The following is a 144,179-nucleotide window of genomic DNA, read 5'->3' as shown; positions in this document are numbered from 1 at the left end:
ATTTACTTACCAAGATACAGTTAGCGACACTTGTTAATCCTTATCAGTAACCATGACTAATTTATTAGAATGAACTCCGGTCTGGAACAAGTAGCAGGTCGTTCCTCCTGAAAAACAGGTAACGTGCTTTACTTCTGCGCTTCATACATGTAAAAGTTGGAAGGAGGTATATGACAGAAACGAGAATTATTTCTGAAACAATCTATTATCACTGGAATATAACTTACGGTTATATACTTGCTTCTGATCATAGCATACACCGTCCTTAAATTTATTCCCCCACATGCAATGATCGTTTGTATATTCGACAAACTGCATGGCTATAAAACCAATGTGAACTCACTCATGGTGCAAGCAAGTAATTATAGATTAATGGAAGTTCATTAACCAGAGTATCTTCTTGTATTACCCAAGACCACGTGATCAAAATATTCAGCAGCAATTTGACGCATTAAGCAATTATTGATGTCGGATGCCGATACGATGTTTGAAATTATTCTACCCAAGACACCATTCACTGCCAACCGTAATTAATATCTTATCCTAATGATGAAGTTAGCGAAATTTATAAAGAAACATCATGATAAGTACGTGAAAGAAGATATACTGTAACTTGATAAACCCTATTTATATGAATAATTATAAATAGTAATATATTAAACGTGCTGTACTCTCAGGAAACTAGTCATATCCCTGAATACCTTACTACAAATATATTCCAATCGTTATAAAATTACATTACAAATGAATATAAACCACACGAAAACCCATGACGCAAGAGCCACGAACAGCCTAGACCTACCAAGCGGCCGCTTCTCAGCACGAAGGACTGCAGATTATCATACAATTCGACATATATTTATGAAATATAAATCACATTATACATACATTATATACTAATATATAGGCATCAGTATAATTGTACTTTAAATATGTACAACATTCCATCATCGTTATTCAGGATTCAAGTTGTACACTAGTGCGAAGCAGTCTGTCCTGCTAGTGGGTGGTCGACAGAAACATTAATTTGGATCAAACATCACTTACTGATATGTTATTACGTACTATGTTATGGGCAGATTTCCAGTGTACCAGGAAGTGTTACTGTTATTAGATGTAACGCGTGGAGGACCAAGTTTGTATTGCTTAAAACGCAATTTACTCCTCAACAAAGCTCTGGTCCAAAACTCTAGATTTCTGTAAAATTGCGCCTGAGTTATATTCTTTGGACGGACTTCTATGCTTTTGTACAATGAGGAGCGTACGCTAAATTTCCTAAACCATCATTCCAGCATGGTTGTTACGATTACTTCCGGTACGAGATACCTCCAACGACCGAATTAATTCTTTTACACTTCAGTATATGAAACTGGTATCATTTGAACGCTGCTTGTGATAATGGTGCACTATCTGCTATTCTGGCTCATGGATAAGTCGTAATGTACCCTCTAAGGAGACTATATCATAGGTTTTGGAAGTTTTGTAGAGAAGTTGACTCAGGTACATTGCGATTAAATAAAGGGAGGATAAGCGTTTCCCTTACATCTCATGCATGTAACTAAATTATCCTGGGCCTTCCACATGCTCGGGAAATGTTAATATGTAGTTAGATACAAGGACCTGTTGTACGTATGTGTTGTATGTTGGGTATTCAGCCCAAAGGTTGCTTTGATCCTCTCCAGCTCCGCCAACAGCAGTCACAAATAGCCTAGGCGTCAATGAAGAGGCGTACTAGGGAAATGAGAAGTGGGCTAGTTTATCGTTGCTTTCCTCACCGAGCCAGCCATTGCTATAACATATCAGTCTGCCAAGCCCACTGAAATGCGTGCACCAATAGACCCTATGAGCGATATTTTCACACCATTCATAACAGGAACTGTCTGCATAAGCAATGGTATTAATAGCATCACTCATACCGCAGTCAATTTCATATTGTCAAAGCCAAGGGTGACACTGAGACCGGTTAATGAAAGTAACAAGTTTGATGTAGCCCATACCAGAAGACAAAGTGCACTGTAAACACTACATCTCGCCAGCAAATGCATAAAGGACCTGTTACCCCCATGAAATGTTTCAGGACTAATGGATTAATACACAGGACCTGCCATAGAAATATGATTTATTTTAGGTGCAAGAAAAATTTCATCTCCGACAAGTTAAAATACTACGACGTTTAGTGAAAGGTATATATATATGTTCAAGGGCACTATTGAGATTAAAACAAGGCAGATAAAATGCTGCATTGAAACTGCAACACAATTAATAATATCATTCGTCTATAGGTAGTATACAATACATAACAGGCGACTCGCGACCGCCGAACTTGCTACATTTAAAAGTCCCGCATGCGCAAATCATGAATGGGATGTCAATTAACTACGTTTCATCGGGAAACTACTACCTTTACGTAGGTTACGTCATTGTATGAAGAGATAACAACCGGACTGTCACTCCTAGCATGTTCCTCAGCGATACCCGTCTAATGCAGCCCCGTGCATTTGCAATCCTATATTTTGCCGCATATTACTGGGCTGGTGTATCGTAAAGCATCACTATATTTTCCGTCTGCATATCGGCAATGGCTGTGTATGTTCAGAAAAGACGAATGCACATACATCATTTTATCTCTGGAGAATCGCTTTGAAATTTATCCGAAGCTCGCAGACGGTATGCGCTAGAGTGTGCAAACACACGCCTTCCTTTTACACACGTATTTCGCAGAACAATATTAGTGTATGTTTCATACGAAAAATTATAGAGTGGCATGTCTGTAGGTGTATAATGTAATAATTTATTAAATTTCCACCCTGCATCTTTGGAGTATTTACAAATGCGCCTTGTGATGGAACGCGTGCTGTAGAAGGACTACTATTTGTTTCACAACACGCAAAGAAAAGCACGTCGTAGCGCTCCTTCGCAAACAAGTGACTATGCATTCCACGCATAAATATTGCATGTGGGACATATGTAAGTAGAAAGTACGGTGCTCTCGGGCGCCTGGCGATTTTAGACTTAATTAATGATTTTTATTATTGATACTTTTACTATCTTCATCATTATTTTAGTGAAGAAAGATACCGTCACGTTCATTCAAATGGTTCCCTGAAAAGATGAGTAACTGGGAGAAATGAAACACGGACCATTGAAAAGCTTCAAAATAAACACCAAAGCGAATTGATTCGCGAATACGGAATGAGTTCCTAAAGATCGTAACGAAATATATGAATGCGTATGTCTCTAGAATAATTGTCAACAAATATGTGAGACATGCTGTGTTAAATATTGCGAAGTCGCGCACGACTTGGAGAAAAGAAACAAAACCCACATCGGTAGCAAATAACCACAGCGTATATCAAAGATACACAATGTAACAATTGAAAGAAAGGATTCGATATTTGAAAAAATGAAGTCATCACTGAATAAACGAATGAAGGAATTAATGAAAGAATGATTTATTGAGCATAGTCATAATTGTAAAAATAATATGATCATAGTACTAATATCAGTTACGTTTATTCCCAGAAACGACGAGTTAAACCCAATAAAAAGATTCTCGATAAAGGTATTTATTTTTAATTTCAGAAGATACAGGATCAGATTCTATTGCCTTCCATATCCACAAATATAAAATAAAGCCTACATTTATCGAGGAAACGTTTCTCAGAATGTAAAATACGAGTTAGCGCCTACACATATTTCTGCGGATGTGATTCACCAAGCAAATACTTGATCTTCTAGAAATCAGAATAACTTGAAAAGAAATCGTTGAGCAAGAGAAAGAAAACAGACATTTTTTAAAAATCCACTAGAGGTCACATTCCATTTCATACTTCCGTCGACAAATGCTCCATTACTTGGTATTAGGATGAAACACGACTCTTCTCCCCAAAGTATGTCGTTTTAAAACAATTATCTGTTGAAAAACAATCCGTAGGGTGTCAAGGATACATTTTGAGTAATAGCTCTTAGCAATAAATAGCTAATATTCACATTCATGTTATAGGATTTGTAAGCGAAATATAAAAATATTCTCGTAATCTGGAGGCATTACTTTAAGGACAGTTCCTTGTCACATAATGGAGACTAATTTGAACACACACAGTTTTAGAAATCACCCCCCTAGGAAATGTCTTAGAACACCAACTGAGAAATTATCACATCTCCAAGAGATTATGATATTGCTTATAATAATGAATGTATCAGAAATGATATTCAACATAATTTAAGTGTTATTCTACTGTGAAATCATATACAACTGCAACCATTTTTTTAGAGCAAATTTAAGCTTTAACCTTAACATGGACATTCATGATAAGTTGGTTTATGTGAACAGTTTCGGCTCAATAATCTCTCTCACAAAGGAGCAGCTCTGGAAATATATTTTGTGAGCTTTAGTCAAAGAAATTTATTATACACCTACAACAAAAATTATAATACAAAAGAAACAGTAGGGAGGTAGATCAACAGATAACAACAATATAACTACAACCGAGACTTTTTTCGAAACGGACTAATTCACACATCTTGCACAATTTACTTGAAGACCAATACTAAATAAATCGAGAGAAGTGTATTATTATTGCAAGTAACAAACCATTATAAATTAGTAGAATTGTGTGAATTGGGCCGAGTTAATAACCTAATTTCGGTTACACAATCTAGCCCATCCTTCAGTTTACTGTTGCCAGTGTACTTAAACACCAATTAAGAACAAGAGAGGTGTTCGGCTGTAACTGGCCTAATCGAGGCGCAACTCCTTGAACACGTAATGATTCAAAATACAAACAATGCACATACAGCAATCGAAATATTTCGTATTTACTTACCTACTTCTGAAGGTGTATTTGTTAATCCTTTTCAGAAATCATTATAGACATAGCACAGTAAACAAGATTAAATTAGTGAACTAATCTCTTTTCTGGAACAAGCAGCAGGATGTTCCTCCTGCAAAAACACGTAACGTACATTACGTCATTTTTCATACGTGAATAAGTTTAAAGTTATGATATGACAGGAAAGTAAATATATCTGAATACCATCTATTACCACTGGAATATAATATACGGCCTTATACTAATTTCTGATCATAGTAAATATCGTCCTTAAATTTACTACTCCCATTTGAACCGATCTTTTGTATAAGCGACCAAAATGAATGGTCCTAAAAGCCAATGTAAACTCACTCATGGTGCAGGCAAGTAATTACAACATTGTTGAGCTTTGTTAATCATAATTTCTTGTATTCCCCAAGAGCTCGTGATCAAATTATTCATCAGCAATTTGGCTCAGAAGCAATTAATGATGTCAGCTGTCGATAAGTTATTTGAAATTATCTACCAAACACGCCATTTACAATCAAACGTCAGTAACGAAAAGTAATATCGTACACTAAACCTGGAATGAACGTCATCCTTTAAAAGAACATCATCACAAGTACGTGTATGTCGATATGCTGTATCTTGATATACGCTAATTATGTGAATGATAAACGTGTCAAGCACACCACTTATTTCAAAATCGTAAGTTTTCTCTCAATACTGGTGTGATATTTTTATCGAACTCTAACATCAGGCGATCTGAAGGAGAACATTACAGCAGAAATGGAAGGTATTGACAACGTAATGCTTCTGCGAACTATGAGAAACATGGAACAAAGTGTTCGGTTACGATTATCTGCGGACGGAGAACACTTTCTGCATAACATTTAATGGTGAAAGAATCTCCCAGCTATTATGATCTTGTACCACTAAATAACAAGTTTCTTTCATCGTCCCTTAAAAATTAATATAAAATGATTATAACGAGTTTTATATTAATCAAAGAGTACGTTAAGGAATCTAGTCATATATTTGAACCTTACTAAAAAAATATTCCAATCTTTATGCCATGGCATTACAATTCCTAAAAACAAGCCGAAACCACATGACGCAATAGCCCCGAAAGGCGTTGACTTACCAAGCGATAGCTCAACAGCCTGGTGGCCTGCAGATTAAAAAACAATTCCATACACATTCATAAAACATACTTTCCTTTATTCTAAATTCAACTTATCAATATAATTGTACACTAAATAAAGAAAAACAGTCCGCCATCCGTATTCAGGATTCATGTTACCACGAGTACAATGCCGTCATTCCTGGAGGTGGGTGTCCGACGCAAACTCTCATTTCGACCCATCATTACCTCCTTATAAGATAATTCGTACTTCGTTATGGGCAGGTTTCCAGTGTAAGGGTTAATGTTCTTAGTTGTAACACATGGAGCACCAAGTTCGATTGATTAAAACGAAATTCATTCCACAACAACGCACTCTTCCAAAACCATAAATCCTGCAAAATTGCGCCCGATTGATATTACTTGGACGGAAATAATAGCTTTTGTAGAACGAGAACCTTATGATAAATTTTCTTCAGAAGAAACCAGCCATGAATAAAATTAACCTCATTAACTTCATCGAGGAAACGTTTCCCAGAATGTAAAATAGGGGGTAAAAGTTCATCAGGTACGAGATACGTCCTACGACCGAGATAACTCATTTACACTTCGTTAAATGAATCTGGTTTGACTGAACGCGGCTTGCGAAAATACACACTATCTCCCATTCATGAACATAGATATATCGTAAAGTGCCCCTTGATGAGATGATATCATAGGTAAGGGATGATTTGAGGAGAAGTCGGCTCTAGCACACGCGATTAAATAAAGTCAGAACAAAGGTTTCCTTTGCATTTGAATCCATTTGAATAAATTAGTCTGTACTTTATAGACCTTAGGAAAAATTTATCAAATACTACAGCTACTTGTAAGGTTGGGCCACGTCAATGAAAGTCTTCAGGGGTAACGGATTAATTCACAAAGACATGCCGTAAAAAACGTCATCGGTTTTAGGTAGAAGATGAATTTTATCTCTGAGAAATGTCAAATAGGGTAATTGCCATCTTTAAGAAAACAACCGAAGTGACATGGTTCGCGAATGTGGAATGAATTCCTGAGGAACTGCCTATCGAGTGTATTGAAATATTTGAATGCGACTGCCTCGAGCAAAAATTCTCAACCAGGTTGTGAAGCGCGGAATGTCAACAGTTGCAAAGTCGTGCACGTTAGTGCGAAAAGAAGAAAACGCAGATTGGAAGTTAAAGACAAGGGCATATATCAAAGATGACATGATAGAACAATTGAATGAATGGATTCGATACTTTCCCATTTGACCGAAAACATGTGATCACTGAATGAACGAATGACAGAAGGATCGAACGAAGGAAATATTGAGTGTAGTCATAATTGTAATGATATTAATAAATATGATCAAATTAGGAATATCTTTATCTCGCTTATTCTCACATTCGACGGTTTAACACATGATTGCAAGTCACAGTTTCTAGTCACAGGATTTTCCTATTATTTTAAATGTGCCGCAGGATCGACTCTAATGATTTCCAATTCCACTCATTTAACGTCAAGCAAACTTAGAACATAAAAAGGGCAGCCCTTCTTCAGTCCGTATTTTTGTTAAAGCAATAAATAATTGATAAAATTTACCTCATAAATGTAATCGAGGAAACGTTTCTCAGAAAGTCAATTAGGAGGGATCTCTAACGTACAAATCTCTTTACGTGATTTCAGCGAGTAAATACGTACATGATCTAATCGAAATGAGAATATCTTGAAAGGAGAAGGGTAAGTAAACGTTACGAAACATAAATATGCGTACAGATTGCATTTCATAATTCTGTCCTTAAATACACCGTGACTTCGTGTTAGTAGCAAGGACGTTGAAAATCGCTGAAAAATGTCCCTCTAAAACAATTATCTGTTGAGAAATATTCAGTAGGGTGACAACGATACAGGTTGAGCAATCGCATATAGCAATATATAGCAAATATTTGTGATAGAGTATTCGTAAACGAAATGTTAAAAATATTCCCGTAATCTGAAATCATTATTCCTTTTCTCACAATGGAGTCTAATAGTACATGAACTGTTCGATAAAGCGCCACTATGCAAAACGTTTTCAAAGAGCAAGGGAGACATAATCACGTCTATAAGGGTTAGGATTAGGAGAAGGGTAAGTGTAAGGGTAAGGATTTACACCAACAAGGGATTCATGACAAGTTCCATGTATATCATAGACCCTGCAACACATATTGCACATGGAAAAGAATCTTGCAATTCAAAAAATCAAATCAAAATCTCTTTATTTGCAAATGAGGTGTCTACCTCGGTGGCAAATTGTACACTGAAATACATTATTGTCAAGCACTAAATTTTAAATTAACAGGAGACGAAGGAAATTTTCCTAGAATACAGTATTATACAATTTACGCTAATAATTTTTTCTATTAAACACACACATCATCCTTAATAAATTTATATTGTTTGCAAAATTCTACTTATAATATCTATAACATAGTCAACTCATATACAGTACGGTATGTGAAATTACTTCTAATAATACTATACAACTGGTATAAGATTAAAATTAACATTCAATTTATTTACATATTTATATTTTACCCATTTTGGAACCTAAGTAGCATAACGACCTGCTGCGTCTTAACCAGAGCCCCTTTTGCCACCACTTTTCAGAGTTACTGAAGGGCCTTCACAGCTACCGTAGCGGTCCCAGGGCCCTCGAATTCCCCACTGTACTTCACCCCTACAGGCAGTCCTCTACTTGGTCTGTCCAAAAGTATAAATCCCAGTCAAATAAATTTCATATAAACCGGTAAAGTCAAAATACCACACAAGTCACAGTGATGATTTAGATCAACAGATATCGACAATACAATTACAACCGAGACTTGCTTCGGAACTGACTAGTTCACACACTCCCAGCACAATTTAATTTTATACGGATTTAATCACAAAAGGAGCATGATATACTGCAAATAACATATCCTGTATAAATACATGGTTTTGTCTGAAGTGGACCGAATTCATAACCTAATATCGGTTACACAAGCTAGCCCATCGTTCAATTTACTTTTGCCAGTATACTTAAACACCAATTAAGAACAAAAGAGGTGTTCGCCTTTAACTGGCCTAATAGTGGTACAACTTCTTCAACACGTAATGATTCAAAAGATAAGCAATGCATGTTCAGTAATGGAAACATTGTTATTTACTTACCAAGATACTGTAAGTGACACTTGTTAATCCTTATCAGTAACCATGACTAATTTATTAGAATGAACTCCGGTCTGGAACAAGTAGCAGGTCGTTCCTCCTGAAAAACAGGTAACGTGCTTTACTTCTGCGCTTCATACATGTAAAAGTTGGAAGGAGGTATATGACAGAAACGAGAATTATTTCTGAAACAATCTATTATCACTGGAATATAACTTACGGTTTTATACTTGCTTCTGATCATAGCATACACCGTCCTTAAATTTATTCCCCCACATGCAATGATCGTTTGTATATGCGAACAAATTGCATGGCTATAAAACCAATGTGAACTCACTCATGGTGCAAGCAAGTAATTATAGATTAATGGAAGTTCATTAATCAGAGTATCTTCTTGTATTACCCAAGACCACGTGATCAAAATATTCAGCAGCAATTTGACGCATTAAGCAATTATTGATGTCGGATGCCGATACGATGTTTGAAATTATTCTACCCAAGACACCATTCACTACCAACCGTAATTAATATCTTATCTAATGATGAAGTTAGCGAAATTTATAAAGAAACATCATGATAAGTACGTGAAAGAAGATATACTGTAACTTGATAAACCCTATTTATATGAATAATTATAAATAGTAATATATTAAACAAGCTGTACTCTCAGGAAACTAGTCATATCCCTGAATACCTTACTACAAATATATTCCAATCGTTATAAAATTACATTACAAATGAATATAAACCACACGAAACCCCATGACGCAAGAGCCACGAACAGCCTAGACCTACCAAGCGGCCGCTTCTCAGCCCGAAGGACTGCAGATTATCAGACAATTCGACATATATTTATGAAATATAAATCACATTATACATACATTATATACTAATATATAGGCATCAGTATAATTGTACTTTAAATATGTACAACATTCCATCATCGTTATTCAGGATTCAAGTTGTACACTAGTGCGAAGCAGTCGGTCCTGCTAGTGGGTGGTCGACAGAAACATTAATTTGGATCAAACATCACTTACTGATATGTTATTACGTACTATGTTATGGGCAGATTTCCAATGTACCAGGAAGTGTTACTGTTATTAGATGTAACGCGTGGAGGACCAAGTTTGTATTGCTTAAAACGCAATTTACTCCTCAACAAAGCTCTGGTCCAAAACTCTAGATTTCTGTAAAATTGCGCCTGAGTTATATTCTTTGGACGGACTTCTATGCTTTTGTACAATGAGGAGCGTACGCTAAATTTCCTAAACCATCATTCCAGCATGGTTGTTACGATTACTTCCGGTACGAGATACCTCCAACGACCGAATTAAATCTTTTACACTTCAGTATATGAAACTGGTATCATTTGAACGCTGCTTGTGATAATGGTGCACTATCTGCTATTCTGGCTCATCGATAAGTCATAATGTACCCTCCAAGGAGACTATATCATAGGTTTTGGAAGTTTTGTAGAGAAGTTGACTCAGGTACATTGCGATTAAATAAAGGGAGGATAAGCGTTTCCCTTACATCTCATGCATGTAACTAAATTATTCTGGGCCTTCCACATGCTCGGGAAAGGTTAATATGTAGTTAGATACAAGGACCTGTTGTACGTATGTGTTGTATGTTGGGTATTCAGCCCAAAGGTTGCTTTGATCCTCTGCAGCTCCGCCAACAGCAGTCACAAATAGCCTAGGCGTCAATGAAGAGGCGTACTAGGGAAATGAGAAGTGGGCTAGTTTATCGTTGCTTTCCTCACCGAGCCAGCCATTGCTATAACATATCAGTCTGCCAAGCCCACTGAAATGCGTGCACCAATAGACCCTATGAGCGATATTTTCACACCATTCATAACAGGAACTGTCTGCATAAGCAATGGTATTAATAGCATCACTCATACCGCAGTCAATTTCATATTGTCAAAGCCAAGGGTGACACTGAGACCGGTTAATGAAAGTAACAAGTTTGATGTAGCCCATACCAGAAGACAAAGTGCACTGTAAACACTACATCTCGCCAGCAAATGCGTAAAGGACCTGTTACCCCCATGAAATGTTTCAGGACTAATGGATTAATACACAGGACCTGCCATAGAAATATGATTTATTTTAGGTGCAAGAAAAATTTCATCTCCGAGAAGTTAAAATACTACGACGTTTAGTGAAAGGTATATATATATATATATGTTCAAGGGCACTATTGAGATTAAAACAAGGCAGATAAAATGCTGCATTGAAACTGCAACACAATTAATAATATCATTCGTCTATAGGTAGTATACAATATATAACAGGCGGCTCGCGACCGCCGGACTTGCTACATTTAAAAGTCCCGCATGCACAAATCATGAATGGGAGGTCAATTAACTACGTTTCATCGGGAAACTACTACCTTTACGTAGGTTACGTCATTGTATGAAGAGATAACAACCGGACTGTCACTCCTAGCATGTTCCTCAGCGATACCCGTCTAATGCAGCCCCGTGCATTTGCAATCCTATTTTTTGCCGCATATTACTGGGCTGGTGTATCGTAAAGCATCACTATATTTTCCGTCTGCATATCGGCAATGGCTGTGTATGTTCAGAAAAGACGAATGCACATACATCATTTTATCTCTGGAGAATCGCTTTGAAATTTATCCGAAGCTCGCAGACGGTAAGCGCTAGAGTGTGCAAACACACGCCTTCCTTTTACACACGTATTTCGCAGAACAATATTAGTGTTTGTTTCATACGAAAAATTATAGAGTGGCATGTCTGTAGGTGTATAATGTAATAAATTATTAAATTTTCTACCCTGCATCTTTGGAGTATTTACAAATGCGCCTTGTGATGGAACGCGTGCTGTAGAAGGACTACTATTTGTTTCACAACACGCAAAGAAAAGCACGTCGTAGCGCTCCTTCGCAAACAAGTGACTATGCATTCCACGCATAAATATTGCATGTGGGACATATGTAAGTAGAAAGTACGGTGCTCTCGGGCCCCTGGCGATTTTAGACTTAATTAATGATTTTTATTATTGATACTTTTACTATCTTCATCATTATTTTAGTGAAGAAAGATACCGTCACGTTCATTCAAATGGTTCCCTGAAAAGATGAGTAACTGGGAGAAATGAAACACGGACCATTGAAAAGCTTCAAAGTAAACACCAAAGCGAATTGATTCGCGAATACGGAATGAGTTCCTAAAGATCGTAACGAAATATATGAATGCGTATGTCTCTAGAATAATTGTCAACAAATATGTGAGACATGCTGTGTTAAATATTGCGAAGTCGCGCACGACTTGGAGAAAAGAAACAAAACCCACATCGGTAGCAAATAACCACAGCGTATATCAAAGATACACAATGTAACAATTGAAAGAAAGGATTCGATATTTGAAAAAATGAAGTCATCACTGAATAAACGAATGAAGGAATTAATGAAAGAATGATTTATTGAGCATAGTCATAATTGTAAAAATAATATGATCATAGTACTAATATCAGTTACGTTTATTCCCAGAAACGACGAGTTAAACCCAATAAAAAGATTCTCGATAAAGGTATTTATTTTTAATTTCAAAAGATACAGGATCAGATTCTATTGCCTTCCATATCCACAAATATAAAATAAAGCCTACATTTATCGAGGAAACGTTTCTCAGAATGTAAAATACGAGTTAGCGCCAACACATATTTCTGCGGATGTGATTCACCAAGCAAATACTTGATCTCATAGAAATCAGAATAACTTGAAAAGAAATCGTTGAGCAAGAGAAAGAAAACAGACATTTTTTTAAAAATCCACTAGAGGTCACATTCCATTTCATACTTCCGTCGACAAATGCTCCATTACTTGGTATTAGGATGAAACACGACTCTTCTCCCCAAAGTATGTCGTTTTAAAACAATTATCTGTTGAAAAACTATCCGTAGGGTGTCAAGGATACATTTTGAGTAATAGCTCTTAGCAATAAATAGCTAATGTTCACATCCATGTTATGGATTTGTAAGCGAAATATAAAAATATTCTCGTAATCTGGAGGCATTACTTTAAGGACAGTTCCTTGTCACATAATGGAGACTAATTTGAACACACACAGTTTTAGAAATCACCCCCCTAGGAAATGTCTTAGAACACCAACTGAGAAATTATCACATCTCCAAGAGATTATGATATTGCTTATAAAATGAATGTATCAGAAATGATATTCAACATAATTTAAGAGTTATTCTACTGTGAAATCATATACAACTGCAACCATTTTTTAGAGCAAATTTAAGCTTTAACCTTAACATGGACATTCATGATAAGTTGGTTTATGTGAACAGTTTCGGCTCAATAATCTCTCTCACAAAGGAGCAGCTCTGGAAATATATTTTGTGAGCTTTAGTCAAAGAAATTTATTATACACCTACAACAACAATTATAACACAAAAGAAACAGTAGGGAGGTAGATCAACAGATAACAACAATATAACTACAACCGAGATTTTTTTCGAAACGGACTAATTCACACATCTTGCACAATTTACTTGAAGACCAATACTAAATAAATCAAGAGAAGTGTATTATTATTGCAAGTAACAAACCATTATAAATTAGTACAATTGTGTGAATTGGGCCGAGTTAATAACCTAATTTCGGTTACACAATCTAGCCCATCCTTCAGTTTACTGTTGCCAGTGTACATAAACACCATTTAAGAACAAGAGAGGTGTTCGGCTGTAACTGGCCTAATCGAGGCGCAACTCCTTGAACACGTAATGATTCAAAATACAAACAATGCACATACAGCAATCGAAATATTTCGTATTTACTTACCTACTTCTGAAGGTGTACTTGTTAATCCTTTTCAGAAATCATTATAGACATAGCACCGTAAACAAGATTAAATTAGTGAACTAATCTCTTTTCTGGAACAAGCAGCAGGATGTTCCTCCTGCAAAAACACGTAACGTACATTACGTCATTTTTCATACGTGAATAAGTTTAAAGTTATGATATGACAGGAAAGTAAATATATCTGAATACCACCTATTACCACTGGAATATAACATACGGCCTTATACTAATTTCTGATCATAGTAAATATCGTCCTTAAATTTACTACTCCCATTTGCACCGATCTTTTGTATAAGCGACCAAAATGAATGGTCCTAAAAGCCAATGTAAACTCACTCATGGTGCAGGCAAGTAATTACAACATTCTTGAGCTTTGTTAATCATAATTTCTTGTATTCCCCAAGAGCACGTGATCAAATTATTCATCAGCAATTTGGCTCAGGAAGCAATTAATGATGTCAGCTGTCGATAAGTTATTTGAAATTATCTACCAAACACGCCATTTACAATCAAACGTCAGTAACGAAAAGTAATATCGTACACTAAACCTGGAATGAACGTCATCCTTTAAAAGAACATCATCACAAGTACGTGTATGACGATATGCTGTATCTTGATATACGCTAATTATGTGAATGATAAACGTGTCAAGCACACCACTTATTTCAAAATCGTAAGTTTTCTCTCAATACTGGTGTGACATTTTCAACGAACTCTAACTTCAGGCGATCTGAAGGAGAACATTACAGCAGAAATGGAAGGTATTGACAACGTAATGCTTCTGCGAACTATGAGAAACATGGAACAAAGTGTGCGGTTACGATTATCTGTGGGCGGAGGACACTTTCTGCATAACATTTAATGGTGAAAGAATCTCCCAGCTATTATGATCTTGTACCACTAAATAACAAGTTTCTTTCATCGTCCCTTAAAAATTAATATAAAATGATTATAACGAGTTTTATATTAATCAAAGAGTACGTTAAGGAATCTAGTCATATATTTGAACCTTACTAAAAAAATATTCCAATCTTTATGCCATGGCATTACAATTCCTAAAAACAAGCCGAAACCACATGACGCAATAGCCCCGAAAGGCGTTGACTTACCAAGCGATAGCTCAACAGCCTGGTGGCCTGCAGATTAAAAAACAATTCCATACACATTCATAAAACGTACTTTCCTTTATTCTAAATTCAACTTATCAATATAATTGTACACTAAATAATGAAAAACATTCCGCCATCCGTATTCAGGATTCATGTTACAACGAGTACAATGCCGTCATTCCTGGAGGTGGGTGTCCGACGCAAACTCTCATTTCGACCCATCATTACCTCCTTATAAGTTAATTCGTACTTCGTTATGGGCAGGTTTCCAGTGTAAGGGTTAATGTTCTTAGTTGTAACACATGGAAGACCAAGTTCGATTGATTAAAACGAAATTCATTCCACAACAACGCACACTTCCAAAACCATAAATCCTGCAAAATTGCGCCTGAGTGACATTACTTGGACGGACATAATTGCTTTTGTAGAACGAGAACCGTACAATAAATTTTCCTCAGAAGAAACCAGCCATGGATAAAATTAACCTCATTAGCTTCATCGAGGAAACGTTTCCCAGAATGTAAAATAGGGGGTAAAAGTTCATCAGGTACGAGATACGTCCTACGACCGAGATAACTCATTTACACTTCGTTAAATGACTCTGGGTTGACTGAACGCGGCTTGCGAAAATACACACTATCTCCCATTCATGAACATAGATATATCGTAAAGTGCCCCTTGATGAGATGATATCATAGGTAAGGGATGATTTGAGGAGAAGTCGGCTCTAGCACACGCGATTAAATAAAGTCAGAACAAAGGTCTCCTTTGCATTTGAATCCATTTGAATAAATTAGTCTGTACTTTATAGACCTTAGGAAAAATTTATCAAATACTACAGCTACTTGTAAGGTTGGGCCACGTCAATGAAAGTCTTCAGGGGTAACGGATTAATTCACAAAGACATGCCGTAAAAATAATCATCGGTTTTAGGTAGAAGTTAAATTTTATCTCTGAGAAATGTCAAATAGGATAATTGCCATCTTTAAGAAAACAACCAAAGTGACATGGTTCGCGAATGTGGAATGAATTCCTGAGGAACTGCCTATCGAGTGTAATGAAATATTTGAATGCGACTGCCTCGAGCAAAAATTCTCAACCAGGTTGTGAAGCGTGGAATGGCAAAAGTTGCAAAGTCGCGCACGTTAGTGAGAAAAGAAGAAAACGCAGATTGGAAGCAAAAGACAAGGGTATATATCAAAGATGACATGATAGAACAATTGAATGAATGGATTCGATACTTTCCCATTTGACCGAAAACATGTGATCACTGAATGAACGAATGACAGAAGGATCGAACGAAGGAAATTTTGAGTGTATTCATAATTGTAATGATATTAATAAATATGAGCAAATTAGGAATATCTTTATCTCGCTTATTCTCACATTCGACGGTTTAACACATGATTGCAAGTCAAAGTTTCTAGTCACAGGATATTCCTATTATTTTGAAAGTGCCGCAGGATCAACTCTAATGATTTCCAATTCCACTCATTTAACGTCAAGCAAACTTAGAACATAAAAAGGGCAGCCCTCCTTCAATTCGTATTTTTGTTAAAGCAATAAATAATTGATAAAATTAACCTCATTAATTTAATCGAGGAAACGTTTCTCAGAAAGTCAATTAGGAGGGATCGCTAACGTAAAAATCTCTTTACGTGATTTCAGCGAGTAAATACGTACATGATCTAATCGAAATGAGAATATCTTGAAAGGAGAAAGGTAAGTAAACATTACGAAACATAAATATGCGTACAGATTGCATTTCATATTTCTGTCCTTAAATACACCGTGACTTCGTATTAGTAGCAAGGACGTTGAAAATCGCTGAAAAATGTCCTCTAAAACAATTATCTGTTGAGAAATATTCAGTAGGGTGACAACGATACAGGTTGAGCAATCGCTTATAGCAATATATAGCAAATATTTGTGATAGAGTATTCGTAAACGAAATGTTAAAAATATTCCCGTAATCTGAAATCATTATTCCTTGTCTCACAATGGAGTCTAATAGTACATGAACTGTTTGATAAAGCGCCACTATGCAAAACGTTTTCAAAGAGCAAGGGAGACATAATCACGTCTATAAGGGTTAGGATTAGGAGAAGGGTAAGTGTAAGGGTAAGGATTTACACCAACAAGGGATTCATGACAAGTTCCATGTATATCATAGACCCTGCAACACATATTGCACATGGAAAAGAATCTTGCAATTGCAAGTATAAATCCCAGTCAATAAATTACATATAAACCGGTAAAGTCAAAATACCACACAAGTCACAGTGATGGTTTAGATCAACAGATATCGACAATACAATTACAACCGAGACTGCTTCGGAACTGACTAGTTCACACACTCCCAGCACAATTTAATTTTATTCGGATTTAATCACAAAAGGAGCATGATATACTGCAAGTAACATATCCTGTATAAATAAATGGTTTTGTCTGATGTGGACCGAATTCATAACGTAATATAGGTTACACAAGCTAGCCCATCGTTCAATTTACTGTTGCCAGTATACGTAAACACCAATAAAAACAAAAGAGGTGTTCGCCTTTTACTGGCCTAATAGTGGTACAACTTCTTCAACACGTAATGATTCAAAAGATAAGCAATGCATGTTCAGTAATGGAAACATTCTTATTAACTTACCAAGATACTGTAAGTGACACTTGTTAATCCTTATCAGTAGCCATGACTAATTTATTAGAATGAACTCCGGTCTGGAACAAGTAGCAGGTCATTCCTCCTGAAAAACAGGTAACGTGCTTTACTTCTGCGCTTCATACATGTAAAAGTTGGAAGGAGGTATGTGACAGAAACGAGAATTATTTCTGAAACAATCTATTATCACTGGAATATAACTTACGGTTTTATACTTGCTTCTGATCATAGCATTCACCGTCCTTAAATTTATTCCCCCACATGCAATGATCGTTTGTATATGCGAACAAATTGCATGGCTATAAAACCAATGTGAACTCACTCATGGTGCAAGCAAGTAATTATAGATTAATGGAAGTTCATTAATCAGAGTATCTTCTTGTATTACCCAAGACCACGTGATCAAAATATTCAGCAGCAATTTGACGCATTAAGCAATTATTGATGTCGGATGGCGATACGATGTTTGAAATTATTCTACCCAAGGCACCATTCACTACCAACCGTAAATAATATCTTATCCTAATGAGGAAGTTAGCGAAATTTATAAAGAAACATCTTGATAAGTACGTGAAAGAAGATATACTGTAACTTGTTAAACCCTATTTATATGAATGATTATAAATAGTAATATATTAAACAAGCTGTACTCTCAGGAAACTAGTCATATCCCTGAATACCTTACTACAAATATATTCCAATCGTTATAAAATTACATTACAAATGAATATAAACCACACGAAACCCCATGACGCAACAGCCACGAACGGCCTAGACCTACCAAGCGGCCGCTTCTCAGCCCGAAGGACTGCAGATTATCAGACAATTCGACATATATTTATGAAATATAAATCACATTATACATACATTATATACTAATATATAGGCAGCAGTATAATTGTACTTTAAATATGTACAGCATTCCATCATCGTTATTCAGGATTCAAGTTGTACACTAGTGCGAAGCAGTCGGTCCTGCTAGTGGGTGGTCGACAGAAACACTAATTTGGATCAAACATCACTTACTGATATGTTATTACGTACTATGTTATGGGCAGATTTCCAGTGTACCAGGAAGTGTTACTGTTATTAGATGTAACGCGTGGAGGACCAAGTTTGTATTGCTTAAAACGCAATTTACTCCTCAACAAAGCTCTGGTCCAAAACTCTAGATTTCTGTAAAATTGCGCCTGAGTTATATTATTTGGACGGACTTCTATGCTTTTGTCCAATGAGGAGCGCACGCTAAATTTCCTAAAAGATCATTCCAGCATGGTTGTTACGATTACTTCCGGTACGAGATACCTCCAACGACCGAATTAAATCTTTTACACTTCAGTATATGAAACTGGTATCATTTGAACGCTGCTTGTGATAATGGTGCACTATCTGCTATTCTGCCTCATGGATAAGTCATAATGTACCCTCTAAGGAGACTATATCATAGGTTTTGGAAATTTTGTAGAGAAGTTGACTCAGGTACATTGCGATTAAATAAAGGGAGGATAAGCGTTTCCCTTACATCTCATGCATGTAACTAAATTATTCTGGGCCTTCCACATGCTCGGGAAAGGTTAATATGTAGTTAGATACAAGGACCTGTTGTACGTATGTGTTGTATGTTGGGTATTCAGCCCAAAGGTTGCTTTGATCCTCTGCAGCTCCGCCAACAGCAGTCACAAATAGCCTAGGCGTCAATGAAGAGGCGTACTAGGGAAATGAGAAGTGGGCTAGTTTATCGTTGCTTTCCTCACCGAGCCAGCCATTGCTATAACATATCAGTCTGCCAAGCCCACTGAAATGCGTGCACCAATAGACCTTATGAGCGATATTTTCACACCATTCATAACACTAACTGTCTGCATAAGCAATGGTATTAATAGCATCACTCATACCGCAGTCAATTTCATACTGTCAAAGCCAACGCACTCTCCCAAAACCAAAATTCCTGCAAAATTGCGCCTGAGTGATATTACTTGGACGGACATAATTGCTTTTGTAGAACGAGAACCGTATGATAAATTTTCCTCAGAGGAAACCAGCCATGGATAAAATTAACCTCATTAACTTCATCGAGGAAACGTTTGCCAGAATGTAAAATAGGGGTAAAAGTTCTTCAGGTACGAGATACGTCCTACGACCGAGATAACTCATTTACACTTCGTTAAATGAATCTGGTTTGACTGAACGCGGCTTGCGAAAATACACACTATCTCCCATTCATGAACATAGATATATCGTAAAGTGCCCCTTGATGAGATGATATCATAGGTAAGGGATGATTTGAGGAGAAGTCGGCTCTAGCACACGCGATTAAATAAAGTCAGAACAAACGTTTCCTTTGCATTTGAATCCATTTGAATAAATTAGTCTGTACTTTATAGACCTTAGGAAAAATTTATCAAATACTACAGCTACTTGTAAGGTTGGGCCACGTCAATGAAACTCTTCAGGGGTAACGGATTAATTCACAAAGACATGCCGTAAAAAACGTCATCGGTTTTAGGTAGAAGATGAATTTTATCTCTGAGAAATGTCAAATAGGGTAATTGCCATCTTTAAGAAAGCAACCAAAGTGACATGGTTCGCGAATGTGGAATGAATTCCTGAGGAACTGCCTATCGAGTGTAATGAAATATTTGAATGCGACTGCCTCGAGCAAAAATTCTCAACCAGGTTGTGAAGCGTGGAATGTCAAAAGTTGCAAAGTCGCGCACGTTAGTGAGAAAAGAAGAAAACGCAGATTGGAAGCAAAAGACAAGGGCATATATCAAAGATGACACGATAGAACAATTGAATGAATGGATTCGATACTTTCCCATTTGACCGAAAACATGTGATCACTGAATGAACGAATGACAGAAGGATCGAACGAAGGAAATTTTGAGTGTAGTCATAATTGTAATGATATTAATAAATATGAGCAAATTAGGAATATCTTTATCTCGCTTATTCTCACATTCGACGGTTTAACACATGATTGCAAGTCACAGTTTCTAGTCACAGGATTTTCCTATTATTTTAAATGTGCCGCAGGATCGACTCTAATGATTTCCAATTCCACCCATTTAACGTCAAGCAAACTTAGAACATAAAAAGGGCAGCCCTTCTTCAGTCCGTATTTTTGTCAAAGCAATAAATAATTGATAAAATTAATCTCATTAATTTAATCGAGGAAACGTTTCTCAGAAAGTCAATTAGGAGGGATCGCTAACGTAAAAAACTCTTTACGTGATTTCAGCGAGTAAATACGTACATGATCTAATCGAAATGAGAATATCTTGAAAGAAGAAAGGTAAGTAAACATTACGAAACATAAATATGCGTACAGATTGCATTTCATATTTCTGTCCTTAAATACACCGTGACTTCGTATTAGTAGCAAGGACATTGAAAATCGCTGAAAAATGTCCCTCTAAAACAATTATCTGTTGAGAAATATTCAGTAGGGTGACAACGATACAGGTTGTGCAATCGCTTATAGCAATATATAGCAAATATTTGTGATAGAGTATTCGTAAACGAAATGTTAAAAATATTCCCGTAATCTGAAATCATTATTCCTTGTCTCACAATGGAGTCTAATAGTACATGAACTGTTTGATAAAGCGCCACTATGCAAAACGTTTTCAAAGAGCAAGGGAGACATAATCACCTCTATAAGGGTTAGGATTAGGAGGAGGGTAAGTGTAAGGGTAAGGATTTACACCAACAAGGGATTCATGACAAGTTCCATGTATATCATAGACCCTGCAACACATATTGCACATGGAAAAGAATCTTGCAATTGCAAGTATAAATCCCAGTCATATAAATTACATATAAACCGGTAAAGTCAAAATACCACACAAGTCACAGTGATGATTTAGATCAACAGGTATCGACAATACAATTACAACCGAGACTTGCTTCGGAACTGACTAGTTCACACACTCCCAGCACAATTTAATTTTATACGGATTTAATCACAAAAGGAGCATGATATACTGCAAATAACATATCCTGTATAAATAAATGGTTTTGTCTGAAGTGGACCGAATTCATAACCTAATATCGGTTACACAAGCTAGCCCATCGTTCAATTTACTGTTGCCAGTATACTTAAACACCAATTAAGAACAAAAGAGGTGTTCGCCTTTAACTGGCCTAATAGTGGTACAACTTCTTCAACACGTAATGATTCAAAAGATAAGCAATGCATGTTCAGTAATGGAAACATTGTTATTAACTTACCAAGATACTGTAAGTGACACTGTCTTGTTAATCCTTATCAGTAACCATGACTAATTTATTAGAATGAACTCCGGTCTGGAACAAGTAGCAGGTCGTTCCTCCTGAAAAACAGGTAACGTGCTTTACTTCTGCGCTTCATACATGTAAAAGTTGGAAGGAGGTATATGACAGAAACGAGAATTATTTCTGAAACAATCTATTATCACTGGAATATAACTTACGGTTTTATACTTGCTTCTGATCATAGCATACACCGTCCTTAAATTTATTCCCCCACATGCAATGATCGTTTGTATATGCGAACAAATTGCATGGCTATAAAACCAATATGAACTCACTCATGGTGCATGCAAGTAATTATAGATTAATGGAAGTTCATTAATCAGAGTATCTTCTTGTATTACCCAAGACCACGTGATCAGAATATTCAGCAGCAATTTGACGCATTAAGCAATTATTGATGTCGGATGCCGATACGATGTTTGTAATTATTCTACCCAAGACACCATTCACTACCAACCGTAATTAATATCTTATCCTAATGATGAAGTTAGCGAAATTTATAAAGAAACATCATGATAAGTACGTGAAAGAAGATATACTGTAACTTGATAAACCCTATTTATATGAATGATTATAAATAGAAATATATTAAACAAGCTGTACTCTCAGGAAACTAGTCATATCCCTGAATACCTTACTACAAATATATTCCAATCGTTATAAAATTACATTACAAATGAATATAAACCACACGAAACCCCATGACGCAACAGCCACGAACGGCCTAGACCTACCAAGCGGCCGCTTCTCAGCCCGAAGGACTGCAGATTATCAGACAATTCGACATATATTTATGAAATATAAATCACATTATACATACATTATATACTAATATATAGGCATCAGTATAATTGTACTTTAAATATGTACAACATTCCATCATCGTTATTGAGGATTCAAGTTGTACACTAGTGCGAAGCAGTCGGTCCTGCTAGTGGGTGGTCGACAGAAACATTAATTTGGATCAAACATCACTTACTGATATGTTATTACGTACTATGTTATGGGCAGATTTCCAGTGTACCAGGAAGTGTTACTGTTATTAGATGTAACGCGTGGAGGACCAAGTTTGTATTGCTTAAAACGCAATTTACTCCTCAACAAAGCTCTGGTCCAAAACTCTAGATTTCTGTAAAATTGCGCCTGAGTTATATTATTTGGACGGACTTCTATGCTTTTGTACAATGAGGAGCGTACGCTAAATTTCCTAAACCATCATTCCAGCATGGTTGTTACGATTACTTCCGGTACGAGATACCTCCAACGACCGAATTAAATCTTTTACACTTCAGTATATGAAACTGGTATCATTTGAACGCTGCTTGTGATAATGGTGCACTATCTGCTATTCTGCCTCATGGATAAGTCATAATGTACCCTCTAAGGAGACTATATCATAGGTTTTGGAAGTTTTGTAGAGAAGTTGACTCAGGTACATTGCGATTAAATAAAGGGAGGATAAGCGTTTCCCTTACATCTCATGCATGTAACTAAATTATTCTGGGCCTTCCACATGCTCGGGAAAGGTTAATATGTAGTTAGATACAAGGACCTGTTGTACGTATGTGTTGTATGTTGGGTATTCAGCCCAAAGGTTGCTTTGATCCTCTGCAGCTCCGCCAACAGCAGTCACAAATAGCCTAGGCGTCAATGAAGAGGCGTACTAGGGAAATGAGAAGTGGGCTAGTTTATCGTTGCTTTCCTCACCGAGCCAGCCATTGCTATAACATATCAGTCTGCCAAGCCCACTGAAATGCGTGCACCAATAGACCCTATGAGCGATATTTTCACACCATTCATAACAGGAACTGTCTGCATAAGCAATGGTATTAATAGCATCACTCATACCGCAGTCAATTTCATATTGTCAAAGCCAACGCACTCTTCGAAAACCATAAATCCTGCAAAATTGCGCCTGAGTGATATTACTTGGACGGACATAATTGCTTTTGTAGAACGAGAACCTATGATAAATTTTCCTCGGAAGAAACCAGCCATGGATAAAATTAACCTCATTAACTTCATCGAGGAAACGTTTCCCAGAATGTAAAATAGGGGGTAAAAGTTCTTCAGGTACGAGATACGTCCTACGACCGAGATAACTCATTTACACTTCGTTAAATGAATCTGGTTTGACTGAACGCGGCTTGCGAAAATACACACTATCTCCCATTCATGAACATAGATATATCGTAAAGTGCCCCTTGATGAGATGATATCATAGGTAAGGGATGATTTGAGGAGAAGTCGGCTCTAGCACATGCGATTAAATAAAGTCAGAACAAACGTTTCCTTTGCATTTGAATCCATTTGAATAAATTAGTCTGTACTTTATAGACCTTAGGAAAAATTTATCAAATACTACAGTTACTTGTAAGGTTGGGCCACGTCAATGAAAGTCTTCAGGGGTAACGGATTAATTCACAAAGACATGCCGTAAAAAACGTCATCGGTTTTAGGTAGAAGATGAATTTTATCTCTGAGAAATGTCAAATAGGGTAATTGCCATCTTTAAGAAAACAACCAAAGTGACATGGTTCGCGAATGTGGAATGAATTCCTGAGGAACTGCCTATCGAGTGTAATGAAATATTTGAATGCGACTGCCTCGAGCAAAAATTCTCAACCAGGTTGTGAAGCGTGGAATGTCAAAAGCTGCAAAGTAGCGCACGTTAGTGAGAAAAGAAGAAAACGCAGATTGGAAGCAAAAGACAAGGGCATATATCAAAGATGACATGATAGAACAATTGAATGAATGGATTCGATACTTTCCCATTTGACCGAAAACATGTGATCACTGAATGAACGAATGACAGAAGGATCGAACGAAGGAAATATTGAGTGTAGTCATAATTGTAATGATATTAATAAATATGAGCAAATTAGGAATATCTTTATCTCGCTTATTCTCACATTCGACGGTTTAACACATGATTGCAAGTCACAGTTTCTAGTCACAGGATTTTCCTATTATTTTAAATGTGCCGCAGGATCGACTCTAATGATTTCCAATTCCACTCATTTAACGTCAAGCAAACTTAGAACATAAAAAGGGCAGCCCTTCTTCAGTCCGTATTGTTGTTAAAGCAATAAATAATTGATAAACTTAACCTCATAAATTTAATCGAGGAAAGTTTTCTCAGAAAGTCAATTAGGAGGGATCGCTAACGTAAAAATTTCTTCACGTGATTTCAGCGAGTAAATACGTACATGATCTAATCGATATGAGAATATCTTGAAAGGAGAAAGGTAAGTAAACATTACGAAACATAAATATGCGTACAGATTGCATTTCATATTTCTGTCCTTAAATACACCGTGACTTCGATTAGTAGCAAGGACGTTGAAAATCGCTGAAAAATGTCCCTCTAAAACAATTATCTGTTGAGAAATATTCAGTAGGGTGACAACGATACAGGTTGAGCAATCGCTTATAACAATATATAGCAAATATTTGTGATAGAGTATTCGTAAACGAAATGTTAAAAATATTCCCGTAATCTGAAATCATTATTCCTTGTCTCACAATGGAGTCTAATAGTACATGAACTGTTTGATAAAGCGCCACTATGCAAAACGTTTTCAAAGAGCAAGGGAGACATAATCACGTCTATAAGTGTTAGGATTAGGAGAAGGGTAAGTGTAAGGGTAAGGATTTACACCAACAAGGGATTCATGACAAGTTCCATGTATATCATAGACCCTGCAACACATATTGCACATGGAAAAGAATCTTGCAATTGCAAGAATAAATCCGAGTCAAATAAATTACATATAAACCGGTAAAGTCAAAATACCACACAAGTCACAGTGATGATTTAGATCAACAGATATCGACAATACAATTACAACCGAGACTTGCTTCCGAACTGACTAGTTCACACACTCCCAGCACAATTTAATTTTATACGGATTTAATCACAAAAGGAGCATGATATACTGCAAATAACATATCCTGTATAAATAAATGGTTTTGTCTGAAGTGGACCGAATTCATAACCTAATATAGGTTACACAAGCTAGCCCATCGTTCAATTTACTGTTGCCAGTATACTTAAACACCAATTAAGAACAAAAGAGGTGTTCGCCTTTAACTGGCCTAATAGTGGTACAACTTCTTAAACACGTAATGATTCAAAAGATAAGCAATGCATGTTCAGTAATGGAAACATTGTTATTAACTTACCAAGATACTGTAAGTGACACTTGTTAATCCTTATCAGTAACCATGACTAATTTATTAGAATGAACTCCGGTCTGGAACAAGTAGCAGGTCGTTCCTCCTGAAAAACAGGTAACGTGCTTTACTTCTGCGCTTCATACATGTAAAAGTTGGAAGGAGGTATATGACAGAAACGAGAATTATTTCTGAAACAATCTATTATCACTGGAATATAACTTACGGTTTTATACTTGCTTCTGATCATAGCATACACCGTCCTTAAATTTATTCCCCCACATGCAATGATCGTTTGTATATGCGAACAAATTGCATGGCTATAAATCCAATGTGAACTCACTCATGGTGCAAGCAAGTAATTATAGATTAATGGAAGTTCATTAATCAGAGTATCTTCTTGTATTACCCAAGACCACGTGATCAAAATATTCAGCAGCAATTTGACGCATTAAGCAATTATTGATGTCGGATGCCGATACGATGTTTGAAATTATTCTACCCAAGACACCATTCACTACCAACCGTAATTAATATCTTATCCTAATGATGAAGTTAGCGAAATTTATAAAGAAACATCATGATAAGTACGTGAAGGAAGATATACTGTAACTTGATAAACCCTATTTATATGAATGATTATAAATAGTAATATATTAAACAAGCTGTACTCTCAGGAAACTAGTCATATCCCTGAATACCTTACTACAAATATATTCCAATCGTTATAAAATTACATTACAAATGAATATAAACCACACGAAACCCCATGACACAACAGCCACGAACGGCCTAGACCTACCAAGCGGCCGCTTCTCAGCCCGAAGGACTGCAGATTATCAGACAATTCGACATATATTTATGAAATATAATTCACATTATACATACATTATATACTAATATATAGGCATCAGTATAATTGTACTTTAAATATGTACAACATTCCATCATCGTTATTCAGGATTCAAGTTGTACACTAGTGCGAAGCAGTCGGTCCTGCTAGTGGGTGGTCGACAGAAACATTAATTTGGATCAAACATCACTTACTGATATGTTATTACGTACTATGTTATGGGCAGATTTCCAGTGTACCAGGAAGTGTTACTGTTATTAAATGTAACGCGTGGAGGACCAAGTTTGTATTGCTTAAAACGCAATTTACTCCTCAACAAAGCTCTGGTCCAAAACTCTAGATTTCTGTAAAATTGCGCCTGAGTTATATTATTTGGACGGACTTCTATGCTTTTGTACAATGAGGAGCGTACGCTAAATTTCCTAAACCATCATTCCAGCATGGTTGTTACGATTACTTCCGGTACGAGATACCTCCAACGACCGAATTAAATCTTTTACACTTCAGTATATGAAACTGGTATCATTTGAACGCTGCTTGTGATAATGGTGCACTATCTGCTATTCTGCCTCATGGATAAGTCATAATGTACCCTCTAAGGAGATTATATCATATGTTTTGGAAGTTTTGTAGAGAAGTTGACTCAGGTACATTGCGATTAAATAAAGGGAGGATAAGCGTTTCCCTTACATCTCATGCATGTAACTAAATTATTCTGGGCCTTCCACATGCTCGGGAAAGGTTAATATGTAGTTAGATACAAGGACCTGTTGTACGTATGTGTTGTATGTTGGGTATACAGCCCAAAGGTTGCTTTGATCCTCTGCAGCTCCGCCAACAGCAGTCACAAATAGCCTAGGCGTCAATGAAGAGGCGTACTAGGGAAATGAGAAGTGGGCTAGTTTATCGTTGCTTTCCTCACCGAGCCAGCCATTGCTATAACATATCAGTCTGCCAAGCCCACTGAAATGCGTGCACCAATAGACCCTATGAGCGATATTTTCACACCATTCATAACAGGAACTGTCTGCATAAGCAATGGTATTAATAGCATCACTCATACCGCAGTCAATTTCATATTGTCAAAGCCAACGCACTCTTCCAAAACCATAAATCCTGCAAAATTGCGCCTGAGTGATATTACTTGGACGGACATAATTGCTTTTGTAGAACGAGAACCTATGATAAATTTTCCTCGGAAGAAACCAGCCATGGATAAAATTAACCTCATTAACTTCATCGAGGAAACGTTTCCCAGAATGTAAAATAGGGGGTAAAAGTTCTTCAGGTACGAGATACGTCCTACGACCGAGATAACTCATTTACACTTCGTTAAATGAATCTGGTTTGACTGAACGCGGCTTGCGAAAATACACACTATCTCCCATTCATGAACATAGATATATCGTAAAGTGCCCCTTGATGAGATGATATCATAGGTAAGGGATGATTTGAGGAGAAGTCGGCTCTAGCACACGCGATTAAATAAAGTCAGAACAAACGTTTCCTTTGCATTTGAATCCATTTGAATAAATTAGTCTGTACTTTATAGACCTTATGAAAAATTTATCAAATACTACAGTTACTTGTAAGGTTGGGCCACGTCAATGTAAGTCTTCAGGGGTAACGGATTAATTCACAAAGACATGCCGTAAAAAACGTCATCGGTTTTAGGTAGAAGATGAATTTTATCTCTGAGAAATGTCAAATAGGGTAATTGCCATCTTTAAGAAAACAACCAAAGTGACATGGTTCGCGAATGTGGAATGAATTCCTGAGGAACTACCTATCGAGTGTAATGAAATATTTGAATGCGACTGCCTCGAGCAAAAATTCTCAACCAGGTTGTGAAGCGTGGAATGTCAAAAGCTGCAAAGTAGCGCACGTTAGTGAGAAAAGAAGAAAACGCAGATTGGAAGCAAAAGACAAGGGCATATATCAAAGATGACATGATAGAACAATTGAATGAATGGATTCGATACTTTCACATTTGACCGAAAACATGTGATCACTGAATGAACGAATGACAGAAGGATCGAACGAAGGAAATATTGAGTGTTGTCATAATTGTAATGATATTAATAAATATGAGCAAATTAGGAATATCTTTATCTCGCTTATTCTCACATTCGACGGTTTAACACATGATTGCAAGTCACAGTTTCTAGTCACAGGATTTTCCTATTATTTTAAATGTGCCGCAGGATCGACTCTAATGATTTCCAATTCCACTCATTTAACGTCAAGCAAACTTAGAACATAAAAAGGGCAGCCCTTCTTCAGTCCGTATTGTTGTTAAAGCAATAAATAATTGATAAAATTAACCTCATTAATTTAATCGAGTAAACGTGTCTCAGAAAGTCAATTAGGAGGGATCGCTAACGTAAAAATCTCTTTACGTGATTTCAGCGAGTAAATACGTACATGATCTAATCGAAATGAGAATATCTTGAAAGGAGAAAGGTAAGTAAACCTTACGAAACATAAATATGCGTACAGATTGCATTTCATATTTCTGTCCTTAAATACACCGTGACTTCGTATTAGTAGCAAGGACGTTGAAAATCGCTGAAAAATGTCCCTCTAAAACAATTATCTGTTGAGAAATATTCAGTAGGGTGACAACGATACAGGTTGAGCAATCGCTTATAGCAATATATAGCAAATATTTGTGATAGAGTATTCGTAAACGAAATGTTAAAAATATTCCCGTAATCTGAAATCATTATTCCTTGTCTCACAATGGAGTCTAATAGTACATGAACTGTTTGATAAAGCGCCACTATGCAAAACGTTTTCAAAGAGCAAGGGAGACATAATCACGTCTATAAGTGTTAGGATTTGGAGAAGGGTAAGTGTAAGGGTAAGGATTTACACCAACAAGGGATTCATGACAAGTTCCATGTATATCATAGACCCTGCAACACATATTGCACATGGAAAAGAATCTTGCAATTGCAAGTATATATCCCAGTCAAATAAATTACATACAAACCGGTAAAATCAAAATACCACACAGGTCACAGTGATGAATTAGATCAACAGATATCGACAATACAATTACAACCGAGACTTGCTTCCGAACTGACTAGTTCACACACTCCCAGCACAATTCAATTTTATACGGATTTAATCACAAAAGGAGCATGATATACTGCAAATAACATATCCTGTATAAATAAATGGTTTTGTCTGAAGTGGACCGAATTCATAACCTAATATAGGTTACACAAGCTAGCCCATCGTTCAATTTACTGTTGCCAGTATACTTAAACACCAATTAAGAACAAAAGAGGTGTTCGCCTTTAACTGGCCTAATAGTGGTACAACTTCTTAAACACGTAATGATTCAAAAGATAAGCAATGCATGTTCAGTAATGGAAACATTGTTATTAACTTACCAAGATACTGTAAGTGACACTGTCTTGTTAATCCTTATCAGTAACCATGACTAATTTATTAGAATGAACTCCGGTCTGGAACAAGTAGCAGGTCGTTCCTCCTGAAAAACAGGTAACGTGCTTTTTTTCTGCGCTTCATACATGTAAAAGTTGGAAGGAAGTATATGACAGAAACGAGAATTATTTCTGAAACAATCTATTATCACTGGAATATAACTTACGGTTTTATACTTGCTTCTGATCATAGCATACACCGTCCTTAAATTTATTCCCCCACATGCAATGATCGTTTGTATATGCGAACAAATTGCATGGCTATAAAACCAATGTGAACTCACTCATGGTGCAAGCAAGTAATTATAGATTAATGGAAGTTCATTAAACAGAGTATCTTCTTGTATTACCCAAGACCACGTGATCAAAATATTCAGCAGCAATTTGACGCATTAAGCAATTATTGATGTCGGATGCCGATACGATGTTTGAAATTATTCTACCCATGACACCATTCACTACCAACCGTAAATAATATCTTATCCTAATGAGGAAGTTAGCGAAATTTATAAAGAAACATCATGATAAGTACGTGAAAGGAGATATACTGTAACTTGATAAACCCTATTTATATGAATGATTATAAATAGTAATATATTAAACAAGCTGTACTCTCAGGAAACTATACATATCCCTGAATACCTTACTACAAATATATTCCAATCGTTATAAAATTACATTACAAATGAATATAAACCACACGAAACCCCATGACGCAACAGCCACGAACGGCCTAGACCTACCAAGCGGCCGCTTCTCAGCCCGAAGGACTGCAGATTATCAGACAATTCGACATATATTTATGAAATATAAATCACATTATACATACATTATATACTAATATATAGGCATCAGTATAATTGTACTTTAAATATGTACAACATTCCATCATCGTTATTCAGGATTCAAGTTGTACACTAGTGCGAAGCAGTCGGTCCTGCTAGTGGGTGGTCGACAGAAACATTAATTTGGATCAAACATCACTTACTGATATGTTATTACGTACTATGTTATGGGCAGATTTCCAATGTACCAGGAAGTGTTACTGTTATTAGATGTAACGCGTGGAGGACCAAGTTTGTATTGCTTAAAACGCAATTTACTCCTCAACAAAGCTCTGGTCCAAAACTCTAGATTTCTGTAAAATTGCGCCTGAGTTATATTATTTGGACGGACTTCTATGCTTTTGTACAATGAGGAGCGTACGCTAAATTTCCTAAACCATCATTCCAGCATGGTTGTTACGATTACTTCCGGTACGAGATACCTCCAACGACCGAATTAAATCTTTTACACTTCAGTATATGAAACTGGTATCATTTGAACGCTGCTTGTGATAATGGTGCACTATCTGCTATTCTGCCTCATGGATAAGTCATAATGTACCCTCTAAGGAGACTATATCATAGGTTTTGGAAGTTTTGTAGAGAAGTTGACTCAGGTACATTGCGATTAAATAAAGGGAGGATAAGCGTTTCCCTTACATCTCATGCATGTAACTAAATTATTCTGGGCCTTCCACATGCTCGGGAAAGGTTAATATGTAGTTAGATACAAGGACCTGTTGTACGTATGTGTTGTATGTTGGGTATTCAGCCCAAAGGTTGCTTTGATCCTCTGCAGCTCCGCCAACAGCAGTCACAAATAGCCTAGGCGTCAATGAAGAGGCGTACTAGGGAAATGAGAAGTGGGCTAGTTTATCGTTGCTTTCCTCACCGAGCCAGCCATTGCTATAACATATCAGTCTGCCAAGCCCACTGAAATGCGTGCACCAGTAGACCCTATGAGCGATATTTTCACACCATTCATAACAGGAACTGTCTGCATAAGCAATGGTATTAATAGCATCACTCATACCGCAGTCAATTTCATATTGTCAAAGCCAACGCACACTTCCAAAACCATAAATCCTGCAAAATTGCGCCTGAGTGATATTACTTGGACGGACATAATTGCTTTTGTAGAACGAGAACCGTATGATAAATTTTCCTCAGAAGAAACCAGCCATGGATAAAATTAACCTCATTAACTTCATCGAGAAACGTTTCCCAGAATGTAAAATAGGGGGTAAAAGTTCTTCAGGTACGAGATACGTCCTACGACCGAGATAACTCATTTACACTTCGTTAAATGAATCTGGTTTGACTGAACGCGGCTTGCGAAAATACACACTATGTCCCATTCATGAACATAGATATATCGTAAAGTGCCCCTTGATGAGATGATATCATAGGTAAGGGATGATTTGAAGAGAAGTCGGCTCTAGCACACGCGATTAAATAAAGTCAGAACAAACGTTTGCTTTGCATTTGAATCCATTTGAATAAATTAGTCTGTACTTTATAGACCTTAGGAAAAATTTATCAAATACTACAGCTACTTGTAAGGTTGGGCCACGTCAATGAAAGTCTACAGGGGTAACGGATTAATTCACAAAGACATGCCGTAAAAAAAGTCATCGGTTTAAGGTAGAAGATGAATTTTATCTCTGAGAAATGTCAAATAGGGTAATTGCCATCTTTAAGAAAACAACCAAAGTGACATGGTTCGCGAATGTGGAATGAATTCCTGAGGAACTACCTATCGAGTGTAATTAAATATTTGAATGCGACTGCCTCGAGCAAAAATTCTCAACCAGGTTGTGAAGCGTGGAATGTCAAAAGCTGCAAAGTAGCGCACGTTAGTGAGAAAAGAAGAAAACGCAGATTGGAAGCAAAAGACAAGGGCATATATCAAAGATGACATGATAGAACAATTGAATGAATGGATTCGATACTTTCCCATTTGACCGAAAACATGTGATCATTGAATGAAGGAATGACAGAAGGATCGAACGACGGAAATATTGAGTGTAGTCATAATTGTAATGATATTAATTAATATGAGCAAATTAGGAATATCTTTATCTCGCGACGGTTTAACACATGATTGCAAGTCACAGTTTCTAGTCACAGGATTTTCCTATTATTTTAAATGTGCCGCAGGATCGACTCTAATGATTTCCAATTCCACTCATTTAACGTCAAGCAAACTTAGAACATAAAAAGGGCAGCCCTTCTTCAGTCCGTATTTTTGTCAAAGCAATAAATAATTGATAAAATTAATCTCATTAATTTAATCGAGGAAACGTTTCTCAGAAAGTCAATTAGGAGGGATCGCTAACGTAAAAAACTCTTTACGTGATTTCAGCGAGTAAATACGTACATGATCTAATCGAAATGAGAATATCTTGAAAGAAGAACGGTAAGTAAACATTACGAAACATAAATATGCGTACAGATTGCATTTCATATTTCTGTCCTTAAATACACCGTGACTTCGTATTAGTAGCAAGGACATTGAAAATCGCTGAAAAATGTCCCTCTAAAACAATTATCTGTTGAGAAATATTCAGTAGGGTGACAACGATACAGGTTGTGCAATCGCTTATAGCAATATATAGCAAATATTTGTGATAGAGTATTCGTAAACGAAATGTTAAAAATATTCCCGTAATCTGAAATCATTATTCCTTGTCTCACAATGGAGTCTAATAGGACATGAACTGTTTGATAAAGCGCCACTATGCAAAACGTTTTCAAAGAGCAAGGGAGACATAATCACGTTTATAAGGGTTAGGATTAGGAGAAGGGTAAGTGTAAGGGTAAGGATTTACACCAACAAGGGATTCATGACAAGTTCCATGTATATCATAGACCCTGCAACACATATTGCACATGGAAAAGAATCTTGCAATTGCAAGTATAAATCCCAGTCATATAAATTACATATAAACCGGTAAAGTCAAAATACCACACAAGTCACAGTGATGATTTAGATCAACAGGTATCGACAATACAATTACAACCGAGACTTGCTTCGGAACTGACTAGTTCACACACTCCCAGCACAATTTAATTTTATACGGATTTAATCACAAAAGGAGCATGATATACTGCAAATAACATATCCTGTATAAATAAATGGTTTTGTCTGAAGTGGACCGAATTCATAACCTAATATCGGTTACACAAGCTAGCCCATCGTTCAATTTACTGTTGCCAGTATACTTAAACACCAATTAAGAACAAAAGAGGTGTTCGCCTTTAACTGGCCTAATAGTGGTACAACTTCTTCAACACGTAATGATTCAAAAGATAAGCAATGCATGTTCAGTAATGGAAACATTGTTATTAACTTACCAAGATACTGTAAGTGACACTTGTTAATCCTTATCAGTAACCATGACTAATTTATTAGAATGAACTCCGGTCTGGAACAAGTAGCAGGTCGTTCCTCCTGAAAAACAGGTAACGTGCTTTACTTCTGCGCTTCATACATGTAAAAGTTGGAAGGAGGTATATGACAGAAACGAGAATTATTTCTGAAACAATCTATTATCACTGGAATATAACTTACGGTTTTATACTTGATTCTGATCATAGCATACACAGTCCTTAAATTTATTCCCCCACATGCAATGATCGTTTGTATATGCGAACAAATTGCATGGCTATAAAACCAATGTGAACTCACTCATGGTGCAAGCAAGTAATTATAGATTAATGGAAGTTCATTAATCAGAGTATCTTCTTGTATTACCCAAGACCACGTGATCAAAATATTCAGCAGCAATTTGACGCATTAACCCTCAACTGGTGACGTGGTGTCTGACAGACTCCTTGTAGGAGATACATGTACACCCCTAAGCACACAATCGGAAGTGAGACTTTTGGTTTGCAGTACCTTTTTATCTCTCTGACAACAAACGTTTCATCATTAGAGATTCGCCCTCAGTATTATCGTTCTCTCCTCAGAGTGTAGACAAGTTTCCAAGTGGCTTCGTAGACACCACGTCACCAGTTGTGTAACATTTTAATGTGTGGATTCTTAAGTTGTACGAAGTGAACTCATAGCTTTTTAATTTTTGTTCGTAATTCAACAATGGCAGACTGTGCTGGTCCATCTCGACCTATAAGGCCTGAACGTCTTGGGTTCGAAGATCAGGTAGCACAGTGGTTAGATACAGAATTTAGTGATGTTGAAAATGGTGTGGACAGTGACTTTGCTATTGAAAGTGATCATTGTACTGACTCGGAAGAAGAAGGCACAGGTAGTGAAGGTGAAGATCAAGAATGCACAGAAAAGCATTATTACTATGGTAAAAAAAGTTATAAATGGTCCGCTAAAGAACCTACTAGAAATGTATGCACCCCAAGTCACAACATAATTCGGTTACCTGCGTTACGTGCTCAAGCAAGAATTGGCAATCAAATAGAACCTAAAAGTGCCTGGAATTTTATATTTTCCAGGGAGATGGTGCAACTTATAGTTCAATAGACTAATGTCAAAATTGCGGTATATGAGACAGAAATACAAACGCATGGATCGCTCCGAAATTGACGACACTGATAACATGGAATTTGAGGCTCTTTTAGTATTACTTCTCTACACTGCTTCTTTCAAATCAAACAATGAAGATATTTCTGCAATGTAAACCAGTTATCAAAAGTAATATTTCTGTTCGTTTACGAAGTTTCACAAGATATGTATGGCATGTATATTGATCACTTCTTAATTTGAACACATAAGCCACTTTTGCTCCAAAGGGTTCAGAAAAAGATAGACCTTATATGCATTTTCTTCAGATTAGTGAAAACATGCAAACAAATATAATATGTGATTCGGGTGTGTATTGGACGAAAAAGAAATAAAATAAGACAAATTACAAATATTTGTAATATTTTTGAATATTTTGAAAGTGCAAAAATTAGTACATTGCAGGTTTTTGTAGTTTCAGTGAATGTGTGATAAACTTAAGTTTTCTGAAATGAGTATGTTTCAGTCTGTGTAGGAAAGTTGTTTTTGAGCCATTCGGATGCATATGCGGGACGATGATGCAGTCTAAGTTGAAACCTAGATTTCTTCTTCATAAAGTGACATACACTTGGATTCAGAATTTTTAAATTTTTTGGTGCAATGGAGTTGGTAATAAAATGTGTTAAACCATTCGTCAAGATATGCCTTTTCAATATAAAATGAATAAACCTCGCCTTAATGAAATGTGATTCCATTAAAAATGCTCAAATTATGGACGTCTCTCAGACACCATGTCACCAGTTATGTTCCTTCCGGAATAAGTCACCAGTTGAGGGTTAAGCAATTATTGATGTCGGATGCCGATACGATGTTTGTAATTATTCTACCCAAGACACCATTCACTACCAACCGTAATTAATATCTTATCCTAATGATGAAGTTAGCGAAATTTATAAAGAAACATCATGATAAGTACGTGAAAGAAGATATACTGTAACTTGATAAACCCTATTTATATGAATGATTATAAATAGTAATATATTAAACAAGCTGTACTCTCAGGAAACTAGTCATATCCCTGAATACCTTACTACAAATATATTCCAATCGTTATAAAATTACATTACAAATGAATATAAACCACACGAAACCCCATGACACAACAGCCACGAACGGCCTAGACCTACCAAGCGGCCGCTTCTCAGCCCGAAGGACTGCAGATTATCAGACAATTCGACATATATTTATGAAATATAAATCACATTATACATACATTATATACTAATATATAGGCATCAGTATAATTGTACTTTAAATATGTACAACATTCCATCATCGTTATTCAGGATTCAAGTTGTACACTAGTGCGAAGCAGTCGGTCCTGCTAGTGGGTGGTCGACAGAAACATTAATTTGGATCAAACATCACTTACTGATATGTTATTACGTACTATGTTATGGGCAGATTTCCAGTGTACCAGGAAGTGTTACTGTTATTAGATGTAACGCGTGGAGGACCAAGTTTGTATTGCTTAAAACGCAATTTACTCCTCAACAAAGCTCTGGTCCAAAACTCTAGATTTCTGTAAAATTGCGCCTGAGTTATATTATTTGGACGGACTTCTATGCTTTTGTACAATGAGGAGCGTACGCTAAATTTCCTAAACCATCATTCCAGCATGGTTGTTACGATTACTTCCGGTACGAGATACCTCCAACGACCGAATTAAATCTTTTACACTTCAGTATATGAAACTGGTATCATTTGAACGCTGCTTGTGATAATGGTGCACTATCTGCTATTCTGCCTCATGGATAAGTCATAATGTACCCTCTAAGGAGATTATATCATAGGTTTTGGAAGTTTTGTAGAGAAGTTGACTCAGGTACATTGCGATTAAATAAAGGGAGGATAAGCGTTTCCCTTACATCTCATGCATGTAACTAAATTATTCTGGGCCTTCCACATGCTCGGGAAAGGTTAATATGTAGTTAGATACAAGGACCTGTTGTACGTATGTGTTGTATGTTGGGTATACAGCCCAAAGGTTGCTTTGATCCTCTGCAGCTCCGCCAACAGCAGTCACAAATAGCCTAGGCGTCAATGAAGAGGCGTACTAGGGAAATGAGAAGTGGGCTAGTTTATCGTTGCTTTCCTCACCGAGCCAGCCATTGCTATAACATATCAGTCTGCCAAGCCCACTGAAATGCGTGCACCAATAGACCCTATGAGCGATATTTTCACACCATTCATAACAGGAACTGTCTGCATAAGCAATGGTATTAATAGCATCACTCATACCGCAGTCAATTTCATATTGTCAAAGCCAACGCACTCTTCCAAAACCATAAATCCTGCAAAATTGCGCCTGAGTGATATTACTTGGACGGACATAATTGCTTTTGTAGAACGAGAACCTATGATAAATTTTCCTCGGAAGAAACCAGCCATGGATAAAATTAACCTCATTAACTTCATCGAGGAAACGTTTCCCAGAATGTAAAATAGGGGGTAAAAGTTCTTCAGGTACGAGATACGTCCTACGACCGAGATAACTCATTTACACTTCGTTAAATGAATCTGGTTTGACTGAACGCGGCTTGCGAAAATACACACTATCTCCCATTCATGAACATAGATATATCGTAAAGTGCCCCTTGATGAGATGATATCATAGGTAAGGGATGATTTGAGGAGAAGTCGGCCCTAGCACACGCGATTAAATAAAGTCAGAACAAACGTTTCCTTTGCATTTGAATCCATTTGAATAAATTAGTCTGTACTTTATAGACCTTATGAAAAATTTATCAAATACTACAGTTACTTGTAAGGTTGGGCCACGTCAATGTAAGTCTTCAGGGGTAACGGATTAATTCACAAAGACATGCCGTAAAAAACGTCATCGGTTTTAGGTAGAAGATGAATTTTATCTCTGAGAAATGTCAAATAGGGTAATTGCCATCTTTAAGAAAACAACCAAAGTGACATGGTTCGCGAATGTGGAATGAATTCCTGAGGAACTACCTATCGAGTGTAATGAAATATTTGAATGCGACTGCCTCGAGCAAAAATTCTCAACCAGGTTGTGAAGCGTGGAATGTCAAAAGCTGCAAAGTAGCGCACGTTAGTGAGAAAAGAAGAAAACGCAGATTGGAAGCAAAAGACAAGGGCATATATCAAAGATGACATGATAGAACAATTGAATGAATGGATTCGATACTTTCACATTTGACCGAAAACATGTGATCACTGAATGAACGAATGACAGAAGGATCGAACGAAGGAAATATTGAGTGTTGTCATAATTGTAATGATATTAATAAATATGAGCAAATTAGGAATATCTTTATCTCGCTTATTCTCACATTCGACGGTTTAACACATGATTGCAAGTCACAGTTTCTAGTCACAGGATTTTCCTATTATTTTAAATGTGCCGCAGGATCGACTCTAATGATTTCCAATTCCACTCATTTAACGTCAAGCAAACTTAGAACATAAAAAGGGCAGCCCTTCTTCAGTCCGTATTGTTGTTAAAGCAATAAATAATTGATAAAATTAACCTCATTAATTTAATCGAGTAAACGTGTCTCAGAAAGTCAATTAGGAGGGATCGCTAACGTAAAAATCTCTTTACGTGATTTCAGCGAGTAAATACGTACATGATCTAATCGAAATGAGAATATCCTGAAAGGAGAAAGGTAAGTAAACCTTACGAAACATAAATATGCGTACAGATTGCATTTCATATTTCTGTCCTTAAATACACCGTGACTTCGTATTAGTAGCAAGGACGTTGAAAATCGCTGAAAAATGTCCCTCTAAAACAATTATCTGTTGAGAAATATTCAGTAGGGTGACAACGATACAGGTTGAGCAATCGCTTATAGCAATATATAGCAAATATTTGTGATAGAGTATTCGTAAACGAAATGTTAAAAATATTCCCGTAATCTGAAATCATTATTCCTTGTCTCACAATGGAGTCTAATAGTACATGAACTGTTTGATAAAGCGCCACTATGCAAAACGTTTTCAAAGAGCAAGGGAGACATAATCACGTCTATAAGTGTTAGGATTTGGAGAAGGGTAAGTGTAAGGGTAAGGATTTACACCAACAAGGGATTCATGACAAGTTCCATGTATATCATAGACCCTGCAACACATATTGCACATGGAAAAGAATCTTGCAATTGCAAGTATATATCCCAGTCAAATAAATTACATACAAACCGGTAAAATCAAAATACCACACAAGTCACAGTGATGAATTAGATCAACAGATATCGACAATACAATTACAACCGAGACTTGCTTCCGAACTGACTAGTTCACACACTCCCAGCACAATTCAATTTTATACGGATTTAATCACAAAAGGAGCATGATATACTGCAAATAACATATCCTGTATAAATAAATGGTTTTGTCTGAAGTGGACCGAATTCATAACCTAATATAGGTTACACAAGCTAGCCCATCGTTCAATTTACTGTTGCCAGTATACTTAAACACCAATTAAGAACAAAAGAGGTGTTCGCCTTTAACTGGCCTAATAGTGGTACAACTTCTTAAACACGTAATGATTCAAAAGATAAGCAATGCATGTTCAGTAATGGAAACATTGTTATTAACTTACCAAGATACTGTAAGTGACACTGTCTTGTTAATCCTTATCAGTAACCATGACTAATTTATTAGAATGAACTCCGGTCTGGAACAAGTAGCAGGTCGTTCCTCCTGAAAAACAGGTAACGTGCTTTTTTTCTGCGCTTCATACATGTAAAAGTTGGAAGGAAGTATATGACAGAAACGAGAATTATTTCTGAAACAATCTATTATCACTGGAATATAACTTACGGTTTTATACTTGCTTCTGATCATAGCATACACCGTCCTTAAATTTATTCCCCCACATGCAATGATCGTTTGTATATGCGAACAAATTGCATGGCTATAAAACCAATGTGAACTCACTCATGGTGCAAGCAAGTAATTATAGATTAATGGAAGTTCATTAAACAGAGTATCTTCTTGTATTACCCAAGACCACGTGATCAAAATATTCAGCAGCAATTTGACGCATTAAGCAATTATTGATGTCGGATGCCGATACGATGTTTGAAATTATTCTACCCATGACACCATTCACTACCAACCGTAAATAATATCTTATCCTAATGAGGAAGTTAGCGAAATTTATAAAGAAACATCATGATAAGTACGTGAAAGAAGATATACTGTAACTTGATAAACCCTATTTATATGAATGATTATAAATAGTAATATATTAAACAAGCTGTACTCTCAGGAAACTATACATATCCCTGAATACCTTACTACAAATATATTCCAATCGTTATAAAATTACATTACAAATGAATATAAACCACACGAAACCCCATGACGCAACAGCCACGAACGGCCTAGACCTACCAAGCGGCCGCTTCTCAGCCCGAAGGACTGCAGATTATCAGACAATTCGACATATATTTATGAAATATAAATCACATTATACATACATTATATACTAATATATAGGCATCAGTATAATTGTACTTTAAATATGTACAACATTCCATCATCGTTATTCAGGATTCAAGTTGTACACTAGTGCGAAGCAGTCGGTCCTGCTAGTGGGTGGTCGACAGAAACATTAATTTGGATCAAACATCACTTACTGATATGTTATTACGTACTATGTTATGGGCAGATTTCCAATGTACCAGGAAGTGTTACTGTTATTAGATGTAACGCGTGGAGGACCAAGTTTGTATTGCTTAAAACGCAATTTACTCCTCAACAAAGCTCTGGTCCAAAACTCTAGATTTCTGTAAAATTGCGCCTGAGTTATATTATTTGGACGGACTTCTATGCTTTTGTACAATGAGGAGCGTACGCTAAATTTCCTAAACCATCATTCCAGCATGGTTGTTACGATTACTTCCGGTACGAGATACCTCCAACGACCGAATTTAATCTTTTACACTTCAGTATATGAAACTGGTATCATTTGAACGCTGCTTGTGATAATGGTGCACTATCTGCTATTCTGCCTCATGGATAAGTCATAATGTACCCTCTAAGGAGACTATATCATAGGTTTTGGAAGTTTTGTAGAGAAGTTGACTCAGGTACATTGCGATTAAATAAAGGGAGGATAAGCGTTTCCCTTACATCTCATGCATGTAACTAAATTATTCTGGGCCTTCCACATGCTCGGGAAAGGTTAATATGTAGTTAGATACAAGGACCTGTTGTACGTATGTGTTGTATGTTGGGTATTCAGCCCAAAGGTTGCTTTGATCCTCTGCAGCTCCGCCAACAGCAGTCACAAATAGCCTAGGCGTCAATGAAGAGGCGTACTAGGGAAATGAGAAGTGGGCTAGTTTATCGTTGCTTTCCTCACCGAGCCAGCCATTGCTATAACATATCAGTCTGCCAAGCCCACTGAAATGCGTGCACCAGTAGACCCTATGAGCGATATTTTCACACCATTCATAACAGGAACTGTCTGCATAAGCAATGGTATTAATAGCATCACTCATACCGCAGTCAATTTCATATTGTCAAAGCCAACGCACACTTCCAAAACCATAAATCCTGCAAAATTGCGCCTGAGTGATATTACTTGGACGGACATAATTGCTTTTGTAGAACGAGAACCGTATGATAAATTTTCCTCAGAAGAAACCAGCCATGGATAAAATTAACCTCATTAACTTCATCGAGGAAACGTTTCCCAGAATGTAAAATAGGGGGTAAAAGTTCTTCAGGTACGAGATACGTCCTACGACCGAGATAACTCATTTACACTTCGTTAAATGAATCTGGTTTGACTGAACGCGGCTTGCGAAAATACACACTATGTCCCATTCATGAACATAGATATATCGTAAAGTGCCCCTTGATGAGATGATATCATAGGTAAGGGATGATTTGAAGAGAAGTCGGCTCTAGCACACGCGATTAAATAAAGTCAGAACAAACGTTTGCTTTGCATTTGAATCCATTTGAATAAATTAGTCTGTACTTTATAGACCTTAGGAAAAATTTATCAAATACTACAGCTACTTGTAAGGTTGGGCCACGTCAATGAAAGTCTACAGGGGTAACGGATTAATTCACAAAGACATGCCGTAAAAAAGTCATCGGTTTAAGGTAGAAGATGAATTTTATCTCTGAGAAATGTCAAATAGGGTAATTGCCATCTTTAAGAAAACAACCAAAGTGACATGGTTCGCGAATGTGGAATGAATTCCTGAGGAACTACCTATCGAGTGTAATTAAATATTTGAATGCGACTGCCTCGAGCAAAAATTCTCAACCAGGTTGTGAAGCGTGGAATGTCAAAAGCTGCAAAGTAGCGCACGTTAGTGAGAAAAGAAGAAAACGCAGATTGGAAGCAAAAGACAAGGGCATATATCAAAGATGACATGATAGAACAATTGAATGAATGGATTCGATACTTTCCCATTTGACCGAAAACATGTGATCATTGAATGAAGGAATGACAGAAGGATCGAACGACGGAAATATTGAGTGTAGTCATAATTGTAATGATATTAATAAATATGAGCAAATTAGGAATATCTTTATCTCGCGACGGTTTAACACATGATTGCAAGTCACAGTTTCTAGTCACAGGATTTTCCTATTATTTTAAATGTGCCGCAGGATCGACTCTAATGATTTCCAATTCCACTCATTTAACGTCAAGCAAACTTAGAACATAAAAAGGGCAGCCCTTCTTCAGTCCGTATTTTTGTCAAAGCAATAAATAATTGATAAAATTAATCTCATTAATTTAACCGAGGAAACGTTTCTCAGAAAGTCAATTAGGAGGGATCGCTAACGTAAAAAACTCTTTACGTGATTTCAGCGAGTAAATACGTACATGATCTAATCGAAATGAGAATATCTTGAAAGAAGAACGGTAAGTAAACATTACGAAACATAAATATGCGTACAGATTGCATTTCATATTTCTGTCCTTAAATACACCGTGACTTCGTATTAGTAGCAAGGACATTGAAAGTCGCTGAAAAATGTCCCTCTAAAACAATTATCTGTTGAGAAATATTCAGTAGGGTGACAACGATACAGGTTGTGCAATCGCTTATAGCAATATATAGCAAATATTTGTGATAGAGTATTCGTAAACGAAATGTTAAAAATATTCCCGTAATCTGAAATCATTATTCCTTGTCTCACAATGGAGTCTAATAGTACATGAACTGTTTGATAAAGCGCCACTATGCAAAACGTTTTCAAAGAGCAAGGGAGACATAATCACGTTTATAAGGGTTAGGATTAGGAGAAGGGTAAGTGTAAGGGTAAGGATTTACACCAACAAGGGATTCATGACAAGTTCCATGTATATCATAGACCCTGCAACACATATTGCACATGGAAAAGAATCTTGCAATTGCAAGTATAAATCCCAGTCATATAAATTACATATAAACCGGTAAAGTCAAAATACCACATAAGTCACAGTGATGATTTAGATCAACAGGTATCGACAATACAATTACAACCGAGACTTGCTTCGGAACTGACTAGTTCACACACTCCCAGCACAATTTAATTTTATACGGATTTAATCACAAAAGGAGCATGATATACTGCAAATAACATATCCTGTATAAATAAATGGTTTTGTCTGAAGTGGACCGAATTCATAACCTAATATCGGTTACACAAGCTAGCCCATCGTTCAATTTACTGTTGCCAGTATACTTAAACACCAATTAAGAACAAAAGAGGTGTTCGCCTTTAACTGGCCTAATAGTGGTACAACTTCTTCAACACGTAATGATTCAAAAGATAAGCAATGCATGTTCAGTAATGGAAACATTGTTATTAACTTACCAAGATACTGTAAGTGACACTTGTTAATCCTTATCAGTAACCATGACTAATTTATTAGAATGAACTCCGGTCTGGAACAAGTAGCAGGTCGTTCCTCCTGAAAAACAGGTAACGTGCTTTACTTCTGCGCTTCATACATGTAAAAGTTGGAAGGAGGTATATGACAGAAACGAGAATTATTTCTGAAACAATCTATTATCACTGGAATATAACTTACGGTTTTATACTTGATTCTGATCATAGCATACACAGTCCTTAAATTTATTCCCCCACATGCAATGATCGTTTGTATATGCGAACAAATTGCATGGCTATAAAACCAATGTGAACTCACTCATGGTGCAAGCAAGTAATTATAGATTAATGGAAGTTCATTAATCAGAGTATCTTCTTGTATTACCCAAGACCACGTGATCAAAATATTCAGCAGCAATTTGACGCATTAAGCAATTATTGATGTCGGATGCCGATACGATGTTTGAAATTATTCTACCCATGACACCATTCACTACCAACCGTAAATAATATCTTATCCTAATGAGGAAGTTAGCGAAATTTATAAAGAAACATCATGATAAGTACGTGAAAGGAGATATACTGTAACTTGATAAACCCTATTTATATGAATGATTATAAATAGTAATATATTAAACAAGCTGTACTCTCAGGAAACTATACATATCCCTGAATACCTTACTACAAATATATTCCAATCGTTATAAAATTACATTACAAATGAATATAAACCACACGAAAACCCATGACGCAACAGCCACGAACGGCCTAGACCTACCAAGCGGCCGCTTCTCAGCCCGAAGGACTGCAGATTATCAGACAATTCGACATATATTTATGAAATATAAATCACATTATACATACATTATATACTAATATATAGGCATCAGTATAATTGTACTTTAAATATGTACAACATTCCATCATCGTTATTCAGGATTCAAGTTGTACACTAGTGCGAAGCAGTCGGTCCTGCTAGTGGGTGGTCGACAGAAACATTAATTTGGATCAAACATCACTTACTGATATGTTATTACGTACTATGTTATGGGCAGATTTCCAATGTACCAGGAAGTGTTACTGTTATTAGATGTAACGCGTGGAGGACCAAGTTTGTATTGCTTAAAACGCAATTTACTCCTCAACAAAGCTCTGGTCCAAAACTCTAGATTTCTGTAAAATTGCGCCTGAGTTATATTATTTGGACGGACTTCTATGCTTTTGTACAATGAGGAGCGTACGCTAAATTTCCTAAACCATCATTCCAGCATGGTTGTTACGATTACTTCCGGTACGAGATACCTCCAACGACCGAATTAAATCTTTTACACTTCAGTATATGAAACTGGTATCATTTGAACGCTGCTTGTGATAATGGTGCACTATCTGCTATTCTGCCTCATGGATAAGTCATAATGTACCCTCTAAGGAGACTATATCATAGGTTTTGGAAGTTTTGTAGAGAAGTTGACTCAGGTACATTGCGATTAAATAAAGGGAGGATAAGCGTTTCCCTTACATCTCATGCATGTAACTAAATTATTCTGGGCCTTCCACATGCTCGGGAAAGGTTAATATGTAGTTAGATACAAGGACCTGTTGTACGTATGTGTTGTATGTTGGGTATTCAGCCCAAAGGTTGCTTTGATCCTCTGCAGCTCCGCCAACAGCAGTCACAAATAGCCTAGGCGTCAATGAAGAGGCGTACTAGGGAAATGAGAAGTGGGCTAGTTTATCGTTGCTTTCCTCACCGAGCCAGCCATTGCTATAACATATCAGTCTGCCAAGCCCACTGAAATGCGTGCACCAGTAGACCCTATGAGCGATATTTTCACACCATTCATAACAGGAACTGTCTGCATAAGCAATGGTATTAATAGCATCACTCATACCGCAGTCAATTTCATATTGTCAAAGCCAACGCACACTTCCAAAACCATAAATCCTGCAAAATTGCGCCTGAGTGATATTACTTGGACGGACATAATTGCTTTTGTAGAACGAGAACCGTATGATAAATTTTCCTCAGAAGAAACCAGCCATGGATAAAATTAACCTCATTAACTTCATCGAGGAAACGTTTCCCAGAATGTAAAATAGGGGGTAAAAGTTCTTCAGGTACGAGATACGTCCTACGACCGAGATAACTCATTTACACTTCGTTAAATGAATCTGGTTTGACTGAACGCGGCTTGCGAAAATACACACTATGTCCCATTCATGAACATAGATATATCGTAAAGTGCCCCTTGATGAGATGATATCATAGGTAAGGGATGATTTGAAGAGAAGTCGGCTCTAGCACACGCGATTAAATAAAGTCAGAACAAACGTTTGCTTTGCATTTGAATCCATTTGAATAAATTAGTCTGTACTTTATAGACCTTAGGAAAAATTTATCAAATACTACAGCTACTTGTAAGGTTGGGCCACGTCAATGAAAGTCTACAGGGGTAACGGATTAATTCACAAAGACATGCCGTAAAAAAAGTCATCGGTTTAAGGTAGAAGATGAATTTTATCTCTGAGAAATGTCAAATAGGGTAATTGCCATCTTTAAGAAAACAACCAAAGTGACATGGTTCGCGAATGTGGAATGAATTCCTGAGGAACTACCTATCGAGTGTAATTAAATATTTGAATGCGACTGCCTCGAGCAAAAATTCTCAACCAGGTTGTGAAGCGTGGAATGTCAAAAGCTGCAAAGTAGCGCACGTTAGTGAGAAAAGAAGAAAACGCAGATTGGAAGCAAAAGACAAGGGCATATATCAAAGATGACATGATAGAACAATTGAATGAATGGATTCGATACTTTCCCATTTGACCGAAAACATGTGATCATTGAATGAAGGAATGACAGAAGGATCGAACGACGGAAATATTGAGTGTAGTCATAATTGTAATGATATTAATAAATATGAGCAAATTAGGAATATCTTTATCTCGCGACGGTTTAACACATGATTGCAAGTCACAGTTTCTAGTCACAGGATTTTCCTATTATTTTAAATGTGCCGCAGGATCGACTCTAATGATTTCCAATTCCACTCATTTAACGTCAAGCAAACTTAGAACATAAAAAGGGCAGCCCTTCTTCAGTCCGTATTTTTGTCAAAGCAATAAAAAATTGATAAAATTAATCTCATTAATTTAATCGAGGAAACGTTTCTCAGAAAGTCAATTAGGAGGGATCGCTAACGTAAAAAACTCTTTACGTGATTTCAGCGAGTAAATACGTACATGATCTAATCGAAATGAGAATATCTTGAAAGAAGAACGGTAAGTAAACATTACGAAACATAAATATGCGTACAGATTGCATTTCATATTTCTGTCCTTAAATACACCGTGACTTCGTATTAGTAGCAAGGACATTGAAAATCGCTGAAAAATGTCCCTCTAAAACAATTATCTGTTGAGAAATATTCAGTAGGGTGACAACGATACAGGTTGTGCAATCGCTTATAGCAATATATAGCAAATATTTGTGATAGAGTATTCGTAAACGAAATGTTAAAAATATTCCCGTAATCTGAAATCATTATTCCTTGTCTCACAATGGACTCTAATAGGACATGAACTGTTTGATAAAGCACCACTATGCAAAACGTTTTCAAAGAGCAAGGGAGACATAATCACGTTTATAAGGGTTAGGATTAGGAGAAGGGTAAGTGTAAGGGTAAGGATTTACACCAACAAGGGATTCATGACAAGTTCCATGTATATCATAGACCCTGCAACACATATTGCACATGGAAAAGAATCTTGCAATTGCAAGTATAAATCCCAGTCATATAAATTACATATAAACCGGTAAAGTCAAAATACCACACAAGTCACAGTGATGATTTAGATCAACAGGTATCGACAATACAATTACAACCGAGACTTGCTTCGGAACTGACTAGTTCACACACTCCCAGCACAATTTAATTTTATACGGATTTAATCACAAAAGGAGCATGATATACTGCAAATAACATATCCTGTATAAATAAATGGTTTTGTCTGAAGTGGACCGAATTCATAACCTAATATAGGTTACACAAGCTAGCCCATCGTTCAATTTACTGTTGCCAGTATACTTAAACACCAATTAAGAACAAAAGAGGTGTTCGCCTTTAACTGGCCTAATAGTGGTACAACTTCTTCAACACGTAATGATTCAAAAGATAAGCAATGCATGTTCAGTAATGGAAACATTGTTATTAACTTACCAAGATACTGTAAGTGACACTTGTTAATCCTTATCAGTAACCATGACTAATTTATTAGAATGAACTCCGGTCTGGAACAAGTAGCAGGTCGTTCCTCCTGAAAAACAGGTAATGTGCTTTACTTCTGCGCTTCATACATGTAAAAGTTGGAAGGAGGTATATGACAGAAACGAGAATTATTTCTGAAACAATCTATTATCACTGGAATATAACTTACGGTTTTATACTTGATTCTGATCATAGCATACACAGTCCTTAAATTTATTCCCCCACATGCAATGATCGTTTGTATATGCGAACAAATTGCATGGCTATAAAACCAATGTGAACTCACTCATGGTGCAAGCAAGTAATTATAGATTAATGGAAGTTCATTAATCAGAGTATCTTCTTGTATTACCCAAGACCACGTGATCAAAATATTCAGCAGCAATTTGACGCATTAACCCTCAACTGGTGACGTGGTGTCTGACAGACTCCTTGTAGGAGATACATGTACACCCCTAAGCACACAATCGGAAGTGAGACTTTTGGTTTGCAGTACCTTTTTATCTCTCTGACAACAAACGTTTCATCATTAGAGATTCGCCCTCAGTATTATCGTTCTCTCCTCAGAGTGTAGACAAGTTTCCAAGTGGCTTCGTAGACACCACGTCACCAGTTGTGTAACATTTTAATGTGTGGATTCTTAAGTTGTACGAAGTGAACTCATAGCTTTTTAATTTTTGTTCGTAATTCAACAATGGCAGACTGTGCTGGTCCATCTCGACCTATAAGGCCTGAACGTCTTGGGTTCGAAGATCAGGTAGCACAGTGGTTAGATACAGAATTTAGTGATGTTGAAAATGGTGTGGACAGTGACTTTGCTATTGAAAGTGATCATTGTACTGACTCGGAAGAAGAAGGCACAGGTAGTGAAGGTGAAGATCAAGAATGCACAGAAAAGCATTATTACTATGGTAAAAAAAGTTATAAATGGTCCGCTAAAGAACCTACTAGAAATGTATGCACCCCAAGTCACAACATAATTCGGTTACCTGCGTTACGTGCTCAAGCAAGAATTGGCAATCAAATAGAACCTAAAAGTGCCTGGAATTTTATATTTTCCAGGGAGATGGTGCAACTTATAGTTCAATAGACTAATGTCAAAATTGCGGTATATGAGACAGAAATACAAACGCATGGATCGCTCCGAAATTGACGACACTGATAACATGGAATTTGAGGCTCTTTTAGTATTACTTCTCTACACTGCTTCTTTCAAATCAAACAATGAAGATATTTCTGCAATGTAAACCAGTTATCAAAAGTAATATTTCTGTTCGTTTACGAAGTTTCACAAGATATGTATGGCATGTATATTGATCACTTCTTAATTTGAACACATAAGCCACTTTTGCTCCAAAGGGTTCAGAAAAAGATAGACCTTATATGCATTTTCTTCAGATTAGTGAAAACATGCAAACAAATATAATATGTGATTCGGGTGTGTATTGGACGAAAAAGAAATAAAATAAGACAAATTACAAATATTTGTAATATTTTTGAATATTTTGAAAGTGCAAAAATTAGTACATTGCAGGTTTTTGTAGTTTCAGTGAATGTGTGATAAACTTAAGTTTTCTGAAATGAGTATGTTTCAGTCTGTGTAGGAAAGTTGTTTTTGAGCCATTCGGATGCATATGCGGGACGATGATGCAGTCTAAGTTGAAACCTAGATTTCTTCTTCATAAAGTGACATACACTTGGATTCAGAATTTTTAAATTTTTTGGTGCAATGGAGTTGGTAATAAAATGTGTTAAACCATTCGTCAAGATATGCCTTTTCAATATAAAATGAATAAACCTCGCCTTAATGAAATGTGATTCCATTAAAAATGCTCAAATTATGGACGTCTCTCAGACACCATGTCACCAGTTATGTTCCTTCCGGAATAAGTCACCAGTTGAGGGTTAAGCAATTATTGATGTCGGATGCCGATACGATGTTTGTAATTATTCTACCCAAGACACCATTCACTACCAACCGTAATTAATATCTTATCCTAATGATGAAGTTAGCGAAATTTATAAAGAAACATCATGATAAGTACGTGAAAGAAGATATACTGTAACTTGATAAACCCTATTTATATGAATGATTATAAATAGTAATATATTAAACAAGCTGTACTCTCAGGAAACTAGTCATATCCCTGAATACCTTACTACAAATATATTCCAATCGTTATAAAATTACATTACAAATGAATATAAACCACACGAAACCCCATGACACAACAGCCACGAACGGCCTAGACCTACCAAGCGGCCGCTTCTCAGCCCGAAGGACTGCAGATTATCAGACAATTCGACATATATTTATGAAATATAAATCACATTATACATACATTATATACTAATATATAGGCATCAGTATAATTGTACTTTAAATATGTACAACATTCCATCATCGTTATTCAGGATTCAAGTTGTACACTAGTGCGAAGCAGTCGGTCCTGCTAGTGGGTGGTCGACAGAAACATTAATTTGGATCAAACATCACTTACTGATATGTTATTACGTACTATGTTATGGGCAGATTTCCAGTGTACCAGGAAGTGTTACTGTTATTAGATGTAACGCGTGGAGGACCAAGTTTGTATTGCTTAAAACGCAATTTACTCCTCAACAAAGCTCTGGTCCAAAACTCTAGATTTCTGTAAAATTGCGCCTGAGTTATATTATTTGGACGGACTTCTATGCTTTTGTACAATGAGGAGCGTACGCTAAATTTCCTAAACCATCATTCCAGCATGGTTGTTACGATTACTTCCGGTACGAGATACCTCCAACGACCGAATTAAATCTTTTACACTTCAGTATATGAAACTGGTATCATTTGAACGCTGCTTGTGATAATGGTGCACTATCTGCTATTCTGCCTCATGGATAAGTCATAATGTACCCTCTAAGGAGATTATATCATAGGTTTTGGAAGTTTTGTAGAGAAGTTGACTCAGGTACATTGCGATTAAATAAAGGGAGGATAAGCGTTTCCCTTACATCTCATGCATGTAACTAAATTATTCTGGGCCTTCCACATGCTCGGGAAAGGTTAATATGTAGTTAGATACAAGGACCTGTTGTACGTATGTGTTGTATGTTGGGTATACAGCCCAAAGGTTGCTTTGATCCTCTGCAGCTCCGCCAACAGCAGTCACAAATAGCCTAGGCGTCAATGAAGAGGCGTACTAGGGAAATGAGAAGTGGGCTAGTTTATCGTTGCTTTCCTCACCGAGCCAGCCATTGCTATAACATATCAGTCTGCCAAGCCCACTGAAATGCGTGCACCAATAGACCCTATGAGCGATATTTTCACACCATTCATAACAGGAACTGTCTGCATAAGCAATGGTATTAATAGCATCACTCATACCGCAGTCAATTTCATATTGTCAAAGCCAACGCACTCTTCCAAAACCATAAATCCTGCAAAATTGCGCCTGAGTGATATTACTTGGACGGACATAATTGCTTTTGTAGAACGAGAACCTATGATAAATTTTCCTCGGAAGAAACCAGCCATGGATAAAATTAACCTCATTAACTTCATCGAGGAAACGTTTCCCAGAATGTAAAATAGGGGGTAAAAGTTCTTCAGGTACGAGATACGTCCTACGACCGAGATAACTCATTTACACTTCGTTAAATGAATCTGGTTTGACTGAACGCGGCTTGCGAAAATACACACTATCTCCCATTCATGAACATAGATATATCGTAAAGTGCCCCTTGATGAGATGATATCATAGGTAAGGGATGATTTGAGGAGAAGTCGGCTCTAGCACACGCGATTAAATAAAGTCAGAACAAACGTTTCCTTTGCATTTGAATCCATTTGAATAAATTAGTCTGTACTTTATAGACCTTATGAAAAATTTATCAAATACTACAGTTACTTGTAAGGTTGGGCCACGTCAATGTAAGTCTTCAGGGGTAACGGATTAATTCACAAAGACATGCCGTAAAAAACGTCATCGGTTTTAGGTAGAAGATGAATTTTATCTCTGAGAAATGTCAAATAGGGTAATTGCCATCTTTAAGAAAACAACCAAAGTGACATGGTTCGCGAATGTGGAATGAATTCCTGAGGAACTACCTATCGAGTGTAATGAAATATTTGAATGCGACTGCCTCGAGCAAAAATTCTCAACCAGGTTGTGAAGCGTGGAATGTCAAAAGCTGCAAAGTAGCGCACGTTAGTGAGAAAAGAAGAAAACGCAGATTGGAAGCAAAAGACAAGGGCATATATCAAAGATGACATGATAGAACAATTGAATGAATGGATTCGATACTTTCACATTTGACCGAAAACATGTGATCACTGAATGAACGAATGACAGAAGGATCGAACGAAGGAAATATTGAGTGTTGTCATAATTGTAATGATATTAATAAATATGAGCAAATTAGGAATATCTTTATCTCGCTTATTCTCACATTCGACGGTTTAACACATGATTGCAAGTCACAGTTTCTAGTCACAGGATTTTCCTATTATTTTAAATGTGCCGCAGGATCGACTCTAATGATTTCCAATTCCACTCATTTAACGTCAAGCAAACTTAGAACATAAAAAGGGCAGCCCTTCTTCAGTCCGTATTTTTGTCAAAGCAATAAATAATTGATAAAATTAATCTCATTAATTTAATCGAGGAAACGTTTCTCAGAAAGTCAATTAGGAGGGATCGCTAACGTAAAAAACTCTTTACGTGATTTCAGCGAGTAAATACGTACATGATCTAATCGAAATGAGAATATCTTGAAAGAAGAACGGTAAGTAAACATTACGAAACATAAATATGCGTACAGATTGCATTTCATATTTCTGTCCTTAAATACACCGTGACTTCGTATTAGTAGCAAGGACATTGAAAATCGCTGAAAAATGTCCCTCTAAAACAATTATCTGTTGAGAAATATTCAGTAGGGTGACAACGATACAGGTTGTGCAATCGCTTATAGCAATATATAGCAAATATTTGTGATAGAGTATTCGTAAACGAAATGTTAAAAATATTCCCGTAATCTGAAATCATTATTCCTTGTCTCACAATGGAGTCTAATAGGACATGAACTGTTTGATAAAGCGCCACTATGCAAAACGTTTTCAAAGAGCAAGGGAGACATAATCACGTTTATAAGGGTTAGGATTAGGAGAAGGGTAAGTGTAAGGGTAAGGATTTACACCAACAAGGGATTCATGACAAGTTCCATGTATATCATAGACCCTGCAACACATATTGCACATGGAAAAGAATCTTGCAATTGCAAGTATAAATCCCAGTCATATAAATTACATATAAACCGGTAAAGTCAAAATACCACACAAGTCACAGTGATGATTTAGATCAACAGGTATCGACAATACAATTACAACCGAGACTTGCTTCGGAACTGACTAGTTCACACACTCCCAGCACAATTTAATTTTATACGGATTTAATCACAAAAGGAGCATGATATACTGCAAATAACATATCCTGTATAAATAAATGGTTTTGTCTGAAGTGGACCGAATTCATAACCTAATATCGGTTACACAAGCTAGCCCATCGTTCAATTTACTGTTGCCAGTATACTTAAACACCAATTAAGAACAAAAGAGGTGTTCGCCTTTAACTGGCCTAATAGTGGTACAACTTCTTCAACACGTAATGATTCAAAAGATAAGCAATGCATGTTCAGTAATGGAAACATTGTTATTAACTTACCAAGATACTGTAAGTGACACTTGTTAATCCTTATCAGTAACCATGACTAATTTATTAGAATGAACTCCGGTCTGGAACAAGTAGCAGGTCGTTCCTCCTGAAAAACAGGTAACGTGCTTTACTTCTGCGCTTCATACATGTAAAAGTTGGAAGGAGGTATATGACAGAAACGAGAATTATTTCTGAAACAATCTATTATCACTGGAATATAACTTACGGTTTTATACTTGATTCTGATCATAGCATACACAGTCCTTAAATTTATTCCCCCACATGCAATGATCGTTTGTATATGCGAACAAATTGCATGGCTATAAAACCAATGTGAACTCACTCATGGTGCAAGCAAGTAATTATAGATTAATGGAAGTTCATTAATCAAAGTATCTTCTTGTATTACCCAAGACCACGTGATCAAAATATTCAGCAGCAATTTGACGCATTAACCCTCAACTGGTGACGTGGTGTCTGACAGACTCCTTGTAGGAGATACATGTACACCCCTAAGCACACAATCGGAAGTGAGACTTTTGGTTTGCAGTACCTTTTTATCTCTCTGACAACAAACGTTTCATCATTAGAGATTCGCCCTCAGTATTATCGTTCTCTCCTCAGAGTGTAGACAAGTTTCCAAGTGGCTTCGTAGACACCACGTCACCAGTTGTGTAACATTTTAATGTGTGGATTCTTAAGTTGTACGAAGTGAACTCATAGCTTTTTAATTTTTGTTCGTAATTCAACAATGGCAGACTGTGCTGGTCCATCTCGACCTATAAGGCCTGAACGTCTTGGGTTCGAAGATCAGGTAGCACAGTGGTTAGATACAGAATTTAGTGATGTTGAAAATGGTGTGGACAGTGACTTTGCTATTGAAAGTGATCATTGTACTGACTCGGAAGAAGAAGGCACAGGTAGTGAAGGTGAAGATCAAGAATGCACAGAAAAGCATTATTACTATGGTAAAAAAAGTTATAAATGGTCCGCTAAAGAACCTACTAGAAATGTATGCACCCCAAGTCACAACATAATTCGGTTACCTGCGTTACGTGCTCAAGCAAGAATTGGCAATCAAATAGAACCTAAAAGTGCCTGGAATTTTATATTTTCCAGGGAGATGGTGCAACTTATAGTTCAATAGACTAATGTCAAAATTGCGGTATATGAGACAGAAATACAAACGCATGGATCGCTCCGAAATTGACGACAGTGATAACATGGAATTTGAGGCTCTTTTAGTATTACTTCTCTACACTGCTTCTTTCAAATCAAACAATGAAGATATTTCTGCAATGTAAACCAGTTATCAAAAGTAATATTTCTGTTCGTTTACGAAGTTTCACAAGATATGTATGGCATGTATATTGATCACTTCTTAATTTGAACACATAAGCCACTTTTGCTCCAAAGGGTTCAGAAAAAGATAGACCTTATATGCATTTTCTTCAGATTAGTGAAAACATGCAAACAAATATAATATGTGATTCGGGTGTGTATTGGACGAAAAAGAAATAAAATAAGACAAATTACAAATATTTGTAATATTTTTGAATATTTTGAAAGTGCAAAAATTAGTACATTGCAGGTTTTTGTAGTTTCAGTGAATGTGTGATAAACTTAAGTTTTCTGAAATGAGTATGTTTCAGTCTGTGTAGGAAAGTTGTTTTTGAGCCATTCGGATGCATATGCGGGACGATGATGCAGTCTAAGTTGAAACCTAGATTTCTTCTTCATAAAGTGACATACACTTGGATTCAGAATTTTTAAATTTTTTGGTGCAATGGAGTTGGTAATAAAATGTGTTAAACCATTCGTCAAGATATGCCTTTTCAATATAAAATGAATAAACCTCGCCTTAATGAAATGTGATTCCATTAAAAATGCTCAAATTATGGACGTCTCTCAGACACCATGTCACCAGTTATGTTCCTTCCGGAATAAGTCACCAGTTGAGGGTTAAGCAATTATTGATGTCGGATGCCGATACGATGTTTGAAATTATTCTACCCAAGACACCATTCACTACCAACCGTAATTAATATCTTATCCTAATGATGAAGTTAGCGAAATTTATAAAGAAACATCATGATAAGTACGTGAAAGAAGATATACTGTAACTTGATAAACCCTATTTATATGAATGATTATAAATAGTAATATATTAAACAAGCTGTACTCTCAGGAAACTAGTCATATCCCTGAATACCTTACTACAAATATATTCCAATCGTTATAAAATTACATTACAAATGAATATAAACCACACGAAACCCCATGACACAACAGCCACGAACGGCCTAGACCTACCAAGCGGCCGCTTCTCAGCCCGAAGGACTGCAGATTATCAGACAATTCGACATATATTTATGAAATATAAATCACATTATACATACATTATATACTAATATATAGGCATCAGTATAATTGTACTTTAAATATGTACAACATTCCATCATCGTTATTCAGGATTCAAGTTGTACACTAGTGCGAAGCAGTCGGTCCTGCTAGTGGGTGGTCGACAGAAACATTAATTTGGATCAAACATCACTTACTGATATGTTATTACGTACTATGTTATGGGCAGATTTCCAGTGTACCAGGAAGTGTTACTGTTATTAGATGTAACGCGTGGAGGACCAAGTTTGTATTGCTTAAAACGCAATTTACTCCTCAACAAAGCTCTGGTCCAAAACTCTAGATTTCTGTAAAATTGCGCCTGAGTTATATTATTTGGACGGACTTCTATGCTTTTGTACAATGAGGAGCGTACGCTAAATTTCCTAAACCATCATTCCAGCATGGTTGTTACGATTACTTCCGGTACGAGATACCTCCAACGACCGAATTAAATCTTTTACACTTCAGTATATGAAACTGGTATCATTTGAACGCTGCTTGTGATAATGGTGCACTATCTGCTATTCTGCCTCATGGATAAGTCATAATGTACCCTCTAAGGAGATTATATCATAGGTTTTGGAAGTTTTGTAGAGAAGTTGACTCAGGTACATTGCGATTAAATAAAGGGAGGATAAGCGTTTCCCTTACATCTCATGCATGTAACTAAATTATTCTGGGCATTCCACATGCTCGGGAAAGGTTAATATGTAGTTAGATACAAGGACCTGTTGTACGTATGTGTTGTATGTTGGGTATACAGCCCAAAGGTTGCTTTGATCCTCTGCAGCTCCGCCAACAGCAGTCACAAATAGCCTAGGCGTCAATGAAGAGGCGTACTAGGGAAATGAGAAGTGGGCTAGTTTATCGTTGCTTTCCTCACCGAGCCAGCCATTGCTATAACATATCAGTCTGCCAAGCCCACTGAAATGCGTGCACCAATAGACCCTATGAGCGATATTTTCACACCATTCATAACAGGAACTGTCTGCATAAGCAATGGTATTAATAGCATCACTCATACCGCAGTCAATTTCATATTGTCAAAGCCAACGCACTCTTCCAAAACCATAAATCCTGCAAAATTGCGCCTGAGTGATATTACTTGGACGGACATAATTGCTTTTGTAGAACGAGAACCTATGATAAATTTTCCTCGGAAGAAACCAGCCATGGATAAAATTAACCTCATTAACTTCATCGAGGAAACGTTTCCCAGAATGTAAAATAGGGGGTAAAAGTTCTTCAGGTACGAGATACGTCCTACGACCGAGATAACTCATTTACACTTCGTTAAATGAATCTGGTTTGACTGAACGCGGCTTGCGAAAATACACACTATCTCCCATTCATGAACATAGATATATCGTAAAGTGCCCCTTGATGAGATGATATCATAGGTAAGGGATGATTTGAGGAGAAGTCGGCTCTAGCACACGCGATTAAATAAAGTCAGAACAAACGTTTCCTTTGCATTTGAATCCATTTGAATAAATTAGTCTGTACTTTATAGACCTTATGAAAAATTTATCAAATACTACAGTTACTTGTAAGGTTGGGCCACGTCAATGTAAGTCTTCAGGGGTAACGGATTAATTCACAAAGACATGCCGTAAAAAACGTCATCGGTTTTAGGTAGAAGATGAATTTTATCTCTGAGAAATGTCAAATAGGGTAATTGCCATCTTTAAGAAAACAACCAAAGTGACATGGTTCGCGAATGTGGAATGAATTCCTGAGGAACTACCTATCGAGTGTAATGAAATATTTGAATGCGACTGCCTCGAGCAAAAATTCTCAACCAGGTTGTGAAGCGTGGAATGTCAAAAGCTGCAAAGTAGCGCACGTTAGTGAGAAAAGAAGAAAACGCAGATTGGAAGCAAAAGACAAGGGCATATATCAAAGATGACATGATAGAACAATTGAATGAATGGATTCGATACTTTCACATTTGACCGAAAACATGTGATCACTGAATGAACGAATGACAGAAGGATCGAACGAAGGAAATATTGAGTGTTGTCATAATTGTAATGATATTAATAAATATGAGCAAATTAGGAATATCTTTATCTCGCTTATTCTCACATTCGACGGTTTAACACATGATTGCAAGTCACAGTTTCTAGTCACAGGATTTTCCTATTATTTTAAATGTGCCGCAGGATCGACTCTAATGATTTCCAATTCCACTCATTTAACGTCAAGCAAACTTAGAACATAAAAAGGGCAGCCCTTCTTCAGTCCGTATTGTTGTTAAAGCAATAAATAATTGATAAAATTAACCTCATTAATTTAATCGAGTAAACGTGTCTCAGAAAGTCAATTAGGAGGGATCGCTAACGTAAAAATCTCTTTACGTGATTTCAGCGAGTAAATACGTACATGATCTAATCGAAATGAGAATATCTTGAAAGGAGAAAGGTAAGTAAACCTTACGAAACATAAATATGCGTACAGATTGCATTTCATATTTCTGTCCTTAAATACACCGTGACTTCGTATTAGTAGCAAGGACGTTGAAAATCGCTGAAAAATGTCCCTCTAAAACAATTATCTGTTGAGAAATATTCAGTAGGGTGACAACGATACAGGTTGAGCAATCGCTTATAGCAATATATAGCAAATATTTGTGATAGAGTATTCGTAAACGAAATGTTAAAAATATTCCCGTAATCTGAAATCATTATTCCTTGTCTCACAATGGAGTCTAATAGTACATGAACTGTTTGATAAAGCGCCACTATGCAAAACGTTTTCAAAGAGCAAGGGAGACATAATCACGTCTATAAGTGTTAGGATTTGGAGAAGGGTAAGTGTAAGGGTAAGGATTTACACCAACAAGGGATTCATGACAAGTTCCATGTATATCATAGACCCTGCAACACATATTGCACATGGAAAAGAATCTTGCAATTGCAAGTATATATCCCAGTCAAATAAATTACATACAAACCGGTAAAATCAAAATACCACACAAGTCACAGTGATGAATTAGATCAACAGATATCGACAATACAATTACAACCGAGACTTGCTTCCGAACTGACTAGTTCACACACTCCCAGCACAATTCAATTTTATACGGATTTAATCACAAAAGGAGCATGATATACTGCAAATAACATATCCTGTATAAATAAATGGTTTTGTCTGAAGTGGACCGAATTCATAACCTAATATAGGTTACACAAGCTAGCCCATCGTTCAATTTACTGTTGCCAGTATACTTAAACACCAATTAAGAACAAAAGAGGTGTTCGCCTTTAACTGGCCTAATAGTGGTACAACTTCTTAAACACGTAATGATTCAAAAGATAAGCAATGCATGTTCAGTAATGGAAACAATGTTATTAACTTACCAAGATACTGTAAGTGACACTGTCTTGTTAATCCTTATCAGTAACCATGACTAATTTATTAGAATGAACTCCGGTCTGGAACAAGTAGCAGGTCGTTCCTCCTGAAAAACAGGTAACGTGCTTTTTTTCTGCGCTTCATACATGTAAAAGTTGGAAGGAAGTATATGACAGAAACGAGAATTATTTCTGAAACAATCTATTATCACTGGAATATAACTTACGGTTTTATACTTGCTTCTGATCATAGCATACACCGTCCTTAAATTTATTCCCCCACATGCAATGATCGTTTGTATATGCGAACAAATTGCATGGCTATAAAACCAATGTGAACTCACTCATGGTGCAAGCAAGTAATTATAGATTAATGGAAGTTCATTAAACAGAGTATCTTCTTGTATTACCCAAGACCACGTGATCAAAATATTCAGCAGCAATTTGACGCATTAAGCAATTATTGATGTCGGATGCCGATACGATGTTTGAAATTATTCTACCCATGACACCATTCACTACCAACCGTAAATAATATCTTATCCTAATGAGGAAGTTAGCGAAATTTATAAAGAAACATCATGATAAGTACGTGAAAGGAGATATACTGTAACTTGATAAACCCTATTTATATGAATGATTATAAATAGTAATATATTAAACAAGCTGTACTCTCAGGAAACTATACATATCCCTGAATACCTTACTACAAATATATTCCAATCGTTATAAAATTACATTACAAATGAATATAAACCACACGAAACCCCATGACGCAACAGCCACGAACGGCCTAGACCTACCAAGCGGCCGCTTCTCAGCCCGAAGGACTGCAGATTATCAGACAATTCGACATATATTTATGAAATATAAATCACATTATACATACATTATATACTAATATATAGGCATCAGTATAATTGTACTTTAAATATGTACAACATTCCATCATCGTTATTCAGGATTCAAGTTGTACACTAGTGCGAAGCAGTCGGTCCTGCTAGTGGGTGGTCGACAGAAACATTAATTTGGATCAAACATCACTTACTGATATGTTATTACGTACTATGTTATGGGCAGATTTCCAATGTACCAGGAAGTGTTACTGTTATTAGATGTAACGCGTGGAGGACCAAGTTTGTATTGCTTAAAACGCAATTTACTCCTCAACAAAGCTCTGGTCCAAAACTCTAGATTTCTGTAAAATTGCGCCTGAGTTATATTATTTGGACGGACTTCTATGCTTTTGTACAATGAGGAGCGTACGCTAAATTTCCTAAACCATCATTCCAGCATGGTTGTTACGATTACTTCCGGTACGAGATACCTCCAACGACCGAATTAAATCTTTTACACTTCAGTATATGAAACTGGTATCATTTGAACGCTGCTTGTGATAATGGTGCACTATCTGCTATTCTGCCTCATGGATAAGTCATAATGTACCCTCTAAGGAGACTATATCATAGGTTTTGGAAGTTTTGTAGAGAAGTTGACTCAGGTACATTGCGATTAAATAAAGGGAGGATAAGCGTTTCCCTTACATCTCATGCATGTAACTAAATTATTCTGGGCCTTCCACATGCTCGGGAAAGGTTAATATGCAGTTAGATACAAGGACCTGTTGTACGTATGTGTTGTATGTTGGGTATTCAGCCCAAAGGTTGCTTTGATCCTCTGCAGCTCCGCCAACAGCAGTCACAAATAGCCTAGGCGTCAATGAAGAGGCGTACTAGGGAAATGAGAAGTGGGCTAGTTTATCGTTGCTTTCCTCACCGAGCCAGCCATTGCTATAACATATCAGTCTGCCAAGCCCACTGAAATGCGTGCACCAGTAGACCCTATGAGCGATATTTTCACACCATTCATAACAGGAACTGTCTGCATAAGCAATGGTATTAATAGCATCACTCATACCGCAGTCAATTTCATATTGTCAAAGCCAACGCACACTTCCAAAACCATAAATCCTGCAAAATTGCGCCTGAGTGATATTACTTGGACGGACATAATTGCTTTTGTAGAACGAGAACCTATGATAAATTTTCCTCAGAAGAAACCAGCCATGGATAAAATTAACCTCATTAACTTCATCGAGGAAACGTTTCCCAGAATGTAAAATAGGGGGTAAAAGTTCTTCAGGTACGAGATACGTCCTACGACCGAGATAACTCATTTACACTTCGTTAAATGAATCTGGTTTGACTGAACGCGGCTTGCGAAAATACACACTATGTCCCATTCATGAACATAGATATATCGTAAAGTGCCCCTTGATGAGATGATATCATAGGTAAGGGATGATTTGAAGAGAAGTCGGCTCTAGCACACGCGATTAAATAAAGTCAGAACAAACGTTTGCTTTGCATTTGAATCCATTTGAATAAATTAGTCTGTACTTTATAGACCTTAGGAAAAATTTATCAAATACTACAGCTACTTGTAAGGTTGGGCCACGTCAATGAAAGTCTACAGGGGTAACGGATTAATTCACAAAGACATGCCGTAAAAAAAGTCATGGGTTTAAGGTAGAAGATGAATTTTATCTCTGAGAAATGTCAAATAGGGTAATTGCCATCTTTAAGAAAACAACCAAAGTGACATGGTTCGCGAATGTGGAATGAATTCCTGAGGAACTACCTATCGAGTGTAATGAAATATTTGAATGCGACTGCCTCGAGCAAAAATTCTCAACCAGGTTGTGAAGCGTGGAATGTCAAAAGCTGCAAAGTAGCGCACGTTAGTGAGAAAAGAAGAAAACGCAGATTGGAAGCAAAAGACAAGGGCATATATCAAAGATGACATGATAGAACAATTGAATGAATGGATTCGATACTTTCCCATTTGACCGAAAACATGTGATCATTGAATGAAGGAATGACAGAAGGATCGAACGACGGAAATATTGAGTGTAGTCATAATTGTAATGATATTAATAAATATGAGCAAATTAGGAATATCTTTATCTCGCGACGGTTTAACACATGATTGCAAGTCACAGTTTCTAGTCACAGGATTTTCCTATTATTTTAAATGTGCCGCAGGATCGACTCTAATGATTTCCAATTCCACTCATTTAACGTCAAGCAAACTTAGAACATAAAAAGGGCAGCCCTTCTTCAGTCCGAATTTTTGTCAAAGCAATAAATAATTGATAAAATTAATCTCATTAATTTAATCGAGGAAACGTTTCTCAGAAAGTCAATTAGGAGGGATCGCTAACGTAAAAAACTCTTTACGTGATTTCAGCGAGTAAATACGTACATGATCTAATCGAAATGAGAATATCTTGAAAGAAGAACGGTAAGTAAACATTACGAAACATAAATATGCGTACAGATTGCATTTCATATTTCTGTCCTTAAATACACCGTGACTTCGTATTAGTAGCAAGGACATTGAAAATCGCTGAAAAATGTCCCTCTAAAACAATTATCTGTTGAGAAATATTCAGTAGGGTGACAACGATACAGGTTGTGCAATCGCTTATAGCAATATATAGCAAATATTTGTGATAGAGTATTCGTAAACGAAATGTTAAAAATATTCCCGTAATCTGAAATCATTATTCCTTGTCTCACAATGGAGTCTAATAGGACATGAACTGTTTGATAAAGCGCCACTATGCAAAACGTTTTCAAAGAGCAAGGGAGACATAATCACGTTTATAAGGGTTAGGATTAGGAGAAGGGTAAGTGTAAGGGTAAGGATTTACACCAACAAGGGATTCATGACAAGTTCCATGTATATCATAGACCCTGCAACACATATTGCACATGGAAAAGAATCTTGCAATTGCAAGTATAAATCCCAGTCATATAAATTACATATAAACCGGTAAAGTCAAAATACCACACAAGTCACAGTGATGATTTAGATCAACAGGTATCGACAATACAATTACAACCGAGACTTGCTTCGGAACTGACTAGTTCACACACTCCCAGCACAATTTAATTTTATACGGATTTAATCACAAAAGGAGCATGATATACTGCAAATAACATATCCTGTATAAATAAATGGTTTTGTCTGAAGTGGACCGAATTCATAACCTAATATCGGTTACACAAGCTAGCCCATCGTTCAATTTACTGTTGCCAGTATACTTAAACACCAATTAAGAACAAAAGAGGTGTTCGCCTTTAACTGGCCTAATAGTGGTACAACTTCTTCAACACGTAATGATTCAAAAGATAAGCAATGCATGTTCAGTAATGGAAACATTGTTATTAACTTACCAAGATACTGTAAGTGACACTTGTTAATCCTTATCAGTAACCATGACTAATTTATTAGAATGAACTCCGGTCTGGAACAAGTAGCAGGTCGTTCCTCCTGAAAAACAGGTAACGTGCTTTACTTCTGCGCTTCATACATGTAAAAGTTGGAAGGAGGTATATGACAGAAACGAGAATTATTTCTGAAACAATCTATTATCACTGGAATATAACTTACGGTTTTATACTTGATTCTGATCATAGCATACACAGTCCTTAAATTTATTCCCCCACATGCAATGATCGTTTGTATATGCGAACAAATTGCATGGCTATAAAACCAATGTGAACTCACTCATGGTGCAAGCAAGTAATTATAGATTAATGGAAGTTCATTAATCAGAGTATCTTCTTGTATTACCCAAGACCACGTGATCAAAATATTCAGCAGCAATTTGACGCATTAACCCTCAACTGGTGACGTGGTGTCTGACAGACTCCTTGTAGGAGATACATGTACACCCCTAAGCACACAATCGGAAGTGAGACTTTTGGTTTGCAGTACCTTTTTATCTCTCTGACAACAAACGTTTCATCATTAGAGATTCGCCCTCAGTATTATCGTTCTCTCCTCAGAGTGTAGACAAGTTTCCAAGTGGCTTCGTAGACACCACGTCACCAGTTGTGTAACATTTTAATGTGTGGATTCTTAAGTTGTACGAAGTGAACTCATAGCTTTTTAATTTTTGTTCGTAATTCAACAATGGCAGACTGTGCTGGTCCATCTCGACCTATAAGGCCTGAACGTCTTGGGTTCGAAGATCAGGTAGCACAGTGGTTAGATACAGAATTTAGTGATGTTGAAAATGGTGTGGACAGTGACTTTGCTATTGAAAGTGATCATTGTACTGACTCGGAAGAAGAAGGCACAGGTAGTGAAGGTGAAGATCAAGAATGCACAGAAAAGCATTATTACTATGGTAAAAAAAGTTATAAATGGTCCGCTAAAGAACCTACTAGAAATGTATGCACCCCAAGTCACAACATAATTCGGTTACCTGCGTTACGTGCTCAAGCAAGAATTGGCAATCAAATAGAACCTAAAAGTGCCTGGAATTTTATATTTTCCAGGGAGATGGTGCAACTTATAGTTCAATAGACTAATGTCAAAATTGCGGTATATGAGACAGAAATACAAACGCATGGATCGCTCCGAAATTGACGACAGTGATAACATGGAATTTGAGGCTCTTTTAGTATTACTTCTCTACACTGCTTCTTTCAAATCAAACAATGAAGATATTTCTGCAATGTAAACCAGTTATCAAAAGTAATATTTCTGTTCGTTTACGAAGTTTCACAAGATATGTATGGCATGTATATTGATCACTTCTTAATTTGAACACATAAGCCACTTTTGCTCCAAAGGGTTCAGAAAAAGATAGACCTTATATGCATTTTCTTCAGATTAGTGAAAACATGCAAACAAATATAATATGTGATTCGGGTGTGTATTGGACGAAAAAGAAATAAAATAAGACAAATTACAAATATTTGTAATATTTTTGAATATTTTGAAAGTGCAAAAATTAGTACATTGCAGGTTTTTGTAGTTTCAGTGAATGTGTGATAAACTTAAGTTTTCTGAAATGAGTATGTTTCAGTCTGTGTAGGAAAGTTGTTTTTGAGCCATTCGGATGCATATGCGGGACGATGATGCAGTCTAAGTTGAAACCTAGATTTCTTCTTCATAAAGTGACATACACTTGGATTCAGAATTTTTAAATTTTTTGGTGCAATGGAGTTGGTAATAAAATGTGTTAAACCATTCGTCAAGATATGCCTTTTCAATATAAAATGAATAAACCTCGCCTTAATGAAATGTGATTCCATTAAAAATGCTCAAATTATGGACGTCTCTCAGACACCATGTCACCAGTTATGTTCCTTCCGGAATAAGTCACCAGTTGAGGGTTAAGCAATTATTGATGTCGGATGCCGATACGATGTTTGTAATTATTCTACCCAAGACACCATTCACTACCAACCGTAATTAATATCTTATCCTAATGATGAAGTTAGCGAAATTTATAAAGAAACATCATGATAAGTACGTGAAAGAAGATATACTGTAACTTGATAAACCCTATTTATATGAATGATTATAAATAGTAATATATTAAACAAGCTGTACTCTCAGGAAACTAGTCATATCCCTGAATACCTTACTACAAATATATTCCAATCGTTATAAAATTACATTACAAATGAATATAAACCACACGAAACCCCATGACACAACAGCCACGAACGGCCTAGACCTACCAAGCGGCCGCTTCTCAGCCCGAAGGACTGCAGATTATCAGACAATTCGACATATATTTATGAAATATAATTCACATTATACATACATTATATACTAATATATAGGCATCAGTATAATTGTACTTTAAATATGTACAACATTCCATCATCGTTATTCAGGATTCAAGTTGTACACTAGTGCGAAGCAGTCGGTCCTGCTAGTGGGTGGTCGACAGAAACATTAATTTGGATCAAACATCACTTACTGATATGTTATTACGTACTATGTTATGGGCAGATTTCCAGTGTACCAGGAAGTGTTACTGTTATTAGATGTAACGCGTGGAGGACCAAGTTTGTATTGCTTAAAACGCAATTTACTCCTCAACAAAGCTCTGGTCCAAAACTCTAGATTTCTGTAAAATTGCGCCTGAGTTATATTATTTGGACGGACTTCTATGCTTTTGTACAATGAGGAGCGTACGCTAAATTTCCTAAACCATCATTCCAGCATGGTTGTTACGATTACTTCCGGTACGAGATACCTCCAACGACCGAATTAAATCTTTTACACTTCAGTATATGAAACTGGTATCATTTGAACGCTGCTTGTGATAATGGTGCACTATCTGCTATCCTGCCTCATGGATAAGTCATAATGTACCCTCTAAGGAGATTATATCATAGGTTTTGGAAGTTTTGTAGAGAAGTTGACTCAGGTACATTGCGATTAAATAAAGGGAGGATAAGCGTTTCCCTTACATCTCATGCATGTAACTAAATTATTCTGGGCCTTCCACATGCTCGGGAAAGGTTAATATGTAGTTAGATACAAGGACCTGTTGTACGTATGTGTTGTATGTTGGGTATACAGCCCAAAGGTTGCTTTGATCCTCTGCAGCTCCGCCAACAGCAGTCACAAATAGCCTAGGCGTCAATGAAGAGGCGTACTAGGGAAATGAGAAGTGGGCTAGTTTATCGTTGCTTTCCTCACCGAGCCAGCCATTGCTATAACATATCAGTCTGCCAAGCCCACTGAAATGCGTGCACCAATAGACCCTATGAGCGATATTTTCACACCATTCATAACAGGAACTGTCTGCATAAGCAATGGTATTAATAGCATCACTCATACCGCAGTCAATTTCATATTGTCAAAGCCAACGCACTCTTCCAAAACCATAAATCCTGCAAAATTGCGCCTGAGTGATATTACTTGGACGGACATAATTGCTTTTGTAGAACGAGAACCTATGATAAATTTTCCTCGGAAGAAACCAGCCATGGATAAAATTAACCTCATTAACTTCATCGAGGAAACGTTTCCCAGAATGTAAAATAGGGGGTAAAAGTTCTTCAGGTACGAGATACGTCCTACGACCGAGATAACTCATTTACACTTCGTTAAATGAATCTGGTTTGACTGAACGCGGCTTGCGAAAATACACACTATCTCCCATTCATGAACATAGATATATCGTAAAGTGCCCCTTGATGAGATGATATCATAGGTAAGGGATGATTTGAGGAGAAGTCGGCTCTAGCACACGCGATTAAATAAAGTCAGAACAAACGTTTCCTTTGCATTTGAATCCATTTGAATAAATTAGTCTGTACTTTATAGACCTTATGAAAAATTTATCAAATACTACAGTTACATGTAAGGTTGGGCCACGTCAATGTAAGTCTTCAGGGGTAACGGATTAATTCACAAAGACATGCCGTAAAAAACGTCATCGGTTTTAGGTAGAAGATGAATTTTATCTCTGAGAAATGTCAAATAGGGTAATTGCCATCTTTAAGAAAACAACCAAAGTGACATGGTTCGCGAATGTGGAATGAATTCCTGAGGAACTGCCTATCGAGTGTAATGGAATATTTGAATGCGACTGCCTCGAGCAAAAATTCTCAACCAGGTTGTGAAGCGTGGAATGTCAAAAGTTGCAAAGTCGCGCACGTTAGTGAGAAAAGAAGAAAACGCAGATTGGAAGCAAAAGACAAGGGCATATATCAAACATGACATGATAGAACAATTGAATGAATGGATTCGATACTTTCCCATTTGACCGAAAACATGTGATCACTGAATGAACGAATGACAGAAGGATCGAACGAAGGAAATATTGAGTGTTGTCATAATTGTAATGATATTAATAAATATGAGCAAATTAGGAATATCTTTATCTCGCTTATTCTCACATTCGACGGTTTAACACATGATTGCAAGTCACAGTTTCTAGTCACAGGATTTTCCTATTATTTTAAATGTGCCGCAGGATCGACTCTAATGATTTCCAATTCCACTCATTTAACGTCAAGCAAACTTAGAACATAAAAAGGGCAGCCCTTCTTCAGTCCGTATTTTTGTTAAAGCAATAAATAATTGATAAACTTAACCTCATAAATTTAATCGAGGAAACTTTTCTCAGAAAGTCAATTAGGACGGATCGCTAACGTAAAAATTTCTTTACGTGATTTCAGCGAGTAAATACGTACATGATCTAATCGATATGAGAATATCTTGAAAGGAGAAAGGTAAGTAAACATTACGAAACATAAATATGCGTACAGATTGCATTTCATATTTCTGTCCTTAAATACACCGTGACTTCGATTAGTAGCAAGGACGTTGAAAATCGCTGAAAAATGTCCCTCAAAAACAATTATCTGTTGAGAAATATTCAGTAGGGTGACAACGATACAGGTTGAGCAATCGCTTATAGCAATATATAGCAAATATTTGTGATAGAGTATTCGTAAACGAAATGTTAAAAATATTCCCTTTATCTGAAATCATTATTCCTTGTCTCACAATGGAGTCTAATAGTACATGAACTGTTCGATAAAGCGCCACTATGCAAAACGTTTTCAAAGAGCAAGGGAGACATAATCACGTCTATAAGGGTTAGGATTAGGAGAAGGGTAAGTGTAAGGGTAAGGATTTACACCAACAAGGGATTCATGACAAGTTCCATGTATATCATAGACCCTGCAACACATATTGCACATGGAAAAGAATCTTGCAATTGCAAGTATAAATCCGAGTCAAATAAATTACATATAAACCGGTAAAGTCAAAATACCACACAAGTCACAGTGATGATTTAGATCAACAGATATCGACAATACAATTACAACCGAGACTTGCTTCCGAACTGACTAGTTCACACACTCCCAGCACAATTTAATTTTATACGGATTTAATCACAAAAGGAGCATGATATACTGCAAATAACATATCCTGTATAAATAAATGGTTTTGTCTGAAGTGGACCGAATTCATAACCTAATATAGGTTACATAAGCTAGCCCATCGTTCAATTTACTGTTGCCAGTATACTTAAACACCAATTAAGAACAAATGAGGTGTTCGCCTTTAACTGGCCTAATAGTGGTACAAATTCTTCAACACGTAATGATTCAAAAGATAAGCAATGCATGTTCAGTAATGGAAACATTGTTATTAACTTACCAAGATACTGTAAGTGACACTGTCTTGTTAATCCTTATCAGTAACCATGACTAATTTATTAGAATGAACTCCGGTCTGGAACAAGTAGCAGGTCGTTCCTCCTGAAAAACAGGTAACGTGCTTTACTTCTGCGCTTCATACATGTAAAAGTTGGAAGGAGGTATATGACAGAAACGAGAATTATTTCTGAAACAATCTATTATCACTGGAATATAACTTACGGTTTTATACTTGCTTCTGATCATAGCATACACCGTCCTTAAATTTATTCCCCCACATGCAATGATCGTTTGTATATGCGAACAAATTGCATGGCTATAAAACCAATGTGAACTCACTCATGGTGCAAGCAAGTAATTATAGATTAATGGAAGTTCATTAATCAGAGTATCTTCTTGTATTACCCAAGACCACGTGATCAAAATATTCAGCAGCAATTTGACGCATTAAGCAATTATTGATGTCGGATGCCGATACGATGTTTGAAATTATTCTACCCAAGACACCATTCACTACCAACCGTAATTAATATCTTATCCTAATGATGAAGTTAGCGAAATTTATAAAGAAACATCATGATAAGTACGTGAAAGAAGATATACTGTAACTTGATAAACCCTATTTATATGAATGATTATAAATAGTAATATATTAAACAAGCTGTACTCTCAGGAAACTAGTCATATCCCTGAATACCTTACTACAAATATATTCCAATCGTTATAAAATTACATTACAAATGAATATAAACCACACGAAACCCCATGACGCAACAGCCACGAACGGCCTAGACCTACCAAGCGGCCGCTTCTCAGCCCGAAGGACTGCAGATTATCAGACAATTCGACATATATTTATGAAATATAAATCACATTATACATACATTATATACTAATATATAGGCATCAGTATAATTGTACTTTAAATATGTACAACATTCCATCATCGTTATTCAGGATTCAAGTTGTACACTAGTGCGAAGCAGTCGGTCCTGCTAGTGGGTGGTCGACAGAAACATTAATTTGGATCAAACATCACTTACTGATATGTTATTACGTACTATGTTATGGGCAGATTTCCAGTGTACCAGGAAGTGTTACTGTTATTAGATGTAACGCGTGGAGGACCAAGTTTGTATTGCTTAAAACGCAATTTACTCCTCAACAAAGCTCTGGTCCAAAACTCTAGATTTCTGTAAAATTGCGCCTGAGTTATATTATTTGGACGGACTTCTATGCTTTTGTACAATGAGGAGCGTACGCTAAATTTCCTAAACCATCATTCCAGCATGGTTGTTACGATTACTTCCGGTACGAGATACCTCCAACGACCGAATTAAATCATCATTTGAACGCTGCTTGTGATAATGGTGCACTATCTGCTATTGTGGCTCATTGATAAGTCATAATGTACCCTCCAAGGAGACTATATCATAGGTTTTGGAAGTTTTGTAGAGAAGTTGACTCAGGTACATTGCGATTAAATAAAGGGAGGATAAGCGTTTCCCTTACATCTCATGCATGTAACTAAATTATCCTGGGCCTTCCACATGCTCGGGAAAGGTTAATATGTAGTTAGATACAAGGACCTGTTGTACGTATGTGTTGTATGTTGGGTATTCAGCCCAAAGGTTGCTTTGATCCTCTGCAGTTCCGCCAACAGCAGTCACAAATAGCCTAGGCGTCAATGAAGAGGCGTACTAGGGAAATGAGAAGTGGGCTAGTTTATCGTTGCTTTCCTCACCGAGCCAGCCATTGCTATAACATATCAGTCTGCCAAGCCCACTGAAATGCGTGCACCAATAGACCCTATGAGCGATAATTTCACACCATTCATAACAGGAACTGTCTGCATAAGCAATGGTATTAATAGCATCACTCATACCGCAGTCAATTTCATATTGTCAAAGCCAACGCACACTTCCAAAACCATAAATCCTGCAAAATTGCGCCTGAGTGATATTACTTGGACGGACATAATTGCTTTTGTAGAACGGGAACCGTATGATAAATTTTCCTCAGAAGAAACCAGCCATGGATAAAATTAACCTCATTAACTTCATCGAGGAAACGTTTCCCAGAATGTAAAATAGGGGGTAAAAGTTCTTCAGGTACGAGATACGTCCTACGACCGAGATAACTCATTTACACTTCGTTAAATGAATCTGGTTTGACTGAACGCGGCTTGCGAAAATACACACTATGTCCCATTCATGAACATAGATATATCGTAAAGTGCCCTTTGATGAGATGATATCATAGGTAAGGGATGATTTGAAGAGAAGTCGGCTCTAGCACACGCGATTAAATAAAGTCAGAACAAACGTTTCCTTTGCATTTGAATCCATTTGAATGAATTAGTCTGTACTTTATAGACCTTAGGAAAAAATTATCAAATACTACAGCTACTTGTAAGGTTGGGCCACGCCAATGAAAGTCTACAGGGGTAACGGATTAATTCACAAAGACATGCCGTAAAAAACGTCATCGGTTTTAGGTAGAAGATGAATTTTATCTCTGAGAAATGTCAAATAGGGTAATTGCCATCTTTAAGAAAACAACCAAAGTGACATGGTTCGCGAATGTGGAATGAATTCCTGAGGAACTGCCTATCGAGTGTAATGAAATATTTGAATGCGACTGCCTCGAGCAAAAATTCTCAACCAGGTTGTGAAGCGTGGAATGTCAAAAGTTGCAAAGTAGCGCACGTTAGTGAGAAAAGAAGAAAACGCAGATTGGAAGCAAAAGACAAGGGCATATATCAAACATGACATGATAGAACAATTGAATGAATGGATTCGATACTTTCCCATTTGACCGAAAACATGTGATCACTGAATGAACGAATGACAGAAGGATCGAACGAAGGAAATATTGAGTGTTGTCATAATTGTAATGATATTAATAAATATGAGCAAATTAGGAATATCTTTATCTCGCTTATTCTCACATTCGACGGTTTAACACATGATTGCAAGTCACAGTTTCTAGTCACAGGATTTTCCTATTATTTTAAATGTGCCGCAGGATCGACTCTAATGATTTCCAATTCCACTCATTTAACGTCAAGCAAACTTAGAACATAAAAAGGGCAGCCCTTCTTCAGTCCGTATTTTTGTTAAAGCAATAAATAATTGATAAACTTAACCTCATAAATTTAATCGAGGAAAGTTTTCTCAGAAAGTCAATTAGGAGGGATCGCTAACGTAAAAATTTCTTCACGTGATTTCAGCGAGTAAATACGTACATGATCTAATCGATATGAGAATATCTTGAAAGGAGAAAGGTAAGTAAACATTACGAAACATAAATATGCGTACAGATTGCATTTCATATTTCTGTCCTTAAATACACCGTGACTTCGATTAGTAGCAAGGACGTTGAAAATCGCTGAAAAATGTCCCTCAAAAACAATTATCTGTTGAGAAATATTCAGTAGGGTGACAACGATACAGGTTGAGCAATCGCTTATAGCAATATATAGCAAATATTTGTGATAGAGTATTCGTAAACGAAATGTTAAAAATATTCCCTTTATCTGAAATCATTATTCCTTGTCTCACAATGGAGTCTAATAGTACATGAACTGTTCGATAAAGCGCCACTATGCAAAACGTTTTCAAAGAGCAAGGGAGACATAATCACGTCTATAAGGGTTAGGATTAGGAGAAGGGTAAGTGTAAGGGTAAGGATTTACACCAACAAGGGATTCATGACAAGTTCCATGTATATCATAGACCCTGCAACACATATTGCACATGGAAAAGAATCTTGCAATTGCAAGTATAAATCCGAGTCAAATAAATTACATATAAACCGGTAAAGTCAAAATACCACACAAGTCACAGTGATGATTTAGATCAACAGATATCGACAATACAATTACAACCGAGACTTGCTTCCGAACTGACTAGTTCACACACTCCCAGCACAATTTAATTTTATACGGATTTAATCACAAAAGGAGCATGATATACTGCAAATAACATATCCTGTATAAATAAATGGTTTTGTCTGAAGTGGACCGAATTCATAACCTAATATAGGTTACATAAGCTAGCCCATCGTTCAATTTACTGTTGCCAGTATACTTAAACACCAATTAAGAACAAATGAGGTGTTCGCCTTTAACTGGCCTAATAGTGGTACAAATTCTTCAACACGTAATGATTCAAAAGATAAGCAATGCATGTTCAGTAATGGAAACATTGTTATTAACTTACCAAGATACTGTAAGTGACACTGTCTTGTTAATCCTTATCAGTAACCATGACTAATTTATTAGAATGAACTCCGGTCTGGAACAAGTAGCAGGTCGTTCCTCCTGAAAAACAGGTAACGTGCTTTACTTCTGCGCTTCATACATGTAAAAGTTGGAAGGAGGTATATGACAGAAACGAGAATTATTTCTGAAACAATCTATTATCACTGGAATATAACTTACGGTTTTATACTTGCTTCTGATCATAGCATACACCGTCCTTAAATTTATTCCCCCACATGCAATGATCGTTTGTATATGCGAACAAATTGCATGGCTATAAAACCAATGTGAACTCACTCATGGTGCAAGCAAGTAATTATAGATTAATGGAAGTTCATTAATCAGAGTATCTTCTTGTATTACCCAAGACCACGTGATCAAAATATTCAGCAGCAATTTGACGCATTAAGCAATTATTGATGTCGGATGCCGATACGATGTTTGAAATTATTCTACCCAAGACACCATTCACTACCAACCGTAATTAATATCTTATCCTAATGATGAAGTTAGCGAAATTTATAAAGAAACATCATGATAAGTACGTGAAAGAAGATATACTGTAACTTGATAAACCCTATTTATATGAATGATTATAAATAGTAATATATTAAACAAGCTGTACTCTCAGGAAACTAGTCATATCCCTGAATACCTTACTACAAATATATTCCAATCGTTATAAAATTACATTACAAATGAATATAAACCACACGAAACCCCATGACGCAACAGCCACGAACGGCCTAGACCTACCAAGCGGCCGCTTCTCAGCCCGAAGGACTGCAGATTATCAGACAATTCGACATATATTTATGAAATATAAATCACATTATACATACATTATATACTAATATATAGGCATCAGTATAATTGTACTTTAAATATGTACAACATTCCATCATCGTTATTCAGGATTCAAGTTGTACACTAGTGCGAAGCAGTCGGTCCTGCTAGTGGGTGGTCGACAGAAACATTAATTTGGATCAAACATCACTTACTGATATGTTATTACGTACTATGTTATGGGCAGATTTCCAGTGTACCAGGAAGTGTTACTGTTATTAGATGTAACGCGTGGAGGACCAAGTTTGTATTGCTTAAAACGCAATTTACTCCTCAACAAAGCTCTGGTCCAAAACTCTAGATTTCTGTAAAATTGCGCCTGAGTTATATTATTTGGACGGACTTCTATGCTTTTGTACAATGAGGAGCGTACGCTAAATTTCCTAAACCATCATTCCAGCATGGTTGTTACGATTACTTCCGGTACGAGATACCTCCAACGACCGAATTAAATCATCATTTGAACGCTGCTTGTGATAATGGTGCACTATCTGCTATTGTGGCTCATTGATAAGTCATAATGTACCCTCCAAGGAGACTATATCATAGGTTTTGGAAGTTTTGTAGAGAAGTTGACTCAGGTACATTGCGATTAAATAAAGGGAGGATAAGCGTTTCCCTTACATCTCATGCATGTAACTAAATTATCCTGGGCCTTCCACATGCTCGGGAAAGGTTAATATGTAGTTAGATACAAGGACCTGTTGTACGTATGTGTTGTATGTTGGGTATTCAGCCCAAAGGTTGCTTTGATCCTCTGCAGTTCCGCCAACAGCAGTCACAAATAGCCTAGGCGTCAATGAAGAGGCGTACTAGGGAAATGAGAAGTGGGCTAGTTTATCGTTGCTTTCCTCACCGAGCCAGCCATTGCTATAACATATCAGTCTGCCAAGCCCACTGAAATGCGTGCACCAATAGACCCTATGAGCGATAATTTCACACCATTCATAACAGGAACTGTCTGCATAAGCAATGGTATTAATAGCATCACTCATACCGCAGTCAATTTCATATTGTCAAAGCCAACGCACACTTCCAAAACCATAAATCCTGCAAAATTGCGCCTGAGTGATATTACTTGGACGGACATAATTGCTTTTGTAGAACGGGAACCGTATGATAAATTTTCCTCAGAAGAAACCAGCCATGGATAAAATTAACCTCATTAACTTCATCGAGGAAACGTTTCCCAGAATGTAAAATAGGGGGTAAAAGTTCTTCAGGTACGAGATACGTCCTACGACCGAGATAACTCATTTACACTTCGTTAAATGAATCTGGTTTGACTGAACGCGGCTTGCGAAAATACACACTATGTCCCATTCATGAACATAGATATATCGTAAAGTGCCCTTTGATGAGATGATATCATAGGTAAGGGATGATTTGAAGAGAAGTCGGCTCTAGCACACGCGATTAAATAAAGTCAGAACAAACGTTTCCTTTGCATTTGAATCCATTTGAATGAATTAGTCTGTACTTTATAGACCTTAGGAAAAAATTATCAAATACTACAGCTACTTGTAAGGTTGGGCCACGCCAATGAAAGTCTACAGGGGTAACGGATTAATTCACAAAGACATGCCGTAAAAAACGTCATCGGTTTTAGGTAGAAGATGAATTTTATCTCTGAGAAATGTCAAATAGGGTAATTGCCATCTTTAAGAAAACAACCAAAGTGACATGGTTCGCGAATGTGGAATGAATTCCTGAGGAACTGCCTATCGAGTGTAATGAAATATTTGAATGCGACTGCCTCGAGCAAAAATTCTCAACCAGGTTGTGAAGCGTGGAATGTCAAAAGTTGCAAAGTAGCGCACGTTAGTGAGAAAAGAAGAAAACGCAGATTGGAAGCAAAAGACAAGGGCATATATCAAACATGACATGATAGAACAATTGAATGAATGGATTCGATACTTTCCCATTTGACCGAAAACATGTGATCACTGAATGAACGAATGACAGAAGGATCGAACGAAGGAAATATTGAGTGTTGTCATAATTGTAATGATATTAATAAATATGAGCAAATTAGGAATATCTTTATCTCGCTTATTCTCACATTCGACGGTTTAACACATGATTGCAAGTCACAGTTTCTAGTCACAGGATTTTCCTATTATTTTAAATGTGCCGCAGGATCGACTCTAATGATTTCCAATTCCACTCATTTAACGTCAAGCAAACTTAGAACATAAAAAGGGCAGCCCTTCTTCAGTCCGTATTTTTGTTAAAGCAATAAATAATTGATAAACTTAACCTCATAAATTTAATCGAGGAAACTTTTCTCAGAAAGTCAATTAGGAGGGATCGCTAACGTAAAAATTTCTTCACGTGATTTCAGCGAGTAAATACGTACATGATCTAATCGATATGAGAATATCTTGAAAGGAGAAAGGTAAGTAAACATTACGAAACATAAATATGCGTACAGATTGCATTTCATATTTCTGTCCTTAAATACACCGTGACTTCGATTAGTAGCAAGGACGTTGAAAATCGCTGAAAAATGTCCCTCAAAAACAATTATCTGTTGAGAAATATTCAGTAGGGTGACAACGATACAGGTTGAGCAATCGCTTATAGCAATATATAGCAAATATTTGTGATAGAGTATTCGTAAACGAAATGTTAAAAATATTCCCTTTATCTGAAATCATTATTCCTTGTCTCACAATGGAGTCTAATAGTACATGAACTGTTCGATAAAGCGCCACTATGCAAAACGTTTTCAAAGAGCAAGGGAGACATAATCACGTCTATAAATGTTAGGATTAGGAGAAGGGTAAGTGTAAACGTAAGGATTTACACCAACAAGGGATTCATGACAAGTTCCATGTATATCATAGACCCTGCAACACATATTGCACATGGAAAAGAATCTTGCAATTGCAAGTATAAATCCGAGTAAAAATAAATTACATATAAACCGGTAAAGTCAAAATACCACACAAGTCACAGTGATGATTTAGATCAACAGATATGGACAATACAATTACAACCGAGACTTGCTTCCGAACTGACTAGTTCACACACTCCCAGCACAATTTAATTTTATACGGATTTAATCACAAAAGGAGCATGATATACTGCAAATAACATATCCTGTATAAATAAATGGTTTTGTCTGAAGTGGACCGAATTCATAACCTAATATAGGTTACACAAGCTAGCCCATCGTTCAATTTACTGTTGCCAGTATACTTAAACACCAATTAAGAACAAATGAGGTGTTCGCCTTTAACTGGCCTAATAGTGGTACAACTTCTTCAACACGTAATGATTCAAAAGATAAGCAATGCATGTTCAGTAATGGAAACATTGTTATTAACTTACCAAGATACTGTAAGTGACACTGTCTTGTTAATCCTTATCAGTAACCATGACTAATTTATTAGAATGAACTCCGGTCTGGAACAAGTAGCAGGTCGTTCCTCCTGAAAAACAGGTAACGTGCTTTACTTCTGCGCTTCATACATGTAAAAGTTGGAAGGAGGTATATGACAGAAACGAGAATTATTTCTGAAACAATCTATTATCACTGGAATATAACTTACGGTTTTATACTTGCTTCTGATCATAGCATACACCGTCCTTAAATTTATTCCCCCACATGCAATGATCGTTTGTATATGCGAACAAATTGCATGGCTATAAAACCAATGTGAACTCACTCATGGTGCAAGCAAGTAATTATAGATTAATGGAAGTTCATTAATCAGAGTATCTTCTTGTATTACCCAAGACCACGTGATCAAAATATTCAGCAGCAATTTGACGTATTAAGCAATTATTGATGTCGGATGCCGATACGATGTTTGAAATTATTCTACCCAAGACACCATTCACTACCAACCGTAATTAATATCTTATCCTAATGATGAAGTTAGCGAAATTTATAAAGAAACATCATGATAAGTACGTGAAAGAAGATATACTGTAACTTGATAAACACTATTTATATGAATGATTATAAATAGTAATATATTAAACAAGCTGTACTCTCAGGAAACTAGTCATATCCCTGAATACCTTACTACAAATATATTCCAATCGTTATAAAATTACATTACAAATGAATATAAACCACACGAAACCCCATGACGCAACAGCCACGAACGGCCTAGACCTACCAAGCGGCCGCTTCTCAGCCCGAAGGACTGCAGATTATCAGACAATTCGACATATATTTATGAAATATAAATCACATTATACATACATTATATACTAATATATAGGCATCAGTATAATTGTACTTTAAATATGTACAACATTCCATCATCGTTATTCAGGATTCAAGTTGTACACTAGTGCGAAGCAGTCGGTCCTGCTAGTGGGTGGTCGACAGAAACATTAATTTGGATCAAACATCACTTACTGATATGTTATTACGTACTATGTTATGGGCAGATTTCCAATGTACCAGGAAGTGTTACTGTTATTAGATGTAACGCGTGGAGGACCAAGTTTGTATTGCTTAAAACGCAATTTACTCCTCAACAAAGCTCTGGTCCAAAACTCTAGATTTCTGTGAAATTGCGCCTGAGTTATATTATTTGGACGGACTTCTATGCTTTTGTCCAATGAGGAGTGTACGCTAAATTTCCTAAACCATCATTCCAGCATGGTTGTTACGATTACTTCCGGTACGAGATACCTCCAACGACCGAATTAAATCATCATTTGAACGCTGCTTGTGATAATGGTGCACTATCTGCTATTGTGGCTCATCGATAAGTCATAATGTACCCTCCAAGGAGACTATATCATAGGTTTTGGAAGTTTTGTAGAGAATTTGACTCAGGTACATTGCGATTAAATAAAGGGAGGATAAGCGTTTCCCTTACATCTCATGCATGTAACTAAATTATCCTGGGCCTTCCACATGCTCGGGAAAGGTTAATATGTAGTTAGATACAAGGACCTGTTGTACGTATGTGTTGTATGTTGGGTATTCAGCCCAAAGGTTGCTTTGATCCTCTGCAGTTCCGCCAACAGCAGTCACAAATAGCCTAGGCGTTAATGAAGAGGCGTACTAGGGAAATGAGAAGTGGGCTAGTTTATCGTTGCTTTCCTCACCGAGCCAGCCATTGCTATAACATATCAGTCTGCCAAGCCCACTGAAATGCGTGCACCAATAGACCCTATGAGCGATAATTTCACACCATTCATAACAGGAACTGTCTGCATAAGCAATGGTATTAATAGCATCACTCATACCGCAGTCAATTTCATATTGTCAAAGCCAACGCACACTTCCAAAACCATAAATCCTGCAAAATTGCGCCTGAGTGATATTACTTGGACGGACATAATTACTTTTGTAGAAAGGGAACCGTATGATAAATTTTCCTCAGAAGAAACCAGCCATGGATAAAATTAACCTCATTAACTTCATCGAGGAAACGTTTCCCAGAATGTAAAATAGGGGGTAAAAGTTCTTCAGGTACGAGATACGTCCTACGACCGAGATAACTCATTTACACTTCGTTAAATGAATCTGGTTTGACTGAACGCGGCTTGCGAAAATACACACTATGTCCCATTCATGAACATAGATATATCGTAAAGTGCCCCTTGATGAGATGATATCATAGGTAAGGGATGATTTGAAGAGAAGTCGGCTCTAGCACACGCGATTAAATAAAGTCAGAACAAACGTTTCCTTTGCATTTGAATCAATTTGAATGAATTAGTCTGTACTTTATAGACCTTAGGAAAAATTTATCAAATACTACAGCTACTTGTAAGGTTGGGCCACGTCAATGAAAGTCTACAGGGGTAACGGATTAATTCACAAAGACATGCCGTAAAAAACGTCATGGTTATAGGTAGAAGATGAATTTTATCTCTGAGAAATGTCAAATAGGGTAATTGCCATCTTTAAGAAAACAACCAAAGTGACATGGTTCGCGAATGTGGAATGAATTCCTGAGGAACTGCCTATCGAGTGTAATGAAATATTTGAATGCGACTGCCTCGAGCAAAAATTCTCAACCAGGTTGTGAAGCGTGGAATGTCAAAAGTTGCAAAGTAGCGCACGTTAGTGAGAAAAGAAGAAAACGCAGATTGGAAGCAAAAGACAAGGGCATATATCAAAGATGACATGATAGAACCATTGAATGAATGGATTCGATACTTTCCCATTTGACCGAAAACATGTGATCACTGAATGAACGAATGACAGAAGGATCGAACGACGGAAATATTGAGTGTAGTCATAATTGTAATGATATTAATAAATATGAGCAAATTAGGAATATCTTTATCTCGCTTATTCTCACATTCGACGGTTTAACACATGATTGCAGTCAGAGTTTCTAGCCACAGGATGTTCCTATTATTTTTAATGTGCCGCAGGATCGACTCTAATGATTTCCGATTCCACTCATTTAACGTCAAGCAAACTTAGAACATAAAAAGGGCAGCCCTTCTTCAGTCCGTATTTTTGTTAAAGCAATAAATAATTGATAAAATTAACCTCATTAATTTAATCGAGGAAACGTTTCTCAGAAAGTCAATTAGGAGGGATCGCTAACGCAAAAATCTCTTTACGTGATTTCAGCGAGTAAATACGTACATGATCTAATCGAAATGAGAATATCTTGAAAGGAGAAAGGTAAGTAAACATTACGAAACATAAATATGCGTACAGATTGCATTTCATATTTCTGTCCTTAAATACACCGTGACTTCGTATTAGTAGCAAGGACGTTGAAAATCACTGAAAAATGTCCCTCTAAAACAATTATCTGTTGAGAAATATTCAGTAGGGTGACAACGATACAGGTTGAGCAATCGCTTATAGCAATATATAACAAATATTTGTGATAGAGTATTCGTAAACGAAATGTTAAAAATATTCCCGTAATCTGAAATCATTATTCCTTGTCTCACAATGGAGTCTAATAGTACATGAACTGTTTGATAAAGCGCCACTATGCAAAACGTTTTCAAAGAGCAAGGGAGACATAATCACGTCTATAAGGGTTAGGATTATTAGAAGGGTAAGTGTAAGGGTAAGGATTTACACCAACAAGGGATTCATGACAAGTTCCATGTATATCATAGACCCTGCAACACATATTGCACATGGAAAAGAATCTTGCAATTGCAAGTATAAATCCGAGTCAAATAAATTACATACAAACCGGTAAAGTCAAAATACCACACAAGTCACAGTGATGAATTAGATCAACAGATATCGACAATACAATTACAACCGAGACTTGCTTCCGAACTGACTAGTTCACACACTCCCAGCACAATTTAATTTTATACGGATTTAATCACAAAAGGAGCATGATATACTGCAAATAACATATCCTTTATAAATAAATGGTTTTGTCTGAAGTGGACCGAATTCATAACCTAATATAGTTTACACAAGCTAGCCCATCGTTCAATTTACTGTTGCCAGTATACTTAAACACCAATTAAGAACAAAAGAGGTGTTCGCTTTTAACTGGCCTAATAGTGGTACAACTTCTTCAACACGTAATGATTCAAAAGATAAGCAATGCATGTTCAGTAATGGAAACATTGTTATTAACTTACCAAGATACTGTAAGTGACACGGTCTTGTTAATCCTTATCAGTAACCATGACTAATTTATTAGAATGAACTCCGGTCTGGAACAAGTAGCAGGTCGTTCCTCCTGAAAAACAGGTAACGTGCTTTACTTCTGCGCTTCATACATGTAAAAGTTGGAAGGAGGTATATGACAGAAACGAGAATTATTTCTGAAACAATCTATTATCACTGGAATATAACTTACGGTTTTATACTTGCTTCTGATCATAGCATACACCGTCCTTAAATTTATTCCCCCACATGCAATGATCGTTTGTATATGCGAACAAATTGCATGGCTATAAAACCAATGTGAACTCACTCATGGTGCAAGCAAGTAATTATAGATTAATGGAAGTTCATTAATCAGGGTATCTTCTTGTATTACCCAAGACCACGTGATCAAAATATTCAGCAGCAATTTGACGCATTAAGCAATTATTGATGTCGGATGCCGATACGATGTTTGAAATTATTCTACCCAAGACACCATTCACTACCAACCGTAATTAATATCTTATCCTAATGATGAAGTTAGCGAAATTTATAAAGAAACATCATGATAAGTACGTGAAAGAAGATATACTGTAACTTGATAAACCCTATTTATATGAATGATTATAAATAGTAATATATTAAACAAGCTGTACTCTCAGGAAACTAGTCATATCCCTGAATACCTTACTACAAATATATTCCAGTCGTTATAAAATTACATTACAAATGAATATAAACCACACGAAACCCCATGACGCAACAGCCACGAACGGCCTAGACCTACCAAGCGGCCGCTTCTCAGCCCGAAGGACTGCAGATTATCAGACAATTCGACATATATTTATGAAATATAAATCACATTATACATACATTATATACTAATATATAGGCATCAGTATAATTGTACTTTAAATATGTACAACATTCCATCATCGTTATTCAGGATTCAAGTTGTACACTAGTGCGAAGCAGTCGGTCCTGCTAGTGGGTGGTCGACAGAAACATTAATTTGGATCAAACATCACTTACTGATATGTTATTACGTACTATGTTATGGGCAGATTTCCAATGTACCAGGAAGTGTTACTGTTATTAGATGTAACGCGTGGAGGACCAAGTTTGTATTGCTTAAAACGCAATTTACTCCTCAACAGAGCTCTGGTCCAAAACTCTAGATTTCTGTAAAATTGCGCCTGAGTTATATTCTTTGGACGGACTTCTATGCTTTTGTACAATGAGGAGCGTACGCTAAATTTCCTAAACCATCATTCCAGCATGGTTGTTACGATTACTTCCGGTACGAGATACCTCCAACGACCGAATTAAATCATCATTTGAACGCTGCTTGTGATAATGGTGCACTATCTGCTATTGTGACTCATTGATAAGTCATAATGTACCCTCCAAGGAGACTATATCATAGGTTTTGGAAGTTTTGTAGAGTAGTTGACTCAGGTACACTGCGATTAAATAAAGGGAGGATAAGCGTTTCCCTTACATCTCATGCATGTAACTAAATTATTCTGGGCCTTCCACATGCTCGGAAAAGGTTAATATGTAGTTAGATACCAGGACCTGTTGTACGTATGTGTTGTATGTTGGGTATTCAGCCCAAAGGTTGCTTTGATCCTCTGCAGTTCCGCCAACAGCAGTCACAAATAGCCTAGGCGTCAATGAAGAGGCGTACTAGGGAAATGAGAAGTGGGCTAGTTTATCGTTGCTTTCCTCACCGAACCAGCCATTGCTATAACATATCAGTCTGCCAAGCCCACTGAAATGCGTGCACCAATAGACCCTATGAGCGATATTTTCACAAAATTCATAACAGGAACTGTCTGCATAAGCAATGGTATTAATAGCATCACTCATACCGCAGTCAATTTCATATTGTCAAAGCCAACGCACTCTTCCAAAACCATAAATGCTGCAAAATTGCGCCTGAGTGATATTACTTGGACGGACATAATTGCTTTTGTAGAACGAGAACCGTATGATAAATTTTCCTCAGAAGAAACCAGCCATGGATAAAATTAACCTCATTAACTTCATCGAGGAAACGTTTCCCAGAATGTAAAATAGGGGGTAAAAGTTCTTCAGGTACGCGATACGTCCTACGACCGAGAAAACTCATTTACACTTCGTTAAATGAATCTGGTTTGACTGAACGCGGCTTGCGAAAATACACACTATGTCCCATTCATGAACATAGATATATCGTAAAGTGCCCCTTGATGACATGATATCATAGGTAAGGGATGATTTGAGGAGAAGTCGGCTCTAGCACACGCGATTAAATAAAGTCAGAACAAACGTTTCCTTTGCATTTGAATCCATTTGAATAAATTAGTCTGTACTTTATAGACCTTAGGAAAAATTTATCAAATACTACAGTTACATGTAAGTTTGGGCCACGTCAATGAAAGTGTTCAGGGGTAACGGATTAATTCACAAAGACATGCCGTAAAAAACGTCATCGGTTTTAGGTAGAAGATGAATTTTATCTCTGAGAAATGTCAAATAGGGTAATTGCCATCTTTAAGAAAACAACCAAAGTGACATGGTTCGCGAATGTGGAATGAATTCCTGAGGAACTGCCTATCGAGTGTAATGAAATATTTGAATGCGACTGCCTCGAGCAAAAATTCTCAACCAGGTTGTGAAGCGTGGAATGTCAAAAGTTGCAAAGTCGCGCACGTTAGTGAGAAAAGAAGAAAACGCAGATTGGAAGCAAAAGACAAGGGCATATATCAAAGATGACATGATAGAACAATTGAATGAATGGATTCGATACTTTCCCATTTGACCGAAAACATGTGATCACTGAATGAAGGAATGACAGAAGGATCGAACGAAGGAAATATTGAGTGTAGTCATAATTGTAATGATATTAATAAATATGGGCAAATTAGGAATATCTTTATCTCGCTTATTCTCACATTCGACGGTTTAACACATGATTGCAAGTCACAGTTTCTCGTCACAGGATTTTCCTATTATTTTAAATGTGCCGCAGGATCGACTCTAATGATTTCCAATTCCACTCATTTAACGTCAAGCAAACTTAGAACATAAAAAGGGCAGCCCTTCTTCAGTCCGTATTTTTGTTAAAGCAATAAATAATTGATAAAATTAACCTCATTAATTTAATCGAGGAAACGTTTCTCAGAAAGTCAATTAGGAGGGATCGCTAACGTAAAAATCTCTTTACGTGATTTCAGTGAGTAAATACGTACATGATCTAATCGAAATGAGAATATCTTGAAAGGAGAAAGGTAAGTAAACATTACGAAACATAAATATGCGTACAGATTGCATTTCATATTTCTGTCCTTAAATACACCGTGACTTCGTATTAGTAGCAAGGACGTTGAAAATCGCTGAAAAATGTCCCTCTAAAACAATTATCTGTTGAGAAATATTCAGTAGGGTGACAACGATACAGGTTGAGCAATCGCTTATAGCAATATATAGCAAATATTTGTGATAGAGTATTCGTAAACGAAATGTTAAAAATATTCCCGTAATCTGAAATCATTATTCCTTGTCTCACAATGGAGTCTAATAGTACATGAACTGTTTGATAAAGCGCCACTATGCAAAACGTTTTCAAAGAGCAAGGGAGACATAATCACGTCTATAAGGGTTAGGATTATTAGAAGGGTAAGTGTAAGGGTAAGGATTTACACCAACAAGGGATTCATGACAAGTTCCATGTATATCATAGACCCTGCAACACATATTGCACATGGAAAAGAATCTTGTAATTGCAAGTATAAATCCGAGTCAAATAAATTACATACAAACCGGTAAAGTCAAAATACCACACAAGTCACAGTGATGAATTAGATCAACAGATATCGACAATACAATTACAACCGAGACTTGCTTCCGAACTGACTAGTTCACACACTCCCAGCACAATTTAATTTTATACGGATTTAATCACAAAAGGAGCATGATATACTGCAAATAACATATCCTTTATAAATAAATGGTTTTGTCTGAAGTGGACCGAATTCATAACCTAATATAGTTTACACAAGCTAGCCCATCGTTCAATTTACTGTTGCCAGTATACTTAAACACCAATTAAGAACAAAAGAGGTGTTCGCTTTTAACTACCCTAATAGTGGTACAACTTCTTCAACACGTAATGATTCAAAAGATAAGCAATGCATGTTCAGTAATGGAAACATTGTTATTAACTTACCAAGATACTGTAAGTGACACGGTCTTGTTAATCCTTATCAGTAACCATGACTAATTTATTAGAATGAACTCCGGTCTGGAACAAGTAGCAGGTCGTTCCTCCTGAAAAACAGGTAACGTGCTTTACTTCTACGCTTCATACATGTAAAAGTTGGAAGGAGGTATATGACAGAAACGAGAATTATTTCTGAAACAATCTATTATCACTGGAATATAACTTACGGTTTTATACTTGCTTCTGATCATAGCATACACCGTCCTTAAATTTATTCCCCCACATGCAATGATCGTTTGTATATGCGAACAAATTGCATGGCTATAAAACCAATGTGAACTCACTCATGGTGCAAGCAAGTAATTATAGATTAATGGAAGTTCATTAATCAGGGTATCTTCTTGTATTACCCAAGACCACGTGATCAAAATATTCAGCAGCAATTTGACGCATTAAGCAATTATTGATGTCGGATGCCGATACGATGTTTGAAATTATTCTACCCAAGACACCATTCACTACCAACCGTAATTAATATCTTATCCTAATGATGAAGTTAGCGAAATTTATAAAGAAACATCATGATAAGTACGTGAAAGAAGATATACTGTAACTTGATAAACCCTATTTATATGAATGATTATAAATAGTAATATATTAAACACGCTGTACTCTCAGGAAACTAGTCATATCCCTGAATACCTTACTACAAATATATTCCAGTCGTTATAAAATTACATTACAAATGAATATAAACCACACGAAACCCCATGACGCAACAGCCACGAACGGCCTAGACCTACCAAGCGGCCGCTTCTCAGCCCGAAGGACTGCAGATTATCAGACAATTCGACATATATTTATGAAATATAAATCACATTATACATACATTATATACTAATATATAGGCATCAGTATAATTGTACTTTAAATATGTACAACATTCCATCATCGTTATTCAGGATTCAAGTTGTACACTAGTGCGAAGCAGTCGGTCCTGCTAGTGGGTGGTCGACAGAAACATTAATTTGGATCAAACATCACTTACTGATATGTTATTACGTACTATGTTATGGGCAGATTTCCAATGTACCAGGAAGTGTTACTGTTATTAGATGTAACGCGTGGAGGACCAAGTTTGTATTGCTTAAAACGCAATTTACTCCTCAACAGAGCTCTGGTCCAAAACTCTAGATTTCTGTAAATTGCGCCTGAGTTATATTCTTTGGACGGACTTCTATGCTTTTGTACAATGAGGAGCGTACGCTAAATTTCCTAAACCATCATTCCAGCATGGTTGTTACGATTACTTCCGGTACGAGATACCTCCAACGACCGAATTAAATCATCATTTGAACGCTGCTTGTGATAATGGTGCACTATCTGCTATTGTGACTCATTGATAAGTCATAATGTACCCTCCAAGGAGACTATATCATAGGTTTTGGAAGTTTTGTAGAGTAGTTGACTCAGGTACACTGCGATTAAATAAAGGGAGGATAAGCGTTTCCCTTACATCTCATGCATGTAACTAAATTATTCTGGGCCTTCCACATGCTCGGAAAAGGTTAATATGTAGTTAGATACCAGGACCTGTTGTACGTATGTGTTGTATGTTGGGTATTCAGCCCAAAGGTTGCTTTGATCCTCTGCAGTTCCGCCAACAGCAGTCACAAATAGCCTAGGCGTCAATGAAGAGGCGTACTAGGGAAATGAGAAGTGGGCTAGTTTATCGTTGCTTTCCTCACCGAGCCAGCCATTGCTATAACATATCAGTCTGCCAAGCCCACTGAAATGCGTGCACCAATAGACCCTATGAGCGATATTTTCACACCATTCATAACAGGAACTGTCTGCATAAGCAATGGTATTAATAGCATCACTCATACCGCAGTCAATTTCATATTGTCAAAGCCAACGCACTCTTCCAAAACCATAAATGCTGCAAAATTGCGCCTGAGTGATATTACTTGGACGGACATAATTGCTTTTGTAGAACGAGAACCGTATGATAAATTTTCCTCAGAAGAAACCAGCCATGGATAAAATTAACCTCATTAACTTCATCGAGGAAACGTTTCCCAGAATGTAAAATAGGGGGTAAAAGTTCTTCAGGTACGAGATACGTCCTACGACCGAGATAACTCATTTACACTTCGTTAAATGAATCTGGTTTGACTGAACGCGGCTTGCGAAAATACACACTATGTCCCATTCATGAACATAGATATATCGTAAAGTGCCCCTTGATGACATGATATCATAGGTAAGGGATGATTTGAGGAGAATTCGGCTCTAGCACACGCGATTAAATAAAGTCAGAACAAACGTTTCCTTTGCATTTGAATCCATTTGAATAAATTAGTCTGTACTTTATAGACCTTAGGAAAAATTTATCAAATACTACAGTTACATGTAAGGTTGGGCCACGTCAATGAAAGTCTTCAGGGGTAACGGATTAATCACAAAGACATGCCGTAAAAAACGTCATCGGTTTTAGGTAGAAGATGAATTTTATCTCTGAGAAATGTCAAATAGGGTAATTGCCATCTTTAAGAAAACAACCAAAGTGACATGGTTCGCGAATGTGGAATGAATTCCTGAGGAACTGCCTATCGAGTGTAATGAAATATTTGAATGCGACTGCCTCGAGCAAAAATTCTCAACCAGGTTGTGAAGCGTGGAATGTCAAAAGTTGCAAAGTAGCGCACGTTAGTGAGAAAAGAAGAAAACGCAGATTGGAAGCAAAAGACAAGGGCATATATCAAAGATGACATGATAGAACAATTGAATGAATGGATTCGATACTTTCCCATTTGACCGAAAACATGTGATCACTGAATGAAGGAATGACAGAAGGATCGAACGACGGAAATATTGAGTGTAGTCATAATTGTAATGATATTAATAAATATGAGCAAATTAGGAATATCTTTATCTCGCTTATTCTCACATTCGACGGTTTAACACATGATTGCAAGTCACAGTTTCTCGTCACAGGATTTTCCTATTATTTTAAATGTGCCGCAGGATCGACTCTAATGATTTCCAATTCCACTCATTTAACGTCAAGCAAACTTAGAACATAAAAAGGGCAGCCCTTCTTCAGTCCGTATTTTTGTTAAAGCAATAAATAATTGATAAAATTAACCTCATTAATTTAATCGAGGAAACGTTTCTCAGAAAGTCAATTAGGAGGGATCGCTAACGTAAAAATCTCTTTACGTGATTTCAGTGAGTAAATACGTACATGATCTAATCGAAATGAGAATATCTTGAAAGGAGAAAGGTAAGTAAACATTACGAAACATAAATATGCGTACAGATTGCATTTCATATTTCTGTCCTTAAATACACCGTGACTTCGTATTAGTAGCAAGGACGTTGAAAATCGCTGAAAAATGTCCCTCTAAAACAATTATCTGTTGAGAAATATTCAGTAGGGTGACAACGATACAGGTTGAGCAATCGCTTATTGCAATATATAGCAAATATTTGTGATAGAGTATTCGTAAACGAAATGTTAAAAATATTCCCGTAATCTGAAATCATTATTCCTTGTCTCACAATGGAGTCTAATAGTACATGAACTGTTTGATAAAGCGCCACTATGCAAAACGTTTTCAAAGAGCAAGGGAGACATAATCACGTCTATAAGGCTTAGGATTAGGAGAGGGGTAAGTGTAAGGGTAAGGATTTACACCAACAAGGGATTCATGACAAGTTCCATGTATATCATAGACCCTGCAACACATATTGCACATGGAAAAGAATCTTGCAATTGCAAGTATAAATCAGAGTCAAATAAATTACATACAAACCGGTAAAGTCAAAATACCACACAAGTCACAGTGATGATTTAGATCAACAGATATCGACAATACAATTACAACCGAGACTTGCTTCCGAACTGACTAGTTCACACACTCCCAGCACAATTTAATTTTATACGGATTTAATCACAAAAGGAGCATGATATACTGCAAATAACATATCCTGTATAAATAAATGGTTTTGTCTGAAGTGGACCGAATTCATAACCTAATATAGGTTACACAAGCTAGCCCATCGTTCAATTTACTGTTGCCAGTATACTTAAACACCAATTAAGAACAAAAGAGGTGTTCGCCTTTAACTGGCCTAATAGTGGTACAACTTCTTCAACACGTAATGATTCAAAAGATAAACAATGCATGTTCAGTAATGGAAACATTGTTATTAACTTACCAAGATACTGTAAGTGACACTGTCTTGTTAATCCTTATCAGTAACCATGACTAATTTATTAGAATGAACTCCGGTCTGGAACAAGTAGGAGGTCGTTCCTCCTGAAAGCAGGTAACGTGCTTTACTTCTGCGCTTCATACATGTAAAAGTTGGAAGGAAGTATATGACAGAAACGAGAATTATTTCTGAAACAATCTATTATCACTGGAATATAACTTACGGTTTTATACTTGCTTCTGATCATAGCATACACCGTCCTTAAATTTATTCCCCCACATGCAATGATCGTTTGTATATGCGAACAAATTGCATGGCTATAAAACCAATGTGAACTCACTCATGGTGCAAGCAAGTAATTATAGATTAATGGAAGTTCATTAATCAGAGTATCTTCTTGTATTACCCAAGACCACGTGATCAAAATATTCAGCAGCAATTTGACGCATTAAGCAATTATTGATGTCGGATGCCGATACGATGTTTGAAATTATTCTACCCAAGACACCATTCACTACCAACCGTAATTAATATCTTATCCTAATGATGAAGTTAGCGAAATTTATAAAGAAACATCATGATAAGTACGTGAAAGAAGATATACTGTAACTTGATAAACCCTATTTATATGAATGATTATAAATAGTAATATATTAAACAAGCTGTACTCTCAGGAAACTAGTCATATCCCTGAATACCTTACTACAAATATATTCCAATCGTTATAAAATTACATTACAAATGAATATAAACCACACGAAACCCCATGACGCAACAGCCACGAACGGCCTAGACCTACCAAGCGGCAGCTTCTCAGCCCGAAGGACTGCAGATTATCAGACAATTCGACATATATTTATGAAATATAAATCACATTATACATACATTATATACTAATATATAGGCATCAGTATAATTGTACTTTAAATATGTACAACATTCCATCATCGTTATTCAGGATTCAACTTGTACACTAGTGCGAAGCAGTCGGTCCTGCTAGTGGGTGGTCGACAGAAACATTAATTTGGATCAAACATCACTTACTGATATGTTATTACGTACTATGTTATGGGCAGATTTCCAATGTACCAGGAAGTGTTACTGTTATTAGATGTAACGCGTGGAGGACCAAGTTTGTATTGCTTAAAACGCAATTTAATCCTCAACAAAGCTCTGGTCCAAAACTCTAGATTTCTGTAAAATTGCGCCTGATTTATATTATTTGGACGGACTTCTATGCTTTTGTACAATGAGGAGCGTACGCTAAATTTCCTAAACCATCATTCCAGCATGGTTGTTACGATTACTTCCGGTACGAGATACCTCCAACGACCGAATTAAATCTTTTACACTTCAGTATATGAAACTGGTATCATTTGAACGCTGCTTGTGATAATTGTGCACTATCTGCTATTCTGGCTCATTGATAAGTCATAATGTACCCTCCAAGGAGACTATATCATAGGTTTTGGAAATTTTGTAGAGAAGTTGACTCAGGTACATTGCGATTAAATAAAGGGAGGATAAGCGTTTCCCTTACATCTCATGCATGTAACTAAATTATTCTGGGCCTTCCACATGCTCGGGAAAGGTTAATATGTAGTTAGATACAAGGACCTGTTGTACGTATGTGTTGTATGTTGGGTATTCAGCCCAAAGGTTGCTTTGATCCTCTGCAGTTCCGCCAACAGCAGTCACAAATAGCCTAGGCGTCAATGAAGAGGCGTACTAGGGAAATGAGAAGTGGGCTAGTTTATCGTTGCTTTCCTCACCGAGCCAGCCATTGCTATAACATATCAGTCTGCCAAGCCCACTGAAATGCGTGCACCAATAGACCCTATGAGCGATATTTTCACACCATTCATAACAGGAACTGTCTGCATAAGCAATGGTATTAATAGCATCACTCATACTGCAGTCAATTTCATATTGTCAAAGCCAACGCACTCTTCCAAAACCATAAATGCTGCAAAATTGCGCCTGAGTGATATTACTTGGACGGACATAATTGCTTTTGTAGAACGAGAACCGTATGAAAAATTTTCCTCAGAAGAAACCAGCCATGGATAAAATTAACCCTAGAAGTGACGAGTGTTTTTCCCTAAATGCCAGGCCATTTTTGCATGTATTACACATTTATGTTTTTCACAAATTTAAGCACGTTTAGTGCAGAAACGTTAGGAATGCAGCACACCATATTACTCAGAAAGCTTTATTTAAGATGCTTACATAAGTATTATATCATTTACTTGCATATCCGGTGCGTATCAGGCGATCAAAATTTGGAAAACTAAAAAAAAGTGTTTTTCCTATTTTCAAGTTCACCATTATTAATAAATAACCACTCATTTCAAAAATCACTATATACAAAACATGCGAAATTTCTTCTAGTTTTTAAAAATATTAAATTCTCATAAATAAAAATAAAATCGCAAAATGATTAAAATTTCCAAGCTGCACACAGTTCCGTCAGCCGCCGAGCACTACTGGGAGTCATTCTCGGAGAGTTTTCTTTTCCTGCCGTGCCTCATAGGCCTCCAGAAATGCTGCAGTTTATGATAGCATTCACGGTGCACCCCATATTTATTAAAATGGCAATTTACTTTTTAATTTCGGAGACAGTTACATCAAACCAGGTTCGCATACGTGAAAAGGCCTACATTTCTCCAGAATGTCTTTTAGGTTTTTTTTTCGCCGCATAGTCATTACTTTCTTTTACCAAGAGCTTCCAAATCAAATGCGTAAGGAACAAGTAGAAATACGTAATAGGTGGACTGTTTCGGGGCGGACAGATCAATATGCCAGGTTCCCTTACGCGGAACTTCCCGGAAACATCGAATTCCGTTTCGGGTGGATAAACCCTGTACCACTTTGGTGTTACGGAAACAGTAGCATCCAATGAAACGTCGGCAGGCCTGCTATCTTCATCGGAATCACTTTCAACTTCAGATTCTGGAACATATTCTTTTCCGCTCTCAGAAGAATCATCAGCTAAAGAAAATATATCGCTGGAAGAGGAAGCATCCCAATCATCTTCAAAAACTTTGGGAATATCACTTGAATCACGTAGCTCATCATCCAGGATGAAAGTTTACACTTCAAAAGAAACAATTTAATAATAAACTCAATCTGTTGAAAGATAACGAAAGATATTCACAGAAACTCACAGGAACCGCGAGCGAGTGCGAAGTCACATAGCAACTGAGACGCCAGGGAGATCAGGAAAGAGTAGCTGAATTTATACCTACCCTGACCTTGACTGAGTCACTTCCGGCTAGTGAGGAATGTGTGATGAAAGACTTGAAGCCTCCTCTTCAATGTCTTACTTATTAAAATAGCGTAAGTGAACGATAAATGATGTTATGACTGGTTAAGCGAATGCATGTACTATGCGTCGCGCGTGCGACGTTGGCATTCTAGTGACACTCTATTGAGTCGCAAGCGCGACGTTTGGCAGTTCTAGGGTTAACCTCATTAACTTCATCAGGGAAACGTTTCCCAGAATGTAAAATAGGGGGTAAAAGTTCTTCAGGTACGAGATACGTCCTACGACAGAGATAACTCATTTACACTTCGTTAAATGAATCTGGTTTGACTGAACGCGGCTTGCGAAAATACACACTATGTCCCATTCATGAACATAGATATATCGTAAAGTGCCCCTTGATGAGATGATATCATAGGTAAGGGATGATTTGAGGAGAAGTCGGCTCTAGCACACGCGATTAAATAAAGTCAGAACAAACGTTTCCTTTGCATTTGAATCCATTTGAATAAATTAGTCTGTACTTTATAGACCTTAGGAAAAATTTATCAAATACTACAGCTACTTGTAAGGTTGGGCCACGTCAATGAAAGTCTTCAGGGGTAACGGATTAATTCACAAAGACATGCCGTAAAAAACGTCATCGGTTTTAGGTAGAAGATGAATTTTATCTCTGAGAAAGGTCAAATAGGGTAATTGCCATCTTTAAGAAAACAACCAAAGTGACATGGTTCGCGAATGTGGAATGAATTCCTGAGGAACTGCCTATCGAGTGTAATGAAATATTTGAATGCGACTGCCTCGAGCAAAAATTCTCAACCAGGTTGTGAAGCGTGGAATGTCAAAAGTTGCAAAGTCGCGCACGTTAGTGAGAAAAGAAGAAAACGCAGATTGGAAGCAAAAGACAAGGGCATATATCAAAGATGACATGATAGAACAACTGAATGAATGGATTCGATACTTTCCCATTTGACCGAAAACATGTGATCACTGAATGAACGAATGACAGGAGGATCGAACGACGGGAATATTGAGTGTAGTCATAATTGTAATGATATTAATAAATATGAGCAAATTAGGAATATCTTTATCTCGCTTATTCTCACAGTCGACGGTTTAACACATGATTGCAAGTCACAGTTTCTCGTCACAGGATTTTCCTATTATTTTAAATGTGCCGCAGGATCGACTCTAATGATTTCCAATTCCACTCATTTAACGTCAAGCAAACTTAGAACATAAAAAGGGCAGCCCTTCTTCAGTCCGTATTTTTGTTAAAGCAATAAATAATTGATAAAATTAACCTCATTAATTTAATCGAGGAAACGTTTCTCAGAAAGTGAATTAGGAGGGATCGCTAACGTAAAAATCTCTTTACGTGATTTCAGCGAGTAAATACGTACATGATCTAATCGAAATGAGAATATCTTGAAAGGAGAAAGGTAAGTAAACATTACGAAACATAAATATGCGTACAGATTGCATTTCATATTTCTGTCCTTAAATACACCGTGACTTCGTATTAGTAGCAAGGACGTTGAAAATCGCTGAAAAATGTCCCTCTAAAACAATTATCTGTTGAGAAATATTCAGTAGGGTGACAACGATACAGGTTGAGCAATCGCTTATAGCAATATATAGCAAATATTTGTGATAGAGTATTCGTAAACGAAATGTTAGAAATATTCCCGTAATCTGAAATCATTATTCCTTGTCTCACAATGGAGTCTAATAGTACATGAACTGTTCGATAAAGCGCCACTATGCAAAACGTTTTCAAAGAGCAAGGGAGACATAATCACGTCTATAAGGGTTAGGATTAGGAGAAGGGTAAGTGTAAGGGTAAGGATTTACACCAACAAGGGATTCATGACAATTTCCATGTATATCATAGACCCTGCAACACATATTGCACATGGAAAAGAATCTTGCAATTGCAAGTATAAATCCGAGTCAAATAAATTACATACAAACCGGTAAAGTCAAAATACCACACAAGTCACAGTGATGAATTAGATCAACAGATATCGACAATACAATTACAACCGAGACTTGCTTCCGAACTGACTAGTTCACACACTCCCAGCACAATTTAATTTTATACGGATTTAATCACAAAAGGAGCATGATATACTGCAAATAACATATCCTGTATAAATAAATGGTTTTGTCTGAAATGGACCGAATTCATAACCTAATATAGATTACACAAGCTAGCCCATCGTTCAATTTACTGTTGCCAGTATACTTAAACACCAATTAAGAACAAAAGAGGTGTTCGCCTTTAACTGGCCTAATAGTGGTACAACTTCTTCAACACGTAATGATTCAAAAGATAAGCAATGCATGTTCAGTAATGGAAACATTGTTATTAACTTACCAAGATACTGTAAGTGACACTGTCTTGTTAATCCTTATCAGTAACCATGACTAATTTATTAGAATGAACTCCGGTCTGGAACAAGTAGCGGGTCGTTCCTCCTGAAAAACAGGTAACGTGCTTTACTTCTGCGCTTCATACATGTAAAAGTTGGAAGGAGGTATATGACAGAAACGAGAATTATTTCTGAAACAATCTATTATCACTGGAATATAACTTACGGTTTTATACTTGCTTCTGATCATAGCATACACCGTCCTTAAATTTATTCCCCCACATGCAATGATCGTTTGTATATGCGAACAAATTGCATGGCTATAAAACCAATGTGAACTCACTCATGGTGCAAGCAGGTAATTATAGATTAATGGAAGTTCATTAATCAGAGTATCTTCTTGTATTACCCAAGACCACGTGATCAAAATATTCAGCAGCAATTTGACGCATTAAGCAATTATTGATGTCGGATACCGATACGATGTTTGAAATTATTCTACCCAAGACACCATTCACTACCAACCGTAATTAATATCTTATCCTAATGATGAAGTTAGCGAAATTTATAAAGAAACATCATGATAAGTACGTGAAAGAAGATATACTGTAACTTGATAAACCCTATTTATATGAATGATTATAAATAGTAATATATTAAACAAGCTGTACTCTCAGGAAACTAGTCATATCCCTGAATACCTTACTACAAATATATTCCAATCGTTATAAAATTACATTACAAATGAATATAAACCACACGAAACCCCATAACGCAACAGCCACGAACGGCCTAGACCTACCAAGCGGCCGCTTCTCAGCCCGAAGGACTGCAGATTATCAGACAATTCGACATATATTTATGAAATATAAATCACATTATACATACATTATATACTAATATATAGGCATCAGTATAATTGTACTTTAAATATGTACAACATTCCATCATCGTTATTCAGGATTCAAGTTGTACACTAGTGCGAAGCAGTCGGTCCTGCTAGTGGGTGGTCGACAGAAACATTAATTTGGATCAAACATCACTTACTGATATGTTATTACGTACTGTGTTATGGGCAGATTTCCAATGTACCAGGAAGTGTTACTGTTATTAGATGTAACGCGTGGAGGACCAAGTTTGTATTGCTTAAAACGCAATTTACTCCTCAACAAAGCTCTGGTCCAAAACTCTAGATTTCTGTAAAATTGCGCCTGAGTTATATTATTTGGACGGACTTCTATGCTTTTGTACAATGAGGAGCGTACGCTAAATTTCCTAAACCATCATTCCAGCATGGTTGTTACGATTACTTCCGGTACGAGATACCTCCAACGACCGAATTAAATCTTTTACACTTCAGTATATGAAACTGGTATCACTTGAACGCTGCTTGTGATAATGGTGCACTATCTGCTATTCTGGCTCATGGATAAGTCGTAATGTACCCTCTAAGGAGACTATATCATACGTTTTGTAGAGAAGTTGACTCAGGTACATTGCGATTAAATAAAGGGAGGATAAGCGTTTCCCTTACATCTCATGCATGTAACTAAATTATTCTGGGCCTTCCACATGCTGGGGAAAGGTTAATATGTAGTTAGATACAAGGACCTGTTGTACGTATGTGTTGTATGTTGGGTATTCAGCCCAAAGGTTGCTTTGATCTTCTGCAGCTCCGCCAACAGCAGTCACAAATAGCCTAGGCGTCAATGAAGAGGCGTACTAGGGAAATGAGAAGTGGGCTAGTTTATTGTTCCTTTCCTCACCGAGCCAGCCATTGCTATAACATATCAGTCTGCCAAGCCCACTGAAATGCGTGCACCAATAGACCCTGTGAGCGATATTTTCACACCATTCATAACAGGAACTGTCTGCATAAGCAATGGTATTAATAGCATCAGTCATACCGCAGTCAATTTCAATATTGTCAAAGCCAACGCACTCTTCCAAAACCATAAATCCTGCAAAATTGCGCCTGAGTGATATTACTTGGACGGACATAATTGCTTTTGTAGAACGAGAACCGTATGATAAATTTTCCTCGGAAGAAACCAGCCATGGATAAAATTAACCTCATTAACTTCATCGAGGAAACGTTTCCCAGAATGTAAAATAGGGGGTAAACGTTCATCAGGTACGAGATAAGTCCTACGACCGAGAAAACTCATTTACACTTCGTTAAATGAATCTGGTTTGACTGAACGCGGCTTGCGAAAATACACACTATCTCCCATTCATGAACATAGATATATCGTAAAGTGCCCCTTGATGAGATGATATTATAGGTAAGGGATGATTTGAGGAGAAGTCGGCTCTAGCACACGCGATTAAATAAAGTCAGAACAAAGGTTTCCTTTGCATTTGAATCCATTTGAATAAATTAGTCTGTACTTTAGAGACCTTAGGAAAAATTTATCAAATACTACAGCTACTTGTAAGGTTGGGCCACGTCAATGAAAGTCTTCAGGGGTAACGGATTAATTCACAAAGACATGCCGTAAAAAACGTCATCGGTTTTAGGTAGCAGATGAATTTTATCTCTGAGAAATGTCAAATACGGTAATTGCAATCTTTAAGAAAACAACCAAAGTGACATGGTTCGCGAATGTGGAATGAATTCCTGAGGAACTGCCTATCGAGTGTAATGAAATATTTGAATGCGACTGCCTCGAGCAAAAATTCTCAACCAGGTTGTGAAGCGTGGAATGTCAAAAGTTGCAAAGTCGCGCACGTTAGTGAGAAAAGAAGAAAACGCAGATGGGAAGCAAAAGACAAGGGCATATATCAAACATGACATGATAGAACAATTGAATGAATGGATTCGATACTTTCCCATTTGACCGAAAACATGTGATCACTGAACGAACGAATGACAGAAGGTTCGAACGAAGGAAATATTGAGTGTAGTCATAATTGTAATGATATTAATAAATATGTGCAAATTAGGAATATCTTTATCTCGCTTATTCTCACATTCGTCGGTTTAACACATGATTGCAAGTCACAGTTTCTAGTCACAGGATTTTACCTATTATTTTAAATGTGCCGCAGGATCGACTCTAATGATTTCCAATTCCACTCATTTAACGTCAAGCAAACTTAGAACATAAAAAGGGCAGCCCTTCTTCAGTTCGTATTTTTGTTAAAGCAATAAATAATTGATAAAATTAACCTCATTAATTTAATCGAGGAAACGTTTCTCAGAAAGTCAATTAGGAGGGATCGCTAACGTAAAAATCTCTTTACGTGATTTCAGCGAGTAAATACGTACATGATCTAATCGAAATGAGAATATCTTGAAAGGAGAAAGGTAAGTAAACATTACGAAACATAAATATGCGTACAGATTGCATTTCATATTTCTGTCCTTAAATACACCGTGACTTCGTATTAGTAGCAAGGACGTTGAAAATCGCTGAAAAATGTCCCTCTAAAACAATTATCTGTTGAGAAATATTCAGTAGGGTGACAACGATACAGGTTGAGCAATCGCTTATAGCAATATATAGCAAATATTTGTGATAGAGTATTCGTAAACGAAATGTTAAAAATATTCCCTTTATCTGAAATCATTATTCCTTGTCTCACAATGGAGTCTAATAGTACATGAACTGTTCGATAAAGCGCCACTATGCAAAACGTTTTCAAAGAGCAAGGGAGACATAATCACGTCTATAAGGGTTAGGATTAGGAGAAGGTTAAGTGTAAGGGTAAGGATTTACACCAACAAGGGATTCATGACAAGTTCCATGTATATCATAGACCCTGCAACACATATTGCACATGGAAAAGAATCTTGCAATTGCAAGTATAAATCCGAGTAAAAATAAATTACATATAAACCGGTAAAGTCAAAATACCACACAAGTCACAGTGATGATTTAGATCAACAGATATCGACAATACAATTACAACCGAGACTTGCTTCGGAACTGACTAGTTCACACACTCCCAGCACAATTTAATTTTATACGGATTTAATCACAAAAGGAGCATGATATACTGCAAATAACATATCCTGTATAAATAAATGGTTTTGTCTGAAGTGGACCGAATTCATAACCTAATATAGGTTACACAAGCTAGCCCATCGTTCAATTTACTGTTGCCAGTATACTTAAACACCAATTAAGAACAAATGAGGTGTTCGCCTTTAACTGGCCTAATAGTGGTACAACTTCTTCAACACGTAATGATTCAAAAGATAAGCAATGCATGTTCAGTAATGGAAACATTGTTATTAACTTACCAAGATACTGTAAGTGACACTGTCTTGTTAATCCTTATCAGTAACCATGACTAATTTATTAGAATGAACTCCGGTCTGGAACAAGTAGCAGGTCGTTCCTCCTGAAAAACAGGTAACGTGCTTTACTTCTGCGCTTCATACATGTAAAAGTTGGAAGGAGGTATATGACAGAAACGAGAATTATTTCTGAAACAATCTATTATCACTGGAATATAACTTACGGTTTTATACTTGCTTCTGATCATAGCATACACCGTCCTTAAATTTATTCCCCCACATGCAATGATCGTTTGTATATGCGAACAAATTGCATGGCTATAAAACCAATGTGAACTCACTCATGGTGCAAGCAAGTAATTATAGATTAATGGAAGTTCATTAATCAGAGTATCTTCTTGTATTACCCAAGACCACGTGATCAAAATATTCAGCAGCAATTTGACGCATTAAGCAATTATTGATGTCGGATGCCGATACGATGTTTGAAATTATTCTACCCAAGACACCATTCACTACCAACCGTAATTAATATCTTATCCTAATGATGAAGTTAGCGAAATTTATAAAGAAACATCATGATAAGTACGTGAAAGAAGATATACTGTAACTGATAAACACTATTTATATGAATGATTATAAATAGTAATATATTAAACAAGCTGTACTCTCAGGAAACTAGTCATATCCCTGAATACCTTACTACAAATATATTCCAATCGTTATAAAATTACATTACAAATGAATATAAACCACACGAAACCCCATGACGCAACAGCCACGAACGGCCTAGACCTACCAAGCGGCCGCTTCTCAGCCCGAAGGACTGCAGATTATCAGACAATTCGACATATATTTATGAAATATAAATCACATTATACATACATTATATACTAATATATAGGCATCAGTATAATTGTACTTTAAATATGTACAACATTCCATCATCGTTATTCAGGATTCAAGGTGTACACTAGTGCGAAGCATTCGGTCCTGCTAGTGGGTGGTCGACAGAAACATTAATTTGGATCAAACATCACTTACTGATATGTTATTACGTACTATGTTATGGGCAGATTTCCAATGTACCAGGAAGTGTTACTGTTATTAGATGTAACGAGTGGAGGACCAAGTTTGTATTGCTTAAAACGCAATTTACTCCTCAACAAAGCTCTGGTCCAAAACTCTAGATTTCTGTGAAATTGCGCCTGAGTTATATTATTTGTACGGACTTCTATGCTTTTGTACAATGAGGAGCGTACGCTAAATTTCCTAAACCATCATTCCAGCATGGTTGTTACGATTACTTCCGGTACGAGATACCTCCAACGACCGAATTAAATATTTTACACTTCAGTATATGAAACTGGTATCATTTGAACGCTGCTTGTGATAATGGTGCACTATCTGCTATTCTGGCTCATGGATAAGTCGTAATGTACCCTCTAAGGAGACTATATCATAGGTTTTGGAAGTTTTGTAGAGAAGTTGACTCAGGTACATTGCGATTAAATAAAGGGAGGATAAGCGTTTCCCTTACATCTCATGCATGTAACTAAATTATTCTGGGCCTTCCACATGCTCGGGAAAGGTTAATATGTAGTTAGATACAAGGACCTGTTGTACGTATGTGTTGTATGTTGGGTATTCAGCCCAAAGGTTGCTTTGATCCTCTGCAGCTCCGCCAACAGCAGTCACAAATAGCCTAGGCGTCAATGAAGAGGCGTACTAGGGAAATGAGAAGTGGGCTAGTTTATCGTTGCTTTCCTCACCGAGCCAGCCATTGCTATAACATATCAGTCTGCCAAGCCCACTGAAATGCGTGCACCAATAGACCCTATGAGCGATATTTTCACACCATTCATAACAGGAACTGTCTGCATAAGCAATGGTATTAATAGCATCACTCATACCGCAGTCAATTTCATATTGTCAAAGCCAAGGGTGAGACTGAGACGGGTTAATGAAAGTAACAAGTTTGATGTAGCCCATACCAGAAGACATAGTGCACTTTAAACACTACATCTCGCCAGCAAATGCATAAAGGGCCTGTTACCCCCATGAAATGTTTCAGGACTAATGGATTAATACACAGGACCTGCCATAGAAATATGATTTATTTTAGGTGCAAGAAAAATTTCATCTCCGACAAGTTAAAATACTACGACGTTTAGTGAAAGGTATATATATATATTTATGTTCAAGGGCACTATTTAGATTAAAACAAGGCAGATAAAATGCTGCATTGAAACTGCAACACAATTAATAATATCATTCGTCTATAGGTAGTATACAATACATAACAGGCGCCGAACTTGCTACATTTAAAAGTCCCGCATATACAAATCATGAATGGGAGGTCAATTAACCACGTTTCATCGGGAAACTACTACCTCTACGTAGGTTACGTCATTGCATGAAGAGATAACAACCGGACTGTCACTCCTAGCATGTTCCTCAGCGATACCCGTCTAATGCAGCCCCGTGCATTTGCAATCCTATTTTTTGCCGCATATTACTGGGCTGGTGTATCGTAAAGCATCACTATATTTTCCGTCTACATATCGGCAATGGCTGTGTATGTTCAGAAAAGACGAATGCACATACATCATTTTATCTCTGGAGAATCGCTTTGAAATTTATCCGAAGCTCGCAGACGGTATGCGCTAGAGTGTGCAAACACACGCCTTCCTTTTACACTCGTATTTCGCAGAACAATATTAGTGTTTGTTTCATACGAAAAATTATAGAGTGGCATGTCTGTAGGTGTATAATGTAATAAATTATTAAATTTTCTACCCTGCATCTTTGGAGTATTTACAAATGCGCCTTGTGATGGAACGCGTGCTGTAGAAGGACTACTATTTGTTTCACAACACGCAAAGAAAAGCACGTCGTAGCGCTCCTTCGCAAACAAGTGACTATGCATTCCACGCATAAATATTGCATGTGGGACATATGTAAGTAGAAAGTACGGAAAGTATGAATGCGTATGTCTCTAGAATAATTTTCAACAAATATGTGAGACATGCTGTGTTAAATATTGCGAAGTCGCGCACGACATGGAGAAAAGAAACAAAACCCACATCGGTAGCAAATAACCACAGCGTATATCAAAGATACACAATGTAACAATTGAAAGAAAGGATTCGATATTTGAAAAAATGAAGTCATCACTGAATAAACGAATGAAGGAATTAATGAAAGAATGATTTATTGAGCATAGTCATAATTGTAAAAATAATATGATCATAGTACTAATATCAGTTACGTTTATTCCCAGAAACGACGAGTTAAACCCAATAAAAAGATTCTCGATAAAGGTATTTATTTTTAATTTCAAAAGATACGGGATCAGATTCTATTGCCTTCCATATCCACAAATATAAAATAAAGCCTACATTTATAGAGGAAACGTTTCTCAGAATGTAAAATACGAGTTAGCGCCAACACATATTTCTGTGGATGTGATTTCACCAAGCAAATACTTGATCTCATAGAAATCAGAATAACTTGAAAAGAAATCGTTGAGCAAGAGAAAGAAAACAGACATTTTTTAAAAATCCACTAGAGGTCACATTCCATTTCATACTTCCGTCGATAAATGCTCCATTACTTGGTATTAGGATGAAACACGACTCTTCTCCCCAAAGTATGTCGTTTTAAAACAATTATCTGTTGAAAAACTATCCGTAGGGTGTCAAGGATACATTTTGAGTAATAGCTCTTAGCAATAAATAGCTAATGTTCACATTCATGTTATAGGATTTGTAAGCGAAATATAAAAATATTCTTGTAATCGGGTGGCATAATTTTAAGGACAGTTCCGTTTTAGAAATCACCCCTCTGGGAAATGTTTTCGAACACCAACTGAGAAATTATCACATCACCAAGAGATAGTGATATTGCCTATAACAATGAATGTACCTGAAACTAATTCTACATAATTTAAGAGTTATTCTACTGTGAAATCATATACAACTGCAACCATTTTTACAGGGCAAGTGTAAGCTTTTACCTTAACATGGACATTCATGACAAGTAGGTTTATGTGAACAGCTTCGTTTCAGTAATCTCTCTCACAAAGGAACAGATCTGGAAATATATTTTTTTGAGCTTTAGTCAAAGAAATTACATATACACCCGCAACAACAATTATAACACAAAAGGAATAGTAGGGACGTAGATCAACAGATAACAACAATATATCTACAAAAGAGACTTTTTTCGAAACGGACTAATTCACACATCTTGCACAATTTACTTGAAGACAATACTAAATAAATCAAGAGAAGAGTATGATTATTGCAAATAACAAACCTTTATAAATTAGTAGAATTGTGTGAATAGGGCTAATATCGGTTACAAAATCTAGCCCATCCTTCAGTTTCAAGTTGCCAGTGGACTTAAACACCAGTTAAGAACAAGAGAGGTGTTCGGCTGTAACTGGCCTAATAGAGGCGCAAATCCTTGAACACATAATGATTCAAAATACAAACAATGCACATACAGCAATCGAAATATTTCGTATTTACTTACCTACATTCTGAGGGTGCATTTGTTAATCCTTCTCAGAAATCCTTATAGACATAGCACAGTAATCAAGATTAAATTAGTAAACTAATCTCTTTTATGGAACAAGCAGCAGGATGTTCCTCCTGCAAAAGCACGTAACGTGCAATACTTCACTTTTTTACGTGAATAATTTGAAAGTAATAATACGACAGGAACGAGAAATAAACCTGAATACAATCTATTACCACTGGAATATAGCATACGGCGTTATACAAATTTCAGATCATAGTAAATATCGTCCTTAAATTAACTACTCCCACTTGCACGATCTTTTGTGTAAGCGGACAAAATGAATGGTCCTGAAAGCCAATGTGAACTCACTCATGGTGCAGGCAAGTAATTACAACATTGTTGAGCTTTGTTAATCATAATTTCTTGTATTCCCCAACTGCACGTGATCAAATTATTCAGTAGCAATTTGGCTCAGGAAGCAATTACTGATGTCAGCTGTAGTTAAGTTGTTTGAAATTATCTACCAAACACACCATTTACAATCAAACGTCAGTAACGAAAATTAATATCGTACCATAAACCTAGAGTGAACCTCAACCCTTAAAAGGAACATCATCCCAAGTACGTGAAGGACGATATGCTGTATCTTGATATACGCTAATTTTATGAATGATAAAAATGTCAAGGACACCCCTTATTTCCATATCGTAAATTTTCTCTCAATACTGGTGTGACATTTTCATCGAAGTCTAACATCAGGCGATCTGAAGGAGAAAATTACTGCAGAAATGTAAGGTATTGACAAAGTAAGGATTCTGCGAACTATGAGAAACATGGAACAAAGTGTTCGGTTGCGATTATCTGCGGACGGAGGATATATTCTGCCTAGCATTTAATGGTGAAATAATCTCCCGGATATTATGCTCTTGTAACACTCAATAACAAATTTCCTTCATCGTTCCTTACAAATTAATACAAAATGATTATGGCGAGTTTTATATTAATGAAGCAGTACATTAAGGAATCTAGTCATATCTTTGAACAACTTACTACAAAAATATTCCTATCTTTATACCATTGCATTACAATTCCTAAAATCAAGCCGAAACCACCTGACGAAATAGCCCCGAAAGCCCTTGACTTACCAAGCGATAGCTCATCCGCCTGATGGTCTGCAGATTAAAAGACAATTCCATACACATTCATAAAACATACTTTCCTTTATTTTAATTTTAACTTATCAATATAATTGAACACCAAATAATAAATAACAGTCCGCAATCAGTATTCAGGATTCATGTTACCACGAGTACGATCCCGTCGTTGATGGAAGTGGGTGTCCGACGCAAACTTTCATATCGATCCATCATTTCCTCCTAATAACTCATTACGTACTTCGTTATGGGCAGGTTTCCGATGTAAGGGTTAATGTTATTAATTGTAACACATGGAGGACCAAGTTCGATTGCTTAAAACGAACTTCATTCCACACAACGCACTCATCCAAAACCACAATTCCTGTAAAATTGCGCCTGAGTGATATTACTTGGACGGACATAATTGCTTTGGTAGAACGAGAACCGTACGCCAAACTTCCTCAGAAGAAGAAAACCATAGATAAAATTAACCTCATTAACTTAATCGTGGAAACGTTTCCCAGAATATAAAATAGGGGTACAATTTCGTGAGGTACGAGATACGTCCTACGACCGTGATAACTCATTTGCACCTCATTAAATGAATCTGGTTTGACTGAATGCGGCTTGCGAAAATACACACTATTTCCCATTCATGAACATAGATATATCGTAAAGTGCCCTTTGAAGAGAAAGGTAAGGGAAGATTTCTGTAGAAGTCAACTCGGAACACGCGATTAAATAAGGGCAGGATAAGTGTTTCCTTCGCATTTGAATCCATTTGACTTAATTTGTCTGTGCTTTGTAGACCCTAGGAAATATTTAACAAATACTATAGCTACTTGAAAGGTTGGGCTACGTCAATGAAATTCTTCAGGAGTAACGGATTAATACACAAAGACATGCCGTAAAAATGTCATCGGTTTCATGTAGAAGAAGAATTTCATCTCTGAGAAAAGTCTAATACGGGTAATATTCATCTTAAAAAACAACCAAAGTGACATGGTTCGCGAACGCGAAATGAGTTCCTAAAGAATTGGCTATCGAGTGTAATGAAATATTTGAATGCGGCTGTCTCGAGCTAAAATTCTCAACCAGGTTGTGAGGCGAGGAATGTCAAAAGTTGCAAAGTCGCGCACGTTAGTGAGAAAAGAAGAAAACGCAGATCGGAAGCAAAAAACAGGGGCATATATCAAAGATGACACGATGGAAGAATTGAATGAATGGATTCGATACCATCCCATTTGATCGAAAAGATGTTATCACTGAATGAACGGATGACAGAAGGATCGAAGGAAGGAAAAATTGAGAGTAGTCATAATTGTAATGATAATAATAAATATCAGCAAAGTAGGAATATGATTATATCGCTTATTCTCACATTCGAATATTTTAACACGTGATTACTTGCCACAGTTTCTAGTCACAAGATTTTCCTATTATTTTCTTATGCCACAGGATCGACTCTAATGATTTCCAATTCCACTCATTTAAGTCAAACAAACTTGGAACATGAAAAGGGCAGCCCTTCTTCAGTCCGTATACTAGTTAAAGCAATAAATAAAAATAAAATTAACATAGTTAATTTAATCGAGGAAACGTTTCTCAGAATTAAAATGGGAGGGATAGCTAACATAGAAACATTTTTACAGGATTTCAGCGAGTAAATACGTACATGATCTAATCGAAATGAGCATATCTTGAAAGGAGAAATGTAAGTTAAAATATCGAAACATAAATATGAGTAGAGATTGCATTCCATACTTCCGTCGTTAAATACCCCGTGACTTAGTATTAGTAGCAAGCAGGTTGCAAATATGTGAAAAATGTCCCTCTAAAACAATTATCTGTTGGGAAATTTTTTGTGCTAGGGGCTTTACGTCGCACCGACACAGATAGGTCTTATGGCGACGATGGGATAGGAAAGGCCTAGGAGTTGGAAGGAAGCGGCCGTGGCCTTAATTAAGGTACAGCCCCAGCATTTGCCTGGTGTGAAAATGGGAAACCACGGAAAACCATCTTCAGGGCTGCCGATAGTGTGATTCGAACCTACTATCTCCCGGATGCAAGCTCACAGCCGCGCGCCTCTACGCGCACGGCCAACTCGCCTGGTCTGTTGGGAAATATTCAGAAGGATGACAACGATACTGGTTGAGTAACGCTTATAGCAATATATAGCAAATCTTCGTATTTATGGTATAGGATTCGTAAACGAATTGTTAAAAATATTCCAGTTAGCTTAGGGCATTATTCTAAAAAAACAGTTCCTTGTCACATAAGGGAGTCTAATAGTACATGAACTGTTTGAGAAAGCGCCACTATGCAAAACTTTTTCAAACAGCAAGGGAGAAATAATCACATCTATAAGTGTTAGGATCAGGAGAAGAGGAGGGGTAAGGATTTACCCAACAAGGGAATTCATGACAAGTTCCATGTACATCTTAGACCCCGCAACACATTTTGCACATGGCAAGTGTGAATCAAAGTCAAATAAATTACATCTAAACCGGTAAATTCAAAATACCACACAAGTCACAGAGATGATTTAGATCAACAGATATTGACAATACAATTACAACCGAGACTTGCCTCGGAACTGACTAGTTCACACACTTCCTGCACAATTTACATGTATATGGATTTAATCAGAAAGGAGTATGATTTACTGCAAATAACATATCCTGTATAAAGTAGTAGTTTTGTCTGAAGTGGGCCGAATTCATAACTTAATTTCGGTTACGCAAGCTAGCCCATCGATCAATTTATTTTTGCCAGTATACTTAAACACCAATTAAGAACAAGAGAGGTGTTCGGCTGAAACTGGCCTAATAGTGGTACAACTTCTTGAACACGTAATGATTCAAGATATAAGCAATGCATGTTCAGTAATGGAAAAATTGTTATTTACTTACCAAGATACTGTAGGTGACACTTGTTAATCCTTATCAGTAACCATGACTAATTTATTAGAATACACTCCGGTCTGGAACAAGTAGCAAATCGTTTCTCCTGTAAAACCGGTATCGTGCATTACTTCTGCGCTTCATACATGTAAATGTTGGAAGGAAGTATATGACAGAAATTAGAAATATTTCTGAAACAATCTATTATCACAGGTATATAACTTACAGTTTTATACTAGTTTCTGATCATAGCATACACCGTCCTTAAAGTTATTACTCCCAATTGCAACGATTGTTTGTATATGCGAACAAATAGCATGGCCATAAAACCAATGTGAACTCACTCATGGTGCAAGCAAGTAATTACAGATTTGTGGAGCTTCATTAATCAGTGTTTCTCCTTGTATTCCCAAGACCACGTGATCAAAATATTCAGCAGCAAGTTGACTCATTAAGCAATTACTGAATGTCGGATGCGGTACGATATTTGAAAATATTCTACCCAAGACAACATTCACTACCAAGGCAAAGTAACGAAAATTAATATTTTAACCTAATGATGAAGTTAGCGTAAATTGTTAAAGAAACATTATGATAAGTACGTGAAAGAAGATATACTGTAACTTGATAAACCCTATTTATATGAATGATTATAAATAGTATTATATTAAACAAGCTGTACTTTCAGGAAACCAGACATATCCCTGAATATCTTACTACAAATATATTCCAATCGTTATAAAGTTACGTTACAAATGAATATAAACCACACCAAACCCCTTGACGGAACAGCCGCGAACGGCCTACACCTACCAAGCGGCCGCTTCTCAGCCCGAAAGACTGCAGATTATGAGACTATTCCACATATATTTATGAAATATGTATCACATTATACATACATTATGCACTAATATTTACACATCAGTCTAATTGTACTTTAAATAATGTAGCCTACAACATTCCGTCATCGTTATTCAGGATTCAAGTTGTACACTAGTACAAAGCAGTCGGTCCTGGAAGTGGGTGGTCGACAGAAACATTAATTTGGATCAGTCGTTATCTACTGATATCTTATTACGTACTATGTTATGGGCAGGTTTCCAGTGTACCAGGAAGTGTTACTGTTATTAGATGTAACACGTGGGGGACCAAGTTTGTATTGCTTAAAACGCAATTTACTCCTCAACAAAGCTCTGGTTCAAAACTCTAGATTTCTGTAAAATCGCGCCTGAGTTATATTATTTGGACGGTCTTCTCTGCTTTTGTACAATGAGAAGGTATGCTAAATTTGCTAAACCGTCACTCTAGCATGGTTGTTAATATTATTTCTTGTATGAGGTACATACAACGACCGAGTTAAATATTTTACACTTAGTAAATGAATGTGGTAAGATTTGAACGCTGCTTGCGATAATGGCGCACTATCTGCTATTCTGGGTTTTAGATATATCTTAATATGCCCTCTGAGGATACTGTACCATATGTTTTGGAAGTTTTGTGGAGAAGTAGACTCAGGTACATTGCGATTAAATAAAGGCATGATAAGCGTTTCAGTCGCATTTGATACTTGTTACTAAATTATTCTGTGCCATCCACATGCTCGGGAAAGGTTAATAAGTAGTTACTTACAAGGACCTGTTACGCCCATGAAATGTTTCAGGAATAAGGGATTAATACACAAGAACTGTCATAAAAGTAGGTCTTGTTTTAGGTGCAAGAAAAATTTCATCTCCGACAAGTTAAAATGCTACGACTTTTAGTGAAAGGAATATGCATGTGTTGAAGGGCAACATTGAGATGAAAACAAGGCTGATAAGTGCCGCATTGAAACTGCAACATAGTTAATAATATCATTTGTCTGTAGATAGTAAATAATATATAACAGGGGGCTCGCGACCACCGAACTTGCTACTTTTGAAAGTCCCGCATGCACAAATCATGAATGGGAGGTCAATTAACTACTTCTCACCAGGAAACTACTACCACTACGTAGGTTACGTCATTGTATGAAGAGATAACCGGACGGTCGTTCGCAGCATGTTCCTCAGCGCTACCCGTCTAATGCAACCCCTTCCATTTGCAAACCAATTTTTGCCGCATTTTACTGGGCTGGTGTATCGTACAGCATCACTATATCTTCCATCTGTATATCGGCAGTAGCTGTGTATGTTCAGAAGAGATGAATGCACATACATCATTTTATCTCTAGAGAATCGCGTTGGAATGTAACCGAAGCTCGCAGACGTTTTGCGCAGGAGTTTGGAAACACACGTCTTCCTTCTACACACGTATTTCGCAGAACAATATTAGTTTTTGTTTCATACGATAAACTAAAGAGTGGCATGTCTACAGGTGTATAACGTAATACGTTATTAAATTTTCTACCCTGCGTCTTTGGCGTGTTTACAAGTGCGCCTTTTGATGGAACGAGTGCTGTAGAAGGACTACTATTTGTTTCACAATAAGCGAAGAAAAGCACGTCGTAGCGCTCCTTCGCAAACAAGTGACTACGCATCCCACGCATAACTATTGCATGTGGGACATGTGTAAGTAGAAAGTACGGCGCTCTCGGGTGCCCGGTAATTTTAAAGTTAATTAATGAATTTTATTATTGATACTTTTATTATCCTAAATACTATTTTAACGGAGAAGGATACCTTCATGTTGATTCAAATGGTCCCGTGAAAAGATGAGTAACTGTGAGAAATGAAACAAGCACCATTGAAAACTTTCAAAGAAAACACCAAAGCGAATTGATTCCCGAATATGGAATGAGTTCCTGAAGGTCGTTACGAAACATTTGAATGCGCCTGTCTCTATATTAATTGTCAACGAATATGAGAAGTATGCCGTTTTAAATATTGCGAAGTCGCGCACGTTATGGATTAAAGAACAAAACCCAGATCGGGAGCAAATAACCCCAATGTATATCAAAGGTACACAATGTAACAATTGAGAGAAAGGTTTCGATATTTGTCTAAATGAATTCATCACTGAATGAACGAATGAAGGAATTAAGGAGTGGATGAATTATTGAGTATAGCCATAATTGTAAAAATAATATGAGCATAGAACTAAGATCAGTATTACGTTTATTCCCTGAATCGACGATTTAAACCCAATAAAAAAATTCTCGATAAAGGTATTTATTATTAATTTCAAGAGATAGAGGATCAGATTCTATTGCCTTCCATATCCACAAATATAAAATAAAGCCTACTCAGAATATTAGACTGGAGCCCCGTAATAATACGTATGCTTAGTGAAGCACTGATAAAATTAACTTCAAACATTTATCGAGGAAACGTTTCTCAGAATGTAAAATACGAGTTAGCGCTAACACATATTTCTGTGGATGTGATTTCACCAAGCAAATACTTGATCTCATAGAAATCAGAATAACTTGATAAGAAATCGTTGAGCAAGGAAAAGAAAACAGACATTATTTTAAAAACGAGTAGAGGTCATACTCCATTTCATACTTCCGTCGATAAATGCCCCATAACTGGGTATTAGTAGGAAGCAGGACACTTCTCCCCAAAATATGTCGCCTTAAAACAATAATCTGTTCAAAAATAATCCGTAAGGTGTCAACGATACCGGTTGAGTAATCGCTCTTAGCAATAAATAGCAAATGATCTCATTTATGTTATAGGATTTATAAACGAAATGCTAAAAATATTCTTGTAATCGGGAGGCATAATTTTAAGGAGAGTTCCTTGTCACATAATGGGGACTAATTTGAATACACACCGTTTTAGAAATCACCCCTCTTGGAAATGTCTTCGAACACCAACTGAGATATTATCACATCACCAAGAGATAGTGATATTGCCTATAACAATGAATGTATCTGAAACGTAATTCTACATAATTTAAGAGTTATTCTACTGTGAAATCTTATACAACTGCAACCATTTTTTCAGGGCAAACGTAAGCTTTTACCTTAAGATGGACATTCATCACAAGTTGGTTTATGTGAACAGTTTCGGCTCAATAACCTCTCTCGCAAAGGAACAGCTCTGGAAATATATTTTGTGAGCTTTAGTCAAAGAAATTACATATACACCCGTAACGACAATTAGAATACAAAAGAAAGAGTAGGGACGTAGATCAACAGATAACAACAATATAACTACAACCGAGTCTTTTTCCAAACGGACTAATTCACACATCTTGCACAATTTAATTGAAGACAATACTAAATAAATCAAGAGAAGAGTATGATTATTGCAAGTAATAAACCTGTATAAATTAGTAGAATTGTGTGAATTGGGCCGAGTTAATAACCTAATTTCGGTTACACAATCTAGCCCATCCTTCAGTTTACAGTTGCCAGTGTACTTAAACACCAGTTAAGAACAAGAGAGGTGTTCGGCTGTAACTGGACTAATCGAGGCTCAACTCCTTGAACACGTAATGATTCAAAATACAAAAAGTGCACATACAGCAATCGAAATATTTCGTATTTACTTACCTACATTCTGAAGGTGCACTTGTTAATCCTTCTCAGAAATCCTTATAGACATAGCACAGTAATCAAGATTAAATTAGTGAACTAATCTCTTTTATGGAACAAGCAGCAGGATGTTCCTCCTGCAAAACCCGTAACGTACATTACTTCATTTTTCGTACGTGAATAAGTTGAAAGTAATATTATGACAGCAACGAGAAATAAATCTGAATACTATTTATTACCACTGGAATATAACATACGGCCTTATACTAATTTCTGATCATAGCAAATATCGTCCTTAAATTTACTACTCTTACCAACACCGATCTTTTGTATAAGCGATCAAAATGAATGGTCCTAAAATTCAATGTGAACTCACTCAAGGTGCAGGCAAGTAATTACATCATTGTTGAGCTTTGTTAATCATAATGCCTTCTTGTATTCCCCAAGAGCACGTGATCAAATTATTCAGCAGCAATTTGGCTCAGGAAGCAATTACTGATGTCAGCTGTCGAAAAGTTTTTGAAATTATCTACCAAACACACCATTTACAAAAGAACGTCATCAACGAAAATTAATATCGTTCCCTAAACCTGGAGTGAACGTCATCCTTTAAAGAACATCATCACAAGTACGTGAAGGACGATATGCTGTATCTTGATATACGGTAATTATATGAATGATAAACGTGTCAAGCACACCACTTATTTCCAAATCGTAAGTTTTCTCTCAATACTGGTGTGACATTTTCATCGAACTCTAACATCAGGCGATCTGAAGGAGAACATTACAGCAGAAATGGAAGGTATTGACAACGTAATGCTCCTGCGAACTATGAGAAACATGGAACAAAGTGTTCGGTTGCAATTATCTGCTGACTGAGGACATTTCCTGCATAGCATTAAATGGTGAAATAATCTCCCAGATATTATGCTCTGTACCACTCAATAACAACTTTCTTTCATCGTCCCTTAAAAATTAATTTTAAAATGATTATAACGAGTATTATATAAATGAAGCAGTACGTTAAGGAATCTAGTCATATCTTTGTAAACCCTAACACAAAAATTTTCCTATCTTTATACCATTGCCTTACAATTCCTAAAAACAAGCCGAAACCTCCTGACGCAAATGCCCCGGAAGGCCTTGGCTTACCAAGCGGTAGCTGATCAGCCTGATCAAATCAAAATCAAATCAAAATCAGTTTATTTACAAACGAGGTGTCTACCTCGGTGGCAAATGGTACACTAAAATACATTATTGTCAAGCACTAAATATTAAATTAACAAGAAGAAAAGTTTCCTATAATACAATATTATACAGTTTACGCTAACAAATTTTTTATACTAAACACACAGCTCATCCTTAATAAATTTATATTGTTTACAAAATTCTCCTGTACTACTTACAAATATTGTCAACTGATATAAAGTGTGTGGAATTACTTCAAATGATATTATACAACTGGTATAAGATTAAAATTTACATTGCATTTATTTACTTATTCATATTTTACACATTCTGGAACCTAAGTAGCATAACGACCTGCTGCGTCTTATCCAGAGCCTCTTTTGCCACCACTTTTCAGAGTTCCTGAAGGGCCTTCACAGCTACCGTAGCGGTCCCAGGTCCCTCGAATTCCCCACTGTACTTCACCCCTACAGGCAGTCCCCTACATTGGCTGTCCAAACTCCTTAGACCAGGGGATGGAATTTATTCACACACATTTTTTATTTAAATTAACCTACACTGGTCGAATGCCCTCTAACATTTCATTTATTTCCTCTGCTCCTGTTTATACTCTTCTTGAATATCTGTACAGATTTTGGAAAAGGATCAAACACTACCCCTGGTAAACTGTTCAACTCCTGCACACCCTTCCCAATGTATGAAAATTTACCCCAATCGCTTCTGCTAAAATTCCTTCTAATTTTATATTTGTGGTCAGTCCTGCCGATATAATTATTATCCAACTGAAGCCTTTCACGGATATCTCCCCATGCTTCTTCTCCTGTATAGGCTCTATATAATCCTATAAGTCTAGTTTTCTCCCACCCAAGTTCCTTTAACATTTCTGATACACTACATTTTCTCCTAAAATCCCCTGTTACAAATCTTGCTGCTTACATGTATACACTATATATTTCCTTTATTAGGTATTCTTGGTGAGGATCCCAAACACTGTTTGCATATTCCAATAATGGACGAATCATACTTAAGTAACTTTTCTCCTTTAATTCTTAGTTGCATCCTTTAAGTAGCCTCATTATGACATGTAACGATCTGTATGCTTTCAAAACAATGTCATCCACCTGACCCTTCCAGTGCAAATTACTTTCAAATCTCACACCTAAGTATTTTCACTTGCCATCTTTTGGGATAACTGCCTCATCTAAAGTGTATTCAAGTTCAGTTTTAAAACTCCTGTTTGTAAATGTTGTAACTGTTGATTTGCCTCCTTTAACCTGATGGCCTGCAGATTAAAGGACAATTCCATACACATTCATAAAACATACTTTCCTTTATTCTAATTTCAACTTATCAATATAATTGTACACTAAATGATGAATAACAGTCCGCCATGTGTGTTCAGGATTCATGTTACCACGAGTACGATGCCGTCGTTCCTGGATGTGGGTGTCCAACGCAAACTTTCATTTCGATCCATCATTACCTCCTCATAAGTTATTACGTACTTCGTTATGGGCAGGTTTCCAATGTAAGGGTTAATGTTATTAGTTGTAGCACATGGAGGAACAAGTTCGATTGCTTAAAACGAACTTCATTCAACAACAACGCACTCATCCAAAACCACAATACCTGTAAAATTGCGCCTGAGTGATATTACCTGGACGGACGTAATTACTTTGGTAGAATGAGGACCGTACGCTAAATTTCCTCAGAAGAAACAAACCATTAATAAATTTAACTTCATTAACTTTATCCAGGAAACGTTCTCCAGAATGTAAAATAGGAGGTACACTTTCCTCAGTTACGAGATACGTCCTACGACCGAGATAACTCATATACACTTCGTTAAATGAACGTGGTTTTATTGAACGCGGCTTGCGAAAATACACACTATCTCCCATTTATGAACATAGATATATCGGAAAGTGCCCTTTGAAGAGATTATATCATAGGTAATTGAAGATTTGTTGAGCAGTCGACTCTGGCAACCGCAATTGAATAAAGGCAGGATAATAGTTTCCTTTGCATTTGAATCCATTTGACTAAATTTGTCTGTGCTTTATAGACCCTAGGAAAAATTTTACAAATACTGTAGCTACTTGTAAGGTTGGTCTACGTCAATGAAGGTTTCCAGGAGTAACGGATTAATAGACAAAAACATGCCGTAAAAAACCTCATCGGTTTTAGGTAGAAGAAGAATATCATCACTGAGAAAAGTCAAATACGGGTAATTGTCATCTTTCATAAAAACAACCAAAATGACATTGTTCACGAATATGGAATGAGTTCTGAAAAACTGGCTATCGATTGTAATGAAATATTTGAATGCGGCAGTCTGGAGAAAAAATTCTCAACGAGGTTGTGAAGCGTGGAATGTCAGAAGATGCAATGTAGCGCACGTTAGTGCGGAAGCAAAAGACAAGGGCACACATCAAAGATGACATGATGGAGCAACTGTTTGTTGTTGCAAGTTGATTAACGTCGCACCGAAGCAGATAGGTCATATTGCGACGAAGGAACAGGGAAGGGGTAGGAGGGGGAAGGGGTAGGAGGGGGTAGGAAGCGGCCGTGGCCTTAATTAAGGATTTTCCTGGTGTGAAAATGGGAAACCACGGAAAACCATCTTCAGGGATGCCGAGAGTGGGGATCTAACCTGTTATCTCCCGAATACTGGATACTGGCCGCACTTACGCGACTGCAGCTATCGAGCTCGATATGGAACACTGGAATGAATGGATTCGATACTTTGCCATTTGAGCGAAAAGATGTGATCACTGAATGAACTAATGATGGAAGGACCGAACGAAGGAAATATTGAGTGTAGTCATAATTGTAATGATAATAATAAATATCAGCACAGTAGGAATATCATTATCTCGCTTATTCTCACATTCGACGATTTTAACACATGATTACAAGTCACAGTTTCTAGTCACGGGATTTTCCTATTATTTTCATGTGCCACAGGATCGACTCTAATGATTTCCAATTCCATTCATTTAAAGTCAAACAAACTTGGAACATGAAAATTGCAGCCCTTCTTCAGTCCGTATACTAGTTAAAGCAATAAATAATTGATAAAATTAACTTCATTAATTTAATCGAGGAAACGTTTCTCAGAATGTCAAATAGGAGGCATTGCTAACGTAAAATTTTAGCGAGTAAATACGTACATGATCTAATCGAAATCAGAATATCTTGAAAGGAGAAAGGTAAGTAAAAATATCGAGACATAAATATGAGTGGAGATTGCATTTCATATTTCCGTCGTTAAGTACTCTGTGACTTTGTATTAGTATGAAGAACGTTGCAAATTGGTGAAAAGTTTCCCTCCAAATTTAATTATCTGTTGAGAAATATTCAGTAGAGTGACAACGATACAGGTTGCGTAATCGCTTATAGCAATATATAGCAAAGCTTCATATTTATGATATAGGATTCGTAAACGAAATGATAAAAAAATATTCCCGTAATCTGAAAGCATTACTCTAAAAACAGTTCCTCGTAACATAATGGAGTCTGATAGAACACGAACTGTTTGAGAAAGCGCCACTATGCAAAACGTTTTCAAACAGCAAGGGACAAATAATCACATCTATAAGGGTTAGGATCAGGAGAAGGGTAAGGGTAAGGATTTACTCCAGCAAGGAAATTCATGACAAGTTCCATGTACATCTTAGACCCTGCAACACATATTGCACATGGAAAAGAATCTTGCAATTGCAAGTGTGAATCAAAGTCAAATAAATTGCATAGAAACCGGCAAAAATATAAAAACCACACAAGTCACAGTGATGATTTAGATCAACATATATCGACAATACAATTACACGAGAGACTTGCTTTGGAACTGACTACTTCAAACACTTCCTGCACAATTTACATGTATATGGATTTAATCACGAAAGGAGTATGATTTACTGCAAATAACATATCCTGTCTAAAGTAGTAGTTTTGTCTGAAGTGGACCGAATTCATAACCTAATTTCGGTTACGAACGCTAGCCCATCGTTCAGTTTACTGTAGCCAGTATACTTAAACACCAATTAAGAACAAGAGAGGTGTTCGGCTGTAACTGGCCCAAAAATGGCACAACTTCTTGAATACGCAATGATTCAAAATATAAGCAATGCATGTTCAGTAATGGAAAAATTGTTATTTAATTACCAAGGTTCTGTAGGTGACACTTGTTAATCCTTATCAGTAACCATGACTAATTTATTAGAATGCACTCCGGTCTGGAGCAAGTAGCAGGTCGTTCCTCCTGAAAAACAGGTAACGTGCATTACTTCTGCGCTTCATACATGTAAATGTTGGAAGGAAGTATATGACAGAAACGAGAAATATTTCTGAAACAATCTATTATCACTGGAATATAACTCAGGGTTTTATACTAGTTTCTGGTCATAGCATACACCGTCCTTAAATTTATTACTCCCACTTGCAATGATCGATTGTATATGCGAACAAATTGCATGGCCATAAAACCAATGTGAACTCACTCATGGTGCAAGCAAGTAATTACAGATTTGTGGAGCTTCATTAATCAGAGTATCTTCTTGTATTCCCCAAGACCACGTGATCAAATATTCAGCAGCAATTTGACTCATTAAGCAATTACTGATGTCGGATGCCGATACGATATTTGAAAATATTCTACCCAAGACACCATTCATTTCCAAGGGAAAGTAACGTAAATTAATATCTTAACCTAATGATGAAGTTAGTGTAAATTGTTAAAGGAACATCATGATAATTACGTGAAAGAAGATATACTGTAACTTGATAAACGCTGTTTATATGAATGAGTATAAATAGTATTATATTAAACAAACTATACTTTCAGGAAACTAGTGATATCTCTGAATACCTTACTACAAATGAATATAAACCACACCAAATCCCATGACGCAACAGCCACGAACGGCCTAGACCTACCAAGCGGCCGCTTCTCAGCCCGACGGACTGCAGATTATGAGACAATTCCACATATATTTATGAAATATGAATCACATTATACATACATTATGCACTAATATTTACACATCAGTCTAATTGTACTTTAAATAATGTAGCCTACAACATTCCGTCATCGTTATTCAGGATTCAAGTTGTACACTAGTACAATGCAGTCGGTCCTGGAAGTGGGTGGTCGACAGAAACATTAATTTGGATCAGTCGTTATCTACTGATATCTTATTACGTACTATGTTATGGGCAGGTTTCCAGTGTACCAGGAAGTGTTACTGTTATTAGATGTAACACGTGGAGGACCACGTTTTAATGCTTAAAACGTCCTTCATTCTTCAACAACGCTCTGGTTCAAAACTCTAGATTTCTGTAAAATCGCGCCTGAGTTATATCATTTGGACGGGCTTCTCTGCTTTTGTACAATGAGAAGGTATGCTAAATTTGCTAAACCGTCACTCTAGCATGGTTGTTAATATTATTTCTTGTATGAGGTACATACAACGACCGAGTTAAATATTTTACACTTGAGTAAATGAATGTGGTATGATTTGAACGCTGCTTGTGATAACGGCGCACTATCTGCTATTCTGGGTTTTAGATATATCGTAATGTGCCCTCTGAAGAGTCTATATCATAGGTTTTGGAAGTTTTGTGGAGAAGTTGACTCAGGTACATTGCGATTAAATAAAGGCAGGATAAGCGTTTCAGTTGCATTTGGTCCTTGTTACTAAATTATTCTGTGCCATCCACATGCTCGGGAAAGTTTAATAAGTAGTTACTTACAAGGACCTGTTACGCCCATGAAATGTTTCAGGAGTAATGGATTAATACACAAGACCTGCCATAAAAGTAGGACTTGTTTTGGCGCAATAAAAATTTTATCTCCGACAAGTTAAAATACTACGACGTTTACTGAAAGGCATATACATATATTCACGGGCAATATTTAGGTGAAACCAAGGCAGAAAAATGCTGCATTTAAACTGCAACACAATTAATAATATCATTTGTCTGTAGATAGTAAATAATTATAACAGGCTGATCGCGACCGCCGAACGTGCTACTTTTGAAAGTCCCACATGCACAAATCATGAATGGGTGGTCAATAAATTACTTTTCATCGGGAAACTACTACCACTACGTAGGTTACATCATAGTATGAAGATATAACAACCGGACGGTCGTTCGCAGCATGTTCCTCAGCGCTACCCGTATAATGCAACCCCTTGCATTAGCAAAAATATTTTTTGCCGCATATTACTGGGCTGGTGTATCGTACAGCATCACTATATTTTCCGTCTGCATATCGCAATGGCTGTGTATGTTCAGAAAAGACAAATGCACATACATCATTTTATCTGTGGAGAATCGCATTAGAATGTATCCGAAGCTCGCAGACGTTTCGCGCAGGAGTTTAGAAACACACGTCTTCCTTCTACACACGTATTTCGCAGAGCAATATTAGTTTTTGTTTCATACGATAAAATATAGAGTGGCATGTCTGCAGGTGCACAACGTAATAAGTTATTAAATATTCTATTCTGCGTCTTTGACGTATCTACAAATGCGCCTTGTGATGGAACGAGTGCTGTAGAAGGACTACTATTTGTTTCACAACACGCGAAGAAAAGCACGTCGTAGCTCCTGCGCCAACAAGTGACTATGCATTCCACGCATAACTATTGCATGTGGGACATATATTATGTAAGTAGAAAGTACGGCGCACTCGGGCGCCTGGTGATTTCAGAGTTAATTGATGATTTTTATTATTGATACTTTTATTATCATCAATATTATTTTAATGGAGGAAGATACCGTCACGTTCATTCAAATGGTCCCGTGAAAAGATGAGTAACTGTGAGAAATGAAACAAGAATCATTGAAAACTTTAAAAGAGTTTAAATGAGTTCCTGAAGGTCGTAACGAATTATTTGAATGCGTCTGTCTCTAGATTAATTGTCAACAAATATGTGAAGCATGCTGTGTTAATTATTGCGGAGTCGCGCATGTTATTGAGAAAAGAAAACAATCCCAGACCGGGAGCAAATAACCACTATGTATATCAATGGCACAGTACACAATGTAACGATTGAAAGAAAGGATTCTATATTTGACCAATTGAATTCATCACTGAATGAACGAATGAAGGAATTAATGAGTGGATGAATTATTGAGTATAGTCATAATTGTAAAAATTATATGAGCATAGTGTTAAGGTCAGTATTCCGTTTATTCCTAGATTCGACGAGTTAAACCCAATAAAAAGAATCTTGATAAAGGTATTTATTATTTTTTCAAGAGCCACAGGATCAGATTCTATTGCCTTCCATATCCACAAATATAAATAAAACCTACTCAAAACATTAGAAGTGCAACCCCGTAACAATACGTATGCATAGTGAAGCACTGATAAAATTAACTTCAAACATTTATCGAGGAAACGTTTCTCAGAATGTAAAATACGAGTTAGCGCTAACGCATATTTCTGTGGATGTGATTTCACCAAGCAAATACTTGATCTCATAGAAATCAGAATAACTTGAAAGGAAATACGTGAGCAAGAGAAAGAAAACAGAAATTTTTTTAAGAACGAGTAGAGGTCACATTCCATTTCATACTTCCTTCGATAAATGCTACATTACTTGGTATTAGTGGGAAACACGACTCTTCTCCCCAAAATATGTCGTTTTGAAACAATTATATGTTGAAAAATTATCCGTAGGGTGTCAACGATACAGGTTGAGTAATCGCTCTTAGCAATAGATAGCAAATGTTCACAATTATATTATAGGATTTGTAAACGAAATGTAAATATATTCTCGTAATATGAAGGCATTATTTTAAGAACAGTTCCTTGGCACATAATGGAGACTAATTAGAACACACACCTTTTTTGTAATCACCCCTCTAGGAAATGTCTTCGAACGCCAACTGTGAAATTATCACATCTCCAAGAGATTATGGTATTGCCTATAATAATGAATGTATCTGAAATGATATTCAACATAATTTAAGAGTTATTCTACTGTTAAATCATATACAACTGCAACAATTTTATCAGGGCAAGTGTAAGCTTTTCCCTAATATGGACATTCATGACAAGTTGGTTTATGTGAACACTTTCGACTCAATTACCTCTCTCAAAAATGAGCTTTAGTCAAAGCAATTATATATACACCCGCAACAACAATTATTACACAAAAGAAACAGCAGGCAAGTAGATCAGCAGACAACAACAATATAACTACAACCGAGACTTTTTCGAAACGGACTAATTCACAGATCTTACACAATTTACTTGAAGACCAATACTAAATAAATATAGAGAAGACTATGATTATTGCAAGTAACAAACCTTTATAAATTAGTAGAATTGTGTTAATAGGGCCGAGTTACTAACCTAATTTCGGTTACATAATCTAGCCCATCCTTCAGTTTACTGTTGCCAGTGTACTTAAACACCAGCTAAGAACAAGTGAGGTGTTCGTCTGTAACTGGCCTAATAGAGGCGCAACTCCTTGAACACGTAATGATTCAAAATACAAACAATGCACATACAGCATTGAAAATATTTCGTATTTATTTACCTACATACTAAAGGTTCACTTGTTAATCCTTCTCAGAAATTCTTATGGACATAGCATAGCAATCAAGATTAAATTAGTTGGTGTTCGAAGACGTCACTTATCTGGAACAAGCAGCAGGATGTTCCTCCTGCAAAAAACGCGTATCGTGCATTACTTCATTTTTCATACGTGAATAAGTTGAAAGAAATAATGACAGGAACGAGAAATAAATCTAAATACCATTTATTACCACTGCAATATATCATACGACCTTATACTAATTTCTGATCATAGTAAATATCGTGCTTAAATTTACTACTCCAACTTGCACCGATCTTTTGTATAAGCGACCAAAATGAACGGTCCTAAAAACCAATGTGAAGTCACTTATGGTGCAGGCAAGCAATGACAACATTGTTGTGCTTTTTTAATCATAATTCCTTCTTGTATTCCCCAACACGTGTCAAATTATTCAGCAGCAGTTTGGCTCAAGAAGCAATTACTGATGTCAGCTGTCGATAAGTTGTTTGAAATTACCTAACAACCACACCATTTCCTCAGAAGAAACAAACCATTGATAAAAATAACTTCATTAACTTAATCGAGGAAACGTTTCCCAGAAAGTAAAATAGGGGGTACAAAATCATCAGGTACGAGATACGTCCTACGACCGATATAACTCATTTACACTTCGTTAAATGAAACTGGTTTGATTGAACCCGGCTTGCGAAAATACACACTATCTCCCATTCATGAACATAGATATATCGTAAAGTGCCATTTGAAGAGATTATATCATACTGTCGGTAAGGGAAGATTTGTGGAGAAGTCGACTCTTTCACACGCGATTAAATATAGGCAGGATAAACGTTTCCTTTGCGTTTGAATCCATTTGACTAAATCTGTCTGTGCTTTATAGATCCCAGGGAAAATTTAACTAACACTGTAGCTACTTGTAAAGTTGGGCTACGTCAATGAATGTTTTCAGTAGTAACGGATTAATACACAACGAGATGCTGTATAAAACGTCATCGGTTTTAGGTAGAAGATGAATATCATCTCTGAGAAAAGTCAAATACGGGTAATTGCCATCTTTAAGAAAAACGACGAAAGTGGCATTGTTCCCGAATGTGAAATTAGTTCCTGAAAAACTGGCTATCGAGCGTATTTAGATATTTGAATGCGGCTGTCTCCAGAGAAAATTCTCAACAAGGTTGTGAAGCGTGGTATGTCAAAACTTGCATAGTCGCGCACGTTAGTGAGAAAAGACGAAAATGCAAATCGGAAGCAAAAGACAAGGGCATATATAAAAGATGTCATGATGGAACAATTGAATGAAGGGATTCGATACTTTCCCATTTGACCGAAAAGATGAAATCGCTAAATGAACGAATGATAGAAGGATCGAACGAAGGAAGTATTGAGCGTAGCCAAAATTCTAATGATAATAATAAATGTGAGCAAAGTATAAATATCATTATCTCGCTTATTCTCACATTCGACGATTTTAACACATGGTTACAAGTCACAGTTCCTAGTCACAGGATTTTCCTTTTATTTTCATGTGCCGCAGGACCGAATCTAATGATTTCCAATTCCATTCATTTAAAGTCAAGCACACTTGGAACATTAAAATGAGAGCCCTTCTTCAGTCCGTATACTTCTAAATCAATAAATAATTGATAAGATTAACTTCATTAATTTAATCGATGAAACGTTTCTCAGAATGTAAAATAGGAGGGATCGCTAACGTAAAAACCTCTTTAAGTGATTTCCGCGAGTAAATACGTACATGATCTAATCGAAATGAGAATATCTTGAAAGGAGAAATGTAAGTAAAAATATCGAAGCATAAATATGTGTAGAGATTGCATTTCTTAATTCCGTCGTTAAATACTCCGTGACTTGGTATTAGTAGCTGCAAGTTGCAAATCACTAAGAAATTGACCCTAAAGCAATTATCTGTTGAGAAATATTCAGTAGGGTGACAACGATACAGGTTGCGTAATCGCTTATAGCAATATATAGCAAATCTTCATATTAATGATATAGGATTCGTAAACGAAATATTAAAAATATTCCCGTAATCTGAAGGCATTACTCTAAAAACAGTTCCTTGTTATCAATGGAGTCTAATTGTACACGAACTGTTTGATAAAGCGCCACTATGCAAAACGTTTACAAACAGAAAGCGAGGAATAATCACATCTATAAGGGTTAGGATCAGGAGAAGGCTAAGAGTAAAGATTTACACCAACAAGGAAATTCATGACAAGTTCCATGTACATCTTAGACCCTGCAACACATATTGCACATGGAAAAGAATCTTGCAATTGCAAGTGTAAATCAAAGTCAATTACATTACATATAAACCGGTAAATTCAAAATACCACACAAGTCACAGAGATGATTTAGATCAACAGATATTGACAATACTACTGCAAGCGAGACTTGCCTCGGAACTGACTAGTTCACACACTTCCTGCACAATTTACATGTATACGGATTTAATCACGAAAGGAGTATGATTTACTGCAAATAACATATCCTGTATAAGGTAGTAGTTTTGTCTGAAGTGGACCGAATTCATAACCTAATTTCGGTTACGCAAGCTAGCCCATCCTTCAGTTTACTGTTGCCAGTATACTTAAACACCAATTAACAACAAGAGAGGTGTTCGGCTGTAACTGGCCTAATAGTGGTACAACTTCTTCAACACGTAATGATTCAAAATATAAGCAATGCATATTCAGCAATGGAAATATTGTAATTTACTTACCAAGGTACTGTAGGTGACACTTGTTAATCCTTATCAGTAACCATGACTAATTTATTAGAATGCACTCCGGTCTGGAACAAGTAGCAGGTCGTTCCTCCTGAAAAACAGGTAACGTGCATTACTTCTGCGCTTCATACATGTAAATGTTGGAAGGAAGTATATGACAGAAACGAGAAATATTTCTGAAACAACCTATTATCACTGGAATATAACTCAGAGTTTTATACTAGTTTCTGGTCATAGCATACATCCTCCTTAAATTTATTACTCCCACTTGCAATGATCGTTTGCATGTGCGATAAACATACATGGCCATAAAACCAATGTGAACTCACTCATGGTGCAAGCAAGTAATTACTGATTTTTAGAGCTCCATTGATCAGAGTATCTTCTTGTACTCCCCAAGACCACGCGATCAAAATATTCAGCAGCAATTGGACTCATTAAGCAATTACTGATGCCGGATGCCGGTACGTTGTTTGAAGCTATTCTACCCAAGACACCATTGACTACCAAAGGAAAGTAAAGAAATTTAATATCGTATTCTAATGATGACGTTAGCGTCAATTGTTAAAAAACATCATCACAAGAACATTAAGGAAGGAATACTCTGACGTGTATAAGCAAATTATATGAATGAATATAGAGAGTTTTATATTAATCAAGCTGTGCTTTCAAGAAACGAGTCATATCTCTGAACACCTTACTACGAATATATCCCAATCGTTATAAAATTACATTACAAATGACTATAAACCACACCAACCCCTTGACGTAACAGCCACGAACGGCCTAGACCTACCAAGCGGCCGCTGCTCAGCCCGAAGGACTGTAGATTATGAGACAATTCCACATATATTTATTAAATATATAAATCACATTATACACACATTACATACTAATATTTGCGCATCAGTAAAATTGTACTTTAAATAATGTACAACATTCCGTCATCGTTATTCAGGATTCAAGTTGTACACTAGTACGATGCAGTCGATCCTGGAAGTGGGTGGTCGACAGAAACATTAATTTGGATCAATCGTTACCTACTGATATGTTATTACGTACTATGTTATGGGCAGGTTTCCAATGTACCAGGAAGTGTTACTGTTATTAGATGTAACACGTGGAGGACCAAGTTTTATTGCTTGAAACGTACTTCATTCCTCAACAACGCCCTGGTCCAAAACACTAGACTTCTGTAAAATTGCGCCTGAGTTATGTTATATGGACGGACTTCATTGCTTTTGTACAATGAGAAGTGTACGCTAAATTTCCTAAACCATCACTCTGGCATGGTTAGTACGATTACTTCTGGTACGAGATACCTCCAACGACCGAGTTAAACCTTTTACACTTCAGTAAATGAATCTGGTTGGATATGAACGCTGCTTGCGATAATGGGGCACTATCTGCTATTCTGGGTTTTAATTATATCTTAATGTGCCCTCTGAGGAGACTATATCATAGGTTTTGGAAGTTTTGTGGAGACGTTGACTCAGGGACAAAGCGATTAAATAAAGGCAGGATAAGCGTTTCCCTTGCATTTGATCCTTGTTACTAAATTATCCTGTGCCTTCCACATTGTCGGGAAATATTAATAAGTAGTTACTTACAAGGACCTGTTATGCCCATGAAATATTTCAGGAGTAATGGATTAATACACAAGACCTGCCATGAAAGGTATGATTTGTTTTAGGTGCGAGAAACACTTCACTTCTGACAAGTGTATATACTACGACGTTTAGCGAAAGGACTATACATATGTTCAAGGGCAATATTGAAATGAAAACAAGGCAGATAAGATGCTGCTTTGAAACTGCAACACAATTAACAATATCATTTGTTTATAGATAGTAAATAATATGTAACAGGCGGCTCGCGACCACCGAACTTGCTACATTTAAAAGTCCCGCATGCACAAATCATGAATGGGAAGGCAATTAACAACTTTTCATCGGGAAACTACTACCACTACGTAGGCCACGTAATTGTATGAAGAGATAACAACCAGACGGACGCTCGCAGCGTGTTCCTCAGCGCTACCCGTCTAGTGAAACCCCTTGCATTAGCAAACCTTTTTTTTTCGCCGCACATTACTGGGCTGGTGTATCGTACAGCATCAGTATATTTTCCGGCTGCATATCGGCAATGTTTGTGTATGTTCAGAAATACGAATGCACATACATCATTTTATCTCCGCAGAATCGCGTTGGAATGTATCCGAAGCTCGCCGACGGTATGCGCAGGAGTTTGCAAACACACGTCTTCCTTCTACACACGTATTTCGTAGAACAATATTAGTTTTTGTTACATACGAAAAACTATAGAGTGGCATGTCTACAGGAGTATGACGTAATAAGTTATTAAATTTTCTATTCTGCGTATTTAGCGTATTTACAAATGCGCCTTGTGATGGGACGAGTGCTGTAGAAGGACTACTATTTGTTTCACAACACGCGAAGAAAAGCACGTCGTAGAGCTCCTTCGCAAACAAGTGACTATGCATCCCACGCATAACTATTGCATGTGGGACATATGTAAGTAGAAAGTACGGCGCACTCGGGCGCCTGGTCATTTTTGAGTTAATTAATGATTTTTATTATTGATACTTTTATTATCATCAATATTATTTTAATGGAGAAAGATACCGTCACGTTCATCAAATGGTCCCGTGAAAAGATGAGTAACCGGGAGAAATGAAACAAAGATCGTTGAAAACTTTCAAAGAAAACACCAAAGCGAATTGATTCGCGAATATGGAATGAGTTCCTGATGATCGTAACGGAATACTTGAATGCGTATGTTTCTAGAATAATTGTCAACAAATATGTGAAGCATGCTGTGTTAAATATTGCGAAGTCGCGCACGTTATGGAGTGAAGAACAAAACCCAGATCGGGAGCTAATAACTACACCGTATATCAAAAATACACAATGTAAGAATTGAAAGAAAGGATTCGATATTTGAAAAAATGAATTCATCACTGAATGAACGAATGAACGAATTTCGTTTATTACGTTCATTACGTTTATTACGTTTATTCCCAGAATCGACTAGTTAAACCCAATAAAAAGGATTCTTGAAAAAGATATTTATTATTACTTTCAAAAGCCACAGGATCAGATTCTATTACCTTCCATATCCACAAATATAATATAAAGCCTACTCAGAACATTAGAAGTGGAGCCTTTTACAAATACGTATGCTTGGCGAAACACTGATAAAATTAGCTTCATAATTTATCGAGGAAACGTTTCTCAGAATGTAAAATACGAGTTAGCGTTAACACATATTTCTTTGGATGAGATTTCACCATAAAATACTTGATCTCATAGAAATCAGAGTAACTTGAAAGGAAATATATGAGTAAGGAAAAGAAACAAACATTTTTTTGAAAAACTTGAAGAGGTTACATTCCATTTCATACTTCCGTCGATAAATCCTCCATTACTGGTATTAGTAGGAAGCACTACTTTTAAAAACAATTATCTGTTGAAAAATAATCCGTAGGGTGTCAACGATGCAGGCTGAGTATTCGCTCTTAGCAATACATAGCAAATGTTCACATTTATGTTATAGGATTTGTAAACGAAACGTAAAATTATTCTCGTAATCTGAAGGCACTTTTTTAAGAACAGTTCCTTGTCACATAATGGAGACTAATTAGAACACACACCCGTTTTGAAATCACCCCTCTAGGAAATGTCTTCGAACACCAACTGAGAAATTATCACATCTCCAAGAGATTATTATATTGCCCATAATAATGAATGTATCTGAAATGTTATTCAACATAATTTAAGTGTTATTCTACTGTGAAATCATAAACAACTGCAACAATTTTATCAGGGCAAGTGTAAGCTTTTACCCTAATATGGACATTCATGACAAGTTGGTTTATTTGAACAGTTTCAACTCAATAATCTCTCTCACAAAGGAAGAGCTCTGGAAATATATTTTTTGAGCTTTAGTCAAAGAAATTTCATATACACCCGCAACAACAATTATTTTCATAAGAAACAGTAAGCAAGTAGATCAGCAGATAACAACAATATAACTACAACCGAGACTTTCTCCGAAACGGACTCATTCACACATCTTGCAAAATTTACTTGAAGACCAATACTAAATAAATCAAGAGAAGAGTGTGATTATTTCAAGTAACAACTTTTATAAATTAGTAGAATTGTGTGTATTGGGCCGAGTTACTGACCTAATTTCGGTTACCCAATCTAGCCCATCCTTCAGTTTACTGTCGCCAGTGTACTTAAACACCAGTTAAGAACAAGAGAGGTTTTCGGCTCTAACTGGCCTAATAGACGCGCAACTCCTTGAACACATAATGATTCAAAATACAAAAAATGCACATGCAGCATTGAAAATATTTCTTATTTACTTACCTACATACTAAAGGTCCACTTCTTAATCCTTCTCAGAATTCTTATAGACATAGCATAGCAATCAAGATTAAATTAGTTGGTGTTCGAAGACATCTCTTAGCTGGAACAAGCAGCAGGATGTTCATCCTGCAAAAACGCGTAACGTGCATGACTTCATTTTCCATACGTGAATATGTTGAAAGTACTAATATGATAGGAACGAGAAATAAATCTGAATACCCTCTATTACCACTGGAAAATAACATACGGCCTTATACTAATGTCTGATCATAGTAAACATCGTCCTTACATTTACTACTCCCTCTTGCACCGATCTTTTGAATAAGCGACCAAAATGAACGGTCATAAAACCAATGTGAAGTCACTCATGGTGCAAGCAAGTAATGACAACATTGTTGAGATTTGTTAATCATAATTCCTTCCTGTATTCACCAACAGAACGTGACCAAATTATTCAGCAGCAATTTGGCTCGGGAAGCAATTACTGATGTCTGCTGTCGATAAGTTGTTTGAATTTATCTACCAAACACACCATTTACAATCAAACGTCAGTAACGAAAATTAATGAAGTACTCTACACCTGGAGTGAAGTCATCCTTTAAAAGCACATCATCACAAGTACGTGAAGGACGATATGCTGTATCTTGATATACGCTAATTATATGAATGATGAACGTGTCAAGCACACCACTTATTTCCAAACCGTAAGTTTTCTCTCAATGCTGTTATGAAATTTTCATCGAACTCTAACATCAGGCGATCTGAAGGAGAACATTGCAGCAGAAATGGAAGGTACTGACAACGTAATGCTTCTGCGAACTATGAGAAACATGGAACAAAGTGTTCTGTTCCGATTATCTGCGGACGGAAGACATTTTCTGCATAGCATTTAATGGTGAAATAATCTCTGTACCACTCAATAACAAGTTTCTTTCATCGTCCCTTAAAAAATAATATAAAATGATTATAACGAGTATTATATCAATGAAGCAGTGCATTAAGGAATCTAGTAATATCTTTGAACAACTTACCACAAAAATATTCCTATCTTTATACCATTGCATTACAATTCCTAAGAAAGAAGCCGAAACCACCTGACGCAACAGCGCCAAAAGGCCTTGACTTACCAAGCGATAGCTCATCAGCCTGATGGCGTGCAGATTAAAAGACAATTCCGTACACATTCATAAAACATACTTTCCTTTATTCTAATTTTAACTTATCAATATAATTGTATATTAAATAATGAATAACAGTCCGCCATCTGTATTCAGGACTCATGTTACCATGAGTACAATCCCGTCGTTCATGGAAGTGGGTGTCCGACGCAAACTTTCATTTTGATCCATCATTACCTCCTTATAAGTTATTACGTACTTCGTTATGGGCAGGTTTTCAATGTAAGGGTTAATGTTATTAGTTGTAACACATGGAGGACAAGTTCGATTGCTTAAAACGAACTTCATTCCACAACCACACACTCATCCAAAACCATAATTCCTGTAAAATTGCGCCTAAGTGATATTACTTGGACGGACATAATTGCTTTGGTAGAATGAGGACCGTACTCTAAATTTCCTTAGAAGAAACAAACCATTAATAAAATTAACTTCATTAACTTTATCCAGGAAACGTTTGCCAGAATGTAAAATAGGAGGTACACTTTCCTCAGTTACGAGATACGTCCTACGACCGAGATAACTCATTTACACTTCGTTAAATGAATCTGGTTTGATTGAACGCGGCTTGCAAAAATACACACTACCTCCCATTCATGAACATAGATATATCGTAAAGTGCCCCTTGAAGAGATTATATCATAGGTAATTGTAGATTTGTTGAGAAGTCGACTCTGGAAACCGCAATTGAATAAAGGCAGGATAATAGTTTCCTTTGCATTTGAATCCATTTGACTAAATTTGTCTGTGCTTTATAGACCCTAGGAAAAATTTAACTAACACTGTAGCTACTTGTAAGGTTGGGCTACGTCAATGAAAGTTTTCAGGAGTAACGGATTAATACACAAAGACATGCCGTAAAAGCGCTATCGGTTTTTGGTAGAAGAAGAATATCATCTCTGAGAAAAGTCAAATACGGGTAATTGTCATCTTTCATAAAAACAACCAAAGTGACATTGTTCGCGAATGTGGAATGAGTTCCTGAAGAACTGGCTATCGAGTGTAATGTAATATTTGAATGCGGCTGTCTCGAGAAAAATTTCTCAACTAGGCTGTGAAGCGTGGAATGTCAAAAGTTGCAAAAGTCGCGCACGTTAGTGAGAAAAGACGAAAACGCAGATCGGAAGCAAAGGACAAGGACATATATCAAAGATGACATGATGGAAGAATTGAATGAATGGTTTCGACACTTTCGCATTTGACGGAAAAGATGTGATCACTGAATGAAAGGATGATAGAAGGATCGAACGAATGAAATATTGAGTGTAGTCATAATTGTAATGATAATAATAAACATGAGCAAAGTAGGAATATCATTATCTCGCTTATTCTCACATTCGACGATTTTAACACATCGTCACAGTTTCTAGTCACAGGATTTGCCTATTATTTTCGTGTGCCACAGAATCGACTCTAATAATTTCCAGTTCCACTCATTTAAAGTCTAGCGCACTTGGAACATTAAAAGGGAGCCTTTCTTCAGTCCGTATACTCGTTAAAGCAATAAATAATTGATAAAATTAACTTCATTAATTTAGTCGAGGAAACGTATCTCAGTATGTGAAATGGGAGGGATCGCTAATGCAAAAATCTCTTTACGTGATTTCAGCGAGTAAATACGTACATGATATAATCGAAATGAGAATATCTTGAAAGGAGAAAGGTAAGCAAAAATATCAAAACATAAATAGTAGGGAGGTAGATCAACAGTTAAAAACAATATAACTACAACCGAGCCTTTTTTCGAAACGGATTAATTCGCACATCCTGCACAATTTACTTGAAGTTCAATACTAAATTAGTCAAGAAAGGAGTATGATTATTGCAACTAAAATACCTTACTAAATTAGTGGAATTGTGTGAAGTGGGCCGAATTGCTAACCTAATTTTGGTTACAAAATTTACCCCATCCCTCAGTCTTCTGTTGCTATTGTACATAAACACCAATTAAGAAAAAGAGAGGTGTTCGTCTGTAACTGGCGTAACGTTGGCGCGATTCATTGAACACGTAATGATTCAAAATACAAACAATGCACATACAGCAATGGAAATATCACTATTTACTTACTTACATACTGAAGGTGCACTTGTTAAACTTTCTCAGCAATAATAATAATTTCGTGTGGCTATTTCTAGCCGAGTGCAGACCTTGTAAGGCAGACCCTCCGACGAGCGTGGGCGGCATCTGCCATGTGTAGGTAACTGCGTGTTATTGTGGTAGAGGATTGTGTTATGTGTGGAGTGTGAGTCGCAGGGATGTTGGGGACAGCACAAACACCCACCCCCCGGGCCATTGGAATTAACCAATTAATATTAAAATCCCCGACCCGGCCGGGAATCGAACCCGGGACCCTCTGAACCGATTGCCAGTACGCTGAACATTCAGCCAACGAGTCGGACATCTTTCTCAGTAACACTTATACACATAACATAGTAATCAAGAGTAAATTAGTGAACTAATCTGTGGTCTCGAACTAGCAGCAGGGTGTTCCTCCTGCAAAAACATGTAACGTGCATCACTTCAATGCTTCATACGTGAATAAGTTGGAAGGAATAATATGACAGAAACGTGAAATCACTCATAATACAATCTATTACCACTGGAATATAACATACGGCCCTATACTAACTTCTGACCATAGTATATACCGTCCTTAAATTTACCAATCCCACTTGCAATGATCTCTTGTATAAGCGACCAAAAAGAAGGGTCATAAAACCAATGTGAACTACTCATGGTGCAGGTAAGTAATTACAACATTGTTGAACTTTGCTAATCAGAAATACTTCTTGTATTGCACAACAGCACGTAATCAAATTATTCAGCAGCAATTTGGCCCAGGAAGCAATTACTGATGTCAGCATCGATAAGTTGTTTGAAATTATCTACCAAACACACCATTTACAATCAAACGTCAGTAACGAAAATTGATATCGTATCCTAAACCTGGAGTGAACGTCATCCTTAAAAAGAACATCACCACAATTACGTCAAGGATGATGTGCTGTATCTTGATATACGCTAATTATATGAATGATAAACGTGTCAAGGACACCCCTTATTTCCAAATCGTAAGTTTTCTCTCAATACTGGTGTGACATTTTCATCGAACTCTGACATCAGGCAATCTAAAGGAGAACATTACATCAGAAATGGAAGGTTTTGACAACGTAATATTTCTGCGAACTATGAGAAACATGGAGCGAAGTGTTCGGTTGCGATTATCTGCGGACGGAGGACATTTTCTGCATAGCATTTAATGGTGAAGTAATCTCCCAGATAATATGCACTTGTATCACTCAATAACAAGTTTCTTTCATCGTCCCTTAAAAAAGAATATAAAATGATTATTACGATTTTTATATTAAACAAGCAGTACGTTTAGGAATCAAGTCATTTCTTTGAACAACTTACTACAAAAATATTCCTATCTTTATACCATTGCATCACAATTCCACAAAAAAAAGCCGAAACCGACTGACGCAACAGACCCGAAAGGCCTTGAATTATCAAGAGGGCCGAATTCATAACCTTATTTCGGTTAAACAAGCTAGCCCGTCCTTCATTTTACTGTTGCCAGTATAGTTAAACACCCATTAAGAACAAGAGAGGTGTTCGGCTGTAACTGGCCTAATAGATGTACAACTTCTTGAACACGTAATGATTCAGAATATAAACAATGAATATTCAGTAATGGAAACGGTGTTACTTACTTACCAACATACTGAAGGTGACACTTGTTAATCCTTATCAGTAATCCTTATACACATAATATCGTAACCAAGACTAATTTATTGGACTACACTCCGGTCTTGAACAAGTAGCAGTTCATCCCTCCTGAAAAACAGGTAACGGTCATTATTTCTGCGCTTCATGCATGTAAAAGTTGGAAGGAAGTATATGACAGAAACGAAAAATATTTCTGAAACAATCTATTATCACTGGAGTATAACTTACGGGCTTATACTAGTTTCTGATCATAGCATACACCGCCCTTAAATTTATTACTCCCACTTGCAATGATCGTTAGTACATGCAAACAAATTTCACGGCCATAAAATGAATGTGAACTCACTCATGGTTCAAACAAGTAATTACAGATTTGTGGAGCTTCATTAATCAGAGTATCTTCTTGTGTTCCCCAAGACCACGTGATCAAAATATTCAGCAGCAATTGACTCATTAAGCAATTACTGATGTCGGATGCCGATACGATGTTTGAAATTATTCTACCCAAGACACCATTGACTACCAAAGGAAAGTAAAGAAATTTAATATCGTATTCTAATGATGATGTAAGCGTCAATTGTTAAAAAAACATCATCACATGAACGTTAAAGGAATACTGTGACGTGATATACGTAAATTATATGAATGATTATAAAGAGTTTTATATTAATCAAGCTGTACTTTCGGGAAACGAGTCATATTTCTGAACACCTTTCTACGAATATATTCCAATCGTTATAAAATTACATTACAAATGAATATAAACCCCACCAAACGCCATCACGTAACAGCCACGAACGGCCTAGACCTACCAAGCGGCCGCTTCTCAGTCCGAAGGACTGCAGATTATCAGACAATTCCACATATATTTATGAAATATAATCACATTATATATACATTATGTCCTAATATCTACGCATCAGTGAAATTGTACTTTAAATAATGTACAACATTCCGTCATCGTTATTTAGGATTCAAGTTGTACACTAGTACAAAGCAGTCGGTCCCTGAATTGGGTGGTCGACAGAAACATTCATTTGGTTCAATCATTACCTACTGATATGTTATTACGTACTATGTTATGGGCAGGTTTCCAATGTACCAGGAAATGTTACTGTTGTTAGTTGTAACACGCGTAGGACGTACTTCATTCCTCAACAACGCACTGGTCCAAAACTCTAGATTTCTGTAAAACTGCGGCTGAGTTACATTATTTGGACGGACTTCACTGCTTTGGTACAATGTGAAGCGTACGCTAAATTTCCTAAACAGTCACTCAAGCATGGTAGGTACGTTTATTTCCGGTACGAGATACCTCCAACGACCGCGTTAACTGATTTACACTTCAGTAAATGAATTTGGTTTGATTTGAATTCTGCTTGCGATAATGGCGCACTATCTCCTATTCTGGGTCATAGATATGTCCTAACGTGCCCTTTGAGGAGACTATATAATACGTTTTGGAAGATTTGTGGAGTAGGTGACTCAGGCATATTCCGATTAAATGAAGGCAGGATTAGAGTTTACCTTGAATTTGAATCCTTGTTACTAAATTCTTCTGTGTCTTCCACATGCAAGGGAAAAGTTAATAAGCAGTTACTTAGGAGGATATGTTACGTCCAAGAAATGTTTCAGGAGTAATGGGTTAATACACAAGACATGACATAAAAATATGAATGTTCTATGTGCAAGAAGAATTTCATTTCCGACAGGTTAAAAACTGCGATGTTTAGCGAACGGAATATACATAAGTTTAAGTGCAGTGTTGAGATGAAAACAAGGCCGATACGATGCTGCATTGAAACTGCAATACAATTAATAATATCATATGTCTGTAGATAGTAAATAATATATACCAGGCGGCTCGCGAGCGCGTAACATTCTACTTTTAAATATCCCGCATGCATAAATCATGAATGGGAGGTCGATTAACTACTTTTCACACGGGCACTACAACCACCACGCAGATTACCTCAGGGTGTGAAGAGACAACAACCGGATGGTCGCTCGTAGCCTCTTCCTCAGTGCTACCGTCTAATGCAACCCCTTGCATTTGCAAACCTCTTTTTCTATCGCATAGTACTAAGCTGGTATATCGTAGAGCATCACTATATTTACCGTCTGCATATCGGCAATGGCCGTGTATGTTTAGCAACGACGAATGCACACACATCATTTTATCTATGGAGAATCGGGTTGGAATGTATCCGAAGCTCGCAGACGGTATGCGCAGGAGTTGCAAGCACACGTGTGCTTTCTACACACGTATTTCACTATACAGTATTAGTTTTTGTTTCATACGAAAAACGATAGAGTGGCATGTGTACAGGTTTACAACGTAATAAATTATTAAATTTTCATTTCTGCATTTTTGGCGTATTAACAAATGCACCTTGAGACGGAAAGTGTGCTGTAAAAGTCTGCTATTTGTTTCAAAACACCCGAAAAAAGCACGTTGTAGCGCTCCTTCGCAAAAATTGATTAATTGCCCCATGCCTAACTATTGCATGCGGGACGTATGTAATGAGAAAGTACGGTGCTCCCGGGACGCCTGGTGATTTTAGAGTTAGTTAATGATTATTATTCTTGTTACTTTTAATATTATCAATATTATATTAATGGAGAATACAACGTCACGTTCATTCAAATGGTCCCCTGAAAAGATGAGCCAATAGGGAGAAGCGAAATACGGAACTTTGACAACATTCAAAGAAAACACCAAAGCGACTTGATTCGCGAATGTGGAGTGAGTTCCTGAAGATTGTAAAGAAATATTTGTATGCGTCTCTCTCTAGAATATTTGTCAACCAATATGTGAAGCAGTCTGTGTTAAATATTTGCGAATTCGCGCACGTTAAGGAGAAAAGAAGAAAAACCAGGTCGGGAGCAAATAAACACAGCCTATATCAAAGGTCAAATGAAGTCATCAGTGAATGAACGTATGAATGAATGAATGGATGAATTATTGAGTATAGTCATAATTAAAACAATAATAATAATAGTAAATATGAGCATAGTGCTAACATCGTTATTACGTTTATTCCAAGAATCGATGATTTAAACCCAATAAAAATGTCCAAGAATCTGGCACATGTATTTGTTATTACTTTCAAGTGCCACAGGGTCAGATTCTAATGTCTTACATTTCCACTTATTTAAATCCAATCCATAACCATGTGCAGAGTTCTGTACCCTTCATTTATAATCCTATTTATGTGATAACCTCAATGAAGGTCTTTCCTTATATTAACACCCACATACTTACACTGATCCCCAAAAGGAACTTTCACCCCATCAACGCAGTGATTAAAACTGAGAGGATTTTTCCTATTTGTGAAACTCACAACCTGACTTTTAACCCCGTTTATCAACATACCATTGCCTGCTGTCCATCTCACAACATTATCGAGGTCACGTTGCAGTTGCTCACAATCTTGTAACTTATTTATTACTCTGTACAGAATAACATCATCAGCAAAAAGCCTTACCTCTAATTCCACTTGTTTACTCGTATCATTTATATATAAGAAAACATAAAGGTCCAATAATGCTGCCTTGAGCATTTCCCTTCTTAATTATTACAGGGTCAGATAAAGCATCACCTACTAATCTCTGAGATCTTTTTTTCTAGAAATATAGCAACCCATTCAGTCACTCTTTTGTCTAGTCCAATTGCGCTCATCTTTGCCAGTAGTCTCCCATGACCCACCCTATCAAATGCTTTAGACAGGTCAATCGCATTACAGTCCATTTGACCTCCTGAATCCAAGATATCTGCTATATCTTGCTGGAATCCTACAAGTTGAGCTTCAGTGGAATAACCTTTCCTAAAACCGAACTGCCTTCTATCGAAACAGTTATTAATTTCGCAAACCTGTCTAATATAATCAGAAAGAATGCCTTCCCAATGCTTACATGCAACGCATGTCAAACTTACTGGCCTGTAATTTTCAGCTTTATGTCTATCACCCTTTCCTCTGACAGGTTAAAATATTACGACGTTTGGTAAAAGGAATATGCATAATTTCAAGGGCAATATTGAGATAAAAACAAAGAAGATAATATGCTGCATGGAAACTGAAATACAATTAATATCATATGTCTGTAGATATGTCTGTAATCCTTCTGCAGTAATCAATCAGCTCACAAGAAATTTGAACCAGTTGGTTAGTTCACCCCTTCTCATGCCTGATCAGAAGCTAAATATACTCAACCAAAATATTTGGCTACAACGTATCTACCCATTCCAGTGTGCACTTTCAAAAAATCTGACAATGACATTTCTTGGTATCACTGATAGAATTATAAGTTAAGGAGTTACGTTAAATAAATTATTGGATTACCTACTGACGCCCCAGAAGCAATGATTTACGCACCACGCTATCTTAGAAGAATAGGAATTTCTAAGCTCAATGGGATTCTTTCATTTAGCGTATAAATATTTGCAAAATGCTGAAGCATATGAGAAGTCCCTACGTCGAAACCTTAAGAGAGCTCCATACTGAAATCGCGCATTGCCCTAAACGCCTGCCGCTTATTGAGGAACAAGTTGAACATCTCGAAAACTATCTTCCCAGGCTCATCCGAAAGGTACTCCTTGAAGATTCCTTTAGAAGTTGGTGCACATTACCATCCAAAGGTAAGGGAGTGATATTCATCTCCTACTGGAAGAAAGGAAACGCTTGGATCAGTAATAAGAGAGGTATATCATGCGGACAATGGACAGAAGCAATTAAAATGAACTGTAATGTCATCCCAGTTCGACCTCTCCCTGGAAGGAGCCTTAATGGATCCCGTTGCAGATGATGTGACGATTTCTAAACGTTACCTCATGCATTAGGTTTCTCTCGTAAGAGAGAGCTGATGAGGATTTATAGGCACAATACAGTTCGCCAATTGATTGCTGGAAGTGTCCGTAAAGAGCAACATGTGGAGATCCATGAAGTAGGATGTCTTTTCAAAAATGGTTCCACAAGACGAGCTAATACTCTTGTCCTCGACCGGGCGACAGGTACTTTATGGTGACTGATCCCACTGTTAGGTTCAAGGAAAATGAACAGCAGCCTCGTTTAATGTTGAGAAGAAGGCCATACATGAACCATGCCCTGAGGATCTCAGAAAGGAGTACGAAATTACAAAATGTGAATTTATTGGCCTTATGATTGGCACTAGAGGGACAATTCCTTAGGAGACGCTAAACTTCTGAAGAATATTCAAAATCCCGGACACTACTATCCAGACGATAGCGGACACCGTGTTAAACAATTCATTGGTGGTTGTTAGACACCACTTGCACTGCCTAACTTGAGGAAGCATGTATTGGATTTTCTTTCTCAAATAAAATCTGAAAGAGACAATCTGCCTGATGGTGCCAATAGTGATCTTGAGTTACGACTCAAGCCCTGCTTACTCCAAACATCATATAAGGTAAATATTATTCACAAGAATTGATTAGGAGGCCGATCATTTGATTCCCTAATTGGGGAGGCTATCAGGCGGATTATCTCTCTCTCCACTGTGAAGTAATTTATACCTGCACAACTTTATTAGGGTGAGGGTAAGCATTTACCCTATCAAGGAAATTCATGACAAGAAGACTTATGTGAACAATTCCGGCTCAATAATCTCTCTCACAAAGAAAAAGCTCTGAAATTACTTTTGTGAGTCCTGGTCATATAAATTATATACAAACCGGCAACATCAAACTACTACGAACGTCACGGTGTTGTGGTACATCAACAGTTAACAATAATATAACTACAACCGAGACTTGTTTCGAAACCGACTAGTTCATACATTTTGCACAATTTACTTGTATACGGAATTAATCAAGAAAGGAGTATGATTTATTGCAAGTAACATACCTATATAAATTATTAGAAATGTGTGAAGTGGGCCGAATTTATAACCTAATTTCGGTTACTCAATATAGCCCATCCTTCAGTTTACTGTTGCCAGTTTACTTAAACACCAATTAAGAACAAGAGAGGTGTTAGGCTGTAACTGGCCTAATAGCGGTACAACTCCTTGAACACGTAATGATTCAAAATATTAAAAATGCACATGCAGCAATGGAAATATTACTATTTACTCACCTACATATTGAAGGTGACACTTGTTAATCCTTCTACATATAGCATACATAGTAACCAAGACTAATTTAGCGGACTTAACTCTGGTCTGGAACAATCAGCAGGACGTTCCATCTGCAAAAATACGTAACGTGCATCACTTCAGTGTTCCAAACTTTAAGTTGGAAGGAATTATTTGACAGAAACGAGAAATAATTCTGAAAACAATTTATTACCACTGGAATATAATATACGGCGTTATACTAATTCCTGGTCATAGCATACATTGTCCTGAAATTTACTACTCGCACTTGCAATGATCTTTTGTATAAGCTACCAAAATGAATGATCATAAAACCAATGTGAACTCATTCATCGTGCAAGCAAGTAATTACAACACTTTTGAGCTTTATTAATCAGAGTTCCTTCTTGCATTCCCCAACAGCACGTGATCAAATTATTCAGCAGCAATTTGGCTCAGGAAGCAATTACTGATGTCAGCTGTCGATAAGTTGTTTGAAATTAACTACCATGGACACCATTCACAATCAAAGGGCAGTAACGAAAATTAATATCTTATCCTAAACATGGAGTGAACGTCATCTGTTAAAAGAACATCATCACAAGTACGCGAACGCTGATATGCTGATTCTTGACATACGTTAATTATATGAATGATAAACGTGTCAAGAACATCCCGTATATCCAAATCGTACGTTTTCTCTCAACATTTGCGTGGCATTTTCAAAGAGCTCGGACTTCGGATGATCTCAAGGAGAATGTTACAGAGAAATCAATGTTAGTGGCAACGCAACGCATCTGCGAACTGCGAGAAACTTGGAACGACGTGTTCGGTTGCGACTATCGGTGGACGGACGACATCATCATCATCATCAGCATAACTGAGCTAATGGCGGTCGTGTAGAAGTGTGTACTAGTGAAGCTCCGTAAATTGGAAAAAGTAAGGCGACACCAACTAGGACATTACTGTAAATATAGTAAATTTGTGTAAATTAAGGAACGTGTGGCCAGTGTAAAGTGTAATTTCTGGAAAGTAACGTGGGTAACGGCTCTACGGACATTTATAAAGAGCTACACGGTGAACTAACCTCTAATATTGCCCCATGCAAGTTCTGTGAAGACTTCAAAGGAGGTCAGAGGGTGACTTATGGTAACCGTGGAACTGTGTACCATGGCAAGTGTGTAAAACTTAATAAAAGTGAGAGCGATGCAATTGTGAAAAATAAAATTAGAACATGGAGTTGTGAGGACTGTAACAAACCAAACAGACCCCATGGCAATACAGCCCTTGAAGGGCCTTGGCCTACCAAGCGACCGCTGCTCAGCCCGAAGGCCTGGAGTTTACGAGTTGTCGTGTGGTCAGCACGACGAATCCTCTCAGCCGTTATTCTTGACTTTCTAGTTCGGGGCCTCTATCTCACCGTTAGATAGCTCCTCAATTCTAATCATGCAGGCTGAGTGGACCTCGAACCAGTCCTCAGGTCCAGGTATAAATCCCAGACCTGGCCGGGAACCGAACCCGGGGCCTCCGGGTTAGAGGCAAGCAAGTTACACCTACACCACGGGGCCAGCACGGACTGTAACAAAGGAGAACGAAACAGGAGAATGTGATAAACTTTCTAAAGTTACAATGGAGGACATCTACAAAACTGTAAGAACTAAGAAGTGAGCAAAGAGACCTAGGGGCTCACTGGAGGTTTGCACTGCAAATTACAGATACACACATTGCGGTGAATGATCAGAAGAGATCACTGGTGGACCTGCTACAGGTAACTGAAATTCTCAAATCGGAAAACAACAAATTAAAACAGAGGTCGATA

The sequence above is a fragment of the Anabrus simplex genome, chromosome 2, assembly GCF_040414725.1.
Source record: "Anabrus simplex isolate iqAnaSimp1 chromosome 2, ASM4041472v1, whole genome shotgun sequence".
In the NCBI taxonomy this organism is placed as follows: domain Eukaryota; kingdom Metazoa; phylum Arthropoda; class Insecta; order Orthoptera; family Tettigoniidae; genus Anabrus; species Anabrus simplex.
The sequence above is the reverse complement of the archived record's forward strand: the minus strand, read 5'-3'. Positions refer to the sequence as shown.